The sequence below is a fragment of the Paroedura picta genome, chromosome 2 (assembly GCF_049243985.1).
Source record: "Paroedura picta isolate Pp20150507F chromosome 2, Ppicta_v3.0, whole genome shotgun sequence".
NCBI lineage: Eukaryota > Metazoa > Chordata > Lepidosauria > Squamata > Gekkonidae > Paroedura > Paroedura picta.
Window position 1 is genome coordinate 24,863,019 of NC_135370.1, and position 143,656 is coordinate 25,006,674.

Here is a 143,656-nt window from a genome sequence, read left to right on the forward strand (position 1 = left end):
ATGACATCTTGTAATTTTGATGTGACGCCTCTGTTGACACAGCCGAAGATTGCATTGGCCTTCTTCACCGCCCCATTACACTGTCTGCTCATATTTAGCTTACAGTATCCCCAAGATCTCATTCACACACACTGCATACCCAGAAGTGTATCCCCCCTCTAGTAGGCATGTGTCCCTTTTTTGTGACCCAGATGTAGAACTCTGCACTTTTCATTGAATTGCATCTTGTTCTCATGGGCCCACTTTTCTAGCCTGTTCAGATCTTGTTGAACTCTACATCAGGGGTCCTCAACCCCCGGTCCGCGGCCCGGTACTGGGCCGCAAAGGCCATGGTACCGGGCCGCCAGTGGCCGCGCCTGCCTCCCCCCCGCAGCGAGAGGGGGGGAAGAGGCAGGCACGGCCGCTGGCCCGCCAGCGACGCAAACGCGCACGCGCGGAGCTGCCGCTCGTGCGTGTTTGCGCCCCCTGCTGGCAAAAACATGCATGCGCGTGCGCGTTAGCGCCACCTAGTGGTGAAAACGTGCATGCGCAGCAACTGCGCATGCACGTTTACATGCAGCTGTGGCGGCCAGGCCGCCGGCTCTCTCCCACCCTCGGAGGCGGTCCCCGACTACAAGAAGGTTGGGGACCGTTGCTCTACATGTTATAGAATCATAGAATCATAGAATCATAGAGTTGGAAGGGGCCAGACAGGCCATCTAGTCCAACCCCCTGCTCAACGCAGGATCAGCCCTAAGCATCCTAAAGCATCCAAGAAAAGTGTGTATCCAACCTTTGCTTGAAGACTGCCAGTGAGGGGGAACTCACCACCTCCTTAGGCAGCCTATTCCACTGCTGAACTACTCTGACTGTGAAATTTCCCCCCTGATATCTAGCCTATATCGTTGTACTTGTAGTTTAAACCCATTACTGCATGTCCTTTCCTTTGCAGCCAATGGGAACAGCATCCTCCTCTAAATGAGGAGGGATACTCCTCCCAATTTGGTGTCATCTGCAGATTCAGTGAGGAGTCCCACCACCCCCTCGTCCAGATCACTGATAAAAATGTTGAAAAGTAACAGACCCAACGCTGAGCCCTGTGGCATCCTGCTGCTCACCTCCCTCTACTCTGATAAATACCACTGACAACTACTCTTTAGGTAAGTTTTTCTAGCCAGTTCCCTACTCACCTAACAATTCAAAAATCCAGTCTGCAGACCTCCAGTTTACTCATCAGGACATCACGGGGAACCTTGTCAAAAGCCATACTGAAATCCTGGTAAACAACATCCTCTGCATTTCCACGATCTAGTAAGCCTATCACTCGATCAAAGAAGGAAGCCAGGTTGGTCTGGCAGGAACTGTTGGAGACAAATCCCTGCTGACTTTCCCAGATCAACAAATTGTCCTTCAGATGTTTGCAGATCACCCCCTTTAAAATTTGCTCCATTATCTTCTGTGCAATTGAGGTTAGGCTTACTGGCCTGTAGTTTCGTCTGTCATCTCTCTCCTCTTTTTTGATGACTGGGATAATGTTTGCTCTCCTCCAGCCTTCTGGCACCTCTCCAGTCTTTCAACAACAACAATAAGGACAACAATAACAACAGTTGGTTCTCATATGCCACTTTTCTCTACCTGAAGGAATCTCAAAGCGGCTTCCCTTCCTCTTCCCACAACAGACATCCTGTGAGGGAGGTGAGGCTGAGAGAGCCCTGATATTATTGAAGAAGAAGAGTTGGTTCTTATATGCCGCTTTTCTCTACACGAAGGAGTCTCACAGCGACTTACAGTCACCTTCCTTTTCCTCTCCCGACAACAGATACCCTGTGAGGGAGGTGAGGCTGAGAGAGCCCTGATATTACAGCTCAATCAGAACAGATTTATCAATAATTATCAGGAGGAGTGGGGAATCAAATCCGGTTTGCCAGATTAGAAGTCCACGCTCCTAACTACTACACCCAGCTGGCTCTCTGAAGATGAAGTCCTGAAGGTGATGGACAAGAGTTCCACAGAAAGTTCTTTGAGCACTTTCGGATGCGCACCCAGAGGATTTGACCTCACCCAGTGCAGCCAGGTGCCTCTCGACCACCTCTCTGTCCATGTCAACCCAGCACTCAGACACTATACCTTGCCTCCTACCATCTCTAGGTGTGTCCCTATTCTAACATACAGGAAAGGGATAACATAGGAAAGGGAATGTGTAAGGAGGCCCCTGCCCCTACTTTCTCTTTTGCCAGCTGTGAGTTGTCTAATTTGCTGTTACAATAAACATTTGCTGTTACTAAAACGGTGCCTGCCATATATTACAGAATGAAGAACAAGGGGCTCCCTTCGGCTGAGGAAGCCAGGGGAGGCCCAACTGTTGAATTCATCCTAGTGTAACACAATATTTTGGCGTGGATGGCTGACTTCTGGCATATCCCAGTGGGAGGTTAAGGGGTGGGGACTTGGGGAGGGGAGCTGAGACATTCTATGCCATCTTTTCCCAGCCTTTTTGACCATGGAGGAGCCCCCTGAAATATTGTTTTCAGACTTCTAGGAGCCCCGGAAGTGATGTCAGCTGGCCACATCTCCTGGCATGTCTCTGGAAGTGACATCAGTACCTACATACTTAGCCTTCCGTTTGCTCCTTCCCCCCTCCTTCTGGAGATTTGGGGATGGCGTTGGGGGAAAGGGCACAACCTTACTCCCTGCCTGCCTGCCTGCCTGCCTGCCTGCCTGCCTGCCTGCCTGCCTGCCTGCCTGCCTACCTACCTACCTACCGCCAAATCCTTTTGTGAGTTTGAGTAGTCAATTCTTTCTACATCCAGCAGATGGCAGTATTGCTCTACGCCAACACCGGGTTCCTTTTTCTCTTCTTCCTTGCCTCCACTGTGAAATTGCATCTGTCATCTACCATATGTATATATACATTGTGTGGGTTTCACCAATCCGATTTTTTTTTTTAAAGAGCTGTTTTATGAGGATCTCATTATTTCTTTATAGCTACAAATTAGCTGTCTGCTCCAATCTGCCCTGCGTTCCGCCGTGCCTTCAGGGATCTCCCTGTCTCTTCCGTGAGCTCCCGGTTTTATGAGACTGGCAGGGCACCCGGGAGAGTCAAAACGGATTCCTTCCGGACAGGCCATTAGAGGCGAAAAGCAAACAGCAACATCTTCGGGTGGGAGAGGCAGCCCGATCGGCCCACGCCGTCGAATTCTGGCAATTATCGGAATGCTGTTTCTATGAACAAATGTCTTGCCAGGCATGGCTAATAAATAAATAAATAAATGAATAAATGTCGAACTTGTGACTTCCTGACAGCTTACTATGGAGCAAAACAAGGGAGAAATGGCTGGGGAAACTCGGCATTCTGGTAACTTCTTCTGAGTCGAAAGGCCTGATTTTCTTGGCACTGGTATTCACCCAAAAAGGCGTGTCCTCTTTTTTACTCCATTCAAACCCAGCTTTTTGTGGTGTGGGTGTAAAGGGCCAACAGGTTGCAGGGGACCCATAGCAACCCCCTCGTGGGGTTCCTGGGGCAAGGGACACACACAGGTGGCTTGCCCTTGCTGGATGCAGTGTGGTGGCCCTGGGTTTCCTTCCAAGGTCAAGGTCAGAAGAAGAGCTGTTTTTTGGTACCCAACTTTTCACTAACTGAAGAAGCCTTAAAGCAGCTGACCATCGCCTTCCCTTCCTTTCCCCACAACAAACACACTGTGAGGCAGGTGGGGCTGAGAGAGCCCAGGTATTCCTGCTCGGTCAGAACAGAAGAAGAAGAAGAAGAGTTGGTTCTTATATGCTGCTTTTCCCTGGCAGAAGGAGTCTCAAAGCGGCTTACAGTCGCCTTCCCATTCCTCTCTCCACAACAGACACCCTGTGAGGTAGAAGAAGAGTTGGTTCTTATAGGCCACTTTTCTCTACCAGAACAAATCTAAAAGCGGCTTACAGTCGCCTTCCCTTTCCTCTCCCCACAACAGACACCCTGTGGGGTGAGTGAGGCTGAGAGAGCCCAGATAATCCTGCTCGGTCAGAACAGAAGAAGAAGAAGAGTTGGTTCTTATATGCTGCTTTTCTCTACTTGAAGGAGGCTCAAAGTGGCTTCCAGTCGCCTTCCCATTCCTCTCCCCACAACAGACACCCTGTGAGGTGGATGAGGCTGAGAGAGCCCTGATATTCCTGCTCGGTCAGAACAGAAGAAGAAGAAGAGTTGGTTCTTATGTGCCACTGTTCTCTAACTGAAGGAGTCTCAAAGCGGCTTACATTCACTTTCCCTTTCCTCTCCCCATAACAGACACCCTGTGAGGGAGGTGGGGCTGAGGGAGCCCTGATATTACTGAAGAAGAAGAAGAGTTGGTTCTTATATGCCGCTTTTCTCTACCCGAAGGAGGCTCAAAGTGGCTTCCAGTCGCCTTCCCTTTCCTCTCCCCACAACAGACACCCTGTGAGGGAGGGGAGGCTGAGAGAGCCCTGAGATTACTTAAGAAGAAGAAGAGTTGGTTCTTATATGCCGCTTTTCTCTACCCGAAGGAGGCTCAAAGTGGCTTACAGCTGCCTTCCCTTTCCTCTCCCCACAACAGACACCCTGTGAGGGAGGTGGGGCTGAGGGAGCCCTGATATTACTGAAGAAGAAGAAGAGTTGGTTCTTATATGCCGCTTTTCTCTACCCGAAGGAGGCTCAAAGTGGCTTCCAGTCGCCTTCCCATTCCTCTCCCCACAACAGACACCCTGTGAGGGAGGTGGGGCTGAGGGAGCTGTGGGAGACCCAGCTGGCTGCAGGGATGTTCGGAAGTGGCCTGCCTTCGCCTGCTCCTGTGTGGCGACCCTGGTGGTCTCCCACCCATGGACTAACCAGGGGCAGGCTTCCTTAGCTGCTGAGAAGTGATTCTCCTCATAATGAATTACCAGATCTGGGTGGGGAAATCTCTGAAGCTTTAGGAATTGGAATCCAGGCAGGGTGGGGTTTGGAACTGGCAAGGATGTCCGTGGGGTATAAATCCGCCTGGCCTTGACTAGGGCCAGAGCTTTTTCCTCTGCAGCCCCAACGTGGTGGCATGCGTAAGATCCCCAGTAAGATCAAGAGCCAGCTTAGTGTAGCGGTTAGAAACGCCAATGTACTAATCTGGGAAACCGGATTTGATTCCCTGCTCCTCCTCTACATGCAGCCAGCTGGGTGACCTCGAGTCTAGTCACAGTCCTGATAAAGCTGTTTTGACCGAGCAGGAATATCACAGCTCTGTCAGCCTCACCTCCCTCACAGGGTGTCTGTTTTGGGGAGAGGAAAGAGAAGGTGATTGGAAGCCGCTTTGAGACTCCTTCGGATAGAGAAAAGTGGCATATAAGAACAAACTCTCTTCTTCTTGTTCTTGTTCTTGTTCTTGTTCTTGTTCTTGTTCTTGTTCTTGTTCTTGTTCTTCTTCTTCTTCTTGTTCTTGTTCTTGTTCTTCTTCTTGTTCTTGTTCTTGTTCTTCTTCTTGTTCTTCTTCTTGTTCTTCTTCTGCTTCTGCTTCTTCTTCTGCTTCTGCTTCTGCTTCAAGAATGCCCTCAACATTGGTCCCCCCAAAATGCAGGTATACCTTACTCAAGTGTCGTATGGGCTGCTGGGAAGCATTTTGAACGTTCAAAGTATTCTATGCTTGGACAATCCAGTGGGGAAACCAGGTCAAATTGAACCGCTGCAAAGTTGTTGTTTTTTTTCCACATTTCACTATGTAACATTTTCTGTTTTCCGAGGCTCCTTCAGAGACAAAGAGAAAAGGGGGGAAAAAACGAAACAAGCACAAGCAACGTACCTCACGTCAAGGCCTGTTCCAAAAGGTGGGGCGGGCTGCATCGGGAGCCGGGCAAATTAGGTGCCAGCCATCCATGCCCACCAAGAGCAGGGAACGTTCATGTGGCATGACTGTTTTTACCTCCAGGAAGCCTCCCCCCCCCCCCGCAACACATTTCCAGCTCGCCTTCGGATGACATTCACTGACGAAGATGCCGAGTCTGTTTATAGCACCCAGAGTGGGAAGCAAACCTTCTGAATGGCTATTCTTGAAGCAGTTTGGCTTGCCCCAGCGATGGGGAGGGGGGGGCATTAAAAACACCGGCATCCCCCAGAAGCATCTCCGTGGAGAACTCTTGTTTGCAAATTGCTTTCTTTCGGAGTGTGCAGGATAGAACATTACGCCAGAGCTAACGTTAAGGCCTTTCCCTTGATTTTTGTTCAGCTTTTTGCATGTTCGTTGAGGGGGGCTTCCTTTCCGCTAGGTTTTAAGCACAAAGAGTAGTTTCTCCCCCTCGAATGTAAGACGCTGCCTTCGCCCACATTTCCTCCCCTGAAAGGGGTCACAAAAGGGCTTTCTGACCACATGCTGTGTGAAGTTCTTGAGTCAGAAATCGAACCTGGGGCCTTCTGCAAGCCAAGCAGAGGCTCTGCCTGAGCCCACAGCTCTGCACAAGCTTCCGTTTGAATGTTGGAAGTCGTTAAACATGTGAATGCCTCAAGAATCCATTTTCTTGGACTCTTATCTCCTTGGTTCCCAGATATCAACCTCTCTGAGGCTTGCAGCTGGTTTAAGCCCCGCTGAGGTAAAAATGAAAGCGAGGAATGGCAGAAACGGCTGCTGAGAACGCTAGAAGAGCCAGTTGGCCGTAGTGGTTAAAGAATGGTGGGTTCGAATTGGGAGAACTGGGTTGGATTTCCCCACTCCTCCTCCACATGCAGCCAACTGGGTGACCTTGGGCCAGTCACAGCTTCCTCAGATCTCTCTCAGCCTCACCTTCCTCACAGATGTCTATTGTGAAGAGAGGAAGGGAAAGCCACTTGGAGACACACAAGAGGCCTGCTGGGGGACCTTGGGCCAGCCTCAGTTCTCTCGGAGCACTCTCAGCCCCACCTGCCTCATAGGATGCCTCTTGTGGGGAGAAGGGAAGGTATGCTGGCAGGGGCTCATGGGAATTGTAGTCCTTGGACCTCTGATGAGCCACAGTTTGGCCACCCTTGCTCAATAGTGTTGGGGTGAGCAACTCGCCATGTTTGGGCACTGGGGGTGCTACATCACTTTAAGGATGCATCAATGTTATTTGCTTGAGTGGGAGGCCCGCCCTCTGCATGTGTCTCTTGTTTCGATAACGTGTATCTCCTTTTGTCCCCTCATCCGCTTCACATGGCCTTCCCTGGAGACACGAGTCTCTGGGGGTCTTTTCTGCTGAGATAATCTCTCTCCCCGCTTTGTCGTCTCTTTCTTTCTCTTCCTTCACATGGCCTTTCATGGAGACATGTGCCTCTGCGGGTCTCTCCGGTAGAGACGGTGCCCTCACACTCCCACATCCATGCGCTGCGGTTCATTTGTGATAGGGGAAGAATGCTTTAATTAGGCGCCTCTTTCTCTTCTTTCAACTGCAGCTTGAGTGTAAACTGAGTGTAAGATGTTTACTTAAATAAACATCTGTTTATGTAAAGTAATTCGTGGGAGCTTTCTCTCCTGAGCAGTATCTGGGCAAAACTCTGCTAAATTAACCCAGCATCCCAATATGAAGCCTTCTGGGATGCCTTGCGGGCAGGGCTGCCAGCAGCAAATGGGGGTACGGTTGCCAGGTCTGGGTTGGGAAAGTCCTGGGGGTTCGGAGGTGGGGCTTGGGTGGGGAAGGCCCTCCTTGGGGTAAAATGCCACAGATACCACCTCTGAAAGCATTCTCCAGGGAAGCGATTTCTGTAGTCTGGGGGTGAGCTGTAATTCTGGGGGATCCCCAGGTCCCGCCTGGAGGCTGGCACCCCATCCTCCCTAATGGATGACCTTTCTGTCTCTTTTTGAATGCCCCATCCAGAAACTATGCCTGCTTCCATATGGAAGGTCTAGTGCAGGGGTAGTCAAACTGCGGCCCTCCAGATGTCCATGGACTGCAATTCCCATGAGCCCTTGCCAGCGTTCGCTGGCAAGGGCTCATGGGAATTGCAGTCCATGGACATCTGGAGGGCCGCAATTCGACTACCCCTGGCCTTGTGAATGCTGAAAACCTCCTGTGTCCAGAAGCGTCCGGGTTGTGACATGTCACCTGCAGGGCCAGTTTTCAAAAAACAATGGGCTCTCCGCAGCACCGGTGGAGCGTCTGCCTGCAGGCTGATCTCTTAATCAGAGGGGACGGGGGATGGCCAGGAACGACTGAGCCAATGGCAGGCTCTTGCCCCGGCATTGTGTCTTGCATTCTTTGCATATGCAGCGAATGACATCAGCCGGCCCGCGAGACGTGGCTTTGTGCAGCAGCTTTGCTGTGGCTTGCCTGAATGAATGAGCACACGTGGGCACTGCAAAGCCGCCCCATTTCTGCATGACTCATTGTGTGTGTGGGGCGGGGGGGAAGGGAGAGGATGCTCCAGGTAGCAAAACTGTTCTGTACAGAAGAAGAAGAGTTGGTTCTTATATGCCGCTTTGCTCTCCCCGAAGGAGTCTCAAAGCGCCTTACAATCTCCTTCCCTTTCCTCTCCCCACAAGAGACTCCCTATGAAGTAGAAGAGGAATTGGTCCTTATATGCCGCTTTCCAATACCCAAAGGAGGCAATCGCCTTCCCTTTCCTCTCCCCACAACAGACACCCTGTGAGGTGGGTGAGGCTGAGAGAGCCCTGATATTCCTGCTTGGTCAGAACAGCTTTTATCAGTGCTGTGGCGAGCCCAAGGTCACCCAGCTGGTTGCATGTGGAAGAGGAGCGGGGAATCAAAGCTGGCTCGCCAGATTAGAAGTCCACACTCCCAACCACTACACCAAGCTACACTACACCACTACACCAAGGAGGGGGAAGGAGGATAACCTCCCCTAGCAGTTAATGGAAGGAGTGGTCTGGTTTGTTTGAGCAACTTCTTTCACGGTTGCCAGCCCCTCTGCTGGAGACGAAGCCATCTGGGAGTCACTGAACCCCAAGCAGAGGGAATGATTTTTGCAGGAGTGAGCAGGTCAGCATGCCTGGGCACTGTGGGAGGTACTAGGTCACTCTTAAGTGGGTAGAGGTGTGATCTCCTTGAATGGGATCCCTCTCTTGGTCTTAACCCAGGAGCTGGCCTTTTCTCTCTCGCCCTTTGTATCACATGGCTTGTGTCACATGGCCTTCCACGCACTGAACTTAGTTTAATTACGGTCATAGACCAGCATAAGAAGACACAGAAACATCCATTAAAACCAAGAATTAAAACATCTTAAACGATAACAATAGAAAATAGAAAAGGTAGATAAACACAGCTGTCCAGATTCATTTAAAGCAGACCATTCTATTACGAATTTTGATCGCTGCTGCGCAGAACTTGGCAACTCTATGAGTTGTATTATTTTCTATATCTGCAAGCAGCAGAGAAATGTAAAATTCTCCTGAGCGCCCTGGGAGTCTGCCTAGCAGTGGAAGAATTAGACTAGTTTGAATTTCATTATAGAATTGACATTGAAAGAGAACATGTTCCATGGTTTCTACATGTCCAGAGCCACAGGTGCATTTCCTTTCGGTATAGGGTGTTTTCCTATATCTTTCTTCTAATACCGCCGAAGGGAAGGCATCACAGCGTGCCAAAGTGAAGGCCCTCCTATGACTAGGTACTTCAAGCTTTTCCAGATATGTCATAGGGGAAGATGAATATCTATTGGGTTCACTAATAATGAAAGATGGGTTATTAGCTAGGTCCTGTTGGCGTTCTATGTCGGTCAATCTCTGCTTAACGGCTTCTTTGGCCTGATCATATCCCATACTCAGTAGGAAGCCACTGATATTCTCCTGACAGTTAGAGCAGTTCCTCAGGCTTCCTCAGGAGGTGGTGGATTCTCCTTCTTTGGATGTTTTTAAGCAGAGGCTAGATAGCCACCTCACGGAGATGCTGGTTCTGTGAACTGAGGCGGATTGTGAGTGGGTGGGCCAGAGGGCATCATCTGGGCATGGAATTGGGGTCAATGTGGTGGGCAGGTAGCTGCAAGTTCCCTGCCTTCTGCATTGGGTTGGACTAGATGACCCTGGAGGTGCCTTCCAACTCTATGATTCTCCTCCAGGAATTTCTCTCATCCCCCTTTGAAAGCCGTTTATAACTGCAACCTTCACCACATCCTCTGGCAGTGAATTCCACCTTTGAATCACTCTCCGTGTCAAATAACGTGTCTTTTTGTCCATCCTGAACCTACTGCCCATCAGCTTCAATGGAGGCCTTCATGTTTTAGTGGTCTGGGTGGGAAGCCAAACCAGAATTGCCAACAACGGACACCATATGATGTGTCTCTCCTTTCTCCTCCCTTTAATAGGTGAATAGGGGGAGGGAGGTTGAAGGTACCACCATCTTACCTGTTGTTGATGATTATTGTTCTTGTTATAGTCCTTTTAAGAGCCTCTTGTGGCGCAGAGTGGTAAGGCAGCGACATGCTGTCTGAAGCTGTCTACCCATGAGGTTGGGAGTTCGATCCCAGCAGCCGGCTCAAGGTTGACTCAGCCTTCCATCCTTCAAGGTCAGTCAAATGAGTACCCAGCTTGCTGGGGGGTAAACGGTAATGATTGGGGAAGGCACTGGCAAACCACCCCGTATTGAGTCTGCCATGAAAACGCTAGAGGGCGTCACCCCAAGGGTCAGACATGACCCGGTGCTTGCACAGGGAATACCTTCACCTTTACCTATAGTCCTTTTAATGGGGGTTTTGATGGGTTTTAATGGGGTTTTAGTCGAACATATGTGAACCGCCACGAGCCTTTGGGAGTGGCAGTCAATACATTGAAGTAATAAATAAAATAAATCAAATTGGCTCAATGGTCCCTCGATTGATTCCTTGATGATGGAATAAATGTACGTGGCCCCTCGTTCCGAACCTAAAGGCTGCATGGAACAGGCAACGGCATTTGGAGGCACCGAGCTCTTTTTGATTTAGCAATGCTGTACCTTTTCATCACCATACCTGGAGAGCATTTTCTTGATGATGGATGAACGCTGTTCCACATTCTCAGCGAAGGAAGCGACATTCTGCTTCTGAGTAAGCTAACAGCTCTGGATCATAACGGCTTGACCTTCTTGTGGGATGACAAGGTGTTTACTTCACTTTATTGTCTGCCCGTCTTATTGAGACTCAAGGCAGACGGCGGCATTATAGCAACTGTGCAATAACAGACCAGCTCAATCCATGCAACGAGTGGGAAAATAAAACTGGATTCTACACTTAGAGAACAGTGGGGGGGGGGGGAGTTAGAATACATCCCACAAACTGGGTTTACAATTAGAAACCAATGATCCAATAAACTGGATTTCACAATTTGCGAACAGCGGAATAAAAGACCAAAGGATAGAGCCATAAAACAATCCAGTATAAAAATGGAAATAAATATATCAGCAGAGCCCCCAGGAAGGTCAGCCTAGGAATGCCAACCTCCAGGTGTGGCCTGGGGAACCCCTGAATTATAGCCAGGGCCGGATTTACATGAAAAGAGGCCCTAGGCTATTCCACTTATGTGGCCCTTTCACCTCCCATTTTTAAGTTTGTAAATTACATGGGGGATAATAAAATACATCATTACTGTGACATATATCAATATGTTAAATGACACATGTTGTGATTGGTACTAACCTTTATAAAAAATGTGGAATATAGGCCCCTCTTGATCTTGAGGCCCTAGGCTGAAGCCTAGTTAGCCTATAGGAAAATCTGGCCCTGATTATAGCTCATCTCCAGATTAAAGAGATCAATTCCCCTAGACCGGTGGTCCCCAACCGCCGGGCTGCAGCCCGGTGCCGGGCCGTGAAAGCCCTGACACTGGGCCGGGGCTCCCTCTCCCCACCCCCACTCCGCAGTAAGAAACTTCCCAGGCCGCAAGCTTGCGGCCTGGCAAGCTTCTTACTGTGGGAGGGGGGGGAAAGAGGAAAGCAGTGCCGCGCACTGCAGAAAGTACCATGCAGGCACGGTTTCGGCTGCGCATGGCACATGCTCGCATGCGCTGCCTGGCCGCGCATGCCCGACATGCGCAGCCATGCGTGCGCGGCATGCACGGCCGGGCAATCGCCCTCCCTGGTGCCACCGGTCCCCAGCCTGGAAAAGGTTGGGAACCACTACCCTAGAGAAAATAGCTGCTTTTGAGGATGGACCCCATAGCTGTATATGCTACTGAGGTCCATCCCCGCCCCAAATCCTGTTCACGCCCACTTCCGGGTTCAAAATCTTCACATATTTCCTAACCCAGAGTTGACAATCCCAGGGTTGCTAACCCCTCCGGTGGTGACAGCAAACAAAAACCAACCAAACGATGGGGGTGGAACAAAACGGAACAAAAATCTGTTTGAAGCTGGAAATGTCTTCAAAATGTTTAATTCGCCCAGACATCGAGACAATGGTGGGTCGTGATGTGCAGATCCTGCAGGACGAGCTGGATGTCGCCACTGATCTTCTAGCCGCAATACTGCTGGGAAAAGGCAAGAAGGTACAGGTGGCCGGGTGACATGGAGCTCCGTGAAGAAGAATGGGTCAAGGAATCCTGGCGGGGTGGGGTGGGGGGGTGTTCCAAAGAGGAGTCCTCCAACAGCGATCCTGCCCACCTCCGGGTAAAGGCTTCCGATGCCCCCTGTAGGCTATTCCTCACACGCTGTTGAATCAGGCCCACCACAGATAGTGTATATTACAACAATGGGGTCATGAGAGGGGATCAGATAACCATCTTCAAGTATTTAAAAGGGTGCCATATGGAGGATGGAGCAGAATTGTTCTCTCTTGCCCCAGAGGGACAGACCAGTACAAATGGGAAATTAATTCAAAAGAAATTCCATCTAAACATCCGGAAGAAGTTCCTGACAGTTAGAGTGGTTCCTCAGTGCAACAGGCTTCCTCGGGAGGTGGTGGGTTCTCCATCTTTGGAAATGTTCAAACAGAGGCTGGGTAGCCATCTGACGGAGAGGCTGATTCTGTGAAGGCTCAAGGGGGTGACAAGTGACAGTGGATGAGCGATAGGGTTGTGTGTGTCCTGCATAGTGCAGGGGGTTGGACTAGATGACCCATGAGGCCCCTTCCAACTCTATGATTCTATGATTCTATGTGGCTTGCCATGACCTCCTCTTCAGACTGCAGAAGCCAGCCCTGCCAAGTTGTGTGTGACATTCTTTCCCTGTTCCAGGTGCGCAGATATCAAATGTTTTCTGCAGAGGATGACTCAGCATTGAGCAGACCATACCTGTTGTATCCTAGAACCAACAGCTCATGGAGCCAGGATGCTTTGGGACTCAGGCAGAGGAGTGTGGGGGAATGATATTCCCTTTGTTGCATGTAAAAAGGTGCTCCTCGCCCTCCATCCGATAAGAGCAACAAAGCGAACAGCAAGGAAAAATTTATTCGGCCATCAAAAAGGAGAAGTGTCTAAAACCAAAGACACTTACAGCTCTTCTATGATGCAACAAAGATAAACACATGTCTATACATTTCATGCAGTTCCTTGCCCCCATGTCCTAGTTTGGTGTAGTGGTTAGGAGTGCAGACTTCTAATCTGGGGAGCTGGGTTTGATTCCGCATTCCCCCACATGCAGCCAGCTGGGTGACCTTGGGCTCGCCACAGCACTGATAGAGCTATTCTGACCCAGCAGGAATATCAGGGCTCTCACAGGGTGTCAGTTGTGGGGAGGGGAAAAGGAAGGCGACTGTAAGCCACTGAGACTCCTTCAGGTAGAGAAAAGCAGCATATAAGAACCAGCTCTTCTCCTTCTTCAGTAATATCAGGGCTCTCTCAGCCCCACTTCCCTCACAGGGTGTTTGTTGTGGGGAGAGGAAAAGAATGTAAGCTGCTTTGAGACTCCTTCAGGTAGAGAAAAGCAGCATATAAGAACGAACTCTTCTTCTATCTCACAGGTTATCTGTTGTAGGGAGAGGAAAGGGAAGGCGATTGTAAGCCCCTTTGAGACTCCTTCGGGTAGAGAAAATTGGCATATAAGAATGAACTCCTTCTTCTTCTTCTTCTTCTTCTTCTTCTTCTTCTTCTTCTTCTTCTTCTTCTTATTATTATTATTATTATTATTATTATTATTATTATTATTGTTTCCCCCGCCCCCACATGTTCCCTCTCTCCTATGCTGAGAAGGTAGCCCAACCCAGGCATGCTCTCCCCTTCCACACTAGGAAGTTTTTACAATTTCATGCATATGCGTTCTTTCCCACGCTGGGAGGGACTCTGTAAATGCCTCTACACACCGCATCCCACACCCTTGTCCTGATGTACTTAGGTGATTTTGTCCCAAAGACAGTAAAGACTTCTAGTAGAAGTTTTCTAGTAGAAGTCTTTATACACAAGCTGCTGGGGAGGGGGCTGCTCGTAGAAGACACTCCTAAAGCCCTCCCCCCATTTTTCTTGGATGGGGTTAGCCAGAAATTATTCAGGCACACCCTCAGCTTCCCATATTTCTATTAGCCACCCAGGAAGCAGCATTGGTTACTCTCTTGGGGGTTTATAAAGCCAGACTGGGGAGCACAAATTCTTCTCCTGAGCCATGCACAGCAGAGAGTCAATAAATGCAGCAGCCGGCTGCCTGCTTGCGCAGAGACAATGGTCGGATTCAGACTTCTCAAAGCACAATGGACACAATCGCTGCTGGTTCTGGAGCTCCCAAGACTGCTTCCTCCATCGCCCTCCCCTTTTCTCATGTTTGGGACATGATTTTTAAAGAAAACTTTTGGACAGCTTAATCAAATTCCAGTTGCATTGTCATCTTAGTGAAGGCAAATATAGACAAGTGAGACAGTTTGTAATGAATACAATAAGAGAAAGAAATTTTCCTCATTGAATACTGAATAATATATATAATATAATAATATTGAATAATATAGCATATATATATAAATACCAACTATATAGCCTTTGGCTCTTCAATATGGGGATGCTAGTCATGGGGAGTAGTTGCTATTTAAAATTTCCATTTGAAAACAGGACATATTGAGAACGTTCTGGTTGGTTCCTATATGACAGGGGTAGTCAACCTGTGGTCCTCCAGATGTTCGTGGACTACATTTCCCATGAGTCCCTGCCAGCAAACACTTGCAGGGGCTCATGGGAATTGTAGTCCATCAACATCTGGAGGACCACAAGTTGACTACCTCTGTTATATGAGAATAAACAAACAAGAACGAAGAGCCCTTTACTTCATTTATTCTGTAATAATTTTAGTAACATCTATAATAGCATTGGGATAGGGGGCCAAGTAGAATTTTACTTCCTCCCCACCAACTGGGATGCAATTAAAATCTGGTTTAGAACTCTAGTTTGGGGTCCCCAATCCGGTGCCCATGAATGCCCTGATGCCTTTCTTGGTGCTTTTAGAAAGTGGGCAGGGCCAGGTGCGTTTCTGATTGGCTACTGGAGAGCGGCTTGACTGTGCAGATTGAAATAACATAGTTTCAGCAGCAGGTGCCACCACAGTATTTATTTTGTGTTCTCTCACTCCTCTTTCCTTGTGTATTTTTTTTAAAATCTGGACTTTAGAAACCAGCTAGAATAATCTCGAGCTGGCCAACCCCCAATCTTTTGAAGCCTAAGGGGACCTTTGCAGCTCTGACAGAGCAGGGTGGGCACTGCCACAAAATGGCCGACATAAAATGGCCACCACAGGTCAACCAGTCACAAAATGGCCACTGCAATTTAACTTCAATCATGCAGCAAAGAGCCCCATGTTGTGGGAGCAGCTGCTGCTAATGCAACATACTTATGAAAAAATCTACAAAGCCTATCAGATCTTTAGTGGCCAACCAGCAGGCTAGCTGGGCAAAAGGCCCCTTGCCCCCTATCTAAAATCACTTGATGGGTTCCAGGAAAGCACTGTGTCGGGACCCACTCATCTAGGATGCATTGCCATGTAGGAGCTGGGCCTGTGCTCTTATTCTGCATGGCCTTGACCTTGTTGTGAGGCCAAACCTCTCTGCAAAACAGAAGCATTATTGGCTCCGTCGGAGGACCCATTGTTTGCAGAAGAAAGGCACTAGGCTTGTCTAGAGGGAAGGCCATTCTTGGCAAGTTCAAAGGGCTATAGAAATGTTGGCTTTCAAGCACAAGCATTTCTGATGTTTGAAGAGCAGTGCTGCTCATTTGGGAACAAGCGTAGCCCCTTCTGGTGCTTTATTACAAGACAGACAGTAGATTAAATATTGATGCCCCGGTTCATGGAACGCTGCAGCCTTTCCAAACAGACAAAATGACTTATCTTTGCAGCTTCACCAGGACAACCGAATCTCCATCAAAACAAGTTTCGTACAGCGATTGCCGGAACAGCGTAGGACTCAGGAAGCCTTTCTCAATGAAGGACTTCAGATATCAGAGGTGGCACCCAAGGAGTTGATAGATACTGAGTCCATTACAGACTGTCTCTCCGGACCCCTGAGGGTAAAAATGGACACATATTTTAAGGGTGTTGTGTGTTGGTAGGACACTCACAACTGTTGGCAGCTACAGGCTCCTTTTGCAGGATTGGGCTTAAGAGAAACATCATCACTGTTAGATCCGTGGGTCCAGAGACCAGGGCCTAGTCTGCACACAATAGATAATGCACTTTCGATGAGCTTTAGAAGTAGATTTTCCTGTCCTGCACAGGACAATCCGGCTGTCAAAGCACATTGGAAGTGCATTATTCTATGTGTGCGGAATGGGCCCAGGACCCTGGGAGTTTATTGTGACCCCAGCTAGATGGTACAAGAGGTCACAACCGAAGAGAACCCTTCCAAAATCCCCAAGTTATATACAATACAACACAATTCCGACCAGTGCATGCTTTTTGGACAGTATCTGATTACACTGCATATAAACTGGGCCTGCATCCCCTCTTCCCCCTCCCCAACTCCTCTCAGTCTAGCTGATTTGCCTTATAACACCCTACAGACTGATGCAGGCAGCAACTCATTTTAGCCCTATTAACTGTTGTTTATTCCCTGTTGTACACTGCCCTGAGATGGCTAGACTGTGAGGTGCAGTCTATCAATCTATCAGTCAATCAATCAATCAAACAAACAAACTGACTGGATCCAGCAGTTGGGATGTAGCCATGCATTGGCTATAGTGCAGGGTTATGATCCTGCCTTGGACCTCAATCTGAGTCCTCAGCAGATCTACAAACATAACAATCGTCACCACCACTTTTTTCTTCTTCTCTCTTCTTTTTCTACCATCTCTACTTCTCCTTCTATCTACATTTCTCTTTCCTCTCCATCCTCTCCTTCTTCTATCTCTGTTTGGCCTTCTATGTCTACTTCTTTGGACAGAGAATTAGCTGAGGCATTTCTTGCGAAAAGTCCCCCCCCCAAAAAAAGTCCAAAAGCCGTTTATTAAAGTCCACAGAGATCAACACAGGTCATTTTGTGAAAGCAAAACATTGCTCAGAAGAAGTTGCTAAAAAAAACCTAGGGTTCATATAGACGTATAGTATGTCTGTGAAAGTTGGACCATAAGGAAGGCCGAGTGTTAAAGAATTGAGGCTTTTGAACTCTGGTGCTGGAGAAGACTCCTGCGAGTCCCTTGGACTGCAAGGCGAACAAACCGGTCAATCCTAGAGGAGATCAGCCCTCACTGCTCCTTAGAAGGCCAGATCCTGAAGATGAAACTCAAATACTTTGGCCACCTCATGAGAAGGAAGGACTCCCTGGAGAAGAGCCTAATGCTGGGAGCGATTGACGTCAAAAGAAGAAGGGGACGACAGAGAATGAGGTGGCTGGATGGAGTCACTGAAGCAGTCGGTGCAAACTTAAATGGACTTTGAGGAATGGTAGAGGCCAGGAAGGCCTGGAGGATCATTGTCCATGGGGTCGCGATGGGTCGGACACAACTTCGCACCTAACAACAACAACAACAACAACATATAGCAGTGGTCCCCAACCCGCGGGCTGCGAAGGCCTTGGCGCCGGGCCGCGGCTCCTTCTTCCCTCCCCGAAGCGAGAAGCTCGCCAGGCTGCAAGCAAATCGACCGCCATAGCGGCTGATTAGCTCGCGGCCCGGCAAGCTTCTTGTTTCAGGAGGGGAGGGAAGAGAGGCCTGCCAAGCCGCAAGCTAATCGGGCGATTTGCCTGCGGCCCAGAGGGCGCAAATGCGCGGCAGTCCGCGCATGCGCGTTTGCGCTGGGGCTGCCGCGCGTGCACGGGCCCCTGGGCCACCCTCTCCCCCCACTCCGGAGCAGCGGTCCGCAGCGGCCGAAAGCTTGCGGACCGCTGACATATAGACTATCCCCCTTCCCTCTCCCATTCATATAATTTGCGTGTCCAGATCCTTTCCCACAGAACACAAGTTCTTATCTTCAAAGTAAAAGAGCAAAGAGTTGATGCCCAATTGCCAATGAACTGGTATGACCATTTGCCCTTCAAACAAAACAGGAGCAGAACAACCTGGGAACCAAAATGGGGGCAGAGAAGGGAGGGTGGCTGAAAGCCATCAGAAAACCAAAGTAGCGATCCCCAGAAGAAACAGGCATGTAGCCTACCAGAGGCAAGCCATGCGAAGGAAGGGAGGATACCTGACAAGGGCATCACTGCCCCAGACCTCCTCCTCTTCCTTTTTTCCTTCTCCTTCTTCTGCTTTGCTCTTTCAGAAATACCTTTTAACAGTCCGCCCCTTTTTTCTTGGCTGTTTTGAAAATTCAGTTTGTGAATTGGAATCTATCACAATGTTTCAGCTACTACATCTGAGATTTAGAAATCGGCATTCTAGAATTTAAAGAATCATGCACTGCACGCATGAATAAAAAACCCAGCATAGTCATAATGGTGAATGACTATATCAGGATTTTGAAAATGCAATTGGACAAAAATCTCCCTTGTCATGCATTATCGGTGTCACCCTAAGAGGAAGACAAGAGAACTGTGTTCAAAAGCCAGTTAATTTGCTTTTCTATTCATCAAATGTTTCAATAAAGCAGCATTTAAGAATATCTTAAATATCTGGGTCAAATTCTTCCTCGCTAACAAAAGTCAGCTTTGTTTCATCCATGTTATGGAGCACGTATCTAATCTCGTAGCAAAATACCATATGTCTTGGTAATCTTTGTTTCCATGGGATAGCAACAAAACCAAGCCGACTTTTCAAAACATGAGGCAAGTAAGTTCTATTTGGTTACTATTGCAGGGTTTTGCCCAGCTGAAGAAGCATCCTGAGTGCAGTAAATTAATCTCCCAAGAAGTATATGGCAAAGAAAGTAAACTTGCATTTGGTCAAGTTGATCCTGTTCACCTTTAGTTTGGAGTCGAAAGGAGAGAAAAGAATCTAATCCAAAGAGTTCTTTCTGTATGGCAAATGGCCAGCTTGTCCACAATCAGTTCAAGGTTCTGGTTCTGACCTTTAAGAAGAAGAAGAAGAAGAAGAAGAAGAAGAAGAAGAAGAAGAAGAAGAAGAAGAAGAAGAAGAAGAGTTGGTTCTTATATGCCGCGTTTCCCTACCCGAAGGAAGCTCAAAGCGGCTTACAGTCGCCTTCCCTTTCCTCTCCCCACAACAGACACCCTGTGAAGGAGGTGAGGCTGAGAGAGCCCTGAGATTACTGAAGAAGAAGAGTTGGTTCTTATATGCCACATTTCTCTACCTGGAGTCTCAAAGTGGCTTACATTCACCTTCCCTTTCCTCTCCCCACAACAGACACCCTGTGAGGGAGGTGAGGCTGAGAGAGCCCTGATATTACTGAAGGAGAAGAAGAGTTGGTTCTTATATGCTGCTTTTCTCTACCCAAAGGAGTCTCAGAGCAGCTTACAATCGCCTTCCCTTTCCTCTCCCCACAACAGACACCCTGTGAAGTGGGTGAGGTTGAGAGAGCCCTGATATCCCTGCTCAGTCAGAAGAGCTTTATCAGTGCCGTGGGGAGCCCAAGGTCACCCAGCTGGTTGCATGTGGGGGAGCGCAGAATCGAACCTGGCATGCCAGATTAGAAGTCCGCACTCCTAACCACTACACCAAACTAGCTTCGTGGCCCTTCGTGGTCTGGGACCCACATACCTGAGGGACCACCTGTTGCCTTATGCCCCCCGCAGGGCTTTGTGCTCTGCTGGTACTAACTTGTTGATGGCATCTGGCCCTCGGAAGGTTTGTCTGGCCTCGACCTGGGCCAGGGCCTTTTCACTCCGACAACCCCTAAATATCCCCAGAACACAATAAAAGATGGCAATACAATAAAGTTCTAACTCCCCACCCCCTGTCCAGCTGCGGTCAAAGAGCTCTTTCATTAGGAGCGGGGGTCCTGATCTCATAACACTTCCCCAAGATATTGATCATCAACGTGGAAGCCTGTGTGTCCTTGGATGCCTGCTGACAGTTTTTCTGGTGCCCACCGAGTGCTTTTAGAAAGGCAATGGGGTTGGGTGGGACTTCTGCCAGCAGGCCTTCTGTGCATGTTAAAAAATATCCTGGTAAAAAGAGTTTCTGTCTGAAATGCTCAAGCATGACTGCGCTTCACCTCCTTCCCTGATGCTTTGTGGTTGGCTGTGCCTCCTGTGGCAGCCATTTTGTGAGTAGCTCTGCCCCCTGTGGCAGCCATTTTGCGAGTGGCTCTGCCCCCTGTGGCAGCCATTTTGTGGTTGTGCCCTCCATCCTGTCTTGGAATAACAAAGACTTGAAAAGGGCGAGGATGGAAAAAACTCAGAGGAAGAGGACCCGAAGTGAGAATGAAATGCAGAAGAATGTATGTGGAAATCAGGAGATAGACCATAGCTGTATGGGGCCAGAACCCACAAAAAAAACAAAACCCCTTATGCAGAATTGCCTTCAAGCCTGTTTACCTTCAGAGCTAAACCACTTGTACAATTTCAGTTCATGTGTCAGGAACCTCAGCCACACCTCTGAATGCTCGGTGGTACCGGCGCATTGTACATATAGGATTCCTGGGCCCAGTCTTTAGCTTCTTCCCTTAAAGGATTTTGGTTGTTCAGCTTGGGAAAGATCTCTGCCTGAACCTCTAAAGAGCTCTTGTCTGTTCTGAGCACTGCAGTGAAATCAACACGAGGTAGTTTGTTTAGCTCTTGGAGAACAGTGCCTAAATCTACCTACCGTTCGGACTACCTCTCTCTTCACTTTACAAAGTTGTTTCTAGACCTGCCGATCTAGGCCAGGCATCCAGTGGTTTCATGTCAGAACTGGGAATTTTCCTGACAAAGCGAACCGTTGTGTAACAATCCCGGGGGAGCGTGGAACATCTAAAAACAGAAAAGGGAGAGAAGCCAGAACACAAGACGTTTCTGAATAACTATGAGAAAGGGAAGAAATCCCAGAGGGAGCCGGGAAGAAATTGCTCTAGCAAGTCTTCCGAGTTACGGGCTGCAGATTTCTCAGGCGAGGCTGTGGAAAACATCAGATGGTAGGTGCTCAGCAGAATATTTCAAAAAATGTTTTGCTTCCAATTCACTCTCACAAGATGCTCTCTGTTTAGCGTTTAGCGTTACCAGGTCCGCTGGTTTGGGGGGGACCCCCACTTTCCAATTGTACCTCCAGCTCCCTCCTCAAACTGGAAGAATGCTGCATTTTAACATTGGGGTTGCCGGATGTGTGTGTGACACTCTGTTTTTTGGGCAAAACTCTATGGTTAGAAGCAAATTTTACCATAGAGTTTTGCCCAAAAGCCAGAGTGTCACCCCTGACGTCTCTGATGGGCTGACATCACTTCCGGGTGACATCAGCACATCACTTTACTCCCGGACAGTTGTTACTCTCACAGCCTAAGAGGTTGAGGTTACTTCTTTCAGTGGGGACACCTCCCCTGTAAGAGAACCACTGTGCTAAAGTCTCTCGACTCCCCAAACACTGACCTTCAAGCTGTACCCCTAAATCACCAGGAATTTCCAAAACTGGAGCTGCCACCCCTAATCCTTGGTTACATGAACCCAGGACGCATGCAGGAGAAGTGTTAAATCAGTGGGTCTGAAGGAAACCAAGACCACTGGGAGTTCGATCAGCTTTTTGTCAGGATCTCAGCATGGTGTTACAAGAGGTAAAACGGAACCCAGAAACCCCAATTTATATACAATCATGAACAATGGATCTTCCCGCCAGCTTAAACTGACTCGATCCCACGGATGGCATCTAGCAGCGCATTGGTCAATTGCATGGCCTGCTTCGATCCTGCCTCGGACCTCAAACTCTGTCCAGCAATGGACACAGAGGGTGGCAGTGGGGGAAGAGTTGTCCTCTGTGGAGTGCTGCAAGGGGAGATACTCCCCCCACCCCGTTTAACATCTGTATGTGCCCTCTGGCACAGCTGTTCTGGGGCTTTGGGCTGGGTTGTCATCAGTATGCTGATGACACCCAGCTCTATCTACCGATGGATGGCCGGCCAGACCACACACCCCCCCGGAAACATTTGCCAGTTGTTTGGCAGCTGTGTCTGGATGGCTCAGGCAGAGTCACCTGAAACTCAACCCCTCCAAGAAGGAGGTTCTGTGGCTGGGTAGGAAGGGGCAGGACCAAGAAGCATGCCTCCCCTGCCTTTATGGGGTGCAGCGTATGACTGTGCCTGCAGCAAGAATTTGGGGGGGGTGATCTTTGATGCCCCCTTGTCTATGGAGGCTCAGAGCACGAAGGTAGCCTAATTGGTCCTTTGCCATCTACACCAGCCTGGACTATTAGTGCCCTACCTGTCCCCAGAACACTTGGCCACAGTGATCCATGCAACGTTCACTTCCAGATTAGATTTCTGTAACTCATTCTACGCGGGCCTTGCCTTGTCTCTGACCCAAAAATTGCAGTGGGTGTAGAGTGCGGCTGCTAGGGTACTCATGAGATCATCTTGGAGGACCCATATCCAGCTTAGGCTGAGGCAGCTGCACTGGTTACCAATTAGCTTCCGGATCAGGTTCAAGGTTTTGGTTCTTACCTTTAAGGCCATCCACGGCCTGGGCCCTGCATTTCTGAGGGACCGCTTGTCTCCTTATGCCCCCCGCAGGGCTCTTCACTCTATGGGTATTAATCTGTCAGTTATGTCTGGCCCCCGGGAGGCGTGTCTGGCCTTGACCAGGGCCAGGGCTTTTTCAGTCCTGGTCCCGACCTGGTGGAATGAGCTCCCAGAAGAGCTGAGCGTCCTGACGGAGATGTCAACATTCTGCAGGGCCTGTAAGACAGAGCTCGTCCGCCAGGCATTTGGCTGAGCCCGGGTCAGGAAGATCGAGTCCCTCTCTATAGACAGGCCCTGGCAGAGCCCTGCAGGGGCACAGCCTGTGGTCAACTGGGCAGATTCTGTTCTTCAGAATGTATCAGATTACATGGCTTTTAAATGTTTTTGCTCGGTCATTTTAGTTCCTGCATATATAATTTTAGTTTTCATTTCATTATTGCAGTTATGCTAATAGCTATAAGTGCATTGTTATTATCCTTCCCTCCCCAAAGTCCAGTTGGAAAAGAGAGATTTGTACAGTGCTATTATTGCATAAAGACTTGGCAGAAGATATGTTTCATTAATCCAATCAAATTATCAACAATTACAGGGGTGTGTGTATGGAGCACCAAATGGGAACTGATCTCATTAAGACAGAAGAATATAAGAACATCAAAAGAGCCCTGCTGGATCAGACCAGTGGTCCATCTAGTCCAGCCTCCTGTCTCACACAGGGGCCAGCTAGTTCCTGTGGAGGGCCAACAGCAGGGCAGAGAGGCTGAGGCCTTCCTAAGAACATCAGAAGAGCCCTGCTGTTGTCCATCTAGTCCAGCATCCTGCCTGCCTCACACAGCAACCAACCAGTTCCTGTGGAGGGCCAACAACTGGGCACAGAGGCCGAGACCTTCCTAAGAACATCAGAGGAGCCCTGCCGGATCAGACGAGTGATTCATCTAATCCAGCCTCCTGTCTCACACAGTGGCTAACCAGCTCCTCTGGCTGGCCAACAACACAGCAGAGGCAGATGCCTCTAGATTTAAAAATATTAAGTTGCAGAAGATTGAAAAAAACATTTCCTGCTATTTTTGGGTTCTTTTGACTCTTTTTAAGGTTGTACTTAATGGTAGACTTGTAGAACTATGGATGGATGTGGTTATTTTATAGAATCATAGAATCATAGATTCATACAGTTGGAAGGGGCCATGCAGGCCATCTAGTCCAACCCCCTGCTCAACGCAGGATCAGCCCTAAGCATCCTAAAGCATTTTATCAGAGAGAAAATGAGCTAAATGGGACCCATTTCCTTGTTTGGAAATTCCGAGCTACTGGAGACTGTGAGCCTTAGATTTAGGATTGTTCACCCTGGGGTGGGAAATTCCCGAAGATTTGTAGATGAAGCCTGGAGAGGGTATAATGCCATAGAACTAATCTTCCGAAGACAGGGTTTCCAGATCCCCTGGAGTAAGCCAAGGAACTAGCCAATCAAAGGAACCTGATCGCTCTGCTAGAGCCAATCCGATTGCTTTGTTTAGGGCCAATTGGATTGCTCTGCTTATGGCCAATCAGATTGCTCTGCTTAGAGCCAATCAGAGGCAGCAGCTGGCTGCCTGAAAGGCATAAAACTGCATGTGTTTGCCAGCTTTTCTCTGTTCAGTAGTTTTAGTCTGTTGCTGGAGTTGCTAAATAAAAAGAACTGTTTTGAAGACTTGGAGTCCGTGATCACTGAACCCGCAGACTTAATAACATCCACTATGTGTAGGCAAGAAAATGTTGTTAAACAATATGCTGGTTTAAAAAGAGATCCTATTGAACCAAGTGCCTGCCTGTTAGAGTTATGTATGACCTCACTCCCTGACCTTCTGTGGTTGGCTCCACCTCTTATGGCGGCCATTTTCTGGTTGGCTTCGCTTCCTGCAGCAGTCCTTTTGTAGCTGCACCCGAACCCCTGTGTCAGAATTCCAGAATTGTTGTGGACTTTTGCATTAGAAAGTTAAAAAGCTAAATGAACAGGAATGTTGACCAGAAATGACATTGATGGACTCTGTCAAGAAGGAAATGGGAAAAATAGAAATTTGGCAGCTTCAGGTTGGGAAATTCCTGGATATTTGAGGATTAGAATTTGGAGAGTGCTGAGTTTAGGGAGAGGAGAGACTTCAGTAGGGTATAATGCCAAACTGCCCCCCTCCAAAACTGACATTTTCTCCAGAGGAACTATTGCCTGGAGATCTGTTGTAATCGCAGGAAAACTCCAGGCCCCACCTGGAGGCTGGCAACCCTACAACTAGCATATACCAATTCAGTCAGAATTTCTGGAGGGGAAAAAAAATTCTCAAATACCAACTCACTCATGCGCTCAGTAAGTTTCCTACACTCTGTGAAAGAAACAAAAAAGCAATATCACCTCACATTGACTTGACAACTTTATAGTTTCTTAATATTAAACCTTCCTTTTTATAATTCACTTTTTCCACAGGACTTTAGCAGTTGCTCCACAGATGGCTTCTAGCATTAATTGGCTCGTTCTGAGAATCTGAGGCAGATTAATACCGTTTATACGGTCTACATTTTCTCGGGTTTTACTGCGCAAGCGTGTGTGGCTGTAGTTAATGTTAACGTTGTTAATGAAGAACTAAAAATTAATAAAAGGTATTATAATTAATAATGATTTTAATTAGGACTTTATGTTTTTCCCAGGTTCTCCACAGATGGCTTTCTGGATTAATTAGATGGTTCTACGCATTCAGGCTTCAAATGTGGTAGTTACAACGCCCACAGGAGCAATCTGAAGCTGGTCTTCTCTGGAGAAAACCCAATTTTATTCAACGGGGCTTATTCCTAGGAAAGTGATTTTTAGGACTGCAGCTAAACCAACCATCTTGGCCACTCATCCCATGGCAAGAAGGCCCAGGTTGGCAATCATTAGAGAACTTTGGCCAGTTCTAGCTTTATGGTGGTGATGCCTGTATGGTACCATTGTTTCCAAACACCTGCTTGTGCCCTTCGCGCATTGAACCCATTGTATAAGGTGTAGGTTTCAAAAAAGACTTTAGTGGACATGTAAAAAAAAACACTACCCAGAAGTGTGTGAAATGGCCCCCAATGAGATGAGCTCATAAGTCAAACCTCCAGCAAGCAAAATGGCCTCTCTTCTGTTATCAGGCATTGACTGGCAACCAGCAAGAGGCCTGTGAGTGGAGAGAGTAGGCTACAATACTGGCTGCTGTGTGTTATTTTAAAGCAAGTCCCACAGGTAGCTCTAGGAATCGCCAGAAACTCTCTGGTCTTTCCATAGAGTTTCAGGTGATTCCTAGGCCCATTCCGCACCAGGATCAATGTGGCAAATTGATTACGAAAAGAAAAAAACGGAATTTAAAATAGTGGAATTCGGCGTAACGCATACCTGCCTTTGTAGTGGAATCCAGTTGCGTTTCAATCGTTTCCGGTCTTGGCAAAAATCGCTAGAAAGGAAGTGATATTTGCCGTGCTTTGTCCCGCCCTTGGCCATCAATCAAACAAGCAGCCAATGGGTGGTTGTTACCATGCTCCGGAAAAGCCCCTTTGCCTTTAAGAACATGTTTAAAAAAAAAAAGAAAAACACACGTTGCAACGAATATGCCTTGATTCCTTGATTCCTTGCTTCCTCCTAACATAGAGACCCATCTAGCTTGCAGCTGGCGTGTGAACTGCCGTTTCATCGTTGCCACGCTCCCCCGAATGAAAAAAAAATCCCCCCCCCATGCACGGGCGTGATTTTCGGCCAAAAATAAAGGGAACTTGCAAACAGGGCTGTGTTGTGCTTGGTGACTTAAAGCAGCTCTGTAGAGGGACTGCAGCCGGAGAAGCCTCACTGGGTGAATGAAGGCTCGCTGGTTCGTTGCTCTCCGCTCGCTCCGAGAAAAAAAAAAGGTGATCGCTTCGCTGGAAGATCAGAGGAGAGAGCCAGGGGGAGAGACTTTGCTGAAACCGCAACAATGGTAACGCACAGAACGTTTTCGCTAGTGTTGCAGATTGGTTGCAAGAGTATAGCACTTTCCAGAGGGTGAATCCACTTTTGGGGATTTCCCTGGAAGCGCTACAACGAAGCGCTTCTAGCGGGACTGTTTCAGGAGTGTGACAGATTGTGTATGACGTTGTGCATAACTGCATTTTAGTAGTGATTACAATTTGCCACACTCCTGCTACATTAAACCTGTGCGGAATGGGCCCTAGAGTTAACTTATACCTCTTCTGATTTTTTAATTGGAAATGATATGCCACACCTCCAGCATCACTGCTTTTCTCCTGTTCCTTTTTCACTCATCCCTCTTTCTAGGGATGAAAAGAGTAGGAAGTCACAGACAGCTGATCTGTGTTTGTGGCAGATATAACACAGGTTTCCCTGCAATGTGGCGGAAACATGCATGTACAAACCTACACCCATTGCCTATAGTCCGTTTTCAAGCTTGCAGCTGCAAATCCAGTGGCCCGAGACATTGTGATCTCTCCAGTGGTTGCTCAAAATTAGATGTGCCAAAGATTCACATAATGTTCTTTTGAAAAGATTGCAGTTCAACAGAATATCAGGGCCAGGTTAGCATAGCGCTGTCATATTTTGGCAAGGTAGCTTGACTTTCATTAGGATAGAATTTAAGGATTTTGAACATGGTTTTGCAGGTTTGTTTAAGACTATTTGTTGTTTCCAGTGGGAAATAAAAAATCTAGGCCAGAAAACTGTTGGAATAAGCAAGATATGTTATGTGACTGATTCAACAGCATATGGAGAATATCCTGCAGGGGGCACTAGGGGGGATGTGTATTTAGCATAGTTAGACCAGGAACTTCCTGGTATTTTTCAAATAGTCTTCTCCTGTGTCCTGAGCTAGTTCTGCACTTACATTTTTTTTCCATTTTTGATCCTACTAAATTCAGATCGACTTGAACCCGGGTCTTCCTCCTTTCTTTTTCCTGAATTGAAACAGACTGTGTTCTACACTTAATTGTGTGGCTGCTCTCTCCTTCCCGTTTTATTGGGGAAGCTAAGAGGGGAGCAGAGCCTCTTGTGGCGCAGAGTGGTAAGGCAGCAGACATGCAGTCTGAAAGCTCTGTCCAGTCTTTGAACCAATCAGCAACAGACAACTTTACTGTGTCAGCATCAGGAGGAAATTAATACAGCAAAACACAGAGATCTACACTTATTATTATTATTATTATTATTATTATTATTATTATTATTATTATTAATTAGATTTATTTCCCGCCATTCCCCGTAGGCTCGTGGAGGGTCACAATAGTCTTATCCCCATTAAAATACCCATTAAAAGACTTTAAAAACAATCCCATCATGGCAGAAGCTCTCATTATTCCTACCCCCTGCTATCAGAGCGGCAGGGAGGGTGGGGAGGAGATCTAACTTACTAGGTCCGGGGGGAGGGGAATGCTGGCACTCATTCGGTAACCCCGGCCTCAACCAAAAACCTGGCGGAAGAGCTCCGTCTTGCGGGCCCTGCGGAAAGCTGGTAAATCCTCCAGGGCCCGCAGCTCACCCGAGAGCTCATTCCACCAGGTAGGGGCCAGGACTGAAAAGGCCCTGGCCCTGGTCGAGGTCAGGCACGCTTCTCAAGGGCCAGGAATGATCAGGAGATTCTCCCCTGCCGAGCGTAAAGCCCTGCGGGGGATATAGCACTTAGTACTGGGGCTTTCGGAGCTGTTTTCTCAAATGTAGCAAGTCATATCCACTCCTGGATATTGCGGGGGAAAGGTACTGCAGATCAATCATAGATGTTGCAGAGGGAAACTTCAAAGTGCCAAATATAAAAATGGAAGCTAAATATGGTTTAGATGAGGTTTTTTAAATTTGGGGTCCCTAGGGATTCAGGCCTGATTGGCTCAATGGGAGGCTTCCTGTTCCTTTGAGCACACATTGTAAGCTTCTTTGGGACTCCTTTGGGTAGTGAAAAGCGGGATATAAAAGACCCTCTCTTTGTCTTCTATGATTGGCTGATAAATAACAATTTACAACAACTGGCCAAGGCCATTCTGCAACAGGAGGGTAACAAACACAATTCTGAAGAAGCTATCAAAATATTGTCTTAAGTTGCCTGCTGACCATCCACTGCTATACCTTGCTGTATTGAATTTTTAAATATTGGAATAGTCATGCCTCACTGTTACGCTCTGTATACAGAGTCTCTTTTCACTAATCACATGCACTGTATATATTCACATCTGGTTTGCACATAAATCAATATATCAGCTTTTTCTTTTGTATGGCCTTTAGTACTTAGCACCCTCTTTGGCTTCTTTTTTTGGTAGCCCATTGGACTGAATTCCCTGTCTCCTCAGCTTTCTGCCTTCCTTCTCTTTCATCAGGCCCGTCTGTCTCTGTCCACTGTTGATACTGCTCCTTCTTTCCCCACTAGGATTCCTACCTTCTGGGATGAAGAAGATGATGAAAAAGAAGAAGAGTTGTTTCTTATATGCCGCTTTTCTCTACCAGAAGGAGGCTCAAAGCAGCTTACAGTTGCCTTCCCTTTCCTCTCCCCACAACAGACACCCTGTGAGGTGGGTGAGGCTGAGAAAGCCTTGATATCACTGCTCGGTCAGAACAGCTTTATCAGTGCTGTGGCAAGTCCAAGGTCACCCAGCTGGCTGCATGTGGGGGAGTGCAGAATCGAACCTGGCATGCCAGATTAGAAGTCCGCACTACTAACCACTACACCAAACTGAATCTCTTCTGTTCCCTGAAAAGTATTTCCCTCCCAGCTTGATTGACACTTTCTCTTTCCTCACAGAAGCTGGACTGGGCCAGTCACAGCTGTCCTTTCAGAGCAGTTCTCTCAGAGCTCTCTCACCCCCATCTATCTCACAGAGTGTCTGTTGTGGGGAGAGGAAGGGAAAGGTGTTTGTAACCCACTTTGGGATTCCTTCCCAAAGTTATATATAACTAGCTCTTCTTCTTTATAACCATTGGTAAGGATGCCAGTCTCCAGGTGCGACCTGGTGATCCCCTGGAATGGCAGCTCATCTCCAGACTACTGCTGGATGGTGGGCTTTATGGCAGTATTTCCTGAAGTCCCTGCCCTCCCCGGGTTCCCTTCCCAAATATTCAGGAATTTCCCAACTTGCTTCTGGCATCCTTCCCCCCCCTCTCTGCCAGGGTCCTGGGGGGGGAACCTGGCAACCCTATGATTAGTGCAATTCAATATGATGTAAAACTGTTTTTTCTTGGAAGCTGTTTGCTAGAAAAAGATAGATTTTTGCGCCCTGTCGAATGGCAGTTTAACGTATTTCAGAACAGTACATCTGGAACGTGTCGTGTAATTTCTTTGTTATCGTCTCTGAGTTTTTCTTGAATAAATAAAACTATTTTTTACTTCTGCCACGAGCGACCGAGGAGCGTAACAGACGGATGCTTTCTGCAACTGCATGCAGCTGCTTGGTTCCTGACCCCTGCGGTAGGAACGGGGCTGGCCACAGGTCGGAATCAATGCAATTTCTAAGGCGGGTGTTATGGGGCTCATTTGGGATCGTTTCCGAAGGGAGTCTCCCACAGCTGGGCCTGCTGAATGAGGTTTCCTGCAAAGCTGATAGGAATTATCCCGGAGGGTAGCCTTATTAGGCAGGCCGAGTCTGGGATTCGTCCCAGTTTGCCACTCCCAGCGTTGGAGAGGAAGGCCAAATGCCACATTTCAGACCATCTAACCCAGGGGTAGTCAAACGGCGGCCCTCCAGATGTCCATGGACTACAATTCCCAGGAGCCCCTGCCAGCGTTCGCTGGCAGGGGCTCCTGGGAATTGTAGTCCATGGACATCTGGAGGACCGCACCCCTGATTTAACCCAACATGACTGTATTGACTTCTAATCTCCCTCTCTTCCCTGGTATGTTCCGATTAGAGGCAGAATCAGAAGAAGGTAAAGTCAAAAGTATGCAAGAGGGGGGGGGGGAGGGATTCATTTTGAGGTCTCTCTCGGCTGCTGCTCATAATTAGAAAAGAAAAACGTCTGCTGGGGAGGAATCGTGACTCATAGTTTATGTTCCCCGGAGCGTTGCTATGGTGAGGGGAGCCCGTGCCAACCGTCACGCCGATATTAATCCCCTGATTTGAAAGGAAGATAAATAGCCAAACTTGGCTTTAGCCAAAAAGCAAGCTCGCTTTGTGTCAACAGTGGAACATATCTTGTTGAACCAGGCAGGCCAGGAAAGCCGAAATAGCGTTGGGTCGGCAAGGGCCGGGAGCACACGGACGCACTTTTCAAGAGGAACCTTTATTTCCCCCCCACACCAAAATGTGGAATGAGTGCCACACCCGGTTATTGCCCTGTGTGTGTGTGTGTGTGTGTGGAGAGGGTTGCCAGCTCCATGTTGCTGGCATCCCTACCCCGATCTGCAAATCAGGGGGAAGATCGGCTATTTCATTTTACCCAGACACATCCCGGAGGGCTGCTGCCTGGAGCCTAGGGCTGCCACCTCTGGGTTAGGAAATACCTGGAGATTTCGGGTGGTGGAGCCCGGAGGGGGTGGGTTTGAGGAGGGGAGGGATCTTGGCCATGTCAAAGCAGCCAATTTCTCCTGGGGAACTGAGCTTGGTCATCTGGAAATCAATTGGAATAGGGGGAGATCTCCAGGTGCTGCCTGGAGGTTGGCACCCCTACTGTAATCCCTTTTCATTGACATCAGTTCCCCTCCCCTCTTTGCTGGTGAACGAGAGAGACTGCCTAGCTCTGTCCAGTGAGGGAGAGAGGGCCCAACTCTGGGTTGGGAAATGCCTGGTGTTTGGGGGATGGAGCCTGAGAATTGTGCGGTTTGGAGAAGGCAGGGACTTCAACGCTTCCAGAGCAGCCATTTTCTGCAGAGAAACTGATCTCCGTGGCCTGGAGATCCCAGCCGCCACCGGACGTCGACTGGAGCAGTTGTGTCCACAGTCCAGGCCATGTCCCTGTTCCAGAGAACACCCAGAGCCTGCTCAGAATGGTCAGCACCAGCGCCAGCGGGATCCGGCATGGAGCGCCTGGAAGGGAGTGGTGGTGACACTTTATATACAGTCCCATCATGAATGCTTACGGATGTGAGATCTCTTAACAGCATGTGCCTTCTGCCACTCTGACATCTGTTTAATACGGTTAGCTTCATGGTAGGAGAAAAAGAATAGCTGTGATTCCCTGTTGGAAGCGGCGATATTCATTTGGATGCCAGAGAGCCAGCCTGGTGTACTGGATAAAGAGCGGCAGCCGCTAACCTGGAGGAAGGGGTAGGATCCCCCGATCCTCCCCGTGCAGCCAGCTGAGCGACTTTGGGCCAGCCACAGTTCTCCTGCCCCCTCCAAAAAGGGTCAAAATAAGGAAAATGTGTTCAAGCCTCTAACACAGTAGTTCTTCACCTTCCTAATGCTGCATCCCTTTAGTATATTCCCTAATGTTCTGGTGACCCCCAACCATAAAATTACGCAAGGGTTCTTTGTCAGAAATTATGACGAAACTGACCAACAGCGTGAAGATCCATTGTTCATGATTGCATATAAATTGTTTTTTTCCCGGGGTTTCTCAGGTGCCTCTTGTCCCACCATGCCGATGTCGCTCTTTTCCGCTGCTCCAGGCAGATGAACGCTCTATCTCGATCTACCCCGCAAGGCTGTTGTGTGGACGGCGCCCCCTCCGGCCAAACTGCTTGCCCTTCCGCAATCCCCGTGAAAGGGTCGTTCGACCCCCAAAGGGGTCCCGACCCCCAGGTTGAGAGCCAGTGCTCTATAGCGGTGGTCCCCAGCCTGAAAAAGGTTGGGGACCACTACTCTATAGGGTAGAACGTGATGTAAAACTGAATATTCATATTTATTAAAAACACAAGACTTAAAGTATAGCCTCATTAAGATCCAAGTGTACATTTATTCTAATGCCTCCACTGACCAGACGTGTTTCGGCATCCCCGCCTTTATCAGTGGTCAGGCATAAATAAAGCAGCATACATAAAATCCAGGAACAGAAATGTTAAACATACAGTCGGCTCCTTTACATACAGTGATATGTTGGACACTAAGGTCATTAATAGATTCTATGGACCAGAAGGCCAGATAAAATTCTTGGAGGCCTCTTATGTTTCTAAAGAGCCAGTTAGTGGTTAGGAGTGGTTAGGAGTGTGGACTTCTAATCTGGCATGCAGGGTTCGATTCTGCGCTCCCCTGCATACAGCCAGCTGGGTGACTTTGGGCTCACCATAGAACTGATAAAGGTGTTCTGACCAAGCAGTGATATCAGAGCTCTCTCAGCCTCACCCACCCCACAGGGTGTCTGTTGTGGGGAGAGGAAGGGGAAGGCGACTGTAAGCCGCTTTGAGCCTCCTTCATGTAGAGAAAAGTGGCATATTTAGGATGCTTTGGGCTGATCCTGCGTTGAGCAGGGGGTTGGACTAGATGGCCTGTATGGCCCCTTCCAACTCTATGATTCTATATAAAAACCAATTTCTTCTTCTTCTTCTTCTTCTTCTTCTTCTTCTTCTTCTTCTTCTTCTTCTTCTTCTTCTTCTTCTTCTTCTTCTTCTTCTTCTAAAGCAGGCCCTGGTCCAGATGAGCACTTCCAGTGTCCAGTGAGTGTTCTGTAGGTGCCAGCCTTTCTCCAAAATGTGTGCAGCCTTTCTAGTGGCCTTAATGGACATAGCCAATAGACCACGGGTGGCCAAACTGTGGCTCTCCAGATGTACATGGGACTACAATTCCCATGAGACCCATGCTGGCATTGTAGTCCTTGGATACCTGGAGAGCCACAGTTTGGCCATCCCTGCAACAGACCATCTCTTCTTTCCAGATGCTGGGATATGATAGATTTGTAGTGTTTATGATTCAAGAGCACAAGACTCTTATCCTGCAGGGGGCATTGGAGGAGAATATGTAATTAACAAATTTAGATTAGGAACTTCCTGGTATCTCCTCCTAGGTCCTGATTGACTCAGCTGGAGACTTTCTGCTCCTGTGAGTGTACTTCTTTGCTGATTGCCTCCAGAAGAACAGTGAGTCAGTTAGACAGTTAGGGCTCTCTCTCTCCTCTCTTTACAATGTTGTTTCTCATCCCAATCAAACTATTATTTAAGCAGCTGGTGCTCGACCCCTCCTTGGCATATTTCAACTCTGCTCACAGAAAGTGGCCATTTTCTCTGGGGGAACTGGTCTCTGTGGTATGAAGACCAGTTTTAATAGCAGGAGATCTCCAGGTTCCACCTGGGAGTTATGCCAGGGAGGCAATGGGAGCTGGAATGAAGGATGTTTCCATTGGGGTATGAGCTCTGCTTTGCTGACCAAACGAATCCTTAACAAAATATATATCTATATTTTGCTTGTGAACCAAGCAGACCGGATTAGGTGGGGGGGGGGGGGGGATAGTCCTCTGTACTTGCCTCAAGTTCCGTGATGCAAACCAGGATGCGTGGCACATCTGGCGGATGAATTTCCAGGGCCCCAACCCAATGGAAATCCCTTTTGTTACTGGGAGCCTTCCACTTATGCCCCCGGGGTTTTGAAAGGACACACGTCAGTTCAGAATGGTTTCTTTCTTTAGGAGCACTTGGCTGATACTGTACGGATGTCCCCTTTGTCAGACTTTCCGCTGTCCTTAACGCTGGCCCTCCTCGCCATTAACGCTTGGCTTGCAAAGATTTAGAAGAGGAATTTTTTTTGGGGGGGGGGTGGAAGAAAGGAAAATCTCCATACTGCAATGCATTGTTTGGTGTAGTGGTTAGGAGAGCCAGTTTGGTGTAGTGGTTAGGAGTGCGGACTTCTAATCTGGCATGCCGGGTTCGATTCTGCACTCCTCCACACGCAACCAGCTAGGTGACCTTGGGCTAGTCACAGCACTGATAAAGCTGTTCTGACCGAGCAGTGATATCAGCGCTCTCTCAGCCTCACCCACCCCACAGGGTGTCTGTTGTGGGGAGAAGAAAGGGAAGGCGACTGTAAGCTGCTTTGAGCCTCCTTCGGGTAGGGAAAAGTGGCATATAAGAACCAACTCTTCTTCTTCTTCATTGTAGCTTATTTGGACTAACGTTTGGCCACCAGCCTTGGACCTGCTTCTTCCCTTCCACCTTTATCGGAGTCTGGACTACGGATTCCAATGACTTTGGTATAGAATCTTTCTGCACAGCTTCAGAGGGGAGCTGTGTTAGGGCGCTTTCGCACCTGCTAAATTGTGCCATTTCAATCCACTCCAGCGACTCTTTGCAAGTGGATTTTGCCATTTCACGCAATAAAATCCAGTAGCAAAGTGCACTGAATGTGTTATTCAGTGTGTGTGAAAGCTGGCAGTAGAAGCGTTGGAGGACGGTAGCAACTAGAGACCAACTAGAGTTTTCAGGGTTTAAGCCAGGGGTAGTCAAACTGCGGCCTCCAGATGTCCATGGACTACAATTCCCATAAGCCCCTGCCAGTGAATGCTGGCAGGGACTCATGGGAATTGTAGTCCATGGACATCTGGAGGGCCGCAGTTTGACTACCCCTGGTTTAAGCTTTTGAGAGCTAACGCCCCTTTGTCAGAGGAGAAATAGAAGCCTGAATCCTTTTTGTGGATCCAGAAGGGGTGTGTGTGTGTGTGTGTGTGGGGGGGTTGACGGGCCGATGCATATTCACAAGCTTTCTTCGCAAGATCCCTCCCAGCAACCTTTTATATGAAGGAGAAATATTTTTTGGTGTATTTGGAGGCAAACATTTTAATCAGATTTTCTATACAGTATCAATACTTCTATTATTTGTCCCCTCCTCCCCTTCCTTTGTGTTTTAGGATAAAAGGATTCCATTTCTGCTCTGATGTTTTGGAAGATGCAAGATCCGTAGAGTGTGCCTGATTCAACAGCACATGAAGGAGGCATCAGGGAACATGTGCAGTTAGCATGTTCCAATTAGGAACTTCCTGGTAGTTTTCAAATACTTTCTTCCTGCGTCCTGATTGGCTCAGTTGGAGACTTCCTGTTCCTTTGAGCACACTTCCTCTCAGAATACGGTCAGTTAGACAGTTAGGTCTATCTCTCTCTTCTCTTACTTCTTCTTAATAACACTATTTTATTCTTTAAGCAGCAGGTGCATCTCCCCTCTTTGCATACTGAAACTCTGCTGACGAGATGGGAGTGTTGATTCTCAAAAATGTACACCCTGAAACTCTAATATGCCCCTGGACTTGGATCTAACGGTTCTTTCTGCACACTTCCCCCTCTCCTCCCAATTTCCCCACTAAGCTGCTGACAGCAGGGTATGCAAGGGGCATATGTTAATCGGATATGGTTGTAGAATAAACCTTGGGTCCATTCCCCCACATGGAAGAATCAACCTCCAGTATGAGCAATCTCTTAAACTAAAGGAACAATCTGTTAAAGAAACCAGCCAACCTCTACAGCTATAGCGCAACAATATGGACTGCGTCTTAGTCTCCCAATTGCAATGGAGTTTATTTTTAGCATGCACACTGTCGGCAGGGTTTAAATATTCAAGACAGCACAGCATCAGCTGCTTAAGATCACAACTGTATTAATCGAGAAGAGGAACAAATTTTGTAAGGGAGGAAAGAGATAGTCCTAATAGACTAACTGACTCAAGTAGATAGCCATGTTGGTTTGAAACAACTGTTGGTCTGAATCCACTGGCACCTTTAAGACCAATAGAGTTTTATTCAACATAGTCTGACTAATGTTCTCCTGGAAAAGTGGCAGGAAGTGTACTCCAAGGAACGGGAAGTCTCCAATTGAGGACACAGGAGAATATTTGAAAATGTCACAAAATTCTTATCTCAATATGCTAACTATATATCTCCTCCGATGTCCCCTGTAGGGTATTCTTATGTTGTTGAGTCACACACAATACAGATCTCGCCTGGTCTCACACACACATTGCCTTTTGATCATCCACTTTGCAGTCCTTTCTTTTCCTTGATGCATTCTCAGACCTGGGCTGATTCTGCACTTACTTTGTTTTTTTCCATTGCGGATCCTGCTGTATTCAGATCGATTTGAATTCATGTCTTCCTCTATTCCCCCTCCCCCCAAATTGAAACAGAAAGTATTCTACATTTGATTGGGGAAGCTCAGAGTGGGGAGGGGAGCCAAGCACAGCAGAAGTCTCTTTCTTTCCCTTAAGGGGGGGGGAGAAAGATTTGAAACAACAGAGGAGGGGAAAATAAATCTAAGAGGCAAAGTTCTGTTGAGAGAAGTGTGGGCTTCTGGAGCGCAGTCACTTTCAAACTGGGAGGGAAGCCTTGCAACCGGGAATCAGGGAGTCTTTGAACTGACACCCGGGCCAGTCAGAGAAGACTGCTTTGCTATGTCACCATCTCAGGCATGGAGCAGGAAGTTAATTCGCAAAAGGCAGAAATCTACACTTATACTGGTAGCAGTTTTTCAAATATTGCAGCTTATATCCGCTCCTGGATATCGCGGGGAAAAGGTAGGATCACCACAGATCAATCATGCATGTTGTGAGAGAAGATTTAAAGCACCTAAAATCAAAATGGAAATTGAATTCAGTGCAGATGGATTTGAGCTGGGAGTGGATAAAAAGCAAAGTACAGACCCAATCCTGGTTTGGTGTGATCTTTATTTATTTATTTATTTATTTATTTATTTATTTATTTATTTATTTATTTATTTATTATTATTATTATTATTTTTCAATTTATTTCCCACCACTCCCTTGCAGCTCGTGGCGGGTCACAGTGTCTTAAAACCCCATTTAAAGCCCCATTAAAAGACATAAGAAAGAATGCAGTCTAGCTATACAAGGAAGCCGTTTGGACTGGAAGGTTCACATGACTGGTGGTCCCAACAGTACCGGCACCCCTCTACCTTCTGCAAGCCCCTCCCTCACAGGTGACATTTCCTCTGTCCCACTACCAGGTGGCTTTTAACATGGCAATAACTATAATTCAATAATTATATGTTACCACGGTCCACCAGCTTACGTTTTTAATGAAATCTGTTTCAATTGTCAAGGAAGGTACCTTTTCCCTTGCATCTCTGTAATGAAAATGTTTGCTAAAAATAAAAGAATGCCAAAATGGAAATTAGTTGATTCTGAAAGATAGGAATGGAAGGATTGTTGTTTCTTTCTCTATATATAATTTCCCAATTTTCCCGCTCGCTAAATAAAGTCTGCTGCTGAGCTTGCTGGAAAAACACATTGGGGGAGTGTGTCAAGCAAGTTTGGCTACCTAACAGACTTTAAATCCAACTTTTTAAATTTTTTTCTCGTGGAGAGCACTTGGCAGCTCTTATTGTTTTACTGCAACTGCCATTTATATATATATATATATATATATATATATATATATATATATATATATATATATATATATATATATATATATATATATATATATATATATATATATATATATATATATATATATATTCTTGACACAAAGACTGCTCATTTCATCCTAGTGCCTATAGATATACCCCCCTCGAAAATAGGGCTGTCAATGGCCATACCTCCCCTAGCAGCCTTTGGTTTGACTTATGGCTTGCAAACATAGAAACAATTCGGCCACAGCAGAGAACAAAATGCAAACGTGGTCCTCGTGGTGCTCAATTCCCTTGCAAGACTTTGAAAGCTGCGGGAAGTTGACAGCTATCCCTGGAAGGTTAAATGCGCACGCTTCGGCCTGTCAGGAAAATTAAGTGTTCTAAAGACCGTGTAGCACTCCATGAGACGTAGGTTTATCTGTGTGAATAAACACAAACGTCTACTTCAGTTCCTTTCTGCTCAGAGATCTCTTTAAGGTCCTGCATTAAAAAATTTAGTGCAGGGTTTCCCAGCCACAGTACCGCAGTACTGTACAGTACCATGAAGACCCCTCATTGGCAATGAAAATTAAACAAGCTGCCTCGTGCTATATCCCGCCCCCCGCTTGCTTTGGCTGTAGAATGGCAGGAAATAAACCCCTCCCCAGCCTTGTTCTTCTTCAATGACAGATGGAGCTCCGCAACCACCACTCCCCTCCCCCTTCTTAGCTTCCCCAATCAAGTGGGAAGGAGAGAGCAGCCACAAAATTAAGTGTAGAACACAGTACCATGAAGACCCCTCAATTTCCAAAATGGTGGCTTAGGAGAACCCTTCCACACTGGGCCTGCCATTTTCAGCTCTGAACGAAGAAGAAAGAAAAAGGTTTTTAAAAATAATAATAATAATAATTCTGTTATTAGGGCAGGTTGACCCACCCCCTCTCAAAGTGGCCAATGATCGCCCTGGAGGGGATGGGAAGGGGAGGATACCTGGCCATTTAAACCTTTGCCAGCTGAGGCTCCTCTCCCTTCCAGGGGCGTGGCAGGGAGGCATGGCCAGCTGATATCACTTCCTGGCACCTGAAAAATATTTCAGCTGTACCTCCACACACAGAAGTTGAAAAAGGCTGATCAATAAAAAATGTACCATTGAATTCTCATGCAACTGGAAGCTAAATCAGATATGTTTGGCTCCCTCTTCCTTTAACAACCCGAGCTATTCCTTTATTTTTTTTAAAAAAAGGAAATACCAGAGAGACAGGAGGAATGTCATCTACAAATTTGGGGTATTAGATCTCCCGTTTCCCTACTTTACAGAAAAGCTGCTTCAAGGGGATTTTGAATCAAGAAGTTGAATGGGGAGGGGTTTTGAAGCAATCCCTCCCCATCCCATTTTTCTGCTCGACATTTCCTTTTTTTTTTTTTAGCACCAGGCACTAGGATTCAGACAAACATGTTTACCATCTCTGGACCAGAAGGGCCCAACCTTTTGAGCTAGTGGACTACTTTGGGATTATGAAATATAGTGGAGGGCACAACCACAAAACGGCCACTGTGTGAGTTGGAGCCAACCACAAAATGGCTGCCATGAGAGGCGGAGCCACAAGTGAAGGAAGCCCAAGGACAGGGGGCCAGAGCCATTAAAAATATTTATACTGCAAAAGAGCAGTGGGAGAGAGATTCAAATCAACACTGCAGTGGCTGCTGCCGTGGAAACAACATTAAATAGAATAATAATTATTATTTTTGGCATTTACACCGCCAATCAGATCTCCAATGGCCAATCAGGAGCCCTGCTGTGCAGGAAACCCACCCACTTTCTCATAGGTGTGTACCTGGAAAGGTGTCAGGCAGGTGCTGTTGGAGAGCCCTGCTTGAGGTCCTCAGTGGAACGGGATCAGCATTTCTAATTCAATCTACATCAAGAGATGCCTTCCAGGAAGTTACAACAGGACCAGAGGAATATCGCAGTGGGGAACAGTCTGCATATTCAGCTGAGCCTGCTACCGAAGTCATCTTCTTTGCTTGGCTCTCTCTCTCTCCAAGTCGTAGGCATGTTAAGATCAGAACGATTTTCTGGGGCCTATTCTGCACACCAAAGATAATGCACTTTGTGTACTTTAGAAGTAGATTTCCCTGTTCCGCACAGGAAAATCCAGCTACCAAAGCACATTGAAAGTGCCTTATCCTCTGTGTGCGGAATGGGCCTCATGAGAATTCTACAATGACTTGGCCCAGACAAAAGTAACTTGGTTAACTTTGATATATTCTTTTTATTGACTTGTTCACATCTTCAGTTAGTTAACAGATGACGTTACAGTGTTAACGCAAAGTAAGATGCATCTGTGCAGATTATATTGCGATTGTTTCTACTGATTGCAGCTCTCGTAATATTGCATTTTTTAATTTTATTTTTAAAAAAATCAACTATCAAATAGCCCTGCCTAAGAAATCAACACCAATTAAAAATCCGGTGGCACTTAAATGATTGCAGAAAGCTGCTTTTGTTGCATAGCTGGCCAACAGAGATAACTTTTCTTACGAGACTTCCTTAATTTGCGGTTCTAAATATATCTTGGGGGAGGGGAAAACAAGGCTTTAGTGCAATCTTATATAAAAGCAGATTTAACAGTATTAAAAGAAAAGAATACACACAAACAAAACAAGATTTCCAGGCACTTGTAGGCTTGTTGCTGGTTTACATTGATAATTAAGTGGAATGGATTATTCAATATGCAAAAGGAATGCACTTTTGTCTCTGGCCATGGCCAGCTGCTGATTGCAAACTGTAATACTCAGAGGCTGTATCATTGCAAAGTCCAGAACATAACACAAAATGCAATGTTCGAAAACGATGACCAAAACAATCCCCAAACTGGGGCAGGTGCAAAGCCCTGCTGAACTGCATTAGAACTGGACGTGAGCAATTTCCCCACTAGGCTTGCACACAAGTTCCTGATGAATCGTGTCCATTGCTGTTTGCAACTGGTATATTCCACAGAACGGTGGTCTGTTGCGCATAATTTTGTTTCTTGCTGTTTGTAACCGGTGTGTTATGGAAGAACCATGTTTGCTGCTGTCTATAACCGGTATGGTGCACCGTTATCATTGCCATTTGTAACTGGCATGTCGTACAGAATTGTGTTCACTGCTGTTCGTCGCCGGTATGTTGCACAGAACTGGGTTGCTGTTTGTAACTGGTATGCCACACGATACAAATATAAGGTGGTATAGCGTTTTCTGACACCACTAATGAAAGGGTAAGAACTCTCCAATCTTTTTCAAAAAGGTCCATACTACCCACCCTACCCCCATGTGGACATTAATCCTATTAAAGTGAATGATCAAAATGTGGAGATTGTAAAAAATACAACACAGTTTCAGGTGGGTGGCCACATTAGACTGTAATTAGACGTTCTACTAACGTTGAGTCCAGTAGTACCATCAAGGCCAGCCAAATTTCCTGGGGCGAGTCAAAGATCACTTTGTCGGATAAAAAGCAAAGATTCAAGTCCGGAGACCCCCAAGATTCCTAAATGTAAGCTTTCCAAAGGCAAAGCTCCTTTTGTCAGGTGACTTATATCTGACTAAGGGAGTTTGACTCTTCAAATCTTATACCTTTGTTAGTTTTTATGGCATTACTGGACTTGAATCTTGTTCTTTTACTGCAGACCAAGACAGCCACTCACCTGAAATTATCTGACAAAGTGAGCTTTGACTCACAAAAACTTACAGTCCAGAAGATTTTATTGGTATTTAAAGCACTACCAGACTCAAAATTCAAACACGATCAGAGGATGCTGACAATAGCTTAAGCATCTGATAAGTGTCCAAAAATACAAGGACAGTTCAGATTCGCTGGTCTACATGACAGGGACTTACTGCATTAACTATTGCTTGTGTCTGGATATTTGCCAGGCCATGTGATTCCTTCCCTTCTCCATGTTACGGTCTCCGTGTTACTGGATGATGCATGCTTAACCCCCCGTGGAAAGCTATGAGGTTAAAACCTGCACGACTCCATGCTGGATCGTGGCCAGTGGCTTCAAAAGACCACCTCTGGTTGCAAGCGTGGAAAGCAAAGTTCTCTTTCAAGATGAGTTATACTGCTTAGAAGTATGTCTGCATTAGCTTGGTGGAACTTTATCATAGGACTCCTTCCTATACTTACATCAAATATTCTCTCAGATTATATTTCCTCTCCTTTATCCCTTAGATCTTCAATACATAGAACTTAAGCAGCGAACTGTTTAAGCCCTAGATTCTATTGCAAACATACCAAACTTGTCCTCATATTAAACCCTTCAATATGATAGTTTAGCGCATATCGGTCTAAAATCTACTTCTGCTTCACGTCTCTCCCTTCTGCTGCTTAAACAGACCTGATTAAGCACACAGCATTTTTTTAAAAAAATCTGCTTTTCTCTTAAAACAGACGAAAATAAAATATACATGTATACATACACACAGTTGTTATTGAAATCAGCCTACTTGGAACACAAGAACGCAGAGCCAACTAGAGCGGGTCTGTTGCCGATGGATGCTACGTCAATTATATGTACAATTGCTTTGATTTCTCTCTCAGTTCGAACGTTAGAATCCACGCAGCCCGGGGGATCCCAAATCGACTTGCACCTTTCTTACGTCCAACGAAGTCAACGGACTTCATTGGGGATAATGCTTTTTAGCGTGGCACTGGAATTCTCCTGCGGGGAGAAAACAGAAGTCTGAGTGAAGGGCATCGCTGTACAAGTTTTCCACGTGATAACCAGGGGTAGTCAAACTGCGGCCCTCCAGATGTCCATGGACTACAATTCCCATGAGCCCCTGCCAGCATTCGCTGGCAGGGGCTCATGGGAATTGTAGTCCATGGACATCTGGAGGGCCGCAGTTTGACTACCCCTGTGATAAACATTCCCTGCAAAGGTGGGGGTCTCTTAAGGGCCTCTGGGAAGAAGAGGAAACTCTTGTTCCTCTTTGTGTTATTCAAGGTGCCTTTTAAGGTGGGCAGGTGTTTTAAACACATCCTGTGTGTCTTACAATCTTACCCGTTCCCCTCACATTCCACTTAGTGCTTTGTAACGGGGAATGGACCCATTACATAGACCTCTGTGATACAAACCAGTCCTCAGTAGTTCCCATCTGATTCCGTCTTGTTTTTCTGGTCATGTTTTTCTGGTCTACTGGAGTTCGCTTCATCAGGTAGTTGTGTTGCTCTTCAGTACAACAGCTAGATTCGAGTCCAAGCAGTACCTTGGGTGCCAACGAGGTTTTGGAGGGTGTGAGGTTTTGAGAGTCAGAGCTTCCCCTTGGTCAAATACAAGCTCTCAAAAAACTCATAACCCCCCTTCCCCCCTAATCTTGTTGGAAGAACAGTAGGCTTTGATAGTCCACATTTCTCTCTGTTAAGGAGTTTCAAAGCAGCTTACAATTGCCTTCCACTCCCCACAACAGGCGCCTAATGAGGCAGGTGGGCCGAGAGAGCTCTGCGAGAACTGGGACTGGCCCAAGGTCACCCAGCAGGCTTCAGGTGGAAGGACAACTGTGGAATCAAACCTGATTCTTTCAATTAGAGGCTGCAGCTCTTAATCACTACGCCATGCTAGTTCTCTTAGGTGCTGCTGGATTTGAATCTAGAAGTTCTAGTAATTTTAGCTTTTAGGTGGACCCTTTTCCCACCAAAACATCTGCTGCTGTCAAGCAGAGGTTAAAATAACGTTGCTGGAGGAATGTTGTTTATAAAGCCCAACTATGATTAATATGGTCCCTAGCAAGGTTGACAAGACAATAACCGGATGGCTTTTTATCTCAGTAGTTAGTACTATTAGTGCTGCAGCTAAAACCCAATGTTCATTTTGCTTCAGTGCAGTAAAAGGCAGCACAAGGCAGTCTTTACAATGTCAATTTGGCCAGGCACGGTATCTCTTTATCATACAGCCACATGTAGATTTTATGATCGAGTCCTAGAGCACGAGTTTTTCAATCATCGCCTGGGAAATGAGCCCTAATTTTTGGCATCTGGCTCTGCACGTGATGCTGGGCTTAAACAAAAAAGTCACCCGCCCTAACTGTGACTTATAAGGTGAAAAACTTAACACTAAGAACCTGGCCTCAATGTGTTTTGCAGACATGGCCAGGACATGTAACCCTGCAGAGAAAGGAAAACACAAGAGTTCACAATCTTCAGCAGGGGTCCCTGACACAGGGCACAAGGGCATCACAGCAGCCACCTTCAGAGTCTTTAGAAAGTAGGTGGGGCCAGGTAGGGTTTTTTGGCCAGCAAGGCTTTTGATTGGCCACTGGTAATTATTGGTTGTGCAGATTTTTTTCCCCACAACAGCACTTCACTGCATGGCTGAAAATAAGCTGTGGCGGCCATTTTGGTGGCTGGCTCTTCCCCTTGTGGCGGCCATTTTATAAAGAAACACCATTGGTTTCTCGTAGAAATGCACCCAAAAGCAAATGGGGTCCCTTTAGAATTGAAATTAATACTGATGATGTCAAATCTTTATATTAAGACTACAATTGCAGCCACTGAAGGAGTAACAGAAAGCGGGATTGAATACCTGGGACCCCGTTCTGGTTGCAAAATTGTTTAAACAACCTAGGACTGCATTTAATAAATCTCAGGAAGATACCACTTTTTGCCTATTGGTTTCATTTGCTTTTGCGGCCATTTTACAGCCATGTCCATCACACTGTGCCAGAATTCCAAAACTGCCTGCAAGCTGAAAATGTCTGGGGACCCCTGACTGACAGAATCTGTAATGCAGGGGTAGTCAATGCAGGGGTAGAATTCGCTGGCAGGGGCTCCTGGGAATTGTAGTCCATGGACATCTGGAGGGCCGCAGTTTGACTACCCCTGCTGTAACGACACAGTGAATGTCCATCACTTTCCTCCTCAAATCAGAATATTTCTAGGGTCCGGGGCCAGCAACTATCTCCGGTGAGCAAATCAGAATATAATTAGTTTACTCTTTCCCACAAATAAAGTCCTCCCAAGCACCCTGGCTGAAGCTATATCTGGACAGCATTGTCTGTCGGGCTATCCTTGAACTCTAGCAATCAGTCACTTCCTGGGTCGTCTTGTCTGCACAGGAAAATCCAGTTGCAAGTGATTTCTGGAGCTCAGCGTCCAACGAAACCTGGATGCAGCCCGGGAAAAATAACAAGGTTTTTGAATGGGCGCAGTGCTGGGAGATTTCTTCCCCAACGAGACACTGAAAGCCTGTCTAGGCCATACTCTAGCGCAGGGGTAGTCAAACTGCGGCCCTCCAGATGTCCATGGACTACAATTCCCATGAGCCCCTGCCAGCGTTTGACTACCCCTGCTGTAGTGTGTTAGCTAATACCCTTTCCCCAGGGAATTCTGGGAGCTGGAGCTCTGTCAAGGGGCCTCTGATTATTCTCTGCATGCCCACTGAGCAATTAAACTGATACAAAACCAAGGGGTTCTTTTAAACGTACCCCCCCAGCTACCTTTAATGGTAGCAACTCTCAATTCATAATGGAATTGTGGGAGTTTCCTGTGAAACGGGATTGCGTTAAAGTTACATTTGCTTCAGACCTTTTCCTCATGGATTTCCATCTGAATTTCTGAAATGAGCCTGGTGTAGAAATCTACAAATTTTTTTGTTCGTTTTTGAAACCTTGTGCCTTGGATTACTATTGCTCCACACTTCTTGTGTAACAGACATATGCCCTAGTTACTGATGTAACTAAAGAAAACCAACAACACACCATATGTATTTAGAAAGGCCCACGAAGGGTCAGACGATCTACGCCCTCTGGTCTAACTGGAGGACAGCAGCTTGGTTTGATTCTTCATCCGACTGTTCCGTTTCCCTGCCAGCCGGCATGTTTCTTTCTTCGTAATACTCCCTTTTCCTTTCCATGGACGCCCCATAGTCTTCGTCTTCCTCCACAATGGCTAGCTCAATGCTGTTATTGACCACTGCGACTTCTTCTTCGCTCCTGGTTTCTTTTTCAAGGGAGTCGGCAAAGGCCTTCCCTTCTTCAGCAGGAGAGGTGGGAGAGACCGGATCGGAGTGGACCTCAGTGAAGGAGGTCTCTTCGTCGTTCGCCACCTGCTCAATGCCGGCTGCTTCTCCTGGCTTGTCTTCCATTTCCGCAGGAGTGTCTCCCTCACGAATTTTCTTCACGTTGAACGTCAGAGGAGAGACCTTGAAAGATGAGCTTTTCGAGGAGGAGGACTTCTGATGGTTCGGCGTGAAGGACTTCTTAATCTTCTCCCTCCGTTCAGGAGAGACGATCTTGGTGCTGATCTTATTCATCTTCTTCTCAATGTTCTGGCGGGAAAACGCTTTCTTCAGGCTGTCCACCTTCTTGAGGCTCGACCTCTTGATTTTCTCAGCCCTCGATTCCTCCATTTTCTCGTCCAGGCTGTCCTCCGCGCCGTCTTCGTCGTGAGGCGCCTCGTCCTCAGAGGACAACTCCACCGTGTGCATGGTCTCTTCCAAAGTTTTGTTCTCGTCGACAGGCTCTTCCTTTCCCTCGGTGATACTGGGAACGGGTTCCTTCACAAACACGCTGGCAGGGATTTCGTTTTCTTCCTGCAAAGAGGGCGACATGTGTTTGTTCAGAGTTTGCATGACACTAAACTGATAAACAACACGCAGCCCTGCCCAGACAACACCAATATTTTCCTTTGGGATAATGAGGTAAAGGAAGTTAAACATTCGGTTGTTGCCTCGGTCCATTTAAACAGCAACAATCGCCGGCTTCCTATGGAATTGTTCTGTTACACAGCGAAAGACTAATGAGCTGTCAACAACAGTTACAGCAAAATTCATTCTGGCCATTTTCCTACTGGGGCCAAGGCAGATGGACCTTTGCCAACTTCTTAACCAGGGTTACGTAACAGGATGCAGGATCGCTTGCTCTTTCCTCCCACCCCTTCCCTTTCAGTATCCCGGTTGCACCTGCCAAGTTTAACCGTTAATGTCAACAGTAATAAAAAGGTAAAGGTATCCCCTGTGCAAGCACCAAGTCATGTCTGACCCTTGGGGTGACGCCCTCCAGCGTTTTCATGGCAGACTCAATACGGGGTGGTTTGCCAGTGCCTTCCCCAGTCATTACCGTTTACCCCCCAGCAAGCTGGGTACTCATTTTATCGACCTCGGAAGGATGGAAGGCTGAGTCTACCTTGAGCCGGCTGCTGGGATTGAACTCCCAGCCTCATGGGCAGAGCTTTCAGACGGCTGCCTTACCACTCTGTGCCACAAGACGCTCAGTCAGCAGAAATGCGAAGGTGCTATTCAGACGTTGCAAACAAGCCAGAGTTTGTTCCTGAAGAGTCAGATTCTCTGGCTCATTCTCTGGCTCACAATCCTCTCTCCTCTCTTCACGACAATTCAAAATCAGCAATTCCCCTGTTGGATCTAATGCCGGTTTGTTACCGTGCCCAAGGGTGGGTATCCTGTTAACGAACTGAAGTTTGTTTCTAGCCTGGCAACATGGATTCTAAATCGCGGATTAATCCCAGTTGGGGATCCTCATCACTGGGAAAGAATCAAACCCTGTTTGATACTCTGGTTCAGATGTCACAACAAACCGAAATAAACATCCCGAAATGGAAGGAAGCACAGCTCTGTATGGGAGGAAGCCCTGGAACACAGGAATAAACTGGATTTGTGCTCTTCTCAAGAAAAACTCTGCTGTTTCTCGGTGCATTCTCACACATTGTTACGATGAACACAAGTTGCCGTTTCACTGAGTGCACGAAGCCAGTGGTCCCCAACCCCCAGTCCGGAGACCAGTACCGGTCTGTGGATCAGTCGGTACCAGGCTGCGGCTCTTCCTTATCCTCCTCCCCGGCTGCTGCCTTGGGGGCTGCCCTGCCACTCTGCCACCGGGTGACCTTTGGTGCTCTTCAGCTGCCGCCATGGCTGGGGCTCCCCCTCGGTGTGGCACTGCGCAGATGCTGCTGGCAGCGCCCCCCAGCAGGCAGCGGGAAGTCAGGGACGCCGGTGAGAAAGCAAGTGGAGAAGAGGCTCAGGCGGCGGCAGCGATGTCCCTCGGCAAAAGACTACCCCCCTCCCGGGCCTCAGTAAAATTCAAGCGTTTATCACCGGTCCCTGGTGATAAAAAGTTTGGGGACCACTGCACTAAGCCATAGTTAAGCGAATGGCAGTGTCCCATTTTGCCCTGACCTGGCTGGCCCTGGCAAGCCCGATCTCATCAGAACTTGGAAGCTAAACAGGGTCAGCCCTGGTTAGTGCTTGGATAGGAAACCATCACGGAAGTCCAGGGTCACTGGGCACAGGGAGGGAACGGCAAGTCACCTCTGTGACTCTCGTGCCTTGAAAGCCCTACAGGGCCACCTTAAATCAGTTGTGACTCGATGGCATGTAGCTCTTGCCCTGGTGCCATCAGACGGCAGGAGCTGAGCAGGGCCGTCCCTGGCTCGAAGGTGGATGAGAGTCTCCCGAGGAAGCCCAGGGTCACTCCTCCAGAGGCAGGTGATGCAAACCACCTCTGCTTGTCTCTTGCCTTGAAAACCCTACAGCAGGGGTAGTCAAACTGCGGCCCTCCAGATGTCCATGGACTACAGTTCCCAGAAGCCCCTGCCAGCGAATGCTGGCAGGGGCTTCTGGGAATTGTAGTCCATGGACATCTGGAGGGCCGCAGTTTGACTACCCCTGCCCTACAGGGTTGTTGCTCACTGGCAGAGCATGAGCGATTCGGTTCAAAGGTAGGCATGGGTGATTCAGTCCAGATAAGCCAAAAAGTGCCCGAATGATTTGGGAACTTCCTAGACATATCTGAGCCGAACCGCCCCTCCTTGTATTTAAACAGGCCCAATTGGCTGTGGACAAATCGAGATTTAGCAATTTGACCAAAATCCAGCCTGTTTAAATGCCTCCCCCATGAGCCCTATTCTTCCTCAGGCAGTGCCTTAGAACAGAGGTAGTCAACCTGTGGTCCTCCAGATGTTCATGGACTACAATTCCCATGAGCCCCTGCCAGTGATGGGGGGGTGCCCCTCATCCTATGAGCCCCTGCCAATGATGGGGGGGTGCACCCATCACTCAGCTGATAATGACAGGTATGCTGCTCCCTTTAAATGCTTCCTCAAGCTTGAGGAACGATTTAAAGGGCTTGGAACACCTGTCGTCATCAGCTGCTTGGCAGGTGTTCTCTCCTTCCCCCTTCCCAGGCAGCGGAGACACTCTTTGCTGCCTGGGAAGGTGGGGGAGGGGGAAGAGGGAAAGCATGAGCCCCCCAAAGCCCTGTAACTTTGGGATTTGGTCGAGTTTGGAAAAGTGAAGGGTTATTTGTGCACTTTAGGTTCTGCCCAAATTGTTTTGTGCCGAATCTGAAATATGATTTTTTTTGTGTGTGTACATGCCTAGTCTCAGGTTCAATCTCTGGTTAAAAGGATCAGGGGATGCGAAGGACCTCTGCCAGGGACCATGGAGAGCCACTGCGGGCTTGAGAAGGCAAGGCTGACTTTGATGGCCCAGAGGTCTGATTCAGTATAAGGCGGCTTTGTGTGTGCAGCTTGACAGGGCTTTCCACCCCTGGCATTAAATTTGCACTGACTGAAGCATTTTCCTGCCGATTCCTCTTAACAGTGGAGCACTTGTGCATTTTGAGTTTATCAGTATGAGACCCTCTCAGGATCACAAGCATCTGAGGAGAAACGGGTGGTACAGACTAGCCACTCTCAACCTTGTTTTGGCCATGGCCCTTTTAGGATTTCCTGTCAGGTTCCAGGGTCCCCATGTAGCAGCCTGGCCGCTTGTGCAATGAGCGAGGCTAAAAAAGGCCTAAGCTAAGAGTGAACTATGCTCAACATGACTTGTCACATATATATATATGCAAGACAGATTTCTAGAACCTTTAGCCAAGAGAAGCATGTGCGTTTGTGTGATTTCTTCTTGAAAACATTGATTCAAGCACACACAATGGCACAGATTATATGATTTCTTTTTCTTTCCCATGATGATGGTGGGCCTTTCTAGCAATTAGTGACATCATATGTGAGAAAAAGGGTATTGTTCAGTCACCAGCCCCTCCCAAGCCCTTTGGGCTCCCCTTCTCATATTTTTCAGTCTATGGCCCCCTTCAAATTTGCCAGGGCCCTCAGGGGTCCTGCTGAGAAGGACTGGCATAGACAGTTCTGGATTTCACTTTGGTATTGCCCTGATAATACAGAAGGACTTCGGAGACTGGAGTAGTCAGTGCTCTTTGATTTAAAATTTTACCCTTTGACCCTTTTGTTCAGGTGGTGTTCCTGCAGTGGCACAATTTCAGGGGAAGGCACTCTTCACCTGCTCAGATGCCCCCCCTGCCTCTGATGGTCATTACTGGTTCCAGGGCTTATCCCCAATGAACTTGGGACCTCTGTTCCTAATTGCGTACGACAGCATCCCACCATCAAACCTACACACCTGTATGTATGCATAGACTGCAAAGGAACAGGAGACTACAACAAGGGCTTTGGCCTGTAAAGTGGGAAGGCAGGGGGAACCCAGGGAAGGCACGACGTAGTCCTATCACTTCTGAGTTGGGGTTAAAGAAAGGACAAAAGTAAACCAGAAACACAGCTGATACATGCCCTGACCTGGATTTCCCAGGCTAGCCTGATCTTGTCGGATTGCAACAGCTGAACAGGGTCAGCCCTGGCTAGTATTTGGAGAGGAGAGCACCAAGGAAGTCTGGGATCACTACGGAGAGGAAGGCAACGGCAAAGCACCTCTGAACATCTCTTGTCTGCTGAAAGCTCTACAAGGACGTTGTCAATTTTCTGTGACTTGATGGCCTTTTCCAACACAGAGTGAAATTGGGGCTTTCTATCAGGTTAAAAGAGCCTCTTGTGGCGCAGAGTGGTAAGGCAGCTGTCTGAAAGCTTTGTCCATGAGGCTGGGAGTTCAATCCCAGCAGCCGGCTCAAGGTTGACTCAGCCTTCCATCCTTCCGAGGTCGGTAAAATGAGTACCCAGCTTGCTGGGGGGTAAACGGTAATGACTGGGGAAGGCACTGGCAAACCACCCCGTATTGAGTCTGCCATGAAAACGCTGGAGGGCATCACCCCAAGGGTCACACATGACTCGGTGCTTGCACAGGGGATACCTTTACCTTTATCAGGTTAAAACCCTAAATGAAGATAGATTCAGGGGGGTCGACATGGTGGTTTGAAGCAGCAGAACAAAGTTTATTTATTTATTATTATGATCCTGCGTTGAGCAGGGGGTTGGACTAGATGGCCTGTATGGCCCCTTCCAACTCTATGATTCTGTGATTCTATGTTTATTATTTATTTATTATATTTATAGACCGCCCTCCCAGGAGCACCTTTAAGGCCAACCAGGTTCTCATCAAGGCATAAGCTTTGGTGTGCACACATCTTGTCTAAGGAGGTGAGTGTTCACATGAAACTTTACTCCTTCAACAAAACTTAAAGGATGCCACTGGACTCAAGCTTTTGTTATGTTAAAGCTCTATTTCTCACTATTTAAATAGGACTTAGGCAAGCTTAGCTGTGAAATGGCTCTTCCCACAGGAGAAGAAAATGTGAGGAGTCAGCCGGCCAAGGGATTTAGCCTCGGGGTGTTTACAGAGCAATCCTAAACAGAGTTACACCCTTTTAAGATGCCTCCTCCATGGTCCAAGCCAAGTATACCTATGTTTAGGATTCCTGTTAATTTTATCACAACTGCTGCCGTAACTTGGGGCTGCCTTTGCTTGGTGTGATTTATGTGAAGGAAAATTTCAGTGCTGGATTCTTATAGAGTTGCCAGCCCTGGTTTTGGAAATACCTGAAGATTCAGGGTGGGGAAGACTGTGGAGTCTGGGGTGGACAGGGTTTTGGGAGAGAAGGGACCCTGGCAAAGTACAAGGTCACAGAATCACAGAATCTTAGAGTTGGAAGGGGCCATACAGGCCATCTAGTCCAACCCCCTGCTCAACGCAGGATCAGCCCAAAGCATCCTAAAGCAAAGTCCACCCTCCACAGCAGCCAATTTCTCCAGGGGAGCTGATCTCTGTAGTACGAAGATCAGCTTTAATAGCGGGAGATCTCCAGGCCCCGCCTGGAGGCTGGCAACCAGCATTTCCACCAGGTTTCTGCGGCCTCATTCTCTGGCATGAGTAAAACAGGGCACTGGGAGGGGGGGGAATGGAGGCATAAAGTGATCTGAAGTCAGAGTTCAACTACTTTGAGTAGCAGCAACTCTCCAGAGGTCTTTCGCATGACCTAGCACCTGATCCTTCTTAACTGGAGATGCTAGGGATTCAACCCGCGACCTTCTGCAGGCCAAGCAGATGCTCTACCACAGCCACAGCCCCTGACTGAAAAGTGAAACCTTTTCCTGAAACGCCAGTGATCATCTCTTATTCTGAAGAGAGGGTTGTACCCTACCCGACCCCTTCTCTTGGACAGCACGATTCATACGCAGGGAGGGCATGTGAAATAATAAATATTTGTGAGGACTGGATAAAGAAACCCAAGCTATCATCTGACTGGCACCTTGTCCTTCCCTGGTTTTAGTAAATATTTGCCCAGGAGATGTTTGCATAAAGACTCCCTATGCATCGTTTTAAAGCACAGCCCAGATACACGCTGGAGGAATTCAGCCTCCCCGTTGCTTGGAATATGATAGCTGAGGTTTTTTGGGATAAAAGATTATGAGAGAGGAGGACGAATGAGGGATGAAGTTGTCTGAAACCAGAGGTCATGGCTGTAGAAATGGTTTGTCAGGAGAGGAGAGGAGAGGAGAGGAGAGGAGAGGAGAGGAGAGGAGAGGAGAGGAGAGGAGAGGAGAGGAGAGGAGAGGAGAGGAGAGGAGAGGAGAGGAGAGGAGAGGAGAGGAGAGGTGCAGGCAGACTTAATGCAATGTGGTAGCCGTGGATGGAAAACACAGTTAAGTCACAGCCGACTTCAGACGGCCCCATCTGGCAGGGGTGGCCAACCTGTAGCCCTCCAGGTGTCCATGGACTATAATTCCCATGAGCCCATTTCTGCCATAGGGTTTTCAAGGCAAGAGACCTACAGAGCTGGGCTGGCCATTGCCTGCCTCCGTGTCATGTCCCTTGTCTTTCTTTGAGGCCTCCCATCCAAATACTGGCCAGGGTCAACTATGCTTAGCTTCCGAGATCTGACAAGATCGGCCTAGCCTGAACAATCCTGGTCAGGAGACCTCTGCAGCGGGATAACACAATGTGGCCCAGCTAAATAACCTTAACTTTCGGACTGCTCAGTTCTGTCAGTGTGTCTGATGATGCATGCATTGGACAATAGGCCCTGACCTGTGTGTCATTAAAAAACAAACGAACCAAGAAACAAAGGTCCCCTGTGTTTGTCGTGAGTTGAAAGAAACACATAAACATTGAAAGCTAAAAAGAAGAAGAGGACCTGGATTTTTTGTACCCCGCTTTTCTCTACCTGAAGGCGTCTCCAAGTGGCTGACAAATCGCCTTCCCTTCCTCTCCCCACAACAGACACCCTGTGAGGCAGATGGGCTTGAGAGAGCCCTGAGGAAACTGAGACTGGCCCAAGGTCAAAGTGTCTTACAAAAACCTTTCCCTTCCTCTCCCCACAACAGACACTGTGTGAGGGAGGTAGGGCTGAGAGAACTGCTCTGAAAGAACAGCTCTAAGAGAACTGTGACTAGTTGGCTGCATGTGGGGGAGCAGGGAATCAAACCTGGTTCTCCAGATTAGAGACTGCCTGTTTTTTTAACTGCTATACCGTGCTGGTTCACCAGAGAGTGGTTTCATGAGTCCCATCTTGGTTTTGTTCCAAATCGGTTCCCAGAGCAAATACAAGACCTACACGGGAGAGAAGGTATGCTGTAGCTCATACAGAGGCATTGTTTTGTAGCCGTTTTTCAGAGATAATTTTTTTTTTCCTTGGGAGGCCTGATTTCAAAGCTGTGAATCTCACTGGGTGGCCTTGGGGAAGTCTCTCTCTCTCTCTCTCTCTGCCAAGCCCTCCTCGTAGGGTTGTTGTGAGGGTGAAACAGAGAAAGGCAGAACCAATTATACTGCCCAGAGCTCCTTCAAGAGAGGGTGGGATAGAAAAAGGTGACTCTCCAAAATCTCTCCTGTCCAAAAAGCATGATTATGCTGTGGGGGAAAAAAAAACATTTGCATGTAAGTCACAAATGGAAATACCTGCAGATAAATATAGTTCACTGGCTCGGAACTTGGCCCAAATCTGGAAAGACTAGCGATTTGTTACACTGAGTCACTTTGGATCCCTCATGTGACAATTTTATGCTGAGAGACTCCTGCAATATTCCCCCTCCCCAGCTAGGTCCTTGGGCCTTTTCTTAATTCTGGGAACCAATTCAAAATATTTCCTGATAAGGAAGGACACTCTTTCAAAATACGTTTTGTGTGTGTGTGTGTGTGTGTGTGTGTGTGTGTGTGTGTGTGTGTGTGTGGGAACGGACCCACTTTGCACAAACTTATCGTGCAAGTTGTTCCCAGCAAAGGACAAAATGGCCCTTGATATCGTCGATGGAGATGACTTTTCTGGCTGCCAGAAATAACGAAAATGGGGAACGGCAAGGATATTTTCACTGTGACCGAGACATTTAAAGCGGTATTCACCCAGGGTGCACGGCCCTAAACGACTGCAGAGTCTCAGCTGACCAATGGCGACCTCACAGGGCAGGGGTGACCAAACTGTGGCTCTCCAGATGTCCATGGACTACAATTACCATGCTGCCAGGGACTCATGGGAATTATAGTCCACGGGCATCTGGAGAGCCACAGTTTGGCCAACCCTACCATCGAGTTTTCAAGGCAAGGGAGGTTCAGAGAAGTTTTGCCATTGCCTGCCTCTCCCGTCAAGATACCCCAGGGTTTCACAACCCCCCAGTTGAGAACGCCTGGTCTAACTGTTGTTCTGCATTGTTGTTCCCTATGAAGATAGTTTGAGGGACTTGGGAATGTTCAGCCTGGAGAAAAGGAGGTTGGGAGGGGACATGATAGCCCTCTTTAAGTATTTGAAAGGTTGTCACTTGGAGGAGGGCAGGATGCTGTTTCCGTTGGCTGCAGAGGAGGGGGCACGCAGTAATGGGTTTAAACCTCAAGTACAACGATATAGGCTAGATATCAGGAAAAACATGTTCACAGTCAGAGTAGTTCAACAGTGGAATAGGCTGCCTAAGGAGGTGGTGAGCTCCCCCTCACTGGCAGTCTTCAAGCAAAGGCTGGATACACACTTTTCTTGGATTCTTTAGGATGCTTAGGGCTGATCCTGCGTTGAGCAGGGGGTTGGACTAGATTGCCTGCATGGCCCCTTCCAACTCTATGATTCTATGATTCTTTCATTCTGTCCTGCAAGTGAGCAGGAAGTGTGCTCAAAGGAGCAGGAAATCTCCAACTCAGCCAATCAGGACACAGGAGGAGATTATCTGTAAGCATCAGGAAGTTCCGAATCTAAGTATGCTAACTACACATCTCCCCTGATGCCCCCTGCAGGATATTCTTCATATGTTGTTGAATCAGGCACAACCCAGGTCTTGAATATTTCAATGCTATTCCAACCCCACCCAAAGTTGGCAACGTGATCTGAAGATCCGCTGAAATTCCGGGAGATCTCCAGCCCCACCTGGAGGCTGGCAACTCCAGCCCTACCCCTGGATGTAGATGAGCCAAGATGCAGCTCAGAAGGCAAAACAGGAAGGCAAAACAAAAGCAGGCTTTGAGAAGAAGCAGGAGGGACAAACAGGGAGCTGAGCAGTGAAATAGGATAGTGACCAGGCTGTGCCCTTTCTATTCGGCTTCACAACCTCCAGGTGGGGCCTGGAGATCTCCTGGCACCCCACTGATCTCTGGAAGGCAGAGATCCATCCCCATGGAGGAAATGGCTCCTTGGGAGGATGAGCTGTAGGGCAACATCCTTTGCTGAGGTCCCTTCCCTTTCCAAACGTGGCCTTCCCTAGCTCCACAGCCAGAATTTCCCAGAATCACCCAACCCAAGCTGGCTATATCACCCAACCCAAACCTGAGGTAGTGAGGATCAAAGCAACTGGACCACCCTAAAGAGCCAGATTGATGCAGTGCTTAAGAGCGGTGGCCTGTACACTGGGTAATCGGGTTTAATTCCCCACTCCTCCTCCAAATGCAACCAGCAGGGTGGCCTTGGGCCAGTCACAGCCCTTTTGGAACTCTCTCAGTCTCACCAACCTCACAGGATACTTGTTTGGAGAGAAAGGAAAGGTGATTGTCAGCCACTTTGTGGTGCATGAGACCTGACGGGTGACCTTGGGTCAATTCCAGTTCTCTCAGAGCTCTCTCAGCCTCGCCTACCTTACAGGGTGTCTGTTGTAGGGAGAGGAAGGGAGGCGATTGTCAGCCACTTTGGGACTCCTCTGAGTAGTAAAAAGTTGAGTACAAAAGCAGTAACAGCTTCGTGTTGGGAAAATCACAAACAATGAATAATGCACTTTCAACCCACTTACAATGCACTTTGCTACTGGATTTTACTGTGTGAAATAGCCAAAGGTATCCCCTGTGCAAGCAGCGGGTCATGTCTGACCCTTGGGGTGACGCCCTCTAGCGTTTTCATGGCAGACTCAATACGGGGTGGTTTGCCAGTGCCTTCCCCAGTCATTACCGTTTACCCCCCAGCAAGCTGGGTACTCATTTTACCGACCTCGGAAGGATGGAAGGCTGAGTCAACCTTGAGCCGGCTGCTGGGATTGAACTCCCAGCCTCATGGGCAGAGCTTCAGACTGCATGTCTGCTGCCTTACCACTCTGCACCACAAGAGGCTCTGAAATGGCCCAATCCACCTGCAAATGGTCACTGGAGTGCATCAAAACAGCATTCTTTAGCATGTCGGAAAGCACCCATAGTTTCAAAATGGTGGGTTCCAGAAGCCGGCAAAGCTCTTAGGCAGGACCCTGGCGCAGCTTTGCTTCTGAGAAAAATCCACCGAGGTCGACCAGATTCTTTTTTGTTGCTTTGTTTGCTCCTTGTTGCCATTCGCAGGATCTGCCCGTTCCTGTACACTCACGTCATTGTCATGTACTCAAGCTTATCATTTCATACCAGATAACGCTCGGGGGACGGACCTTCCCACTGTAGGGGAAGGGAGGAAATTGCATCTTTGCAGACGGGAGGGGACAGAGGGGAGGGGAGACGGTGCAGAACACAGCTTTGAAATGGCCTCAAGTTTGCTCCCAGTGGGAGACACGACTATAATACGCTCAAGATATCATGTAGCCTTTTACTCAGTGGAACGGGAAGCTCAATCCCTGGCTGGGGTCACCACCGGTTGGAAGCTAAGAAGAGTTGGCACGTGGCAGGAGACCACCAGGGAAGGCACCGCAGAGGAAGGCAATGGCCAACCACCTCTGCTTCTCCCTTGCCTTGAAAGCCCCTGGTTGGGGTCGGTTGCAACTCGACAGCCCTCTTCTACTCAAGGACACAGCCTCACCCAAAATGCCTGATCAGATTTTCAGCTGGGATGGAAACTCTTAAGAATGTCCCACATCTTTTTGAGTCTGCGGGCGCAGTTCCAAAAGTTGAAAAGCTTGGTGGACGCAACTGCAAAATGGCGGTCACAACATGGCAGCCCCGGGAGGCGGGGCCAGCCATAAAATGGCTACAGAGATCAGTTCCTCTGGGGGGAATGTCTGCTTTGGAGGGAGGAGTCTGCGGCATTGCACCCCACTGAGGTTCCTTCCCGTCCCCAAACTCTGCTGTTCCTAGGTTCCGCCCCCAAATCTCCAGGAATTTCCCAGTCTGGAGATGGCAACTGTATATGGGTGAGACATTTGGCAAGTTTTAATTTGCCATTCCGAATATATGGTCACGGCTTTGAGCACCACTCTGGCAGGATTTCTTGAGAAAGACCTTACTGGTCGGTCATTCATTCATTCATTCATTCATTCATTCATTCATTCATTCATTCATTCATTCATTCATTCATTCATTCATTCAATCGCTGCTCTTCAGTGTTTCGCGGCAGTATACGAAGTCAATAAAATCCCCTAAGATACCCCTTAATACAATTAGCATAGCAAAATAATAGCATAACAAGATGGCGAACAATAAAATACCAGCCACTCCCCCGTTCAGCATGGGTCAATAACTCTCTCTTCTTAGGAGCGAGGAACCTGGTTGACCTCAACTTAGAGATCCTCAGGTGGTAACACTGGGTACCACCCTGGCCTCAACCATACACCTGGCAGAAGAGCTCCGTCTTACAGGGCCTGTGGAAAGCTGACAACTCCAACAGAGCCCTCAGCTCTTCCGGGAGCTCATTCCACCAGGTTGGGGCCAGGGCTGAAAAAGCTCTGGCTCGGGTCCAGGCCAAGTGTATATCCTGGGAGCCCGGGACAACCAGTAAATTCACACCCGCACAGCGAAGAGCCCTGCGGTGGGCATAAACAGATAAGCGGTCCGGCAGATAGATAGGACCCAGGCCACGTAAAGCCTTAAAGGTTAGAACCAATCCAGATGCAGACTGGTAACCAGTGCAGAAGGATGACTAAAACATGATGCTGTCCAGATGCTTTTTTGATTTTTTTAAAATATTCCAGTTTAGATGCCAAAACTGAGGAAAGTAATCCCTCTGCATGGAAAGAAATCCTCTGATTTCAGTGGCAATTACTTTCAAATAACTGCTTTCAATTCTGGCACTAATATTTCTTTCTTTTAGAAAAAATAGAGTATCTGTTACCTTTATTTAGACCACAATCAGAGCTATCCTTCGGTCTCATTTCATCTGGCAGAGTGAAAGCCCAGGGACTGCTGTTTCAATTAGGATGTGTTCAGTGCCATTAAAAAATAAAATAAGAAATCTCCCCCACACCATTTAGATTTTAAGCTTGTAAAATGGCTTGGCAAGGAAAACAGCATGGAGTAACAAACTGAGAGGAGAGGGATGGAAAAAATGTTTTCATCCTCAACTCTGCTTATTTTCAAGAGCTGTTTTTGGTAACCTGCTTTTTGCTCCCCAGGAGTCCCAAAGCAGCTTGCAATGTCCTACCCTTCCTCTCCCCAAAACAGGCACCCTGTAATGTAGGTTTGGATGAGAGAGCTCTGAGATAACTGTTTTGAATTTTGTTCTTTTATATATATGAATATGTTTACGATTAGATACGCCACTGAGGAAAACAAAACGAGTTGACTTTGTCCAGAACTTCATTTTGGCATTTGGAGTGCAAAGTTTGTTTGTACAATAAAATGACCCAAGGAGTTTTCCAAGAGACTGACTTTTATTATACAAGCAAGTGGGTTCTATTCGTTTCTGCTTCTACTTTGGACCAACAGAATCTCTTTTTGGATTTCTAACCTCCAGGGGGTGGCTGGAGATCACCTGGTTATAGTCTGCACAGGGCTTTTTATCCAGTCCCAGTTCGAATGAATCCCTCCCGTCTACACTGAATTCGATTTGCATTTTGATTTTGGGTGCTTTAAATCTACCCTCTGCAACATGCATAATTGATCTGGAGTGACCCTACCTTTCCCCCGCGATATCCTGGAGTGGATATAAGCCTCGATATTTCAAAAACTGCCATAAGTAAATGTGCAGCTCTCTGTTTTTTCTGAATTAACTTGCTCCCTCTCTGTAGTCTTCCATGATTGGTTAGGGCGTCAGTTCAAAGTCTTCCTGGCTCCCGGTTGCAGGGCTTGTCTTAGTGACTGTGCTGCAGAAGCCCTAACTTCTCTCAGCAAAAAATTGCCTCTTGGATTTATTCCCCCTCCTCTGCTGTCTCCAACCCCACCCCCCCCTTTAAGGAAAGTAAGAGACTCCTGCTGAGCTTGGCTTCCCCACCTGTCTGTACTTCTCCAATCAAGTGCAGAACACTTTTTGTTTCAATTGGGGGGTGGGAGGTAGAAGAAGACCCGAGATCCTGAATGCAGCAGCATCAATAACAGAATAAACAAAGTAAGTGCAGAATCAGCACTGGTCACACAACCGGTCTACAGGTTACAGAGATCAGTTCCTCTAGAGAAAATGGCTGCTCTGAAAAGTGAACTCCAGGGTCGTATGAGAGCCAGTGTGGTGTAGTGGATAAGAGCAGTGGCCTTTAATATGGAGAGCTGGGTTTGATTCCCCATTCCTCCTCCACTGGGTGACTAGGGCCACTCACATTTCTCTTAGGGCTGTCCTCACAGGGCAATTCTCTCAGAGCTCTCGCAGCCCCACCTACTTCACAGGGTGTCTGCTGTGGGGAGAGGAAGGGAAGGCGACTGTAAGCCACTCTGAGACTCCGTCAGGCAGTGAAAAGCAACTTTTCTACGTCTTCTTATATCCCACTGCGGTCCTTTCCCTGGCCTCACCCCCAAAATCTCCAGGTTTTTTTTAAAAATCCGGAGCTGGCAACTGTTAGCTATGTCACTTGAGGGACTGCTCATTTAATACTGCTCTTACAGAGGTTTCTCTGCATGTGGAAAGCTAGTACGTCAGGCTGAACTCTTGCCTAAATTCCAAAGTGGTACATTTATTATTATTATTTATTCACTTCATTTTTACCTCGCCGTTCTCCCCAATGGGGACCTAAGGCAGTTTACACAGTTCTCCCCCTTCCACTGTATCATTACAACAACCCTGTGAGGTAGGCAAGGCACAGAGTTTGTGACTGGCCCGAGGTTGTCCAGCGAGCCTCCATTGCAGAGCAGAGATTTGCACCTGGTCACCCTCATATTAGCCTGACATTCTTTACCAGTTTTCCACTCTGGCTTATGAAACACCCGAAATCCTAGAGTCAAAAATGCTGGAATATTTTGGTGGTGGAAAACAGGCAGGCATGAAGGACTCACAAAAGGCAGAGGTATGAAACATTTCACTCACACTCCTTCCATGGGCCAAGGTGAGAGGGTGGAACTGGCCCAAGATCCCCCAGCAGGCTTCCAGGGCAGAGAGGGGGTTCGGATCCCAAGCCAGGACTGTGCTAACATATTTTAATTGGTTTTAGATGGTCAACGTTCCAAGGACCCCCACCAGCTACCCGGTCCTCTTTGTTTTTGAAAAACCACACATTTTTGCCCCCGTGACCACCGATTTCAGCGCCTGGCCGCATTTGGTCCGCCTCGGGCAGCAAACAGCGCAACCCCACAATTAAAACTTCCTCTGTTCCGTCGCCCTCCTAGCTCTTTCATTTCGAGATCAAATATTTACCGACGGCCATGTCCGGAACGGGTTTTAATTTCAAATCACTGACTGGCTCTAATTTAACGAGCGTTTTTTCCCCCCTTATGTTATCAAAAGAGTTCATTGTGTTGTTTTCATTAAAAAAAAAAAGAAAACCCTGACTGTATTCCTTTCTGCCTTGGACAGAGGCGAGTATGGCTCATTGGCTGAGTCCCGGAGCATTGTTGGTAGAATGAGGCTTATTCCGAACTCGTGTCGGCAAAAAAAACCCTCCCCTGCCACGCAGGTCACGTGGTTCCAACCGAGCAAAAAGGGAACAGCGCCCGGGCCTAATCAGACATCCCGAACAGCCAGTTCAGTCCTTCGCTAGGCTTCTGGGCCACCCGCTTTTGGAGCAATTCCGAATCTTGCGGCCATCTTGGAAAGAAAACAGAAACGAACCACGGCGAAAAGGGAGCCAGATTTAGAAGAGCCCACTGGAGAATTTTTTTTCCCCCTTTAAAGAAGTGAGATAAGCATTCTAAGCAATTCTGGACAGGGTTAGAAAGGGAAACCAAATGGCACTTCAGCAAAAAAAAAAAAATTTCACAGTCAGTGTAGTTCAGCAGTGGAATAGGCTGCTTAAGGAGGTGGTGAGCTCCCCCTCACTGGCAGTCTTCAAGCAAAGGTTGGATACACACTTTTCTTGGATGCTTTAGGATGCTTTGGGCTGATCCTGCGTTGAGCAGGGGGTTGGACTAGATGGCCTGTGTGGCCCCTTCCAACTCTGTGATTCTGTGATTCTATGCATTAAACCAGTGGTCCCCAACCCCCGGTCTGGAGACTGGGACCGGTTCGTGGATCAGTCGGTACCGGTCCGCAGCTCCTCCTCGTCCTCCCCAGCTGCTGCCCCGGGGCTGCCCTGCCACTCTGCTGCCAGCTCACCTTTGGTGCTCTCCAGTGGCCGTCGGGAAATCAGGGGTGCCAGCAGGAAAGCAAGTGGAGCAGGGGCTCAGGCGGCGGCGGTGTCCTCCGGGCCTCAGTAAAATTGTCAAGCATTGACCGTACCCCGGTGATTAAAAGGTTGGGGACCACTGCATTAAACAATGCCCTTTCAACACACCCTTGAAGCACATTGCAGCGGGATGTTACTGTGGGAAATGGTAAAATCCACTTGCAGGCGGCTGCTGGAGGGGTCTGAAAGGACATTGTTCAGCAGGCTCGAGAACACCTGTTTTAAGAGTCAGTGGGCGCACATGGAATTCGCACAGCAAGATGTGATGTCAAGCTACAGCTGAACATGGGGTTTCCAAGGCAGGGAAGAGCTGGCTGTCATGCCCTGCTTTTCTCTACTTGAAGGAGCCTCTCCCCACAACAGGCCCCCTGTGAGGCAGGTGGGGCTGAGAGAGCCCATATAGAACTGGGACTGGCCCAAGGTCACTCAGGTGGTTGTATGTGGAAGAGTGGGGAATTAAACACAGTAATCCAGATTAGAGGCCCCTGGTGAGGCAAGTGAGACTGAGAGAGCCCAGAGAGAACTGGGACTGACCCAAGGTCACTCAGCTGGCTGTATGTGGTGGAGTGGGGAACCAAACACAGTTCTTCAGAACAGAGGCTGCTGCTCTTAAGTACTAAGTCATGCTGGTTCCCCGCAGTGGTTTGCCATTGCTTGCTTCTGTGTAGCAAACCAGAACTTCTGGTGGTCTCCCATCCGGGCCCGACCCTGCTTAACTTCCGGGACCTGACAAGATCAGGCACAGGCAGTCTATTCGCATCTGGGAGGGTTATGATATTGTACAACAGCCTTATCTATCTGCAGAGATTAAAAAAGAACGGAAAATGAGCCCGTGTGGATTCGGCCAGTGGTCCATCTACTCCAACATCCTGGCTCACACAGACCGTTTCCGCACTGGGAATTAGCTCCGCCTTTACCTCTCCTCCGGTGGGGGGGGGAAGGGGCAAATTCCCAGCTGTGCTCGAAGTCGGCAGTGAGTTGGGGCCATCCCAGGCGTGGTCTGACTCAAGCCCTCCATTGCGCTGCGGTATGAAGCACTTAACTCGCATTCCTTAAATGTGCCAAGTTTGTTTTCATAGGCAAGAGGGCCTATGTTGGGGCAGGCTCATGCGGCAGGGGAAGAGTTGGACCATCCTGCCCCGGCTCTTCCTCTGATTATGGCGTCCTGGAGGGGCCAAAAAAGACCACAGGTGGTTCTGGGGCCTTTCTTAAATTCAGTATTGCGGTGGACTGTAATACCACATTCTTAATTAAAAAAAAAAATAGGCTGAAGCTGCCCCACAGCATGGCAAATCCTCACCACCCCAGCACCCATATGGGGGCACAAATCTAGGGGGCACGTGGTACGCCCGGACCAAATGCTCCCGTGTATGGGAGCTGCAGCATGGAGCGACCGTGTCAGTGCGGTAAACATCGCAGTGGTCAACCAGTTCCTCTGGAGGACCAACAAGGCAGAGAGGCCTCTGTAAGAACATCAGAAGAGCCCTGCTGGATCGCACCAGAGGTTTACCCAGCCCAGCCTCCTGTCTCACACAGTGGCCAACCAGTTCCTCTGGAGGGCCAACGACAAACATAGAGACCGAGGCCTTCCCCTGATGTTGCCTCCTGGCTCTGAGATTCAGAGAATTGATGCCTCTGTATGTGGAGGCTGCCCCCCCCCCCCAGCCACCCTGTCTAGAAGTCAATCTGGACATCAGCTGTAATTCTAGATCTCCAGGTCCCTCCTGGAAGCTCACAATTCAGGGGATGCAGAGGCGCCCGAAGCCATTAGGAAAACTTGGACTAGAATCCTCATATCTACTAAAAGCTGATTCTGTGAAGGCAAAGGGGTGGCAGGTTACAACAGATGAGCGATAGGGATGTGAGTGTCCTGCATAGTGCAGGGGGTTGGACTAGATGACCCATGAGGTCCCTTCCAACTCTATTATTCTATGATTCTATGAAAAGCACGAACTATAGGTGGGGCCTGGAGAGCTCCCCAAATTATATCTCCAAACTACTGAACGCAGTTTCCTTAGGGCAAAGGGCTACTCTGGAGGGCAGACTCTTTGGCACTGTACCCCACTAAGAACTGCCCCCAAACCTGCCCTCCCCCAAATCTCCAGGAATTTCCAAACTCCAAGTTGGCAACCCAAGCATCTGCAGTGTAATGTGACTATCCTTTGACCGGCACATGTACACTTTCCTGGGAGTAGAGTCCTTGGAACAGACTGCAGTAGTATTCTGAGTAGACCTACTCAAGATTGCTGCTTTACTCCCCAGAGGTGACCAGACCCTTCAGCCTGAAAAATACCCATTTCTTTTCACATGTCTGTTACTCTGGAAGGTGTAAACAAGGTATGTAGGAGGAGGTGCAGTCTCAAATTTATGCTGTATCATTTGTGCATAGACAGCTACACTGAACTCTTGGGACTCAGTGCGTACACAGGTTGTTGTCTAAAACCCCCCCAAGGTTAATAGTGTGCTTTTTTTGCAGAAAAAATACTCAGCTTGTTTGTCTCCTGGAAAGTAAAGTTGAAACGCTCCCTTGCTTTGCTCCGCCTTTCTTTCTTTCTTTTGGCTTTTCATCTGTGGTTCAAACACTTTCTTTTCTTTTTCAACTAGAACCCAATAGGTCTTTCCTTTTGAAATGCGCATAAAAGAGGCCATTGAGAGAGATTTGTCTGGGAAAGCCCTGCCAGAGCTCCCTGTGAGAGCCTTTCTCGGGTGTGGCCTCTCTGTTCTTTAGACTCCAGAGTTATCTCAACCACTCCCAGAATCTTAACAGTGTCAAAGAGTGGGCTGGTATTTAGGAAATCCAAGATGCACAATAAAACACCACCATGTTTTCTGTCCGGGCCTTAAGAGTCCTGGCGTGGGAAATCCTGGCTGTAAAAGAGGCTGCTGCATGTGTCAAAACAACTTTAAACACAAGACAGGCCACGGGCAATTCTGCCTGGGTAAATTCGTGGGTTGCCATGTCGGTCTGAAGTGACAGAACAATGTGTGAATCCAGGGCCCCCTACAGAACCAGATATGCTTAATTCTGGGTCTAAATATACGTTTGCATGCACACTCTTCCAGGTTGGTAGCCATGTCGGTCTGAAGCAACAGAACAAAATCTGAGTCCAGGGGCAGCTTTTAGACCAACGATGTTTAATTTTGGATATAAACTTTCATGTGCATGCACAGTTCTTCACTATGCATATAAACTTTCATGGGCTTCTTTAGATAGTATTTCTGCATATAAGCTTCCGTGAGCATGCACGCTTCTTGAGGTACTAAATCTGGGTATCAACTGTTGTGCCCATCCAGAAACTTTTGTGCCCATCCAGAATAAATCTTTGTTGGTCTTAAAGGTGCTACTGGACTCTGGTTTTATTGTGCTACTTCAGACCAACATGGCTACCCATTTGAATATTTTTTATAAATTTGTCAAACATTTATCGGGTGATAGGACCATATATACAGGTGCCCCCCCCCCCAGACTGAGGGACCAAACCAACTAAGGGATTGTCTTGTTATTGTTATACCGTTATATTGATTTTTATAGTGTTCAAAATGTTTTATGTAAACCGCCCAGAGCCGTAGGGAAGGGCAGTATAAAAATATAAATAAATAAATAGATAGATAGATAATATGGTCTTGTTGACCCCCCAAAAGAGCCAATGATGGGCTGGGGGGGGGTGGGAAGTGGCGGGGCTCTGGGTGGGCATGTCCACAGGTCTGCTTCCCAACCATATTCTGCACAACTGTGCCACTTCTGGGGTTTCTCGAAGCCCCAAGGATGTTTCAGGAGTTTCTCAGTGGTAAAAAGGAGGAGAAAGGCTGACGTTGACACAGCAAGATGGGCCATCAAGTTAGTCTGTCTTTAGCAGTAGAAAAGAGCCAGAGGCTAGGCGCACCTTCAAGACTAACAGCGTTTGTGGCTTTCCTGAGTCACTGCAAATGTCTTCAGATCCTGCCCCAGATTTTGTTAGTCTTTGAGGTGCTCCTGGTTGGCTCTTTTCTAAGGCCTACTTTATTTACTGGAACTTTTCCCAAGTTTATTTCTTAAACATAAGGCGTATACTTGTAACTGAAGCTGATGGAGTTTTTGATATTCACAATATTCGATTTAAGTATCTGGAATTGTATTATTTCAGTTTTGGGGGGAACTGACTTTGATATCTATACATGCAAGGATATTCTGGGGTTTTTTTCCCCCATCCTCTTTGGCTACCTACTTTGTTCTGGGTTAAAATTTGCTTCTCCCTCTTTTGTTCCTAGCAAATGTACATTTCCCTCCCCTCCCCTCCCCTGGGGTCTGTGCACAGTATCTATTTTAAAACTGCAAAGACATGGAAGTTTGCTCTGGAGACAAAGCAGTACAAAGGGGAGGGAAGATGTGCTGGAAGGGTTCCTTGATCTGGCTTCATAAATACAGAGGTTGGGAAGGACAACGGGGAGCAGGCAGAACAAGTTTCTCTCGGAGGGGAAGGAGCAGAGGTTAGTGGGCAGGCCCCCCACCTCCCCCAGAGTTTTCCAACCGGGCCCGCTTGATGTAGTTAAAGTCCCGCCTTGGAGAGGTTGAACACCAAAGCAAACATCTGCCTCCGGTCGAAGTCGTGCGCAGCCCTTTTCCCTTTCCCCACCCGTGCTCTGAGCTGCAGGTTTTTCGAGCGGAGTGGAATGTCTTGCATACTTGGTTCAAATTTAGCGTTTGTATAACCCCAGTCGCTGCTAAAAAAGGAGATGGAATGCGCCCGGCTGATCCTATTAAAAAAGCCAAGCATCGGGGCTGCTGCCGCCGCTTCTTCTTTTAAAACAAAAGAAGTTTGTAACTGAAGAAGTTCCTAGGAGGCTTAGAACCAGGGTTCTCCGAGCTCTCTTGAGCCAACCGGCACCTCTGGAATTCTGACGCAGGGCGGTGGGCGGGGCCTCAAAATGGCTGCTGCAGAAGGTGGAGCCAACCACAAATTGTATGGGGGGAGAGGTTACCATGTAACCCAGGGGTAGTCAACCTGTGGTCCTCCAGATGTCCATGGACTACAATTCCCATGAGCCCCTGCCAGCGGCAGGGGCTCATGGGAATTGTAGTCCATGGACATCTGGAGGACCACAGGTTGACTACCCCTGATGTAACCCATGCTCTTCAGCATTTCAGGCAGAAGCAGGCTGCCTTTCAAATTAGCAACCAGAAGCCCTTTGGGCCCAAAACCCTACCTGGCCCTGCCCACTTTCTAACCACAGGTGGTGAGTGCCAGAAAAGGTGTCAGTGGGCGCCCTGTTGGGGAACCCTGGCTTAAACCAACAGTCTGTGAGAGGCCACCGAGGCGTGTGAGCGGTTGGGCCTAGCCCCTCCATTTATTGCAAGCAATGGTTCTCAGCCGGGATTTGACATGAATGTTCCATGCTGAATCTCAACAGGAAGAGGTACAGCCCGTAAAACAATTTCTCCTTCAGTTCAAAGGTACCAGAGAGAAGGCCGGTCTCTGCCTGATAACCTGACCGGCTCCAGCCAATCAGAGCAGACAATGGGTCAGCACAGTCATCAGGCTTTCATACACCGTCATGCTGCATGCTTACTTGAACTGCATGGCCAGCAGATGCACGACCCCGGAGCAAGAGAGTGCCACAAATCTCTAGGGTGTCACTGACCTCCAGTTGGGGCCTGGAGATCTGCAAGCAACAGAGATCAGTTCCCCTGGAGCAAAAGGCTGCTTTCGAGGGTAAACTTCATGCCATAATAGCCTGAGCCCCCCATTCCTCAAACCCTTCCTTCCTAGGATTGGCAAATTCCTGGAGATTGGGCGTGGGGCACCCAGGGAGAGGAGGGGACCTCAGCAGGGTCTCAAACCATACAGTCCACCCTCCAAAGCAGCAATTTCCTCAGGGGTGGCCAGACTGTGGCTCTCCAGATGTTCACGAACTTCAATTCCCACGAGCCCATGCCATCATGTGCTGGCAGGGGCTTGTGGGGACTGCAGTCCACTGACATCTGGAGAGCCACTGTTTGGACACCCCTAGGGGAACTGACCTCTGTGGTCTTGAGAGATGGAATTCCAGCAGCAATTTGGTTCCTACCTAGAGGTTGGCAACCTTAAAGGTAAAGGTATCCCCTGTGCAAGCACCGGGTCATGTCTGACCCTTGGGGTGACGCCCTCTGGCGTTTTCATGGCAGACTCAATACGGGGTGGTTTGCCAGTGCCTTCCCCAGTCATTACTGTTTACCCCCCAGCAGCAAGCTGGGTACTCATTTTACCGACCTCGGAAGGATGGAAGGCTGAGTCAACCTTGAGCCGGCTGCTGGGATTGAACTCCCAGCCTCATGGGCAGAGCTTTCAGACTGCATGTCTGCTGCCTTACCACTCTGCGCCACAAGCGGCTCTGGCAACCTTACACTCTCCCAAATCTCCAGAAATTTCCAACTCAGAGTTGGCAACACTAAGATTTGAAGGCTGTCTCCTGAATAGACCTCAAGAAAAAGACAGATAACAGTTCTATGACTGGAACAATAAATTAAATTTCACAGCCTGCATTAAAAAGATAAATGCCTGATGGGGGGGGGGTGTCACTGAATCAGTAATTGGGGATACACAGGTAGGCTGAATGAAATGAAACCCAGAGCTCTCCCAGCTGGCCGCCTTGCCACCTGGAAAGATTCCACCTTCTCCCTGGCAATAAACCCTGCTCCGCTGTGAAGATGGCTGGGCAGCCTTGAGGCCATTGTAATCTCCCAGCCTACCTCACAGGGGCATTGTTATGAGGATGAAACGGGGAAGTGGAGTCTGTCAGAGTGGGCCAGCGATTCCTGGAGTCCCTCAGAGAATAAAACCAAGAGGGGGGGGGCAGTATAGAAATATAAGAAAAAAATTAAAATAAATGTGCCCCTCGACTCCTACGTCTATTTTTCCGTGCAGCAGGGAGGAGAACAAAAAAAGAAAACAGTTCTTCGATAGTGCTTTTGCGTTTGCATGTTCCACATGAGGAATTTGCACATGCGCGTATTCTGCACAATTAGGCATGCTAGAAGACCATACAAGCGCATTTGTCTGTGCATCAGCCAGTACTCTGCTCTCGGAAATGTATATCCATTCGAATGGGCTGTGCTATAAAAACTGCAAAAGAATGGGCCTTATTTATGCGCACTGATGTGGAAAATGGGAAAATATCTAGTGGGCAGGAAGAAGGCGCGCACAAAACCCGCGATTCTTTCCGCTGTCGCCCCCAATAACTTCGGTAGCCATCGTCCCCGCGAGTTGAGGGCAGGGGAAAGCGTTTTGTTGGAGTCACGATAAAATTGTTAGAGAGGCGGGAAGAACTGAGCCGGAATGCTTCAGCATTCTCTTGCAACACAGATTCCACCCTGTTTCGGCCTTATGGAAAGAACAAACTTCTTCGGAGAAAAACAAGCACAACACTGGAGCGGAGGACGTGAGACGGGGAGACTCAGAGCCAAGCTGGGCAGCATACCTGGAAATCCCACGGGTTTGAATAGAAATAGATCAAGAAGGTGTTGTTAGGAAGGGGTAGAAGAATCCGCTTGAGGGAACAGAAAGAGTTGAGGGATTTAACCCTTTCCCGCAGTGTCATTTTCCCCTGACCTCCTAGGGCTGTCAGCTTGGGGAAAACTGCTTCTTCGGAAGGTGGGCCCTATGTCGCTATACCCCACTGAAGTCCTTCTCCGCCCCAAACTCCCTCAAGCTTCACTCCCCAGATTTCCAGGAAATTCCCAACCTGGAGCTGAGGACCCTATAAAACATGTCACACACCCTCTTTGAAGGAAACACACGGGAGGCGTAAATGTTTCCCTCGAAAGGGACATGCGAGGACCGAAAATAGCTTGGGGAGCAGGGCTACCAACTCCAGGTCAGGAGATTCCTGGGAATTTAAGGGTGGAACGTGGGTATGTAGGGGTTTGGACAGGGGAGGGACCTCAAGCAGGGTTAAATGGTCAGTGAGTCCACCCCTCTGGTGCATTCCAGTTTCTCCAAGTCTGAGGAAGAGTGTTGCACTTGAAAGCTCACAAATAAATCTTTGTTGGACTTGGACTCAATTTTTGTTGTGCTGCTTCAGACCAACACAGCTGCCCACTTGAATCGGTTTCTCCAAGGCCTCTATTGTCTGGAGATCAGTCGTAATTCCAGGAGGTCTCTGCGCCCACTTGCTGGTCAGCAAACCTGGGACTAGGTCTAAATGGGACCAGGCCTTTCCTCACAGCCCCCACCTGAATCGGGACCTTCTGCAACTGCTCAGATATACCCACTTGTGAGTCTCCCAGCATTTTGTCTGGTCTGAGCTGTGAACACAAGAGATCCGACTTAAAAATCTGCCGCTGTGAACTCACCAAGAGCAAAACCAGTTCCTGGCCTCAATTCTTGGAAATTGGAAATATAATGACTTGGAAATATAACGACTGACCTGACCCTGCAGGGTTGTTGTACCGATGACAAAGAACTCTGGATGTTCTAAAGCATTGTTTGCACAGCAAATAATAACTGATTTACTGAAAAGTAACCATGTCAGCCATCTACGGGTTACTGACCAACAGCGAGAAATCAAAAAAACCTCTTCCCACAGGTTAGTGACCTAAACCAGGGGTAGTCAACCTGCGGTCCTCCAGATGTCCATGGACTACAATTCCCATGAGCCCCTGCCAGCATTTGCTGGCAGGGGCTCATGGGAATTGTAGTCCATGGACATCTGGAGGACCGCAGGTTGCCTACAAATGACCTAAACAATGTATCATGTACATACAGAACAAGAAGGGCCCCTGGGGTAAAGTGTATGGATACCTTTGTCCCCTGAAGTCTACTTTCTCAGATGCATGAAGTGAAATGTCGGTCACTTAGCAAAAGCCCTTTACTTATTTCGGTGTGTTCTTGGATGCCCTTCCCGAGAACTGCTAGAGGCAGCCGACAACCAGTTTAAACCCAATCTTGCAATAAACCAGTTGACAATCTCGCCAAAGCAACAGCTCGAAACCAAGCCGAACAGCTACTTAAAGCTCGTAAATGGCAAAACAAGCAACTGAAAGCCAGGATATGATACAACAAACCAGGTAATAGCAGCCGACTGCTGCTAAGCAAGGAATAAAATACCGACAGCATAAAATGGCAAGAAGTCAATGTGGTTTAGTGTTTAGAGGGGGCTCATGGAGATTGTAGCCTATGGGCATCAGTTTGGTTTAGAGCAGCCTTTTTCGACTTCTTTACCTTTGAGAAACCCCCAAAACTTTCTTCAGGCTTCGGGAAACCCCAGAAGTGGCGCCATCGTGCAGAATAGGGTTGGGAAGCAGAGCTGTGCAGATGCCCACCCAGGGCCCCTCCCCTTCCCACCCCCTCCAGGCCCATGATTGGCCATTTTGGAGGGGGGGGGCAGGGTGACATAACCATATAGGGTCGTATCACCTGATAAAGGTTTAACAATTTGTTTAAAAATATAAAATATTAACTCCCACCCATTCAGGAAACCCTTCCAGGGCCATCACAAAACTCCATGGTTTCACGATCCCCTGGTTGAGAGGGTTAGGCTAGGCTGTGGAGTCCCAGGTTTGAATCCCCACTCTGTTGTGGAAGCTAATTGGGTGATTCTAGGCCAGTCGCTCACCCTCTGAGCATCATCAATCTCACAGGGAAGATGTGAGAAGAAAATGGAGCCGTACGAGGATCTGGGAGACCCAGGTTCAGATCCCCCTCTTTCACAGGCTGGGCGACTTTGGGCCAGCCACAAACTCTCAGCCTGGCCTACCTCACAGGGCTGTTATAAAGATAAAATGGAGGAGATGAGAACGAAGTCCGCCACCTTGAACTCCTTTGGAGGCATCTGAAGCAATGTGCATGCACACAGAAGGGCTCAAAGGCGCCCCTGGACTCGAATTCTGTTCTGCTGTGTTAGACCCACACAGACAAACCCCAAATCTATCCTTTGGGGAAAGGGTGGGATAACATGAATCGAGTGAATCCATATAAGCAGGAGAGAAAAAAAAAAGGAAAAGAAAAACTGCTGCTTTTAATGGCAGGAAAAAAACCTAGATGTGCTTCTCAATTGTAGGTGAGTGGGGTCAGCAGGAGTACCTCCACTAGGGCTGCCAACCTCCAGGGGGCAACTGGAGATCTCTTGGGATTTCACCTCGCCTCCAGGTGACAGAGACAAATTCACCTGGGGAAAAAGGGCTGCTTTGGAGGGTGGCCTCCACGGCATTGGACCCTGCTGAGGTTGCTCTCTTCCCCAAATCCCGCCCACTCCTGGCTCCCCCGCACCCCAAATCTCCAGGTATTTCCCAAACCTAAACTCCGTGTCTTAAAAACGCAATGCTCCGGTAAAGCCCAGAATACGTCTGATCACTGGCCCAGTGGCCTGTCTACTTGGAGGCAAGTGTCAGCTGCCTTCACCCTGACTTCCAGGTAAGCACAGGCAGGGCTGTGGCTCACCTGTGTTTTGCCTCTTCCTCCAGTGGGAACAGGAGCCGGCTTTTCAATTGCTGGCCGCCCGCCCAGGGCATTCAACCCGGGTGGTATGGAAACGGCAGCGGGCAATGCCTCCTTCTCCCCAGGAGGCCCAGACTGGATACCATCCGGAGCAAAGTTACCAAGAGCTTGATGCAATTGGTAACCGTGCCCCTAGTTTACAGCAGCTTTCTCAAAAAAAAACTGGTTTATCTTCTTTTGCTTTGAAAATGAAGTATGGGTTTGCATTTTTCCAGGAGATTTTCTTGTCCTGCCAAATGCTTTACAATTTGGGCGTAGCTGGCTTTTTTTTCTCTCTCTCTCTCTCTCTCCTTCTTACCATTTTGGGTTTCTAGGGAGGGGCGGAGGCAGACCTCCTACAAAGCAAATTCCCGACGGAAACGGCGTTTATGCAAACATGCTACCAGGGTTAGCCCTTGGATGGGCACAGGGTGGGATCTGCCCACCTTCTCCATCAGTTCAGAGCTGCCGTGTTGACTAACCATGTCTAAGGCTGTGATCCTCCGGGTGTGGGGTTGCCAATCTCCAGACGGTGGCTGGAGAACTCCCGGAAAGACAAGTGATCTCCTGGTTACAGAAATCAGTTTGCCCGGAGAAAATGGCTGCTTTGGGAGGCGGAGTTTATGGCCCGACCCCACTGAGGTTACTCCCCTCCCCAAACCTCACCCCCAGGCTCCAAGCTCAAAAGCTCCAGAAAGTTCACACCCCAAAGGTGGCAACCATAACTCGATGGGGTTTGCATCTGAGTACACTGTGTTTAGGACTGAACTGACAATGCATCCCCTTTCTGTTTCCCACCCGTCTGGGCCCAAGACTTGAGATCTCTCATTCATACAGTGTATGAACTATCTTAGCAAACTCCCATCCCTCCCTCTGGTATTCTGCGTTCTGCACTTTGTATTTTTAGGAAGGATACTTCAATGTAAATGTATAGTTAGGATTTTTATATGCTTACATTTTTATAAATGTGAATTGTATGTTTTACCTGCTGTTCCCTGCCCTGAGCATATAGGCAAGGGAGGGCTAAAAAAAAAAACCCAATAATAAAATAAAAATTAAATTAAGTTCTATATTATTAATTAAGCAGCTCATGGGAATTGTAGTCTATGGACATCACAAGAGCCAGAGTTTGGCCACCCCTGCCCTATACTTTGTGGGTTTTTTTGGGGTCGGCCCATTTTATAAAATCATTGCATAGCGAGGGTCAACTTATTACCCTAGGAGAAAGGGGCTCTAGTCCATGAAAGGCTTAGAGCCTGAATAGCCCAGTCCAGCCTGGTCTCTTCCGAGCCTGGCAGCTAAGCAGGGTCAGCCCAGGTCAGTATTTGGGATGGGGGAACCACCCGGGCAGAACCAAGGTTGCTACACAAGGGAAGCCGGTGTGGTGTAGGGGTTAAGTGCGTCGGCCCAATGTCCAGACGATCCAGGTTTGAATCCTAGCTTGTGTCGTGGAAGCTTGCTGGGTGACCTCAGTCCAGCCCCAGTCCCTCAAAGCCCCTACCTCACAGGGTTGTTGTGAAGCAAGAAGGACGAATGACGTTAAGCTGCTTTGGGTCCCCACCGGGAAGAAAGGCGGGGTATAAATGAATTAATTAAATAAGGCGATGGCCAATCATCTCTGCTTGTGGCTTGCCTTGAAACCCCAGAAGAAGCTGTAATTTGAAGGCACTTAATGATACAGCAGGGGTAGTCAACCTGTGGTCCTCCAGATGTGCATGGACTACAATTCCCATGAGCCCCTGCCAGCATTTGCTTGCAGGGGCTCATGGGAATTGTAGTTCATGAACATCTGGAGGACCACAGGTTGATTACCCCTGTGATACAGCACTGAAGTTTCCGCTGCAAGGGAATTTGGGTACATTCTGCCACATTAAGTCTTTTTTAAACCTGTGTTTATATGAATGCATTCATCCTACACAGAGGCATCCAAGAATCCACCCATCCTAGCTAAACTCACGGCGTGCCCCCAAATGATGGATTTCATTGGCGCTGGTAAGAAATTATCCCAAAGGCCTGTGATATTCGCATACCATTAAAAGAAAGGTTCTCAGGGCAGGTCATGAATTTGCCAAATGCAACCCAGCTCAAAAGCTACACTGAATTCCTGGGCAGAGTAGCTACCACATGTGTGCGCTCAGAAAGATTTCTAAACTGACCAGACGCTTATCCGACAAGGTAGCTAGGAAACAGTCGGATGTGAGGAAAATACTCCAGAGTTGTTGTGAAGTCTTTTGTTTGCAGAGATTGACTCTAAGCCGCACCCAGGTCTGGATTGCGTCTGTATGCAGGAATGCCGGACAGACCCCTAGCCCAGAAAAGCAGGATCCAAGCCCAGCCTAGTTGCCAGCCTCCAGGTGAGGCCTGCAGATCTCCTGGAGTTACAACTAATATCCAGGTGACAGAGATCAGTTCTCCTAGAGAAAGTGGCTGCTTTGGAGGTGGGGGGGGGGGAGGATCTATGGCAGGCGTCTCCAACAATTTTGAGCCTGCGGGAATTCTTACATAGCATAAATGGCTGCCACAAGAGGCAGAGCCAAGCAGAAAATGGCTGTTCCAGCTCACCCTCAGCGAGACAGTGAAGATCCTTGTGTTGTAGTGGTGACAGATGCCATTAAAGCGATGTCATTTAAGTAAAAAGAAATGGGCACACTTGGAAGTTCAGGCAACAAGTTACAACTCAGTCCTAAGGCAAGCCTCGCCCTTTGCAGTCAATGGTTTTAGAGAGGTGTAACTCTACTTAAGATCGCCCTGCAAAATACCTTCAGACTACTCATTCCCAGGTAGGGCCTTGTGATCTCTGGGAATTACCACTCATCTCCCCTCCCCAAATCTGACCACCCCCAGACTTCACCTCCAAAACTTCCAGGAATTTCCAGGCTAGCAACCCTGAAACACCTGCACCAATTTGGCGGTGTTGGTTAAAGCAGGGGTAGTCAACCTGTGGTCCTCCAGATGTCCATGGACTACAATTCCCATGAGCCCCTGTCAGCAAACGCTGGCAGGGGCTCATGGGAATTGTAGTCCATGGACATCTGGAGGACCACAGGTTGACTACCACTGGGTTAAAGTATTGGACCAGACTCTGAAAACCCCTGGTTCGAATCTCGTCTGCATGACCCATACCACACTCTCCACCTAGCCTCACCTCCCAGGGCAGTTGTGAACATAAAACAGAGGAGGGGGAGACCAAGGGGCACCATCCCTGAACTCCCTGGAGGAAGGGCGGAGTAAAGATCTAGTAGCTAACTAAGCCTTCCTACCCTCCTTGCCAGCTTGGTGTAGTGCTTTAGAGCGGCAGCCTCTAATCTGGAGAACTGTTTAATTCCCTAGTCCTCCTCCACATGCAGCCAGCTGGGTAACTTGGGCCAGTCCCAGTTCTCTCAGAGCTCTCTCAGTCCCACCAACCTCACATGGTGCCTGTTGTGCTGGAAGGAAGGGAAGGCGATTGCTGCCTGCTTTGAGACTCTTTCGGGTAGTAAAAAGTGGGGTACAAAACCCCAGCTCTTCTTCTTTTCCCCTAACATAGTGGTAAGCCCCATTGCTTTTGGGGGGACTCTTTTGCCCACGGGAGATAGCCTGGCTTTGTGGATTTCAATGGCTTGAAAGTTTGAAACATACTGAAACTGGAATCGCAGGACATGCTTTTAGGGAGGGCAACCATGCCCCTTGGGGTGTGGCTTCCACGTGATGGGAAACTGGAGCAAAGACTCCAAAACAAGAAGCTTCAAAAACAACACTCCACCCCACCCCTCGACCTCCTGAACATCATGGCAAGAGTTGTCAGAAGAACTTCTAAACCCAACTTCTAAACGGTTCATCGTCCTGAAGAATCAGAGGCCTTCTGAGAGCCAGCGCTTCACCGTACGTGACATCTGCCTTTCTAAAACAAACTGTGCTAAACATTTGGTTGAAATGCAAGGAGGGAGGACTCAGGAGGAGTTACATTCTGGCCTCTCTGGGAGGAACCAAAGTGCCAACCACGAACCGCTCTTTCCCTGGAGGGAAAAGGCAACCTCTGTTGTCTCGGTGGAAATTTGGGAGGGCAGATTCGTACCGCAATCCACACCTAGCTGATCAGTGTGTGGCGAGGAGGAGATGGGGCCTAGTCGCTAACAAAACAAACACGTTCATGCAAGGAAACGGCACTGTATACTTCAAAAGAAAAGGCAAAACTACTCTGTTTCTAGCCCAGCTTTCTCACCAAGACTTGAGGCAGATGAGAATTACATCCAAGTAGACATGCTTAGGGTAGCTTTAGCCCCTGGGAAGAGTCTCGGCTCGCCAGGTAGCTGATTCTAGATGCCGTTTTTCTTTCTAGGCAGATACTGCTTATCTGTAAGACAATCCGGTGTGCCTCTGGGCACGTGCAGAGTATAACCACAGCCTACGCCTGGAAATCTCTCGTGAAATGGCTTCGGACCCCTGAGCTGGCCCAGGCCCTTGATTTTTGAAACTGGCAGTAAGATTCTTGGGTGTGTGTGTGTGGGTGGAAGGAAGGAAGGGGGAGAAGAGAAGAAGTAAATAGGAAGTCTACGCATACAGCCTGGAGCCAGGAAGCTCAGGGAAAAGAAACACGGCTTCCCCAACGTCTGGAGAGCAAAGACGCCTCAATCAGGGCCAGAGATCTGTCAGGGAATGGCCCCGGGGGACGGCTGGAGGGTGCAGCATGACCACTCTTGCCAAAGCCGGGGCAGGAAACAGGTCTGTTTGGTGCCTGAACAAGGAAACCTTTTAAGGAAGCTCAGACCCGAGAAAAGAAAAGCGAACCGTACACCCAACGAGGATTTCTGGAGATACCACAAAGAGAGCCATGACCTGTCAAAACGCATTCGACAAAGGTGGAGATGCAAGGAGATTGAAGCAAGAAAACAAAGTTGGGAGTCGAGTGGCACTCTGGTACCAACGCTGCTTAATTCTGGGCATAAGCTTGCGTGCACATGCACACTAGTCCTACGTGGACTCAAACTGGGGCCTCCACAGAGATGCAGTGGACATTTTTCCAGAGCACAGTGGTTAGAGCAGCCTTTCTCAACCGGGGTCTTGTGAAACCGAGGTTTCTGGAAGGGTTTCCAGAACGGGTGGGAGTTAATTAATGTTTATATATCTATATTAAATTTGTTAAACATTTATCAGATGATAGGACTATATATGGTCATGACGACCCGCCCACCCCTCCCAAAATGGCCAATGACGGGCCTGGAAGGGGTGGGAAGGGGAGGGGCTCCAGGTAGGCACATAAAGTACTTTGTTTCCCAGTCATATTCTGCAGGCCCGCACCACATTGGGGGCGTTCTCAAAGCCAGAGGAGTGTTTCAGGGGGTTCTCAGTGGTAGAAACATTGAGAAAGGCTGGGTTAGAGTGTCAAACGAAGATCTGGGATACGCGGGCTCGAATCCTCCCTTTAGCACGGTAGAGGCCATGATTGCAAACTGTGACATAAACATGCAGTACGTAGATTCTTGCCTCTCCTTACAAAGTTGGGGGAGCAACATTTGATTCCGATGGCACCTTTAAGACCAACCAAATTTCCTTTTGGGTATAAGCTTTTGTGTGCATGCGCATGCATACTCCCTCAGTATTTGAGGAAGTGCATGTGCACATGAGTGCTTATACCCAGAAGGAAAGTTGGTTGGTCAAGTTGGCTTTCTCAACCAGCGTTTCGGGACACCCTGGGGTTTCTTGTCGGCCCGGGAAAGGTTTCCCAAATGGACGGGACTTATCTTTACATATATATTCCTTAAATTTGTTAAGCATTTATTGGGCGATATGACCATATAGAGTCATGTTGGCCCTCCCATCCCTCCCTAAACTGGAAGGGATGGGAAGGGGCATACAACTCTGCTTCCCAACCAGATTCTGCACAATTGCATCACTTCTGGGAGTGCCTGAAGAATATATATTTTTTTTTGGGGGGGGGGTCTCACCTGTAAAAAGGTTGAGAAAGGCTGGGCTAGCTAAAGGTCATAGAATCATAGTTGGAAGGGGCCTCATGAGTCATCTAGTCCAACCCCAAGGAAGAAAGGTCAAGGCTGAAGAAGTATGTTTCGGGGTGTCTGAAGAAGTGTGCATGCGCCCACATACCCAGACTTCACACGTGGCTGGGTCTCAAAGATTAAAGGTGACCAGATTTTAACATTAGTAAAGTGGGACACCATTGACGGGGGGGGGGGGGTTCTTGATTAAAAATTTGGTCTAAACGGAGCAACAAAAAGTTTCATAGAACGCATAGACCGCAAAAACAGTATTGTCATATATATATTTTAATTTCAACATAAGTACAATTTGCCAGGTAGCCCCAGATGTCCCTCCAAAAGTGGGACAATCTGGTCAATTTATCGAAGTCGCCGCTGGGTCCAAACTTTGCTCTGCTGCTTCGGACCTACAAGCCTAGCCCAGGGGTAGTCAAAGTGGGCCCTCCAGACGTCCATGGCCTACAATTCCCAGCAGGGGCTCATGGGAATTGTAGTCCATGGACATCTGGAGGGCCGCAGTTTGACTACCCCTGGCCCTGGCCTTTCCAGCGCCTTTCGGGACCAGGCTTCCCAGCCGCACAAAGCATTGCCCCAGGTGTGCCGTCGTCGGCCAGGTGCGCCCTCCCTTCCCCGCCCGCGCAGCCCGGCCCAGCCACCGACCTGGAAGATGAGCACCTTGAAGTGGTTGCGCCGGAGGAGCTGCGCGTGGTTGTGCTCGAGGCGCTTGACCTGGGCGCACTGGCGGTCCATGCGGTCGCGGACGTCGCGCGTGTGCGCGCTGACCTTGCGCGACTTCTCCAGCAGCTTGGCCACCGTGTTGCTGGTGGACGCGTGGCTCTTGCACAGCTTGCCCAGGTCGCCCTGCACGCCCTTGACGGCCGCCTCGAGCTCCTGCTGCCGGCCCTCCATGCGCTGCTGCTTCTCCTGCACCGACTCCAGCATGTTGACCAGCTTGTCCAGCAGCGTCAGCACCGTGATGGCGTTCACCTGCGCCCCCGCCTCGCCCGCTGCCGCCGCTGCCGCCGCCGCCGCTGGTGGCGCCCCTCCGGGCTGCAGGCTGGCGCTCGGGCTGCCCGACGGCACCGGGCTTGGGCTCGGGCTCCCGCCGCCATCCAAGGAAGCCTCGCCGCAGCTCCTTTCCGCTTGCGCCCCGTCTTCCCCCATCCCCGCTGCTCGGGCTCCGGGTCGCCCTCTCCGTCGCCCGTCGGGGCCGCGATGCAACAGCTCTGCCCCAGGGCCCCCTCCGGGCGCGCCCGCTTGCCCGCCTGCCTGGCTCGCTCGCTTGCTCGGCCGCTCCGACTGGCGGCCGCCTCCCGCGCCGCTCGCCCTTTATGCGCGGAATGTCATGCTTGGCTCATGACTTCATGCGCCGGGCGGGCGGGGGGGAAAGGGAGAGGCGCGGGCAAGGCCGGCTCCGCTCCGCTCCGCAGGGCCGCCCATTGGCTGCGCCCCGTTGGGGAACTCCCCGCCCCGCTCGGGAGAGGGAGGGAGGGAAAAAGCGCCGGGAGTGGCCGGCAGGGGGGCTTGCCAACCTCCCGGTCCCGGCTGGAGCGGGGTTCGCCCTCGCTGGGAAGTCGCCCTCGAGCCCGTGGGCCACCATGTTCGGGATTGTCTACTACGACTGGCAGCAGCTCTTGGCCGTCTCTGAGAGCCACTTTGGTGTAGTGGACTTCTAATCTGGCATGCAGGGTTCGATTCTGCGCTCCCCCACATGCAGCCAGCTGGGTGACCTTGGGCTCACCATAGAACTGATAAAGCTGTTCTGACCGAGCAGGAATATCAGGGTTCTCTCAGCCTCCCCTCCCTCTCAGGATGTCTGTTGTGGGGAGAGGAAAGGGAAGGCGAATGTAAGCCACTTTGAGCCTCCTTCGGGTAGAGAAAAGCAGCCTATAAGAACAAACTCTTCTTCTTCAGTAATATCAGGGCTCTCAGCCTCACCCACCTCACAGGGTGTCTGTTGTGGGAAGAGGAAGGGAAGATGAATGGAAGCCGCTTTGAGACTCCTTTGGGTAGAGAAAAGCAGCATATAAAAACGAACTCTTCTTCTTCTTCAGTAATATCAGGGCTCTCTCAGCCCCACATCCCTCACAGGGTGTCTGTTGTGGGGAGAGGAAAGGGAAGGCGAATGTAAGCCACTTTGAGCCTCCTTCGGGTAGAGAAAAGTGGCATATAAGAACCAACTCTTCTTCATTTGGACGTTGTGTCTGAGGGCATGTGCGTGCACATGAAAGCTCATATACCTTGATTGAAACTTTGCTGGTCTTAAAGATGCCACTGGTTACAAAATTTGCTCTTTCCTTTGAAGGGAGCCAACCTGGCTCCTAGCTAAGAGCAGTGGCCTCGAATCCGAAGACCCAAGTTTGAGTCCCCACTCCTCCTCCACAGGCGGCCGGCTGGGTGACCTTGGGCCAGTCACAACTCTCTCAGAGCTCTATCCACCTCACCTCACAGGTTTCCTGTTGTGGGGAGAAGGGAAGGCGATGGTCAGCTGCTTTGAAACACAGGAGGCCAGTTGAGTGATCTTAGGCCTGTTCTGGTTCTCCCAGAACTCTCTCAGCTCCACCTACCTCACGGGTTGCCAGTTGTGGAGAGAGGAAAGGAAGGCATCTGTCAGCTCCTTGGATGCTCCTTTGGATAGTAAAAAGCAGAGTACAAAGAACCAACTCTTCTTTTTAAACTGTGTATGCCAGGATTGAACCTGGGACCTCCTGCATGGCAAACAGATGCTCGGCCGCTGAGCCACAGCAATAAATCTCTGAGTAGGGCAATTCATGTCCTAGAATCATAGAATCACAGAGTTGGGATCTCATGGGCCATCTAGTCCAACCCCCTGCACTAGGCAGGACACTCACAACCCTATCGCTCATCCCCTGTAACCTGACACCCCTTTGCCTTCACAGAATCAGCCTCTCTGTCAAATGGCTATCCAGCCTCTGTTTAAAAATTTCCAAAAATGGAGCACAAGGGAACTGTGGAATTCCCAGACGGGGCACTAGGCACTCCAAGACCCTATACAGCTCCAGACCTCAGCTGAGCAGGCTCTCCGGCGTTCACTAGCTGCGGAACACTGTCCTGGATTCGAACTGATTTCCAGCCCCCCTGTAGAAAATGGCTGCTTTCAAGGCTGGACTCTGTGGCATCATGCCCTGCTGACCCCTCTCTAAAATCCTCCCTGCGATCCAAGCCCCAAATGGGCAGGGAGAGGCTGCGGCTCAGTAAGACCTGCTGCGTTGCATCCCAGGCCTCTCCCCTGCAAAGGACCAAGCAGGAGGTGTAGTAAAAGACTTGAGACCTTGAAGAGCGGTTGCCAGAGTGGAGTAACACAGCATAGCACAGTGGTGGGAGCAGAAGAACCAGATTTGAGTTCAGTAGCACCTTAGCTACCTGGGAGAGAAATGACACTCCCTGCACTGGAACAGAGTTCGGATCCAGCAACAGATTTCAGACTGACAAAGCTGAATTCCGGGTGTGAGCATTCATGTGCATGCACACTTCGTTAAATAGATTGAAGCATAAGTCACCAGTCATTATTACATTTAGGTAGACGGTGGGGTGCTTCTGGGAATGGCCAATTTGACTCAAGACGCATAAATCAGATTGGATCGAGGTGACTGGTAACAGGGGCTGGCAGGGACTCATGTTAATTGTAGTCCATAGACATCTGGAGGAATGTCTACACCACTACTTGGTGGAGAAAATGGCTGGGGCTTGGTGAGCCCTGCCTAAAGGGAGCAGTATAGGGTCATCTGAGCCAAAGGTTTTGAATTTGTGTAAGAACTGTGTGCATCTCATCTTAACGAATTCAAAATAATAGCCAATCACTGGTCTGTACATAGAGCCCCACTGTGGATCAGATCAGTGGTCCATATGGTCCAGCATCCCGTCTCACACAGTGACCAACCAGCTCCTCTGGAGGACCAACGACAAGGCAGAGAGGCCTTGCTCAGCATCAGAAGGGCCCTGCTGGATCAGACCAGAGGTCCATCCAGTCCAGCATCCTGCATCACCTGGTGTCTAACCTGTTACAGGCCGAGGCCTTCCCCTGATGTGGCCTCCTGGCTCAGGGATTCAGAGGTAGATGATTTTTGAATACAGAGATTTCTTATTAGCCACGGATAGATCTGTCCTCCATGAATCTGCCCAGCTCCCTTTTAAAGCCATCCATGTTCATGACCTTCCTAACTTCTCTAGGCAGTGAATTCCACAGTTCATTTCCTAAAGTGCTTTCTTTTCCTATCTCTTTATGGATGTCTTTGAGTAATAGGAGTGGGGGTTAAGCTCTTTTGGTTCACCTATCTGTACCCCGGCATAATTTTATAGCCCTCTGTTGTCTCCCCCTTCTTTACCTCCCTTTTCTTCTAGACTGAAAAGTCCCAGCCTCCCCAAGCTCTCCTTGTAAGGAAGGCGCTCCAACCCCCTAATTATTTCGGTTTATTACTCAATTACTCCCGGAGATGAGATTAGGTTTGACTTTGAATCTGTGCTGTTTCATCTCTCACAGCACTTGGATGCTGTGACATGGTTTACTAATTTAAAAGAACTAATTTTTGCCTTATAATCCCACTGTTATGATGGTCAGTTCATAGTCTGACGAAGAGTGCTTGCACTCGAAAGCTCACGCCTTGAATAAATCTTTGTTGGTCTTAAAGGTGCTACTGGACTCTGATTTTGTAGCATTTGGGGATTAAATGAAAAGGGGTAAAGGATCCATTGCTGCTTCAACCACCCAGAATGAGCACCCAGAGATCGAGTTCAAAAAAGCTCTTGGGGGTACCTTAGACATGACCCGGGATCTGTGCCTCGGGAGAGCAAATATTGAAATAGAGAACCCGTGCCATGAATCCCTGACATAAGCCTTGAGGAGGTGTTGCAATTTATCAGCTCATTTTATTTATTTGGGAATATGCCAGACTGGTCATGTGCCTGATTCTGCAGCATAGGAAGAATCTACAGGGGGCATCGGAGGAGATGTATAGTCAACATATTCAGATTAGAAATTTATAATTTCAGATACTCTCCTCCTCTGTTTTGATTGGCTTCGTTGGAGACTTCCTGCTACTGTGAGCACACTTCCTCCCTGATTGCCTCCAGAACTATACAGTCAGTCAGACTGTTAGGACTATCTCTCTCCTGTCTTCTTTACAAAGGTTTCCCCCCCCCCCCTCTCTTTCTAATAATGCTACTTATTCTCTAAGCAGTCAGTACAGGGCTCCTTTGCCTATTTAGGCTTTTGAGTTCTGTTGTAGTTCACAAAAATACTGGAGATGAAAAGGGGGCATTTTGAGCATAAAAGGGGCCACGTTTCCTTTCTCTGGCCAACCTTCACTGTTTTTGGTGCTCTCCCCACCCCTGGGCAATAGCACATTCCAACCCCTCCCAGAGACTACCTGGTGTCCCCATTCAACATATTCACCCCTCCAGAAGGACCAAGGGGCACTGATGGCATCTAAATGACAAGGGGATCCAGGCTATTTGGACAGAGGGAGGGACACCCATATCTCTGCTTTAGGAATCTGTGATTGTTTTTTTTTTCTGGGTAAAGTGATCTCTATTGCCTGGAGGTCAATTGCAATCCCAAGAGATCTCCAGCCATTGCTTGGAAGTTCACAGCCCTAGTCCTCCCGGTTGGCTCCGAATTCCTCCTTTACAGCCTTTCTGGGACACGTCACAAAGAGGGGGAGAGGGGATCTCCTATAGTCAGGGGGAATTCAAACCCACTCCTTAGGAGAGCGTAGTGCTTGAAACGAGGCCTTGAGCCAGCATGGAAAGCATTAAAGGAATACACACAGCGTGAGGGTCTGGTTTTTTTCCTGTTCACGTGAATGAGGGCTTGATCTGGGTGCTGGAAATGACTCCCAGTGGTGAATCGGGGCTCAAACAGAGGCCCAGTAAAAAGCCAGAGGAACTCCTATCTTCAAATCACAGAGCCAGTCTGGTGCAGTGGTGATCGGAGAGTTTGGCAAGGGCCCCCTGCAAAACAGCCACAAACTCACCTGAGGACCTTCATTAAATCAGCCTCAGCAAAATGGGGCAATAGCCTGCCTTACAGGGCTGTTGTAAGACTGCAATAAGAGCATGTGCATGAAATGTTCTGAACACTGGGCGCGTGGTAGAAATGCTTTATGTATATCTAAAGAATATCAGAGGAGCCCTGCTGGATCCAGCATCCTGCCTCACACAGTGGCCAACCAGTTCCCCAGGAGGGCCAGCAACATGGCACAGAGGGCAAGGATTTCATAAGATCCTCAGAAGAGCCCTGCTGGATCAGACCAGAGTTCCATCTAGTCCAGCCTCCTGTCTTACACAGGGGCCAACCAGTTCCTCTGGAAGTCCAACAACAGGGCAGAGAGGCCAAAGTCTTTCTAAGAACCTCAGAACAGCCCTGCTGGATCAGACCAATAGTCCATCTAGTCCAGCAGTGGCTAACTGGGTCCTCTGGACAGCCAACAACAGGGCAGAGAAGCCGAGGTCTTGCTAAGAACATCAGAAGAGTCCTGCTGGATCAGACCAGTGGCCATCTAGCCCAGCCTCCTGTCTCATACAGGGGCCAACCAATTCCTCTGGAGGGCCAACAACAGGGCAGAGAGGCCTTCCTAAGAACATGAGAAGAGCCCTGCTGGATCAGACCAGTGGTTCTTCTAGTCTAAGAACATCAGAAGAGCCCTGCTGGATCAGACCAGTGGCCATCTAGTCCAGCCTCCTGTCTCACATAGGAGCCAACCAATTTCTCTGGAGAGCCAGCACAGGGCAGAGAGGCCGAGGCCTCCTTTGATATTGCCTCTTGGCTCTGGGATTCAGAGGATCAGTGCCCCTGAATGTGGATGTGCGTTTTAGTCACTGAGGCTAGCAGCCATCAATAGACTTCTCCAGGAATCTGTCCAATCCCTGTTGAAAGTTTTTTATTCCTCTGGCCATTATTTGCCACTTTTGAGTCCCAGACTGCTCAGGCTTTCCCCCTAGGGAAGGGGTTCCAACCCCCTCATCATCTTGGTCGCCATCCTCCGGCGCGTCAGGCCTCCCAATAGGACAACCGTTTCCCCACCAAAACCAGCTGGGCTGACTGCCCTCCCTCTCCCACTTAACATTCATACGCAGCTTCCTTTTTATGTGCCTGGATGTTCCCTCTACTTAGCGCTGGGCATGAGTCCAGGTGCCAGGCACTCTGCTTTGGCAGCCAGCCGGCAGCTAATTAATCCAGTTTGGAGCAATTGGGCCCACCTGCCTCCGAACAACAAACACAGGTCTACCTTGGCCTCTGCAGAGAGTCGAAGCAGAATCTACTGTCCTCCATCGCAGGACAAATCTGGAAACCTCCGGTGGTTTGGTATTTTGTGAAATTGCTGGGGCACCCTTTGGTAATTCTGGCATCGTGATTAAGAGCGGCGGCCTGTAATCTGGAGAACCGGGCCCGAGTTCCCTCTCCTATTCCACATGCAGCCGGCTGGGTGATCTTGGGCCATTCCCAGTTCTCTCAGAGCTCTCTAAGCCCCGGCAGCCTCACAGGGCGGGTGTTCTGGGGAGAGGCAGGGAAGGTGACTGTCAGCCACTTTGAGACACAGGAGGCCTGCTGGGTGACCCTGGGCCAGTCCCAGTTCTCTCAGGGCTCTCTGAATCCCACCTGCTTTACAGGGTGTCTGTTGTGGGAAGAAGAAGGGAAAGGTGGTGGTAGGCCATTTTGAGACTCCTTCGGGTATTAAAAAGCAGGGTTCAAAAAAAAGAGAGCTTTTCTTCAGTTTGGAGGTCCCTTAAGTTGTCCCAGAAACAATATTTTATTTTAAAACTATGTCATGTTTTCTTTTAATCCAGTTTACCGCAATCCTACGAACTCTTTCCTGGGAGTAAGCCCCACTGAACAGAGCTGCATAGGACTCTGAGAAGACCTGCTAAGGATTTTTTCTCTTGGATCCCTGTTAGAATATGCAAGATCTGTTCAGCAGAAGCATATGAAGGCTATCCCACAGGGGACATCGGAGGAGATGTGCAGTTAGCATAGTAAGAGCAGGAACATCCTGGTATTTTCCAATAACCTCCTCCTGATTGGTTCATTTGGAGACTTCCTGCTCCTGTGAGCACACTTCCTCTCTATTTGCCTCCAGAACAGACCGAAGAAATGCAGAACACAACAGTTAGGCAGGACTGTCCCTCTGTCTCTCCTTTCCATACACCTCTGCATATTTAAACTCTGCCAACATCCCCAAGGTGAGGTAAAATCAAAAACAGTCAAATAAACTTTTTAAACACATATGTATAAATAACAAAACATATTGACAGGAAGGCAAGTCGGGCTGCGAAGTCCTGCTTGGTATTACCTGGAGATTTTGGGGGTGGGGGTGGTCCTGGGGAGGACAACGACATCAGTGCGGTGCAATTCCATAGAGTCCACCCTCCTGAGCATCCATTTTCCCCCGGGGAACAGTCTGGAGATGAGCTGACATTCCTGGGGATCCCCAGGTCCTGCCTGGAGGCTGGCATCCCTGTCTCCATCACATAATTCAGGGAGCTCAACAGGCCCCACCTGGAGGTTGGCAACCCTAAAGATGGATCAGGGTGGGAAATGGAAAAGTCCACCTGCTGGTGGAAGACAGTATCTTTGCCACTGGAGTTCACCGTGTGAACAGGCAAAATCCACTTGAAAACGGTTGCTGAAGTGGATTGAAACTGGATTATTTAGCAAGTGTGGAAGTGCTGAATGCTAGAAGGCGCCAGGACAATCAAGCTGTCATTCCTGAGGATCCCCAGGTCCAGCCTGGAGGCTGGTGAGAAATCAGTTACTCTTCCACGTCAGGGAGATTCTCTAAATTGAGGCCGAATGCAGCCTTCAATCCGTGCGCTCCTTGGAGCTTTCCAGCAGGTAGGTTCTGCCCCTGGGATGGGGTCCAGAGGTCAGGTCACCTCCACCTTGATAGCCAATTGGAGCATTTCAGTCAGGCCTCTGGGAGCTAAGTCTTGGGGGTGTGCGTATATAAATATAATAAATAAATAAAATATAGAGGTGCACATGGGTGACAGTGTAAAGATGCAAAGGTGGGGCGGAGTGCCGTCTGCTAGAAGAATAAATTGTTGAAAAGAAACACAGCTTGGTAAAGAAGAGAGGAGATGGCCAGTCCCCAACTGAAGATTGGCAAGCCAGGGGAGGGATTTCGGGCTGTTGCTGCTGCAGGAGGAAGACTTAATGATGGTATTTTGTACCCCGCTTTTCACTATCTGCAGTAGCTTCCAAACACCTTTCCCTCCCTCTCCCCACAACAGGCACCCCAGGAGGCAGGTGGGGCTGAGAGATCTCTGAGAGCAAAGCCCAGTCATGCTTCTCAGACGGAAATCCTTCTGTTTAGGGATCTTCTCCACGGGGTCCATTATTTAAAACATGCTGTCACACATCATTTTTTTCATGAGGAAATATACTGTACAGAAAGCCCAAAGCGGTTTGACTGGTTTTGTTAGGTTTCTCGGCTGGAATCTGGCTCTCCAGGGCACGGAGACAGTCAAAACAGTGTCTCTGGGGAACTCCTCTGGGATGGCTGGGTTGGGAAATACTTGGAGACCTGAGGAGTGGAGCTGGGAGTGGGCGGGATTTGGGGAAGGGAAGGACCTGCTACGGAGTCCCCCCCCCCTCTAAAGTATCCATTTTCTCCAGGGGAACTGATATCTTCAGTCTGGAGATGAGCTATAATTCTAGGGGGTCCTCAGGCCCCACCTGGAGGCTGGCATCTCTAGTTCCCCTCCAGAGAACTTGACAGATGAGTTTTACTTTTTCTGTAAAAAGCCAGGTTTTTTGTCCTTTCTTACGGAACTAACGTCTGATTCCTCTCTGAACAAGCGGGGAAAGCAGGGAGAGTTATAGAAGAAGAAGAAGAAGAAGAAGAAGAAGAAGAAGAAGAAGAAGAAGAAGAAGAAGAAGAAGAAGAAGAAGGTTCTTATATGCCGCTTTCCCCTACCCGAAGGAGTCTCAAAGCAGCTTACAGTCACCTTCCCTTTCCTCTCCCCACAACAGACACCTTCTGAGGTGGGTGAGGCTGAGAGAGCCCTGAGATTCCTGCCCGGTCAGAACAGCTTTATCAGTGCCGTGGGGAGCCCAAGGTCACCCAGTTGGTTGCATGTGGGAGAGTGCAGAATCGAACCCGGCACGCCAGATTAGAAGTCCGCACTCCTAACCACTACACCAAACTGGCTCTCTATTCTATAGAATAGAATGCCATCTTTTTTATTGGAACAATGGGGTATTTATGGGGTTTTATGTGATTTTACTGTGATGTTATATTTTATTGTGAACCGCCGTGAGACCTTTTGGCGAACGGTGGTATATAAATCCAACTATAAATAAATAAATAAAATAATACCCCGCTTTTCACTACCCAAAGGGGTTGCAAAGCGGCTTCCAATCGCCTCCCCTCCCTCTCCCCACAGCAGACGCCGCGTGAGGCAGGTGGGGCCGAGAGAGCTCTGAGGGAACTGAGAATGGCCCAAGGACACCCAGTCGGTCTGATGCGGAGGAGGATTGGGGAATCAAATCTGTGTCTCCAGATTGGGTGCTGTCGCTCTTAACCACAATGCCACGCTGGTTATCAATTCATGGCCAGGACAGAGCCCCCTTTCTCCCACGGGCCAGATCCGTTCACGCGTGAGATTGCCTCTCTCCTGCTCTTGCTTCATCTGGATCACCACTTAGATCAACCTTTTTCAACTTTTTGACCCTAGAGGAGCTCCTGAATAATTTTGCAGGCTTTGAGGAGCCCAGGAAGTGATGTCAGCTCCCTGCCATTGCCCCCGGAAGTGACATATCACCAGAAATGACATCACCAGCCACGTTAACAGGCAGTCTTTAGAACTGTGTGGCTGGAGACGCAGGACGTGGTTTAAGGTGGGAATTGGCATGCAGGCTCTTCCCCCTCACAAGTGCGGGAACCATGAGAGAACTCATGCTCAGGAAGGTCAGCATTGGAAGGGACTGGTTTTCTAGCTTGTGGCGGAGTCCATTAAAGCAGTTGGGGAAATATCGCAGATCCCTTCTGGTGTTCCCACAGAACCCTGGTTGGGAATCCCTGGCTTAGATCAAAGCTCACCTTTGGTGAGGAGAAGGGGGATCACGGAGAGCCCACCCTCCAAAGCACTCAGTTGTGATCTCCAGCCTTTGCGTGGTGGAATGTGGATTGCCCTGTGAGGCTTATGCCTTTGGGCAACGGATCAGCTATAGCGAGTTCATAGTTCAGCGTGGAGAAGCATCCCTGGGTCCTTCAAAGACTCTCAAGGGACGAGGCCGGAAAATAGCTCCACTGCATTGCAGCTGCTGATCTTGGTGGATTGTTATTGGGCTTAAGAGACCAAAAGTCTCAAAAGAGGAGGTTAATATCGGGGTATTTGGTTAATTCTGCAGTGTTTTGCCCAGTCACAGTAGTAGCAGGATCCCGAGCACAGAGAAGAAATCTCCCAAGAAGTATAGTGCATTTATTCCAGTAGATCCAGTTCACATTCAGGTTGCAGTAGAAAGGAGGAAAAGAGAAGTCTAATCTAAAGAGTATTTCCCTATCACAAAGGGACAGCTTGTTTGGCATCATGTTTAAGGGAGTACGAGGGCATTGTCTCTGCAGGAGAGACCTGAGGAGTCCTGTGTTTCCAGGGAGGGCCATGTGATGAGGGTGAGAGGACAAAGTGAGACACATTGTCTCCATGGAAGGCCATGTGACAAAAGGGAGAGGAGATAACACCTTCATGGAGATAACACCTATACACCCTTGGTATGGGGTAGTGCCCCCCCCCCTGTGCCCAGGCATGCTGTGTCACTCACTCCAATAGATAACATTTCATATTTCCACTCAAGAAGATGTTCATGAGCATAGGTTTGGCAGGGGGTTGCCTTGAGACCCAGATTTTGGGGCTCCTTCTCAGGGCATATCCTGACCCTGCCTTACACTGAGAGTGTTAGTCCTTCAAAGCCAGTCTTGTATCCTCTGTTGCTTGCCAGCCCCTTAGAGAGAGCTTTCATATCACCTGCCACCCAAACATTTTCTCAGGAGAGATCCAGGGTTGGGACTGGGATCTCTGGCAGGAAAGCAACTTGCACCACTGAATTCTGGCCCTTCCTACTCTGCTATGACTTGGTGTGGATTCAAGTCCCAAAAGAGCTACTGAACTTGACCCTTCCTGCTGCTTTTGTTGGCAGACTTTAAATATATATATATATAGGGGGAAAGCAACATTTGCTTAAAGAATAAGTAGCTTTATTGAGAATAGCAAGAGAGAGAGAGAGAGAGAGAGAGACCTAGCAGTCTGACTGTCTAACTATTCTTCTGGAGGCAAGCAGAGAAGAAGTCTGGAAGAGAGCCAATCAGGACACAGGTGATTATTTGAAAAATACTATCTAAATATGCTAACTCCGATATCCCATGTAGGATATTGTTTGAATAAGCTGTTGAATCAGGCTTGAAAGGGAAAGGACATGCAGGAGAGAGAAGCAGAGACAGCAGTGAAGGGGGGGGGGAGAGAGAGACAGGCTTTTTGCAAGAACAACATTCCAGGAATGTCTCAATCCCTGTGTTTTTTACCATAGAGTTTTAGGGAATCCCTAGAGTGTCATGCCATGGTGATGTCACGGTGTCACATGACACCACTGCCCCCTTCCCTTTGCTCCAGCTGCTACCTTGAGCGGTACCCAAGCAAAAGGAAAACACAGTGCAAAGCTACATAAAACTGATGAACGTGTAATGCACACATGCTTCACAAATTAAGTGCCAACAGTTTTATACTCTATATACCAATGCCGTCTATTTTTCCATTTCACAGTTCTTCTGAGTGAATTAAAGTCCTCATGTAGGCATAACAAGTGACCTTGAGTGAGCTGTGAAATATAAACTCATCCAAGCAGATGTTGAGAGGCTCCTGGGTTTGTCGTTCTTGTTTTGGAAGCGGCTTCTTCAAACAGCAGACGAAGCTCAATACGTTACATGCCATCGGCCAAAACACAATACGTCACCAAACAACACAGCCATCTAGCCAGAAATCAAAGACAAATCAAAGATTTAAAAAATATAAGGCACTATGAAGAAGACAAAGAAGAGTGGGTTTGTATACCCAGCTTTTCTCTACCAGGAGACTCAAAGCAGCTGACAATCACCTTCCCTTCCTCTCCCCACAACAGGCTCCCTACAAGGTAGATGGAGCTGAGAGAGCCTTGATGTTACTGCTCTGTGAGAACAGCACTATCAGGGCTGTGACGAGCCCAAGGTCACCCAGCTTAGCGGTCCCCAACCTTCTTGTAGTCGGGGACCGCCTCCGAGGGTGGGAGAGAGCCGGCGGTCCGGCCACAGCAGCTGCACGTAAACGTGCGGCTGTTCTGCACATGCGCGTTAGCGCCCCCTAGTGGCAAAAACGCACATGCCCGGCAAATGCGCGTGCACGTTTTCGCCACTAGGTGGCGCTAACGTGCATGCGCAGAACAGCCACACGTGCGTGTTTTCGCCAGCAGGAGCGCAAACACGCATGCGCGGCGGCTCCGCGCGTGCGCGTTTGCGTTGCTGGCGTGCCAGCAGCCGCGCCTGCCTCTTCCCTCCCTCTCGCTGCGGGGGGGGGGGGAAGGCAGGCGTGGCCGCTGGCGGCCCGGTACCATGGCCTTAACGGCCCAATACCGGGCCGCGGACCGGGGGTTTAAGACCCCTGACCCAGCTGGCTGCATGTGGAGGAGTGGGGGAATCAAACTCGGTCGCCAGATTAGAAGCTGCTGCTCTTAACCACTATACTAAGCTTACCCATTTGACATGCAGCCTCAGGCCGATTCTGCAGGGTGGGGGGAGGCCGGTCGGGTGCTCATTTGGCAGCGGGCTAAGCCCGACTTTGACAAGACATCACTGCCAGCAGCATACCAGGCACGGCGTGCTTTAGGTCCCTGTGGTCCAACATTAAGGGAATGCAGAAAATATCTGCGTTCACTTAAAATGGGGCAACGGGGGCCTAAAGTGCACCAGGCCCACGATCCCTTAGCTGCTTCGGGGGTCAACGGGGCCTAGCTTGATGCAGGCCCTTCCAGGACTGACTCCTCCCCATCTATGGTGCACCGGTAGATACAAAAAAGGTTCAGGACAGCTCTACGGTGCTTCACAGCACCTCGTTGTAAAGCAATCCCACCTTCCTGCAAATAACCCCCCCCCCGCCACCTTACCACAACATGGAACCTTTCTGCCCTGTCTGAGTTATCAGGATGCAGAAATCCGGGGCGGACCAGGTCCGCCCTGGTAAAAGGTCATGCTCCACCACAACGCATCCTGAGTGGTGCCACTGGTGCGGAATCGATCTCATACTGATCTGGCAACTTTCCTCCTTCTGTTTTCAAGAGAAGAAACGAGCCTTCTAAGCCATCCTAAGACCTGCATACTGCATACATGGGATGCAACACAGGTGTAAAATCAACAAGTAAATAAGTTTGACAAGACTGACGGTACTCAGATTGCTATACTGAAATTGCCAGCGCAAGATTTTAAAGCTCTGTAGAACTTCTTGAAAGCAGGTATAATCTAAATTCTGGTTAAGCCCAAATGGGGTATAAATTCTTAATTTAAAAATATAATATGATTCTTGTTGCATAAGACCTCTTCTTACAGCCCAGTTGAACTGATTCAATCTTAAATTTCTTAACGACTGCAAACCCACTGTCTTCTGGTGTATGGTTTCTCTCTAAGAATTGTTCCACCAGTGGGGCTTCAAGGATCCTATTTCTAATTCTCAATCTGTATTCTAAGATCCTTACACAATGTTCTACATAACATTTTGGACAGGGATATTGGATTATGTAGTCAATATGTTTTGCCGCACAGTTTCAAAACGATTTAAAGAGAAAGTAACACTTCTACTTCTACTAGAACCCTTCAGAGTAAACTGACAAGCTAAACCTTTGTTGCAATGAAAATGTCCTTTTATGTCTACTGGAGTTGTGACTATTCTCATAGCTTTTTGTATCAGAGTGTACTAATGATTCTCTTAAATGTTTAGTCCTCCTAAAGGAAATCAATGGAGGTTTGGAGCATCCTGGGAGATGGTTAATTATATGCCAGTGCTTTAAGATACTCCTCTGGATATACCTAGCTTTGGGTGTAAAGTCCAAGGGACCTGTGATTCTGTTTTCATTTTTTTAATTCTATTTCTTAAATGAATCCTTCCTGGGAACTTTATCTGCCTGTGATCTAGCCATATTTGGTATGCATACTGGATATCCTTTCACATAGTTTATTGAACAGATCCTCAGAAGGATAATTATAGTTCTCCTGGTGAGTGGGGTCTCATTTCAATCCTAAATATTGCCCATATGGTAGCAGGGGCACAGAACTTCCATTGACCGGTAGCAGGAGCACCAAACCCCAAGTGTGGGATGTTTCCCACCATACTGGGCATCCTGGCAACCTTAGGTGGGAACAAAGTCTTGGAAATGTGATTTTCATTCATGCTGGCAATCTTGCCACTTCTATCCGATGTTCTTACACCGGATGAACCTTTTGAGGCTGTGGGCAGCTTTGGAATGTGACAATGTGCAGTCGACACAGCCACAAAATGGCTGCTGCAGGAGGTGGAGTCTGCCACAAAATGGCTGCCACAGTGAAGCAATTTTTTTTTCAAAATCTGCCCAGCCAATCATATCTCCAGTGGACAATGAGAAGCCTTCCAGGGCTAAAGGCCGCCTGACTCCACCCACTTTCCAAAAACACTTGGTGGACACTGGGGAAAGTGTATGTGGGTGTCATGTTGCCAACCTCCAGGTGGTGACTGGAGAAGTCTTGGGATAACAATAGATTTCCAGGAGACAGAGATGAGTTCACCTGGAGCAGGTGGACTCTATGGGTTATTCCTCACTGAATTCCCTAATTTCTGCCCTCCTCAAGCTTCACCAGCAAAATCTCCAAGTATATCTCAATCTGCAGGTGGCAACCTTACGTGGGTGATCTGGCACTCACAGGAACTACTTGGGAATCCCTGCTTTACATATTACTTAGGATGGGCTATGGGCTGCTTTCTTTCTTTTTCTTTTTAAGCTGCCTTATAAATTTGGGCTTTTTTTTGTTTTTTGAGCTCTCATTTGCCCATCTGGGATGACTCGTGACATCGTGACATCATCCACTTCACAAATTTATCAATAGGATTGCCCATGTGGCTAATTACAGAGGAAGATGCTGACGCTACAATGCGGAGGCAAAATGGCAGCCGGGAAGCAGCAGATACAGGCCCAGAAGGAGCCAGGTGGGGCCGGGAAACGGATGTTCTCACGAAGAAGGCTGTTTTCAGGAAATCATTTTTCCCCAAGGGAAGCTGGAAACAGGGAAAGCTTTTGTTGCAGTCCTAATGTCAAGTGATGAGGAAAATCTATGCTCAATAAACTATTTTAAGTTTCATTAAACCTTGGCTGAATCTGCATTGGGCTTTTTATCCACAGTGACCCAGAATTTTAAGAAGTAATCTACACTTTATTCGATTTCCATTCCGATATTTAGTGCTTTAAATTTCCCCTCTGGAATATCTATTATTGATCCACGGTGAGACTACCGCCCTCACCCACCCCGCCCGCGACATCGCCTGTCGCCCCACACAGCCACGAGTGGCTGCAAGGGCGCCTGCGGGAGCGCCGGAGCTGCCACTGGATTCGCCACAATAATGATACTCTTGACTACCTTGCCGGTAGGCTCCAGGACGGGGGGGGGGGGGGGAGTAGGCGGTGGTGGCTCGTAGGCTGCCATATGCCACGACTCCATGGTGGGCCCGGGAGACGGAGAGACGGAAAGACTCTCCCCCAAACTCACAAGGCCCGCTAGCGCCTGCTGTATTTGGACTACAGCGGGCTTAGTTACTAGTTATTACAATAAAAAGATGGCATTCTATTCTATAGAATAGAGAGCCAGTTTGGTGTAGTGGTTAGGAGTGCGGACTTCGAATCTGGCATGCTGGGTTCAATTCTGCACTCCCCCACGTGAAACCAGCTGGGTGGCCTTGGGCTCGCCACGGCACTGATAAAGCTGTGCTGACCTAGCAGGAATATCAGGGCTCTCTCAGCCACCTCACAGGGTGTCTGTTGTGGGGAGAGGAAAGGGAAGGAGACTGTAAGCTGCTTTGAGACTCCTTCGGGTATAGAACAGTGGCACATAAGAACTCTTCTTCTTCTTCTTCTTTTTCTTCTTCTTCTTCTTCTTCTTCTTCAGTACAATAAATTTAAGTCTTAAAATACATTTTAAAGATCCGTACACATTGTTTGTGCTCTCCTTTCTGTGCCTGGAAATAAGATGGCAACCAGGCACAGAATGGAGGATGGTGTGTGTGTGGGGGGGGGGGGGAGTCTGGCTGGGGGCCGGACTTGATGGTGATGGTGGTCATGGGCCTCAACCGAATGCCTCGTGGAAGAGTGCCATCCTGCAAGCCCTCCGGAACTCAGGAAACTCCCTCAGGGCTCACGCTTTACTTGGCAACTCATTCCAACAGGCTGTGGCTGGTCAGCAGGTTAGTATTTGCAGGGCGAAGAGCTCTCTGAGGGACATTTTCAGAGAGGCAATCATCAGGCCCAAGACAACTCGTGCCTCTTTTCCAGATAGTCCTTCTGTGAGAGTACATTTCCTGAGAAAAGGCTAACACATTTATAGTGTTAAAGCAGTGGTCCCCAACCTTTTCATCACCAGGGACCGGTCAACGCTTGACAATTCTACTGAGGCCTGGGAAGGGGGGTAGTCTTTTGCCGAGGGACATCGTTGCTGCCGCCTGAGCCCCTGATCCACTTGCTTTCCCACCAGTGCCCCTGACTTCCTGCCACCCACTGGGGAGTGCTCAGCAGCAGCTGCACAGTGCCACATCGAGGGGGAGCCCCAGCCATGGCAGCTGCTAGAGAGCACCAAAGTGCAGAGTGGCAGGGCAGCCCCTGAGGTAGCAGCCAGGGACGAGGACGAGGAGGAGCCGTAGCCCAGTACTGACTGATCCACGGACCGGTACCGGTCTCCTGACCGGGGGTTGGGGACCACTGTGTTAAAGTACTACCTCCGGTGCATTTAAGCAGAAAGCAAACTCACAAACGGGAGAAAGATCCCCGTGGCAGAAATGGTTTCTGGAGGAAAGGGAGCAGAACTTGGCACACCACAAATTTAGAAACAAATGTATGGTTACTGTGTAGACGAAAGTTCTACCCCCTTCCCAAGTGTGGGAACATTTAGTGACCCTGATAAGGGGACATGGTGTTCTGCTTAACACGACCACTTTGGTTACTGCGGTAAAATGATTTCTCACAGCCATCTTACTCAAAGCTTGCAGTCAAGTGAAGGTTGCCAGAAACCCTGGTTGGGGCAGGGGTCCCACATTTTCAGGCAGCATCAGCCCCCCCCCCCCAATTACCACCCCCACGGGAATAACGACGGCGAAAGGAATGCTGAAAATTAACACAACATCCCTACATGGCCCTGGTTTGGGGGTAAAATTATTATTGTTGTTGTTGTTGTTGTTGTTATTTGGATTTCTTACTTGTCTCTTCCCGGAGGCTTGAGGCGAGTTACAACATATAAAACCCCAGTAAAACCATACAATAAAACCCATAAAAACAAGAATACATACAGTTGACAAACACAATAAAACAATCACAATAAAACAAGATGCGACAAAAAAACCCAACAACCTCAAACCTATCTATACCGCCCCTCAGTAACCCATCCCAGAGGGGTGGGGGGAGACAGAGGGCGCTAGTTGGTCTTTGCTACTGCTGCTGTAAGGGGAGGCCAGATCGTCCTTGAGGCCCAGCCTCACCCGATGACCTGGCGGAAGAACTCCGTTTTGCAGTTCCTGTGGAATACTGAAAGCTCCCTCAAGGCCTGCAGCTCCTCTATGGAAGAAGTCAATTCTACGATAGAGATTTTGCCCAAAAGCCAGAGTGCCACTGTAGTGACCTCCCTGAGATGCCTACATCACTTCTGGGTCACATAAGAATATCATGTCAATTTCCAGCATTCCCACCTCCTGTCGCCAGTGCTGAAATCAAGGTAACCATGACGGGAGCTCTGTCTTTTGAACTCATTCCTGCCCCTCCCCTCCGTCCCCTCTTAAGCAATTGGAGAAGAGAGAGTTAAAAGAAGCATCCTTGCCTCTCTCTGTGTATGAGAGAGATCCAGGTGAGTGGCTGTGTCGGTGCAACAGAACGAAGGTACCTTCGGTGGCGACTGATTCAGGTGGGTAGCCATTTTGTTGTTGGGAGAGTTTAAATATGCAAGAGAGGGAAAAGCACCAGACAGCTTTAAAAAATAAAATAGTTTTATTTAGAAGAGAAACAATATGAGGTGGGGGAAAGAGATGGAACTTTTGGGCTTAGCTGGATCCTGAGTCCCTCCAGAGAAGGGATTCAATGCCTCCCCACCAAAAGCGCACAATGGTGGGGAGATCCATTGTTTGCTACTGTGTATAAGTTGGGCTTTTTCTGGGGTTTCCAGGTTCAGCTTTGTCTGTTGTAACCTCATGCTGAGATCCTAATAAAGAGCTGATCAAAATCCCAGTGGCTCCATTCGAACCCACAGATAGAAGAAGAAGAAGAAGAAGAAGAAGAAGAAGAAGAAGAAGAAGAAAAAGAAAAAGAAGTTGGTTCTTATATGCCACTTTTCTCTACCCAAAGGAGGCTCAAAGCGGCTTACAGTTGCCTTCCTTTTCCTCTCCCTACAACAGACACCCTGTGAGGAAGGTGAGGCTGAGAGAGCGCTGATATTCCTGCTTGGTCAGAACAGCTTTATCAGTGCTGTGGCCAGCCCAAAGTCACCCAGCTGGCTGCAGGTAGAGGAGGAGCAGGTAATCAAACCTGGCTCGCCAGATTAGAAGTCCCCACTCCTGACCACTACACCAAACTGGCTCTCAACAGGGCTCTTAACAGGGATAGTCTCACTTTCCCCTTCTTGGCTCTCCTGTTCTCTTATGCCTCAATTGGGACTACATGGTATGTTATATTTTAGTGTCTTTTTATGTTTAGTGTCTTTTTATGTTTGTCTTTTTATGTTCTACATCCTCCTAATGTATCTGTTTGTTTTTACAGATACTGGCTGTTAAAATGTTTAGTCTATAGACAAATACATATCAAATTAACACATAGCAGGCAGACCTTTTATATTTATTACTGGTAATATAGCCCGCTGTATGAGGAATACAGCGGGCGCTAGGAACTAACCTTTGTGCGTGTCCCCCGGCGGCGGTCCTTTGGGTCGGCTCTCTGGGGCGGTGGCTCTTTGAGGGGGCGGCCTGATGGGGTGAGAGGCGCAAAGTGCCTCTCGCCGCATCAGGCCGCCGGGCAGGAAGCCCCTGGCAGCCGTGCTGCGTGCGGCTGCCGGGGGCTCCCTGGAGCAGCGGCCTGACCCGGCAGCCGCACGCAGCATGGCTGCCAGGGGCTCCCTGCCCGGCGATTGTCTGTCTAGAGGAAGGGTCCAATCCGGACCCTTCCTCATCATGGACACATCCCGCCCCAGAACCCCTTAGCGAATTATTTAGTCCGCGGAGCCCGCAGCACCGCGGGCGGTGTTTAGATTGTTGTTGTACACATTTATGTAGTGTAGCTAGGCTAGTATGCATTTTGCCTAAGTTTTTCTGCTATGCAAGTAATTTTTTTGAATTAATTTGTTCAAATGCTGTTTTGTATGTCTTCATGACATTCTTTACATTTTGACTTATATTTCAGTACTATGCATTGTTTTGTATTTTTCTATTTCTAAGTTTGTAGAATCCCTTGACAAAGCGCTGTGTAGCGAAACATATTGAGAACCATTAAACAGATATTGCATTGAAGATTGAAGACTCCTTGTGTGTCAACTTATTACTCTGGATTCTGCTAGTTTATGCTTCTATACAGGCTTCCTTGTGTCCTCTCTTTTGGGTAGCTCAATCAGTGGCATCTCCTTACTGAAGCCAGGAAATGGGCTATGCCACCCCCAGCCCAAATAGTTCAGGTCCTACGTAATTATGTCTCAGGAGCAACAATAATGTGGAGAGGTCGAAAAGAGCCAAAGTCCAGGGTTATCCACTCCCAGCCCGAATAAATCCCTCCCCTCTGCACAGAATTTGATTTCCATTTTGATTTTGGGCGCTTTAAATTTTCCCTCTGCAACATCCATGATTGATCTGCAGTGACCCTACCTTTCCCCCGCGATATCCAGGAGCAGATATAAGTCGCGATATTTGAAAAACTGCCATCAATATAAGTGTAGATTTCTGCTTTTTGCGAATTAACTTCCTGCTCCATGCCTCCAATGCTGACATAGCTAAGCAGTCTTCCCTGATTGGCCAGGGTGTCAGTTCAAAGACTTCCTGGTTGCCAGTTGCAAGGCTTGTCTTAAAGTGACCATGCTCCAGAAGCCCACACTTCTCTCAGCAGAGATTTGCCTCTTGGATTTCACCAACCGTTTTGAGTTTCTTATGGAATTTTGGCAGAGGGTGGTGGCTGCGGCCAAATATGGCTGCCACAGGAGGCGGAGCCATCTACAAAAAGGCTGCCATGGGATGTGGAACCAGGTATAAAAGGTGTGCTGCAACAGGTGACACAGGAGAAGCCCAAATGCAATGGTAAAAGAGGATAGATTCAGGTTGCTCGCCATTTTGGTCTGAAGCTACGGGACAAACTTTGAGTCCATCAGCACCTTTAAGGCCAACAAAGTTTTATTTTGGGTATCAGCGATTGTCTGCATGAACACTTCTTCAGATAAAAAGAGAGGGAATAAAACTCACGCTTTGGGGGCAGCTGCCACTAATCTGCCAAGCCTAGTGGGACTCCAGGGGCCAATTGGAAGCACTGCTGGTCAAGTGCCTGATCTGGCACCACCCCCTTGCTAACAACACTTGCTGAGTGCCAATAAAGATGTTGGAGGTTCCATACTGCCCAAGGGCACCATGCTGGGACCCCTGTGGGATCTGTTGCCATGCGTGCTGTAAAGTGCTCTGCACCTTAAATTAATATGAATAATAATATGCATAATAATAATAATCTCTGCAGTTCGGAGATGAGAATTATCCCCAGCTGTTAAGCCATAGGGACAGGGAACACCCCTCCCCTGTTGCAGACAATCCTGCTTGGGTTTGGGCTAGTCACAGTTCTCCTAGAGCTGTTCTCTCAGAGCTCTCTTAACCCCACCCACCTTACAGGGTGCCTGTTGTGGGGAGAGGAAGGGAAAAGGTGTTTGTCAGCCATTTTTGGACTCCTTCGGGTAGTGAAAAGCAGAGCACCAAAAAAAACCCAGCTCTTCTTCTTCTTAGGGACGAATTTTGCCTCCCACTTTCCTTGCTGCTGACCATCGAGCTTATCCATGTCTCTGGGGGCCTGTTTTTCTGCCACAACCGTACAATTAAAACAGAGCCTTTCCCCCAAAGAACTAAACAGTTGCACTTGCCCTTTTGAAAGGTGAGCTTTTAAACCCCTGTCGTTTTCTCGCTGAAGTGGAAAACAGAGGCCTTGGCTTTTAAATAATTTCTTTTTTCCCCCTCCTCCCGCCCTGCCGCAGAAACACAATTGCTTTTCGTTGAACCCCCTTGTTATTTTCATGTGCTCATTAGAGGAGAGCCATTAGAGTGTGAGAACAGAACGTTTCCTGAGCTGCTGGAAAGCGAAGGCCAAGTTTGGCCTCGGTTCAAGTTCTGAAACAATGCCACCATCCGATCAGAGAGCTGCGTATGTGTGTGTTTGGGAAGAGCAGGAGGAGCAGAGGTCAGCGAGGAGCGCTGCCTTGGAAGATTCCAGGCCCTGCCGTCCTTGGCAAGAGGACTACTTGGTCCCCGGCCATCTCCCTCCGTGACCTGAGAACGTGTGGAGAACCTCGATGCGCCACGTGAGTCTCCATGGAAGTAGGAGGTCTGGAGAGACGGCATAAGAGCAGAAGAAGGGCCCCAAAGGATCAGACCAGTGGCCCATCTAGTCCAGCATCCTGCCTCACACAGGGGCCAACCATTTCTCTGGGGGGTCAACAATGGGGCATGGAGGTTGAAGGCTTCCTCAGAACATCAGAAGAGCCCTGCTGGATCACAGCAGTGGTCCATCTAGTCCAGCCTCCTGTCTCACACAGTAGCCAATGAGTTCCTCTGGAGGGCCAACAACAGAGCATAGAGGCCAAGGCTTTACTCTGGTGTTGCTTGACCCCCAAATCTCCAGGTATTTCCCAACTGAGAGCTGGCGGCAAATTAATTTAAGTTATTAACACATGGCATTCACTGTTGCAAGAAGTGGTGGTGTATACAAGCACAGTCAGCTTCAAGAGGGGATTGAAGAAACATCTGGAGCAGAGGTACATCGGTGGCTCTTTGGCACAAGATATAGACGGATGGAGCAGATGGGTCACTGGACTGATCCAACATGGCTTCTCTTATGTTCTTATGTCTGAGGCAGTGATGTGCTGTATTCTTGGTGCTTGCGGGAGGCAAGAGTGGGAGGGCTTCTGGAGTTCTGGCCCAGCTGGTGGACATTCTGATGGACCCTTGGTTTTGACCACTGTGTGGTACAGTGGTAGACTGGATGGGCCATTGGCCTGATGCAACATGGCTTCTCCTATGTTCTTATGTCTCGGGTAGTGATGCTCTGTATTCTTGGTGCTTGGGGGAGGCAAGAGTGGGAGGGCTTCTGGAGTTCTGGCCCAGTTGGTGGACCTCCTGATGGACCCTTGGTTTTGATCACTATGTGACACAGTGTTGGGCTAGATGGGCCATAAGCTTGATCCAGCATGGCTCCTCTTCTGTTCTTCTGTTAACCCTTCAGCGACTGCTGATGTACACGGAACATACAGTCAAAAAGTCAGAAAGGCCTAAAGACCATCCTGTCCAGTCCTGTCTCCCAAGCAATATGACCTAGAGCATCCCTGACAAAGGAATGTTCAATCTCTGCTTAAAAGAATTCAAAGTGGACATGCTCACTGTGTGCCTGGAACACCGATTCCACCACTGAACCAGCCTTATTGTCAATCCCTCTCTTCCGAATCTCCCATTGACACCTTCCCACTTGTAATTAAAAACCCATTCTTATGCAGGTATCATTACAAACTGATGCATTAAGGAGATTTTGGGGGTGAAGCCTGGGGGACAACTTCAGCTGCGTACAATTCCGTAAAGACCAACTCTGAAAGAAATCATTTTTCTCCAGGGGAACTGATCTCTGTTGGCAGGAAACCGGCGGTAATTCCGGGAGATCTCCAGCCACAGAGATCCCTCAGGTGGCAGCAAACTGTAGACTCCGAACTGGATCCTGGTCACAGTTGGGCATCTGCTTGATCCAGCATGGCGTTCTGCATCAGTTCCTTCCCCCTGTTTACATTTGCCTCTCAGCAAGATGAGAAATGCAGGGTTTCCGGTGTTCTTTTTCGACAACAATGTTTTGTTTGAAAACAAGGGTGACGAACAACTCTCTCCTGCATAATGAGAATTAAAGTGCTCGGGACTCTGTCCAGTTTCCGAAGCTGGGCCCACCAGCCCCTTTGACGGCCCAGCCCTGGAAACTGTAAATTGTTGAAGGAATCTGGAGCCATTTCCTTTGCTTTTGCAGAGCTAGGGATGCCAGCCTCCAGAGTGCATCTCCAGATTACAGAGATCAATTCTCCTGGAGAAAATGGCTGCTCTGGAGGGTGGACCCAAGGACATTGTACCTCACTGAGGTTTCTGTCCTCCCTAGATTCTATTCCCAAATCTCCAGGTTTCCCCCCCCCCCCTTAGATTTGGCAGTTGGGATGCCAAGCCCCAGGTGGGATTTGGGGATTTCCCAGAACGGTAGCTTTTCTTCTTCTTCTTCTTCTTCTTCTTCTTCTTCTAGCACTACTATGACTATGACTACTACAAGAAACGTTTCTGTTTTGAAGTTTAAGGCTGTTGTGTGAGACAGTCTTAAATGAGGCTACCGTTGGCAGAGTTTAAGTGTGCAAGAGAGCAAAACTCCACTTGCTTAAAAGTGTAAAATACGTTTATTAAGCAGAGAAACAAACTTTGTGAGTAAGGGAGGAGAGAGTCCCAACTGTCTAACCGACTAACATTCCAGAGAGAAAGCAGGCAAGAAGAATGCTCAAAGGAGCATTGCAGAGGAAGTGACATCATCACGCCAGTGACTTCCGGGATTCACGCTGGTATTTGGGGAAAAAAATCTCTATGGTAGAAGCTGGTTTTACCATAGAGTTTTTGCCCAGACACCAGAGCATCGCCTGGAAGTCCTGTTGTGATCATGCTACCTTCTCCACAATGCTGGCAACAAGGTTTAGGGTCTTTCTCTTTCTCCTGGTCAGCCCCTCCTCCCCAATCGCCTGCCGGTTGCCAGGTTTCTCCGTTCCCCTGGAGGAAATGGCAGCTTTGGAGGGTGAGCTTTGTCGCATTATGCCCTGTCCCCCAAATCTTCAAAAATGTACCCACCAAGAGTTGCCTCTGGTTGTATTCCCAGGAGATCTCCAGCCAATGCCTGGAAGTTGGCAACCTGATGCTCCAGGGTGATATTAGGGTGAGTGTGTCGGACTAGGGCCTGGGGGTGATCCTGCTCAAATCCCCCTTTTCGCATGGTGTGATTCTGTGAACTAGGGCAGATTGTGAGTGGGTGGGCAGAAGGGACTGGGTCAGTGCTTGGCTCCTGTGGCCCTTCCTTGTATGCCCAGGGAAATGACCATCACTACTTTGGGATCAGGAGGCAAATTTCTTCCAGCCCAGACTAGCCAGGGATTCTGTTTTGTTTTTGTTTTTTTAAAGGGGGCATCATCTGATTATGGAATTGGGGTCACAGTGGCTGGGCAGGTAGCTGTGAATTTCTTGCATTCTGCAGGGTCTTGTACTAAATGACCCCGGAGATCCCTCCTGACTGTGGGCCAGTCCCATATTCTTAGCCTAACCCACCTCGCAGGGTTGTTGTGAAAATAAATCGGAGGAAAGGAGAACGACGTCCCCGTTGGAGAGGAAAGGAGACTTAGAAACGAAGCTGATCAATCATGTTTAAAAATCCGTCTTGTACTGGCCGAGGACTGTGTTGTGTAAAAATACTTGGGTGTGGGATGAAAGGGGGGGGGGAGCCATTTCATTTGGAGAAAGTTTCCACTTACTCGCACGGAATATCAGGATGTGTGGGAGATGAGTAATCTCGTACAACTGAGAATGTTCCCTGACCCATAAAGAGCAGGTCAAAAGCCTGCCAAGGTGAAGCGTGGACATTAATAAATATGTGTACTTTGGGCCAGTGCTTATCACGAAAGAGTGCCATGCCATGAAAGCTCTTTCTCATCAGGCAAAGTTCGGATGGGAGAATGGTCTTCCCGAAAAGGGAATTTTGACTCACCGGTGACATTTCCCTCCAAAGCAAAAATTAATCAATGACAACGCCACAATTAAGAAAGTTGCCAGAACAAAAGCGAACGCACAAAATGGTATCCTTTTATTCTCCCTGGCCCATTTGGTGGACGACAACATCCGGGTACAAGGGGCACCCAAAGCCAAAGTCCTGCTGGGATGAAGTTAGGGTTGTCACCTCTGGGTTGGGAAACACCTGGAGATTTTGAGGGGGGGGGATGGAGTTTGGAGAGGGAAAGTTTGGCCGGGTCCTCGGAAGGGTCGAATGCCACCAAGTCCCCCCTCCAAAGCAGACAACTTCCCCATGTGAACTGACCTGAGTTGTCGGTGATCAATTGTGATAGTGGGAGATCATGTGGGAGTGGGAGATAGTGGGAGAACCTCAGATGTATAAGAACATTAGAACAGCTATAGGGGATCCATGGGACGGTCACCTCCAGGCTGGACTTCTGTAATACGCTCTACATGGGCCTTCCCTTGACGTTGATCACGAAACGACAGCTGGTCCACAATGTGGCTGAACGGCTCCTCACTCGTACTCCATGTTTGACCTGTGCTTCCAGTTGAATTCTGGATTCGCTTTAAGGTTCTGGCATTGACCTTTAAGGCCATACGCGGTCAGGGCCCGGCATATCTGAGGGACTGCTTGACTGACTATGCCGATCTGGTGGAATGAGCTCCCGGAAGAGCTGAGGGCCCTGACGGAAGTGAGCCAGTTCTTCAGGGCCTGTAAGATGGAGCTCTTCCGCTAGACCAGGGGTAGTCAAACTGCGGCCCTCCAGATGTCCATGGACTACAGTTCCCAGGAGCCCCTGCCAGCGAATGCTGGCAGGGGCTCCTGGGAATTGTAGTCCATGGACATCTGGAGGGCCCCAGTTTGACTACCCCTGCGCTAGACATTTCCTTGGGGCCAATGAACATCTGGACGGCTTGGTTAACATCGTCAAGCTCCCTCTATACCAGCCTTTCTCAATGTTTTTACTGTTGAGAACCCCCTGAAACATTCTTCAGGCTTCAAGAACCCCCAGAAGTGGTGCGATTGTACAGAATATGGCTGGGAAGCATAGCTGTGTACATGCCCACCTGGGTCCCTTCCCCTTCCTGCCCCCTCCTGGCGAATCATTGGCCATTTTAGTCATATCACCCGATGAATGTTCAACGCATCTTAAAACTGTGTTAAAATTAATTAACTTGCATCCAATCAAGAAAACCCTTCCAGGGCCATCAAGAAACCCCAGGGTTTCACAGACTGCTTTGTGCAGATACCCTCCTCTGAAAAACGAGATCCTCTGAGGTTGCCACATAATGGTTATGATTGTTTTAAGCAGTTTAATTGCCTGTTTTTATGTAATGCATTTCTAAATAACAATGTTGAGCCAGCAGTGCTGGAAGCGGACAGAGTATAAATGGAAAAATAAATAAACAAACCGATATCCCAGAAAAATAAATAAATAAGCTGATACTAACCCTGTCAGTAGAGCCTCTTGTGGCGCAGAGTGGTAAGGCAGCAGAAATGCAGTCTGAAAGCTCTGCCCATGAGGCTGGGAGTTCGATCCCAGCAGCCGGCTCAAGGTTGACTCAGCCTTCCATCCTTCCGAGGTCGGTAAAATGAGTACCCAGCTTGCTGGGGGTAAACGGTAATGACTGGGGAAGGCACTGGCAAACCACCCCATATTGAGTCTGCCATGAAAACGCTAGAGGGCGTCATCCCAAGGGTCAGACATGACTCGGTGCTTGCACAGGGGATACCTTCACCTTTACCTTTAACCCTGTCAGTAGCACTGCAGACTGTATACTGTGAGAAATGCACACATCTTGTCACTCCTTCGCTTCCCTTCAGTGTTGGAATTTTATAACGTGGGGTTGTAGCAAACCAAGCAATCGACTAGGTAACTAGACTCCAGATGGGGCCTGCAGATCTCCTGGAATTACAAGTAAGCTCCAGATTATGTGCACTGCTTACTTATTTATTATTTACTGAAAAGGAAGGAAGGACGGAAGGAAGGAAGGAAGGAAGGAAGGCAGGAAGGAAGGAAGGCAGGAAGGCAGGAAGGAAGGAAGGAAGGAAGGAAGGAAGGAAGGAAGGCAGGAAGGAAAGAAAGAAAGAAAGAAAGAAAGAAAGAAAGAAAGAAAGAAAGAAAGAAAGAAAGAAAGAAAGAAAGAAAGAAAGAAAGAAGGGAGAAAGGGAGAAAGGGAGAAAGGGAGAAAAGGGAGGGAGGGAAAGGGAGGGAGGGAAAGGGAGGAAGAAATGAAGAAAAAAGTACCAGTTCTAACAGAAGAAACAAATGAGTTTCTGCTTGATTAGATTATATTAGTTTGTCTATTATGTCCTACCCAAATCTAATGCTCACTGACCCATTGCTGTGGGCAAATGAATTCGAAACCTCGGCATCTGCTGGGTCTCTGCGCTATCAGTAGATGGCAGGAGATACCACCGAATCCAGCTCGAGACGGGGAAGCCAAATGGGTGCCCCTCTTCGCAGGCGAGAGTCTTCGGGAAAATGTAATTCACAGGGCTCCACTCACATTCTTGTTGATGCCCGGGGAAAATTATTTATGAGTATGGATCTGTGTTAAACTCTTCCACTCGCTGACTCCCCTGCCTCGTCTAGAGAGGGGAAGGCAAGTATTAAAACAATCTTGGAATGAGTCTTTGTGCCGGGGTAAGGGTACCTGGCCGCATGATTAATTGCCCGTGTCGTGAAAATTAATTCAGTCTCATAAATTGTATTAAATGGATTCGCAGCACCTGTGAGAAAAGCAAATTTGCGGCTTGTATTTTCACAGCATAATCAGGGAGGGAGAAAACGGAGGAGGGGGGGGGGGAATTCATCCCGGTTGTAAGTTTATGCAGCCCGGAGGGCTTGGAGCTTGGCCAGTTTTCCCCTAGGAGTGGTCCAAATAAGATAGGCTTGCATTTTTTAGGCATGACTCAGAACTCTTTTCCTCTCTCGGTATCTTTTGTGCTGATCGAAACCCTGGGAACAGTTTGTTTAGGCACTGGGTGTTTGTGTCTTTGACCACCTGTAGCAGGCCTTAAATATGTTGGCTGAGTTTAAATAAGCAAAGGAACAGATAACCGGCTGCTTAAAGATAAATAGCTTTACTGTGAAGAGAAACAACTTTGGAGAGAGAGAGAGAGAGAGAGAGAGAGAGAGAGAGAGAGAGAGAGAGAGAGAGAGCTAACTGTATAACTGCTGTTCTTCATCGTAGGCAAACAGGGAGAAAGTGTGCTCAAAGGAGCAGGAGGTCTCCAGTCGAGCCAATCAGAACACAGGATATTTGAAAATATCAGGACGTTCCTATCGAAATAAGCTAACTACACATTTCCTCCAATGTAGGGTATTCTTCATATGCTGCTGAATCATGCCCTCTGCAGATCTTGCAGATTCCAACACACAAATTAGCAGTTTAAATAAGATGACAGAGACCCACAGCTAAGAGTCATTACAGACAGAAGGCCTCTGGTGCAATCCCTGCAGGGCCTGCAAAATGGAGCTCTTCCACCAAGCCTTTGGTCGGGGCCAATGAAAACATCCCCTTGAGACCCAGGGGCCCCTCCCACCACCAAACAGTGCACAGCTGTCAGGGATCAGGCCAAGCCCTGTCAATAAAGTCCGTGATAAAGGAACATCCAGGATCCCAAGGCAAGTGAAAATCCAAAGAGTAATTTTATTGAACAGACAGTACGAAATACAGATGCGCGCCAAGACCCATTGGGCAAAGGTCTTGGCAGATACGAAGGCACAATAAACATTAGGTGATTCTTACAGAGGTGACTCTATAGAGGAGGGGGGGCTAAGGGTTTAGGCGGGAGAGCAAGAGATACTCAGAGGTGCAAAGTTTCCAAGCCAGGCCAGATGGCTCGGCTTTGATCCTAACAGTTACATTTGTTTCGTCTCCGCCGGCCTAGCAAGGTCATTGGAATCAACCAGATAAGGGGGCCCCGCTGGGAACATCAGTGGAATGCAGAGGAGGCTAGGAGTCAGGAAAGGATTTACAGTTGTATGACACTAGGACCAGAGAGGCCACAGCAAGGGAGGGGGGCATGAATCAGGGTTCATGACAACAGCAGAGACACAGAGAGACTCCGGACCCTGAAAACACTCCCAACGAATCATAAATCACAATTATTACAGTTAACAGTTACGCAGATGCAGAATATGTAAAGTTTTTGTTCTCTTTCCCTTCTAAACTGATCTTTTCAGTTCCTCCTTTGGGAATGTCTTAATTTTTTTTTAATGTGAGTTTCTTGAGTCCTCATTCTTCAGAGTTTAGTTCCTTGACCAGCAGTCTAAGCATTCCTCAGTTTATTTTTTATTTTATTTATTTATTTTTAAATTTATATACTGCTGCTCTCAAACTGTCTCGCGGGAGTTCACAATAAATCAATAAAATACAATATAACCCCTAAAAAAACCCTTAAAACATTAAATGATGACCATACAATAGAAGTCTAAACTCCCAACCCCTGCCATCTTATGGTCAAAGAGCTCTCTCATAAGGAGCGAGGGTCCTGGTCTAACCAACACTAACACTAAAGGATCCCCTGATTGTAATTCCGGGACCTCACCCTGGTCTCAACCAAACGCTTCGTGGAAGAGCCCCGTCTTGCAGGCCTTGCAGAAAGCTGACAAATCCGACAGGGCCCTCAGCATTTCTGGGAGCTCATCCCACCAGGTTGGGGTCAGGGCCGAAAATGCTCTGGCCCTGGTTGAGGCCAGACAAATGTCCTGGGGGCCCAAACTTAAGGTCCTATTTTCATCCCTCTGCATTACTGGGGTTCCCCCCCTTGTGCCCGGACAATAATAAAATCATAGAATCATAGAGCTGGAAGGTGTCTCCAGGGTCATCTAGTCCAGCGGTCCCCAACCTTCATCCGGTCGGGGACCGCCTCCAGGGGTGGGGGAGAGCCAGCAGCTCGGCTGCCGCAGTTGCGCAAAAACGTGCACGCGTGGAACTGCCGCGCATGCACGTTTTGGCCACCAGGTGGCGCTAACACACATGCGCAGAGTTGTTGCGCAAGCGCGTTTTGGCCATCAGGGGGCGCAAATGCGCATGCGCGGCAGTTCCGCGCATGCGCGTTAGCGTCGCTGGCGCACCGGCTACCGCGCCGGCTACCGCGCCGGCTACCGCGCCGGCTACCGCGCCGGCTGCCATACCGGCCTCTTTCCCCCCTCTCGCTGCAGGGGGGGAGGCAGGTGCAGTCGCTGGCGGCCCGGTACGATGGCCTTTGCGGCCCGGTACCGGGCCAGGGACCGGGGGTTGGGGACCCCTGATCTAGTCTAATCCCCTGCAGAATGTAAACATTTCTTAACAGCCCTACAGTTTTTCCTTGCTCCCCCCAACCCTGTTCTTTCCTAAACTAGTTTTCCCCTTCACCCCCCGCCCCATTGTGGAATGAAGTCCTTGAGGCAATCCAGGTAAAGATGTAGACTAACATAAAGCAAGTGGCAGACTGCCTTTCAAGTTGCCACCTCTGGGATGGAGAATTCTTGGAGATGTCTGGCAGAGTTTAAATATGCAAGATGTTAAGCACCCTGTTGCTTAAAGAATAAAATAGTTTTATTAAGAATAGAAAAAGCCTTTGTGACTATAAGAGGAAAGAGATAGTTCTAACAGTCTGACTGACTAACATTTTCCAGAGGGAATCAGGCAGAAAATCCACTCAAAGGAGCAGAAAGTCTCCAACTGAGCCAATCAGGACATAGGAGGAGATTAGTTGAAAAATATCAGGAAGTTCCACTTCAGATCTTACATATTCCAACAGAGAGTTTGGGGAAAGGTCAGTTTGAGCAAAAGAGGGAGGCTCCATTTCCTCCAGGACAGGGGTGGCTAAACTGTGGCTCCCCAGCTGTCCATGTACTACGATTCTCATGAGTCCCTGCCATGGAAATCTGGAGAGCCACAGTTTGGCCACCCCCTGCTCCAGGGGAACTGATCTTTGCAGTCTGGAGAACAGCTGTAATTCCAGAAGATCTCCAGGCCCAAACTGGAGCCTGGCAATCACACTTTTCCCAGCAGCTGCTGGAAGGCATTTTGCAGACTTGCTTCACATTTTGTAGACAAATACATTCCCCCCTAAGATTATATTTTAAATCTGTACAAAGCAAGATGTAGCAACATTTTAGGGGGGGGTGCATGCATGCACTGGGCAGAGAGTAGAGTTGTTGTGAATGTCTAATTGCGGGCGGGTAAAGATCCCCAGCATAAGATTTCTCTCTGATTTTTATCGGTGACAATTTTGGAGGACATTCATCAGCTCCGGCACCAGCTGCTGATACCCACCAGCGCCCCGTCTCGGATGAAGCCGCCCAGCGGAGAGAGATGTCAAGAACTCGTGAAATATACTTGGCAAGGCAACCGTCAGGTCTGCCAAACTTGGAGGGGTGGAAAAAAAAAAAGATCTATGAAAAATATGCTGAGATTTTCAGCTATGCATACCCTGGAAGGCGTGGGCATATTTTAAAGACGCACACTCGCCAGTAATTCCAGCCTGTCTTGTTCCCCAGCTACCCAAAGAACATTGCCAAACATCTCATCAATGAAACAAGAAAATATTAATGTTTGAAACAGCAAATGTTATTTCATCACTCCTCCTCCCAAGGCAGGAGAACCCCATGATCCTATTTTTGACCTCCTACACCCATCGTATCTTGTTTGTTATCCTGGACTGGGGCACTCCACCCACTGCAGTCTGGTATAGTAGTTAGTGTTGGGACATGCAGGACCTGGGTGAGGCAGGAGGCTGGACTACATGGACCACTGGTCTGATCCAGGAAGGCTCTTCTGATGTTTTTCTCGGCGAAAAATCTCTGCCTCTCTGCCCTGTGGTTGGCCCTCCAGAGGAACTGGTTGGCCTATGTGTGAGATAGGATGCTAGGCTAGATGGCCCACTGGTCTCATCCAGCAGGGCTCCTCTGAAGTTCTTAGGAAGACCTCAGCCTCTCTGCCCTGTGGCTGGCCCTCCAGAGGAACTGGTTGGCCTATGTGTGAGATAGGATGCTAGGCTAGATGGCCCACTGGTCTCATCCAGCAGGGCTCTTCTGATGTTCTTAAGAAGGCCTCAGCCTCTGTGCCCTGTTGTTGGCCTTCCAGAAGAACTAGGGAGCCACTGGGTGAGACAGGAGGCTGGACTGGATGGACTACTGCTCTGAACCAGCAGGGCTCTTCTGATGTTCTTATATTGATAGATTCATGGAGGATAAGTCTATCAGTGGCTGCTAGCCATGGTGCCTGAGGATATCCTCCATATACAGAGGCATTAATTCTCTGGATTCCAGAGGCAACATTAGGGGAAGGCCTCAGTCTCTTTGTTGGTGGTCCTCTGGAGGAACTGGTTGGCCACTGTGTGAGACAGGATACTGGACTGGATGGATCACTGGTCTGATCCAGCAGGGATCTCCTTGGGTTCGTGAATCTAACCCTACTCACAGGTTCACACTTATGGGCAGATGTGCAGGTTGGGTTGCTCAGAGCAGGGAAGGGAATACGGTGGCCTTTGTCTTTCAGCAAATACACCATCTTCTTCTCTTGCTATGCCCCAACAAGCCACTCATTCTGCATCCAGGGTCTTGTGGACCAGAAATGGTGATGTAACTGTCAGAATAAGCAAGATCTGTAGCATGCCTAATTCAACAGCACACAACAAATATCCTACAGGGGGCATCAGTGATGTGTAGTTATATTTAGGTCAGGAACTTCCTGATATCTTCAAATATTATCCTCCTGTGTTCTGGTTGGCTCAATTGAGGAAGTCCTCCTTTGATTACACTTCCTGCCTTCTCTGAAGAACGTTCAGTCAGTTAGACAGTTAGGACTATTTCTCTCCTCTTTTCCTTATAAAATTGTTTCTCTTCAAAATAAAACTATTTTATTCTTTAAGCCGTTGGCTCTCTGGCACGTTACATATTTAAACTTTGCTAACAAATATGACCTCTATGCCTGTGTGGTTGGATATGGGCAAGGATCTCACTTGTGTAAAGGAGCAACAAAATAATGTTAAATATGTTAAATTTATCTTGGGCCTGTAATATAATTCCAGGGCTGTTGCCATGCAAAATCAATACGCATAGATTTATATTGACGGAAATTTGTCTTGACTCCCAATCACCCGATGTTCAAGATAATAAATGGTTTATGTGAGAGCATTTACTGATAATTTATTAGGCAGTGACTAATAGGTAAAACAATAGCACGAGGATCTGTGGAGTTGTAAATGGGAAAGATGCTAATAGGATGTGCAAGAACTGAACGGTCGTCTCTTTCTTTCTAAAGAGTCTTTGCAAGAATAACTTGGAACAGAAGTTGGCAATACTGTTCTGGATAGTCATCTAGATTATTTGCATCCAACGTGAATGGCTAGAAGAGGGGCCAGGGGCCATTCTTCTCAAGAGGATCGCGAACAAAAACAGGGCAAGTCACTGGGTTTCTGGATCTGCTGAAGGACCTCATGATGTTCCCTGGGTTTTGGCCACTTTTTGACACAATGTTGGACTGGATGGGCCATTGGCCTGGTCCAACATGGCTTCTCTTATGGTCTTACTGTATGTCTGGAGCAGTGATGTTCCATATTCTTAGTGCTTGGGGGCAGAAGTGGGAGGGCTTCCAGAGTTCTGGCCTTGCTGGTGAACCTCCAGATGGTCTCTGGGTTTGGGCGCTGTGTGACACAGAGTGCTGGACAGGATGGGCCACTGGCTTGATCCAACATGGTTTCTCTTAATTTCTTATGTTTAGGCAGTGATGGTCTGAATTCTTGGTGCTTGGGGGGATCCCAGTGGGAGGGCTTCTGGAGTTCTGGCCCGGCTGGTGGACCTCATGATGGCCCCTGGGTTTTGGCCACTGTGTGACACATAGTACTGGACTGGATGGGCCACTGGCCCAAAACAACAGAGCTTTTCTTATGTTCTTATGTCTGAGGCAGTGATACTCTGTTTTCTTGGGGGGGGGGGAGAATTGGGGGGAGAGTTGGATGGTTTCTGGAGTACTGGCCCTGCTGATGGTCCTGCTGATGTCCCCTGGGTTTTGGCCCCTGTGTGACACAGAGTGTTGGCCTGGATGGGCCATTGGCCTGATCCAACATGGCTTCTCTTATGCTCTTAGATTTTTTATGACGTTCTCTGTAACTGCCCAGAGTCTTGGAACTGGAGGGAAAAAAATAACATTGGACATTACAGAGTGTAATGTGCTTATTTGTTTAGAAAATTGTGCAAGACGGAGAGCTGCTGGAGGCCTCTAAGAATAAAGATCACATTTGTACAACAGCCTGATAAAACAATTCTCCATGACTGGGCTTACATACAATGCAGCCGCCCCAAACTAATAGCCAAAAAACCATCTCGCCGTATGTCTGACAAGATATAGGTAGGGATGTCATCCAAGGGGCAGGTTGTAGGCAGGGAAGTAAAGATCCAGAGATGTGAAATCCAAGAAGTATATGATTTATTCAAAGTAAGAACGAGCCAAAATAAGGTTCCGGAAAACAAGCATCCGAGCATCCCCCGTATTTATGCACTTCCAAAGGTTCACAAAGACATCAGTCCTCCACAGGGACACCCCATCATGATGCAGCCGAATTCTCTTCTTGAGCCACTTTCAAAGTTTATTGATTTTTACCTTCAAAAATACATGCCTTTATCTGTGGTGTTTCTTAAGGATATGACTCATTTCATAAGTTCTGCTGAGCCTCTGCATGTCCCTGCCAATTCGATTTTGGACAGCGTGGATGTAGGGGCTTTAGATATGAACATTGCCTTAGAGGAGGCTAGCAATGTTGTGTCCAATTAACTTCACAGTCCACCTGACAAGCATCGTCTTACACACTTCTCACTGAACCTCTTGGATGTTATTTCTGAAAATAATGTGTTTGATTTCCAAGGCCAATTATAACTCCAGGTACACAGGATCGCATTGGGATCTGCGGTGGCATCTTCTGTTGCAAATCTGTTCATAAGGGAGATTGAGGAAGTAGGGCTTTATAATGCCATTGTAAAAGTTACTCTGATATCGTTTTTTACTGTAAGTTCCATGATGATATATAATTATTTAAGGAGCCCGACAGGTTTGGGGATTTTGTACTTTGGAGCAATTTACAGTAGCGGTCCCCAACCTTTCTCTGGTCAGGGACCACCTCCGGGCTGAGGGCAGAGCCGACGGCCCAGGTGCTGCGAAAATGCACACGCGCAGTCGCTGCGCATGTGTGCTTTCACCACCAGGGAGCGCTAAAGCACATGTGCGGCAACTGCACGTGCACGTTTTTGCCACCAGGGGGCGCTAACATGCATACACAGCAACTGCACGCATGCGCGTTTGCGTCACCGGCGTGCCGGCGGCAGCGCCTGCCTCTTCCCTTCCTTCTCGCTGCGGGTGGGGGGAGGCAGGTGTGGCTGCCGGCAGCCCGGTACCGTGGCCTTTGTGGCCTGGCACCGGGCCGCAGACCAGGGGTTGATGACCCCTGATTTACAGCATCCGTCTATTAAATTTAAAGCCACCTCCCGCCATAAAGAAATAGGGTTTTTTTTGGATATTTATGTTACTTTAACTGCATCAGGTAAATTGGTAACTTCCACATACCACAAATCTACGGATAGAAACACTTTTTTCATCTCAAAAACCATTTGTCTGTTGGCTAGTTTTTTGTGGCACAGGAGAAATAACACCCATAGTGAAGACTTCAGTAAGGCTTGTGTGGAACTTTCTGAACTTTTGGGACAAAGAAGGTACCCAGAGGAGATGATAGGGCTCTTTCATCTAAGCATGAGGACTTACTGCAATATAGGGGAAGAAGTTTTCCTACTAGATTAACTTGTTCATTTCAATTTTCTATATTTTCTAATCAAATTATGTCTATCATTTTAAAACACTGGCACCTTATTTCAGACATCCCACGGTACAACCTTTATTTGCTTGGTGTAGAAACCACAACTTGAGGGAACTGCTTACAACCATGCCCTTGAGTTCACTCCCCCCTGGCAACTTTCATTGTGGATTGAGTAGGGTGTGCAAATTCATGTTGACAATAGATTGTTTCACTAAACCCAGCAGTTGGTTTGTCATAAGAGTCAATACATTTGTTGATAGTTTATCAAAAAAAAACCATATATCAAATTGTATGCCCCTATATAATTCTTTACATTTTCTCTCCCTGTATATTTTTTTACATTTACTTTCTCTCCACTTGCCCTCTTAAAGGGAGGCCATTTCCGCACATCAGTAAAAATAGCGTTACACCAGCTGAATGGCAAAGCACTAAATCATATTGCGCCTCCCAGCCCCTCCTTACCTTTTTGCTGTCTCACCTTTGTCTGCCGCCTTTTCACGCATCTCAGCCTCCACATCTGCTGCTGGAAATAGCAGAAGACAGCAATGTGCCTTATACGCGACTCACTTCCACCTGTCAATCAATTCAGGCAACCAATCCCCTTTCTCCATATTTTGATGCAGTTTAAAGGTCCTGTGATGCCCATTTTTTTTTTTAATTCATACTTCTATGTTGCAATGCCTATGCATGGAATCATAGATGGATAGTACTTTTAAAATGCCACCCCTTATGAGATCACGAGACCTTTGATACATTTTAAAATTAATACCATTCCTGATTTTGGGGAGGGAGGGAGAAAACCTTCGAGAGGCACGCTTTATGTTACAACTTTGAAAATTTTTTTTTTTATTTCTGGCATTACCTACACGCATGTCCACCTATTCGTTGCTCCAGGATGTTTGCCATTTTTAAAAAGAAATTCCCATCCCTGGTAACAAGGGAGAGGGAGGTGGGTGTGAGGGTGGGATGAGGCACGAACATTTAGTGCTTTTAAGCCTCCATACCTTCCTCTGCTGGCTGCCTGCTAGTTGCTTTCCATTAGATAGCACTTTTTTAGGTTGGTGAATCTACTTTATGCAATTCTGCAACTCACGCTTTAAAATGGAGGCTGTAGCGAGCTGGGTACTGCCTAGACGCTGGATGTTGTTGACCCCATGCGGAGTGGCCAGAATATAGCACCTACATTAGGTAAGCATGTCACTAAATTTATCACATGCAGAAAACCCCTGAGGATTCTCGAACATCTCAGTGGATTAAGACTTTGCCTTAGAGACACTGCTCTCACAATGCATTTTGAAATTCATCATCGTATCCCTGGGGATCTTTGGTGCTTTGGAACCAAAATTTTTTCTTTCTCTCAACATCATAAGATGGACGTCACATGGACTCTGTTAACATAGAGAGAATTATTATATCTTTGCTCCTGAAACTCTGGGTGCTTCTGGACTCAACACGAATTGGGACTGCTCCTGTTTATTATGAGGGCCATTCCACACAGATTCTTTGTAGCAGGAGTGTGGCAAATTGTAATCGCTACTAAAATGCAGTTATGCACAACGTTGTAGACAATCTGCCACACTCCTGAAACCGATCCGCAAAAAGCGCTTCATTGTAGCGCTTCCAGGGGAATCCCAAAAAGTGGATTCACCCTCTGGAAAGCACTACACCCTTGCAACCAATCTGCAACACTAGCGGAAAAGTTCTGTGCGTTACCATTGTTGAGGTTTCAGCAAAGTCCCTTGCTAGCTAGATGGGTCTCTCCATTGCAACGAATCAACACAGATTCGTTGCAACGTGTGTGTGTTTTTTTTAAAAACCTGCCTTAAAGGGAAAGGAGCTTTTTGGGAGCATGATAACAGCTGCCCATTGGCTGCTCGTTTGATTGACAGCCAGGGGTGGGACAAAGCTCGGCAAATATCGCTTTCTGGATAGCGAATTTTGCCGAGACCAGAAACCTTTGGGAAACGATAGAAACGCAACTGGATTCCACTACAAAGGCAGGTATGCATAACGACGAATTCCACTATGTAAAATGGCGTTTTTTCCGTTCCGAAACCAATTTGCAACATTGATTGTGGTGCGGAATGGGCCTGAGTATTTCTCTTTAAGATCTCTCTTTGAGGACAAACTCCTGTCATTTAGCAAACACTTACATTAACAATGACTAAACACTAAGCTCTTGAGGTTACGTTTTAGTGGATATGCAAGTTACCTCCCTTACTGGATGAACCATTGGTCTATGTATATTACAAGGTATTGATGTTTAATTGTGATTTTTAACTTATACTTTTGTGTTTTGAATTATTTAGAAGATATCATTAGCATCTATCAATAACTGGTCATATTTGTACATTATAAAAGAAGAAGAAGAATCTTGATTGGATACAAACACTATTGAAATTGACAACATACTATTTCAGAAAGTGGGAAGTCTTTTATTCGTTTCCTGTGTGACATGGTTATATTCTGGTTATGGTTATATTTATGGTTATATTATATAGGGAGGCCTATCTTCCAAGAAGTTCCGAGTAGCATGTATAAAGCTATCCTATTTTCCCCTGGGCTAGGCTGAGAAAAAACTGGCTTTTCAAAATGACAACTGGAGCTTTGTGATCCCCAGGGATCCATGCTCAGATCTGGTGCACTCAACCAAAAGAAAGATGGCTGTTTCTCCTTTGCATTTAGAGCGTTACCACCGAAATGATTGTCTGGCCCATGTACATCGGCCCGCCACTGACTCACCCGGGTCAGCTGTAGCCATAGGAGGCAATGGAAGGGGAAGCGGTTGAGCGTGGCAGACGAAATGTCGTTCGTCCGGAGTATTTTGCCACTGGGATGCAGCCCAGGTCATTTGGGCCGTGGAGGATTCCATTTTCTTCCTAATTACCTGATAAAACGCCTTGCACCACCGCCAAATCGCCTCGATTTCATCTTCAGATGGCGGAACACAATTGAAGGCAGAAGGACAAAGCGTGCAGGCTGTCCGTCACTCAATTACCTTGTCTCCCCTTTTTGGGGAAAAAAAAAAGATTACCTTGAATCTATCAAGCGTGTGTAATGATAACCACATTGGTGTGAATTTCTTAGCGCTGCAGTAATATCAGTTTAAAAAATGGAACCGGGCTAGGGTAAGCGTGTGATTGCTTTGCTTTGTTTTGTTTCCGGATTCGAACAAAATGGCCGCATTATTCCTGCCGCAGTCTGGCCGCGTACTGGGGCATTTAACGACACCCTCCCTCCACGAGGCTGGAGAGATTTTGATCTCTGTCAATTCCCCTGCAAACTCTCCCTGTCTAGCAGCTGCCCACTGAGCCCACAAAAGAGAGAAAGCTTAGAGCACGTATAACAGAATTTCTCTCTCTCTAGCTTCATTGGTCGGTTCTGGGCTGTTTTAGAAAACTGCCTATCAACAGATACATTGTTAAAGTGACAGCTTGTTGTTGTTGTTATTTTGGCCTCTCTTCAGACCATGCAAGTAGGAGCATGGAGATGCCTCGAGAATGAATGTGATCGTTGAGGTACCAGAGAAGACGTCTCTGAGGCCAAAACACCCTCTGAAGCAGCCATTTTCTCCAGGGGAGCAATTTCTGTCATCAGGTGTAATTCGCGGCTTGACTTGAGCCGAGGCCGCCATTGCCGCGGTGGGTGGGGCGGGTGGGAGAGGGGGGAGAGGCGGAGAGCACACGCGCCGGTATCGGTGGCGTGGTGCGCTGTGATAGGCCGGAGAGGGCTAGTGCAGGCGCAAGAGAGCGCCTTGTGCTGTGCTGGCCCTCTTCGGCTGGGACGCGGCCGAAATTGGATGCATTTGGGCAGCTCTGCAAAATAAAATTTTAAAAAAGGCAGGCGCATCAGGAGTGGTTCGTGGGAGCCGGGGCGGGTGGCCGGAGCTCTTAGAAGATGCCTGCGGGGCTCCAGGGTTTTCCCCTTTCGTGTGGCAGCGCACGTGGCATGGCTGGGAGTGGGACAGGCGCAGCCCAGCCAGAGAGCACCCAGGCCTCAGCCATCCCTCTAACCTCCATGAACAGTGGCAGGAAGGGCCCGAAACGGGTGGAGAGCCGCGGGAGTGGGGGAGTGGGGGAGCGGCCTGTGCTGGCTGAACCTGCTTCAGGCAGGCGGGTGGGGCAGAGAGCAAGTGCCCTGCGGGCTCGGGAGGCCTGGGCTGGGGTGGTACCGGCACAGAGGGGCCGGAGTGGGAACTCGGGCACCGGGGGGGTCGAACCCAGGACCCCTTGGGAGCATGGGGGAGTGGGCCCTGAGGGGGACTCCAGTGCAAAAATGGAGCACAGCAGGCACTGCGGGCACGCAGCATACAGTCAAGGGGACAGGCACAGCAAAAAGGGGGTCCCCAGCGGGTCTGGCAGAAGTAGCACCAGGGCTCAACAAATCAGGAGCTCTAGCTCGGAGGGCACCCCCATGCTGGATGAACCCCGCCGGGCCACCAGCAGGCGGCAAGGGTGGCAGCGGAGGGCTGCTGAACCTGAGGGCCTGGGGCTTGAGAGGAGGAAGGGGTTGCCCCCCCCCACCAAAAAAGAAGAGGGCTGCTCCAGGCTCAGGCCGCAAGGGGTCTGGGGCCTGTAGACGAGGTAGAGGCCATGGCTCAGAGGGAGAGGGACCATCACAGGCCAGAGATGCCTCAGATTCTGACTTGTGCTTTTTTGGAGAGGTTACTCTCGGGCTGTGGCTGAAATGTCACGGGCAGGTACAGCGGGGAGCCAATCTTCAAGCTCCAGATCAAGGTCAAGAAGCCGGGCCAGCTCCAGTAGCTCCCAAGCAGAGATGGAGGAATATAGGGAGCGGAAGAGGGACAGGCACCGGTGACGCAAGAGGGGTTACGGCCAGAGGCGAAGGGGCTCACGCCTCATCACATCATCCTTGGGTGAGGATGATGGAGGTGACATTCATGAAGAAGGAAAGTATTGGCTGGAAGGGGCCTTTGTTCCTGGCCTTCCTTCTTGGTTAAGGAGGCAGCGGGAGGCTGCCGGCGCCCTGCTGGCACCTGTGGAATGGGAAGGTGCTGCGCTGGGGTTGCGGTGAATAAAGTTGTGGCCTTTTCACGCCAATACGTGTGAGCGTATTTATTGAGGCCAGAACTCCCACCTTGCAAGGTAATACTGGGAGAGCTTCAAGCAGCACCTGCACAATGTCCCAAACTCTTTTTTAAAGGGCAACCATTTGTCTTGAAGAAGAAGAAGAAGAAGAAGAAGAAGAGTTGGTTCTTATTTGCAGCTATTCTCTACCGGAAGGAGTCTCAAAGCAGATTACAGTCGCCTTCCCTTTCCTCTCCCCACAACAGACACCCTGTGACGTGGGTGAGGCTGAGAGAGCACTGATATTACTGAAGAAAAAGAGTTGGTTCTTATATGCCTCTTTTCTCTACCTGAAGGAGTCTCCCCACAACAGACACCCTGTGAGGTGGGTGAGGCTGAGAGAGCCCTGATATCACTGCTCAGTCAGAACAGCTTTCTCAGTGCTGTGGTGAGCCCAAGGTCACCCAGCTGGCTGCAAGTGGAGGAGGAGCGGGGAATCAAACCCGGCTCACCAGATTAGAAGTTCTGCTCCTAATCACTACACCATGCTGATAATGAAGGTCCTTCTGTATTTTTCTCGTCAATAAACGTTCTTGTGAATGAAATGCAGGTCTCCGTCTCCTTGCAGTGGCAAACTTGTATCTGGAATGCAGCCCTTCAGATTACAGGCTGGGTCACGTGATTCCTTGCACTGAAAAATTTAGATTTCTAGAAAGTTGGTGCACTAGTAGGGTTGCCAGATCCCCCGTCGTGGGCAGGGGATCCCCCAGTTTGGAACTTCTTCCCCCCATTTCAAGAATCTCAAAAATTGGGAGAAATTACCCCCTCCCCAAATAGGCAAGAAGCCAGGAGGTTGCTGCGTCACCCGGAAATGATGTAGGTAAATCGGTATGTCGGGGTGGGGGGGGCGCTCTGTTTTTTGGACAAAACTCTATTATAAGAATCTAACTCTACCAGAGTTTAACCCAAAAACTAGAGCATTGCCCCCAATGTGCCTACATCACTTCTGGGTGCTCTAGCAACATTGATGGCTTCTTCCCTCCCAGATCCCAGTAAGGTTCTCACACCCATCCCTTAGCAGCTTGCCTGCTACCTTTCTACAAGCAAGGACTGAGTGTGTGTGTCAAGACACGTTGGCTCCTCTGTTGACTGAAAATACCCCAAACCCAAGCTTACCTTCTCAGCAGGAACTAGAGCTGCTTTATACAGGCCCGGGCCTTTGGCTCATGGAGTTCTGCGTTGCCATCCTTCTGAGCAATGCACCACTCCATCTGCATGCCCTATTAGCTGGCCAGCATATTTCTCCAGGTGGTGGCTTGCTAGAATGCTCATGGTGAGCATGAAAGTACTGGAACCTGGATTCTGAAATGAGTTCTGAAAAGAAAAAGAAGAAGAAAAAAAAAAGGGGGGGGGGGAGAGATGTAAAGCAACACACCAGGCCACATTAAACCTTTTAATAATAATATATTTGTTTAAAAAAAAAACAGGATAATAATATAAAAGGGATATTTCCTATAAATTACTACAATCCTTGCTTCAAACATTTTAAAATTCAAATCTTATAGCTGATGTGTTTTACTACATTATTAATTTTGCCATTGCTATATATCCCAATCTATATATTTCATCATTTCCATGTAACAGCCCCTGCTTTTAATATATCCAAGTTTAAAAGAATGCCTGTTTTATATTTTGTAATGGAAGAGAAAGATTTTTTTGTATAGAATCTACTTCATTATATCTTTATATTCAAAATTTCCGTGTCGTAATACGGTGATACGCCTTACAATCCATTTATACACAGTTTTTAAACTGTTTCTCATTGTCTTCCATTTACATAATAGACGCACCATCTCTCCTCAGATTCTGGCCAGCTGAAACCTTTAATGGACAAAGGCCTGCAAATCTGGATCTCAGTTATATCTGGGCAACCATTTTGGCCCGAAGGAGGGATGGGGCCAAATTAGAATCATAGAATCACAGAATCATAGAGTTGGAAGGGGCCATACAGGCCATCTAGTCCAACCCCCTGCTCAACGCAGGATCAGCCCAAAGCATCCTAAAGCATCCAAGAAAAGTGTGTATCCAGCCTTTGCTTGAAGACTGCCAGTGAGGGGGAGTTCACCACCTCCTTAGGCAGCCTATTCCACTGCTGAACTACTCTGACTGTGAAAACTTTTTTCCTGATACCTAGCCTATATCGTTGTACTTGAGGTTTAAACCCATTACTCTCCTCTGCAGCCAACAGTCCTCTCCTCTGCAGCCAACAGAAACAGCATCCTGCCCTCCTCCAAGTGGCAACCTTTCAAATACTTAAAGAGGGCTTTAATGAGTGACTTTGAGGGGAATGGGTTCTTGCTGTTGGGATCTGCTGGTTTTCTTTGGTTTGTGGCATGAAATGAAATGTTGTTGGGGTTAATTGAATATGGAGTGCTATGCATTTGGAATACTCCGTCCTCAGAGGTGTATGACTGGTTTCTTTTGGGTCCCCTCTCAACCTCCTTTTCTCCAGGCTGAACATTCCCAAGTCCCTCAACCTATCTTCATAGGGCTTGGTCCCTTGGCCCCAGATCATCCTCGTCACTCTCCTCTGAACCCTTTCAATTTTATCTACGTCCTTCTTGAAGTGAGGCCTTGAATTTCTAGTATCTATTTAGCCTATTCTAGTATCTATTTAGTATCTATTTAGCCTATTACATTTAAGCTGGTCTCTAATCAAGCCAGCAAATCACACAGCTTGGATTGGAGGACAGTTTTGCTTTGGCAGACAACACCAGCATGCATCAAGCAGGGTTACCAATTTCCAGGTGGGGCCTGGAGATCTCCTGGAATGATAGCCGATCTCCAGAGGACCAAAACCCAAAATCAAACTGGCAAAAATATGTGAAACTCTTTCCCCAAATTTATTTGGATCTCTTTCTTAATTTTTGATCTATCAGCAACCCAAACGGGGTCCCAGGTATTCCTATCCCGCTTTCTGGATCTTTGTCAGTGGTTGCAAATGAGTATCTAGAATCAGACAGTACTGAAATTAATACCCACGTTACAGTCATATCCCGTAACTTATTTACAACAAGGTATTGTATCATAATCGGACTCATCACTCAACATGCCTGAATTTGAATATCACAATTATCACACATCACTTAGGCATTGCTCAAGAATGTTCGAACCTCAGCTATGTCTAAGTCAGCAGTGGGCATTCGCTGGCAGGTGCTCGTGGGAATTGTAGTCCATGAACATCTGGAAGGCCACAGTTTGCCCAAGTGATCTGTGGGAGGACTGGCAAATACTCCAGAAGATAGAGACAGAGTTCAACGAGATCTGAACACAATGGAAAAACGGGCAAATGAGAACAAGATGCAATTTAATAAAGATAAGTGTAAAGTTCTGCATCTGGGTCAGAAAAATGAAAAGCATGCCTACTGGATGGGGGATACGCTTCTAGGTAACACTGTGTGTGAATGAGACCTTGGGGTATTTGTGGATTGTAAGCTAAACATGAGCAGGCAGTGTGATGCAGCGGTAAAAAAGGCGAATGCCATTTGGGGCTGTATCAACAGGGGCATCACATCAAAATCACAAGATGTCATAGTCCCATTGTATATGGCACTGGTCAGAACACACCTGGAGTACTGTGTGCAGTTCTGGAGGCCTCACTTCAAGTAGGACATAGATAAAATTGAAAGGGTACAGAGGAGACCGATGAGGATGATCTGGGGCCAAGGGACCAAGCCCTATGAAGATGTTGAGGGACTTGGGAATATTCAGCCTGGCCCTCTTTAAGTATTTGAAAGGTTGTCACTTGGAGGAGGGCAGGATGCTGTTCTCGTTGGCTGCAGAGGAAAGGACGCGCAGTAATGGGTTTAAACTACAAGTACAACGATATAGACTAGATATCAGGAAAGTCAGAGTCAGAGTAGTTCAGCAGTGGAATAGGCTGCCTAAGGAGGTGGTGAGCTCCCCCTCACTGGCAGTCTTCAAGCAAAGGTTGTATACACACTTTTCTTGGATGCTTTAGGATGCTTTGGGCTGATCCTGCATTGAGCAGGGGGTTGGACTAGATGGCCTGTGTGGCCCCTTATAGAGTTGGAAGAATCATAGAATCATATTCTATGATTCTATGATTCTATGATTCTATTCTATGTGATAATAGTGATATTCAAATTCAGGTATGTTGGGTGACAGGTCCAAAGATCTGGGCAGCAGTAAGTTCACACTGACCGGCATGGCAGCCCCCCTGAGCTCCAAAAACACAGGCGGAGAAGGCGGGGAGTGTCTTACTGTTACCTCCAGGGAAGGAACGTAGAGTTTCATTCCTCTTGCAACTTCATATTTAATAGATGTTTTTATTCTCCTCGACAGCCGTTTCTATACACTGTTGATAAAACACAATGAGGCCGCTTCCGTCGTCCTGCCTGGCTCGGTGCCATTCAATTTACATCCATGGTGCTCTAGACTGGCCAGCTGTTCAGCGCTCTTCCCAGAAAGACAAAATTACATTCCTTTTATTACATTATTATTATTATTCTAAGGAAACGACATTTCCCCTCCTTTCTCTGTCATGGAAATTTCATCTTACCTAATTTGTTTCTAAATGAAAAATGGGTTTTATTACTATATTCTCCAAACGTGCGAGAAAACGCTCCGGAAATAGATGATATGTACGGGGTTGTGTTTTTCTGTGTGTATTTTAAATGGCTTTTTTTGTGTGTGTGTGCGTCTCCAATACTGCCCTGAATTATTATTATTTGTTACAACACAAGGGGGGGAGAACCGGAATTCTCCTGCAGACCGTATGATTTAGTCAAGCTGATTAGGGGGGCCACTCTTGCTTCCTTCCATATTAACTTCTTGTCAATATATTGCTTAAAAGAGATCCGGAACCTGCTTCCGCGTCCTTCGGATGTCATATATTTCACGTCATACAAGGCCTCTCTCTTTTTGTTTTAACGTTTTCAATTTCCCCTCAGCAGGGAACCCTTCGCTATGAGTTTGCCTTCGAAGAGCTGTCTTTCGCACATTAGGCCAAGACTACGAAGCTAACATCGACTTCAGAGTACATAAGTTCTTCAGGACCTTTGGGACCATAGTGTAGGGGTTAGGGGTGCGGACTTCTAATCTGGCAAGCTGGGTTTGATTCCCCGCTCCCCATATGCAGCCACCTGGGTGACCTTGGGCCCACCACGGGACTGATGAAGCTGTTCTGACGGAGCAGGAATATCAGGGCTCTCTCAGCCTCACCCACCTCACAGGGTGTCTGTTGTGGGGAGAGGAAAGGGACTCTTTGAGACTCTTTCAGGTAGAGAAAAGCGGAATGTAAGAACCAACTCTTCTTCTTCTTCTGTAATATCAGGGCTCTCTCAGCCCCACTTCCCTCACAGGGTGTCTGTTGTGGGGAGAGGAAATGGAAGGTGACTGTAAGCTGCTTTGAGACTACTTCAGGTAGAGAAAAGCGGCATATAAGAACCAACTCTTCTTCTTCTTCTTCTTCTTCTTCTTCTTCTTCTTCTTCTTCTTCTTCTTCTTCTTCTTCTTCTTCTTCTTCTTCGTCTTCGTCTTCGTCTTCGTCGTCTTCTTCTTCCTGCGGCTTTCACCCACTGGCCAGGCCGGTTTGAGCATGAATTTTCATCACTGGCTTAGTTAAGCCCCACATCTATGGGCAAATGAGCCATTACAGATTAATTATCCCCAAGATATAACCCTGAAGACATAGATTAGCAAACGTTAAGCACCATTTTGCATGTTTAGTTTCTTTCACCCTTTATGTTCCCCAAAGTTCAGTATTATTGTGAAAGCGATTGCCCTGGTAGGATAACACAGTCCCTTTTCTGGACTACGGATTCAGGTGGGTAGCCGTGTTAGTCTGAAGTAGGAGAACAAAGTTTCAGTCCAGCGACACCCTTAAGAGTTTTATCCAGACTATACGCTTTCTTCAAATATGCCTCAGAAGAAGAAGAGCTGTGTACCCTGCTTTTTACCACTTGAAGGAGTCTCAAAGTAGCTTATCCTTCCTCTCTCTACAACAGACCCCCTGTGAGGTAGATGAGGCTGAGAGAGCACTGAGAGAACTTTGACTGGTCACCTAGCTGGCTGCCCATGGAGGTCGAGTGTGGAATCAAACCTGGTCCTTCAGATTAGAGGCTGCTGCTCCTAACCACTACACCAAGCTGGCTCACAAGAAATGTGCATACACATGGCAGGTTAACCCATAACAAAACTTTGTGGGTCTTAAAGTTGCCACTGAACTCAACCTTTTTTGGGGAGAACATTTCATAACTCTTGTACTGTGTTGATCTAATGACATGTTCTTTCTTTCTTTCTTTCTTTCTTTCTTTCTTTCTTTCTTTCTTTCTTTCTTTCTTTCTTTCTTTCTTTCTTTCTTTCTTTCTTTCTTCCTTCCTTCCTTCCTTCCTTCCTTCCTTCCTTCCTTCCTTCCTTCCTTCCTTCCTTTCTTTCTTTTGTTTCTTGGCATCCCCATTGAGTTGGATCTGGGATGTGGCTTGAGGCTATTTGGTATTGTTAAGTATACCAGAATGGTGTCTTAATTCAAAGGCCAATCCACCTAGGATTTGTGCTCCCTGATTCCAAGGACTGCCTAAAAAGATGGCAATCCCTCATGTTCTAATCTCAGAGTTAGATTAGTGCCCACTGAAATGCTGAGTGAGCCTTTGGTAGATACAGCTAGAGATCACATACTTTATGCTTTCCCATGAAACCTTTGTCTGCAAAATGACATGCTTGCCCTTCCCTTACGGACGCAAACAAACCTGACATAAGTTGTTCTCTTCTCTCTCTTTATTGACTTCGACAATATATCTGATTTTCATCATTGACAAATGTATGGATATCTAAATCCAGAGACTGGAGCTGGGAGCAGACAAGACAGATCTTGCTACAAATGAAAAGACTGTCACAGATGTGCAGAAAAATCTGACATCATTTTTTAAAGAGGGGTTGAAAAAAACAGCCAAATAATTAAAGGTGGAACTGTAGTTTTAAGAAACAGAACTGCAGCTTTAAGAAACCATCTGTGTCCTTTGCTAGGCAACCACAACAGTGCTTCTAGCTTTCCAGGCTTCTGTCAATAAAAGATAGGTAGAGGGAGCAGGGCCCTTTCTTTCTAGGGCTGTTCTCCCTTCTTTCTGTCCAGGGAGGACTCATTGAGGCCAGGCCCACCAGCAACCATCACCTGAACTAGGGTTGAGTCTGCATGGGGCTTTTTATCCACTCCTAGCCCGAATTAATCCCTCCCGTCTGCACTGAATTTCCATTTTGATTTTGGGCGCTTAAAATCTTCCCTTTGCGACATGCATGATTGATCCACGGTGATCCTACCTTTCCCTTGCGATATCCAGGAGCGGATATAAGCCGCAATATTTGAAAAAACCACCACAAGTATAAGTGTAGATTTCTGCTTTTTGTGAATTAACATCCTGCTCCATGCCTACAATGCTGATGTAGCAAAGCAGTCTTCCCTGATTGGCCAGGGCATCAGTTCAAAGACTTCCTGGTTCCCGGTTGCAAGGCTTCCCTCCCTGTTTTAAAGGGACTGTGCTCCAGAAGCTCACACTCCTCTCAGCAGAGATTTGCCTTGTTCTCTGAGAGGCTGCTGCTGGCTCGGGAGTCAAAAGAGAAGAAATAAACCACTGGTGCCAGCTGGACTTCACCTTCCACCTCCCCTTGCTAGTTCAGGAAAGGTAGTTCAACTTCCTGACCACCACTCCCCTCCCCCCTCTGAGCTTCCCCAATCAAGTGCAGAAGGCTTTCTGTTTCAATTCAGGGGGGGGGGAGGAAGACCCGTGTTAAAATCGATCTGAATTCAGCAGGATCGACAACGGAAAAAACAAAGTAAGTGCAGAATCAGCCCTGATGTATTCTTGGTGTGATCCAGCAGGGCTCTTCCTATGTTCTTAGGTTCCACCTCAGACCCCAAAGAATGACTTCCAGTCCAAGGTCACAATTGCACAATGCCTTTGAACATCTCTTGCTTTGAAATTTCCTTGTGGGGTGGCCCTACGTCAGCTGCGACTTGACAGCATTTTCCGCCATCATCTGATGTTAAACCAGAGTGATCAAAAAGCCCACGTTTCTAGGTAACCATTCCTTGATCTGCACTTCAACCGTCAGTCTCTTCTTGTTTCCATTTTTTGTTGTCCTTACAGGGGGGTCGGGGGGGGGGGGGGGGAGGGAGTGCTTTAATGGAGACTGGGAGACGGGCTGCCGGCTTTTCCTTTTGGCTTCGAGGCATCTGTCCCATTGTATAATGCTACTTGTCAACAATCAAAATGACACCGGAGGACATAACCCCCTTCAAAGGCAATTGAAGCGTTCAAAATTTGACATGGCACGCCAAGAAAATAATTCTTAAAAAAAAATATAAAATAACTTTTGGCTTTTAGTGGATCAGTTATGCTTTAAAAGCCAGCATTTAGGATTGTCCTTAGGTAATGCAACGGCGGAGATGAATAGATCTCGAGCTAGGAAATGTCAGCTGGCGTTACTATTCTCTTCTTGGAAGAGATGATGGGACAGGATGGCATGAAAGGGGTTGAGTGTGAGCAGAGTTCTGAATGCATAGCAGGATCCTTTTACTGAAGGCACATCCAGGGAATGACTGTTGAAGGCAGCTCTGTAGCCACATGTAGAAAAGTTAAAGAGGGGTCCACCGTTAATGGTCTTTATCTATCCACCTTGTTTTGTTATTTCTTCATTTCCTGCTGTTGTGTTTCTAGCACAAGGGTCCCCTCCCCATGTGGTTCCCGCCAGCACCTTTCCAGGCACCCTCCATGAGAGCCTGTTTGGTGCAGTGGTTAGGAGTGCGGACTTCTAATCTGGCGAGCCGGGTTCGAATCTGCGCTCCCCCACATGCAGCCAGCTGGGTGACCTTGGGCTTGCCACAGCACTGATAGAGCTGTTCTGACCGGGCAGTGATATCAGCGCTCTCTCAGCCTCCCCTCCCTCACAGGAGGTTTATTGTGGGGAGAGGAAAGGGAAAGCGAATGCAAGCTGCTTTGAGCCTCCTTCGGGTAGAGAAAAGCGGCATATAAGAACCAACTCTTCTTCTTTTAAGAAAGTAGGCGGGGCCAGGTAGGACTTTTGCCCAGCAAGGCTTCTGATTGGCCATCGGAGATGTGATTGGCTGTGCAGATTTTTATCTGTGTGACGGAAGGCCAGCCACGGCAGCCATTTTGTGCCAGTCGCTTCAGAATACCAAAGGTGCCTGCGGGCTCAAAAAGGAACATCTTATGTATCTCAGAAGGGATCCTGGACTCAAACTGGACAGTCCCACCCTGCAGCCCAACACAGTTACCCTCTGAAACTTATTGGTGAGGTGTGTCAGAAAGATCCTACAAACCTTACTCTGCAGGCACTGTGGATCTTCCCACACCCCCTAAGAGTCAGCGTGGTGTAGTGGTTAAGAGTAAAGGTAAAGGTAAAGGTATCCCCTGTGCAAGCACCGAGTCATGTCTGACCCTTGGGGTGATGCCCTCTAGCGTTTTCATGGCAGACTCAATACGGGGTGGTTTGCCAGGGCCTTCCCCAGTCATGACCGTTTACCCCCCAGCAAGCTGGGTACTCATTTTACCGACCTCGGAAGGATGGAAGGCTGAGTCAACCTTGAGCCGGCTGCTGGGATCGAACTCCCAGCCTCATGGGCAAAGCTTTCAGACGGCTGCCTTACCACTCTGCGCCACAAGAGGCTCTTGGTGGTTAAGAGAGGCAGCTCCTAATCTAGAGAACCTTGCTTGATTCCCCACTCCTCCTCCACTGGTTGCCAGTTGGGTGATTCTGGGCCAATCCCAGTTCTCCGAGGACTCTCTCATCCCCGCCTGCCTCACAGGGTGTTTGTTGTGGGGAGAGGAAGGGAAGGCGATGGTCAGTTGCTTTGAGACTCTTTAGGATAGAGAAAAGCAGGGCATAAAAACCAACTCTTCTTCTTCCTTGCGGGTTCCGACTTGTTCTAATGTATTACTTCGTTGCAGGCTTCCCCAGATGCTGAGGCACCAGTTAGAAAACGCTTCACCAGCCATATAACAATCCTCTTCTTTTCAGAGTCGGGAGAAGGCAGCAAAGCCCTGGAGGGTTCCAGGACCCCATGGGTTGTCGTCCGTAACTGTCAGGCTGCATTAGAGGCTCGGTGGCTCCTAAGCTGTACTACAAGCCTGAATTGTTGCCTTTAATGATGTCAAAAGAGCACCGTGAGTCCTGTGGTGGAAGCAGGGAATCCCGGCTGCCCACCACTGTGACAGTGGGGAGAAAATGAGAAAAATCACCAAAGGATTCCCATCTAGGGATCCATAGACCCCTGGAGGTCTGGGGGAGTTCTGAAGGGGGTCCGCGGGAGCTCTGGAGCGCCCTGGTATGGGGTGTGTGTGTCTGGGCTGTCTTCTCAGCTCCTACTCTTCTTTCTGGCCTAGATGAGGCAGAGCTGCCATAGTGGTAGTAAAGGCAGGGGGAGGGAGCAAAAGGAGGGCTAAGGGTACGGTAGTGACGTCACTTCCGGGTGTGTGGCTGTTCTGGGGCTCCTCGAAGTCTGAAAAATTATTTCAAGGGCTGTTCCACAGTCAAAAGGTTGAAAAAAAGCTGCTCTAGTCACTTCCAAGGGAAATCTGGTAGGGAAGGTCTAGGAATTGCCACAGGGAAGCTCTAGGTTTTATCATAGAGTTTCCAGCAATTCCTAGAGCTACCACTGTCACTTCCAGGTTATTCCTCAGAACTGACATAGTATTGCTTGTGACTCCCTCCCCCCCACCACACCCCATATCCCTGCCCCCAACCTTCTCAGTAGTTGCCTGGCAACCCTGTGACCAAATCTCACCTTTCAGAAGAGTGCAGCTCTTAATCGCACAAAGATGCCCGACAAATCTTTTCCGTTTGTCTCTCAGAGCAATATTGGGTGAGGGTTTAAGTGAATTTCTCCAAGTTATCTATTGATGCAAAAGTTTCCCAAGTTTAGAAAAAAACACTCCCCCCACCCAAAAAAAAAAAAACCCTAGACACTTCAAGCAATCCTGTTCGCTGTCAGAAAATACATCTGAAAAACCCGCACTTCAAGAAAACCTTTAGAAGTGCGGCACAAGAGACAAAATGTCTGTTCTCCCTCCCTTCTCAGGTGCCCTGTGTGAGACGTGTCACAAATCTGACGGGAAAATGATGTTTCTTTTCTGAGACAGAGGGCCGTGTGCACACTATCTCTCCACTTCAGTTTCAGTTCTTTAAAACACTTCTCCACTTCCACCACTTGCCGCAAATAATATGGTCTGTTTCTCTCAGGATGGTGACGGGGGCTATGTTTCAAGAGGGCAGGCGGGAAGGACCTTCCTGATGGGACCGTTCTTGAAATCAGTGTGCAGGGATATGGTTTCCAAAATACAACAAGGAGTCCGGTGGGGGCCTTAAAAGACTCACAAAGTGGATTCCAGCATGAGCTTTTGTGAGTCAGAGTGTGTTTCCTCAGATGCAACGAAAGGGGAAAATTAACAAAACAGAAGAAGGAGAAAGAAAGAAGGAGAAGGAGAAGAAGGAGAAGAAGGAGGGAGAAGAGCTGGGGTTTTGTACCTTGCTTTTCACTACCCAAAGGAGTCACAAAGCAGCTGACAATCACCTACCACTTCTCTCCCCACAACAGACACCTTGTGAGGTAGGTGAGGTTGAGAGAGCTCTGATAGAACTGTGACTGGCTCGAGGTCACCCAGATGGCTGCAGATGGAACAGTGGGGAATAAAACCCAGTTCTCCAGCTCTTAACCGCTACACCAAAATGACTCTGAAGGATGGGGAAGGGGGAGAAGACAGGATAGGGAGAGATTTGATGTGAATCCCTTTGGAAATCTTTCAAATGAGATTCCCTTTGTACGTAAGGGATTCAAGGGCATCCAATGAAGCTGATGGGCAGTGAGTAATAGAAGTGTGGGTGTCATGGTAGTCACAGGAATAAACAGCTTTTGTTATGTCTGTGGGCATTTGGCCACTGATGCAAATGAGGGCTCCAGCCAGCCAAGGAACTAACCAATCAAAGGAACCTGATCGCATTGCTAGAGCCAATCCAGTTGCTCTGCTTAGGGCCAATCCGATTACTCTGCTTAGGGCCAATTGGATTGCTCCGCTAGGGCCAATTGGATTGCTCTGCTTAGGGGCCAATCGGATTGCTCGGATTGCTCCACAAGGGCCAATCAGATTGCTCTGCTTAGAGCCAATCAGAGGCAGCAGCTGGCTGCCTGAAAGGTATAAAAGTGCATGAGTTTACCGGCTTTTCTCTGTTCAGTGGTTTTAGTCTGTTGCTGGAGTTGCTAATAAAAAAAGCTGTTCTGAAGACTTGGAGTCTGTGATCACTGAACCCGCAGACTTAATAGCTTTCAAAGGGAATTAGACCAATTCAAGGAGCATAGGTCTATCAGTGGCTACTAGCCAGGGTGATTAAAGGGAACCACCATATTCAGAGGCAGTAAACCTCTAAATACCAGTGACAGGAGGCAACATCAGGGGCCTCGATGCCCTACGTCAGGGGGAGTCAACCTGTGGGCCTCCAGATGTTCATGGACGCTGGCAGGGGCTCATGGGAATTGTAGTCCATGAACATCTAGAGGACCACAGGTTGACTACCCCTGTCCTACATCACTGAACCTCAAAATGTATGGGCTGACTACAATGGGAGACAGGGTGCAATGCTAGATGGTCCACCAGTATGATCCAGCAGGGCTCTTCTGGTGTTCTGAAGCATTATACGTAGTGGCATTATACATGAAGCATTATACATGAAGAGAGAGGGCAGGGGTTCCAGTCTTCCATGGGTTGCAGATAAACAAGTGTGATTAAGTAGGCTAAGCAACAACAATAGGATCTTCTCAATTTCATTCTGGGAGGGTGGTTTTGTATTTATATTTGTTTTGTTTTTTTACTTTGTTCTGGATGAACCAAAGAGAATTTAAATTTTAATCTCAATCTGGTTTCGATGAAAGACAGATTATCTGTGGCATATATAGTCACTGCAGGCATCTACTGGCTGGTGCCCATTTCTTTCCTTCTCTGATGCATTTTTAACCCAGCCTTTCCAGAGGAAACTCATGGTGGCAAATGTCATTCTCTGCTTCTCTGTTCATCCCCATCACAACCCTGTACGGTCAGTTACTGCCCCCAGTAAATTCAGTAAGGTTCATGGCAAGTGATGGTTTGAACCCAGATTTCTTCATGGCAAGTGGTGGTTTGGACCCAGATCTGTTCATGGCAAGTGAAGGATTAAATCTAGATCTGTTCATGGCAAGTGAAGGATTGAACCCAGATCTGTTCATGGCAGATCTGTATTCCTGTTGCTTGCAGGGCAACAGTGGGAGGGCTTCTGGAGTTCTGGCCCTGCTGGTGGACCTTCTGATGGAGTTTTGGCCACTGTGTGACACAGAGTGTTGGACTCCGTGGGCCATTGGCCTGAACCCAAATGGCATCTCAGGGACAGAGATGCTTTGTATGCTTGAGGGGCAAAAGTGGGAGTTCCAACCCCACTGGTGGACCTCCTGATGGCACCTGGGTTTGAGCCACTCTGGTAGAGTATTGGACTGGATGGGCCATTAGCCTGATCCAGGCAGCTTCTCTTATGTTATTATGTCTAGGGCAGTGAAGGCCTGTATTCTTGTTGCTTTGGGGGCAACAGTGGGAGGGCTTCTGGAGTTCTTTCCCTGCTGGTGGACATCCTGGTAGCTCTTGGGTTTTGGCCACTGTGTGACACGGAGTGTTGAACTGGATAGGCCATTGACCTGATCCAACATGGCTTCTCTTATGTTCTTCTCTAGGGGAGCTGATCCTTATAATCTGGAGATCAGTTGTTATTCTGCAAGGTCCTCAGGCCCCACTTGGAGGTTACAGAGAAAGTGACCCGTCAGTAGATGTGACAAGCAAGTAGGCAGAGAAACTGACAGGCTGGCTACAAAGAAATGTTAGGGAAGCTCTGAAAATGTGTCTTTTAACTGGTCCACATTTTGGAATTATGTACTAACTTGAATTGAAGACGTTTTCTCTTCACCCTCCTTCATTGTCAGTCTGTCCCTTTCCCCACCTGGAGGTGGGCAGGTGTTCACTTCTAGGTTGGGAAATTCTTGGAGGTTCTGGAGGACAAGCCTGGAAAAATTCACCCTTCAAAGTTGCTGTTTTCTCTGGGGGAGATGATTTTTGTTGCCTGGAGATCCATTGTAATTCGGGGAAATGCCAGGTGCTGCCTGGAGGCTGGCAACCCTATTTGTAGCCTTAGACACAGTTAAGATGGGTTTTCAGGAGGGACCTTAGTAGTGTATAATGTTATAGAGCAGGAGTGGCCAAACTGTGGTTCTCCAGATATCCGTGGACTACAATTACCATGAACCCCTCCCCAGCTTGCTGGCAATGGCTCAAAGTCATTGTAGTCCATGGACATCTGGAGAACCACAGTTTGCCCATCCCTGTTATAGAGTATAAATTTTATTTAGTTATACTGTCTTAGACCAGAGTACAAGAACATAAAGGCTAAAAAAAACCAAAGTTCTTGTGATACTCAAGCATTTGAAACAGTTTAAGAATAAATTAAAATTAAGCTAAAAGTTATCATTATGAAAAAGTAACAGGGAGAAAAAATTAAAAGTTTAAGAGATCAAAAGTTCAGAATTCAAGATCTTTTCATATATTTCTTGTCCTCCTGGTGAGTTAGAATCACAAACACACAGAATTTCGCGGTCTGCAGAGAGATCTGAGGCTTTTCATTGAGAAGTTTTCTAATCCCCTCTGCATCGCTTTGATGTGCCATCGCATCTATTAGTGGGTGAATAAGTTTGGAGTGTACTTGAGCGTAAAGCAGGTAGCAGAGGAAAAAGTGCTCTATTGTCTCAGCTTCTTTTAGAGGACAGGAACTGAGTCTCAAGGGCTGATTCTGCACTTACTTCCTTTTTTTGTGTTGCGGACCCTGCTGAATTCAGGTCAATTTGTACTCAGGTCTTCCTCTATCCCGCCCCCCCCCACATTGAAACAGAAAGTGTTCTGCACTTGATTGGGGAAACTCAGAATGGGGAGGGGAGCCAAGTACAGTTGGAGTCTCTTTCTTTTCTTGAATGAGGGGTGGGGGAGATGATTGGAGACAGCAGAGGAGAGGGGAATAAATCCAAGAGGCAAATCTCTGCTGAGAGAAGTTAGGGCTTCTGGAATGTGGTCACTTTAAGACAAGCCTTGCAACTGGGAACCAGGAAGTCTTTGAACTGATGCCCTGGCCAGTCAGGGAAGATTGCTTTGCCACGAGGCAAAGAGAATGGAGTTAACTCGCAAAAAGCAGAAATCTGCACACTTACTGATGGCGATTTTTTCAAATATCAAGGGTTATATCCACTTCTGGATATCGCGGGGAAAAGGTAGGGTCACTCATGCATGTTGCAGAGGGAAAATTTAAAGTGCCCAAAATCAAAATGGAAATTGAATTCAGTGTAGACAGGAGGGATTTATTCGAACTGGGAGTGGGTAAAAAGCTCAGTGCAGTCAACACCCAGGACTGCAGAAGGCAAAATAGATCAACTAGCCAAGGTGAAGGCTCTTTTATGTTTGTGGAAGTTGAGAGTTGATAAATAGGCAGCTGGTGTTAGAGTATATCTCGAGGGTGCTGGTGCAAAGAAGGCAGAAGCAATTGCAATGTCCTTCTGTCCTTTAGTATTTTCAGCTGTTTGTTTGATGAGTCGCCTTGCCTGGGCCTCAAACAGCCTAAGGAGGTCATTGAGGGAGAGCCCCAAGGTCACCAGTTTGATCCTATTAGCTTTAAGCCAGATTGATTGGAAAGAATCCCGGGCCCATTCCACATACTCTAGATAGTGCTTTCAATGCACTTTAGAAGCAGATATTCCTGTTCTGCACAGGAAAACCCAGCTGCAAAAACACATTGAAAGTGCATTATACAATGTGTGCAGAATGGGCCCAGGAGTATCAGGGGGAGAAGGCCTTGTGGCTTCAAAATTGCCTTAAGCCACATGTAGAACGACCTAAGATGGACTCTTGGTGGTCTCAAGTCTGATCATCCTTTTTGAGACACATCTGGGCGCTTGTAGCACAGCTCTCAAGAACTTTGATAGAACTTGCTCCTTACAGAGTTTGCTATTCTTCCAGTTCACTCTCTGAAGCAGAGTTTTCAGCCAGGATAGCGCTAGGCAAGGCCAAAGGCGCCTAACATAAAAGGAGATCTGTCGGAGATTCCACATTTCCACAAGCAACAATTTCTCCTCAGCATGAATTCCTTCGGCCTCGGAAAGATGAGTCAGAGAAATGTAGGACCAGGAGGAGTTGAATAAACCTTCTGGTCGAAGGCACAATTGTCTTCCCAGCTGCCCCTCTTAACCTTTGCTGAGCAACACAGGCCTCGTTTCCCTTCGACCGACTCCTCGCCATTGGGGTTTGTCGTGACCAAAGATTTAGCCACGGTCTCCCTTCGAGGGAAGATATTAGTGGCCTGTTCCCTGCAAAACTGGTTTTTTTGCAGGCGTACGTGAGCAGCTTGGTGCAGAAGCGGCAGTTACTTAGAGAAACTGTGCACGGTTCAGGGGAGGACCGGGGGTCCGGCGCTCCCTTTATGGAGCAGCCTGCAGCAGGCGGCTAGAACAAGCAGCGTGCGATGCGGCCGGGCCTCCTGCAAGGAGAATCAGGCTGCACGTAGTCGGCACACGCTGTTAAAAATGTAATGTGTACATGCGTATGGGAGAGAGAGAGAGAGAGAGAGAGAAAGTCAAAAGGTGTCCTGGAAGACGCTGTTAATCTCCAGCTTGGATGCCTGGCTGCCTGCAGTTCTGTGCGGGGGTCCCAGAGGTTTAGCCTTATTTTGTGGGATTTTTGAAAAGGGAAAACGTTGCAAACGTTTCCAACCCAGTGTCAGTTTGCGCTCACTGCCTGGCACACCTTGGGGGTTCCTCGGTCCAATTCCCCCGAGCAGGATTGGGGCCTGCTGGTGTCTGGCTCACGCTGAACTTGGCTAGCAGCAGGAATCCTCCTGTTTTCCTTTTGCTCGGCGCAAAGACACAGAGACAGCGTGTAGCAAGGCGGTTGCAGGGCTGTTAGCCGTTTCACAACAAAAACGTTAAATTTAGACAGTTGCTCCTTTGCATCAGTTCCAAAGCAGGCATCTAATATGGTTTCCATTGCAGCAGAATTCAAAGGCTGGAGTCTGGGTAGGGCTGGCAGCTCTGGGTTAGGAAGTACCTGGAGAATTTGGGGTAGAGCCAGGAGCAGGCAGGATTTGGGGCAGGGAGGGACTTCAATGTTCATTTTCCAAAGCAGCCATTTTCTCCAGGGGAACTGATCTCTCTTGCCTGGAGGTCAGCTGTAAGACCAGGGGATTCCGAGGTCCCATCTAGAGGCTGGCACCCCTAAATCTAGGGTGAAATTTACCCAGAATTGCCAGCTCTGGCATGGGAAACAGAGGGCCCTCAGCCAGAAAAAAATGCCATAAAGTCCACCCTTGAAAACTGCCATTTTCTCCAGGGGAGTCACTCTCTGGAGGTCTGTGGTAAATTCAGTAGATTTCCAGGCCTGGAGGTTGGCAACCAAAGCTGGAGTCCTCCCAGGATCACCCCTGCTCTTCAGACTAGACAGCTCTGTTTCCCCTGGGAAAATGTTGGCTTCCAAGGGGTCAACACTATTTTATTTATGTATTTTAGTTGTAATTTCGATTGGTAGGCCACCTTTCTGCAGAGGGCTCAGGCTGGTCGTGACAGCGGTGGGGCCTAGGACCTGCTCTAGGCCTAGAGGGGCTTCCACCATCCTCTGCAGTGGTGGCCAGGCCCAGAGCAGCTCCCAGGGTGCTCCGTCATGGTGTCTCGGGCCAGAGACTCTTCCAGAGTTCACACTGGCTGGACAAGGAGCCACTCTGGAAATCCAGGACTCATTCTGCACTTACTTTGTTTGTTCCATTGTTGATCCTGCTGAATTCAGATTGATTTGAACCCGGGTCTTCCTCCTTGCTTCCCCCCCGAATTGAAACAGAATGCATTCTGCACTTGATTGGGGAAGCTCAGAGGGGGGAGGGCAGAAGGCAGGGTAGGTGAAATCCAGCCGGCAATTAAGGAGTGTGCTGTCTTCTCTTTTGACTGCTGGTGGAGAAGCCTGCTGGTGGAGAGGCTGCTTGTCTCTTTCTTATGAGCGGGGTGGGTGGGAGGGGAGCCAAGCTGTGCTGTGCCAGCAGCAGCCTCACAGAATGAGGCAAATCTCTGCTGAGAGAAATGCAGGATTCTAGAGCACAGTCACTTTAAAACAGATTCCAAAGGTGGGCAAAAATAAACCTTGGGAGGAGCCAGGAAGTCTTTGAACTAGAGCCCAGCCAATCAGGGACAGACTGTTTCTCTACCTCAGCAGGGAGGTCATTAATCTGGCAAAACAGAGATCTACACTTTAATACCGGGAGCCCTCAAAGCAGCTTGATCAACTATAGCTAGTTATAGCTGCTCCTGGATATTGCGGGGGAAAGGTAGGGTCACCATGGATCAATCTTGCATGTTGCAGAGCTGAAATTTAAAGCACCCCATATCAAAATGGAAATCGAATTCAGTGTAGACAGGAGGGATTCATTCAGGCTGGGAGTGGATAAAAAGCCCCGTGCAGACTCTACATAGGATAGCTGGTGGCTCCCTCCATGATGGCAATTGGACCTGGAGTGACTCCCTGTGGCAGCGCCAGGCAAACAAATAAGTACCGTGTGTGTGCATACAGACTGCTGGCTAGTAAAGACTATTGGCCACTGACATGCTTGCCCCATCTTCCCTGTGGGGTGGGAAATGCCTCTGTGTGAAGCTCCTACCTAAAACTTCCCAGCTTTCCCATTTCTACACTTCCTCCCCCCCGTGCCTTCTAAGGTAAAGGGAGCATGAACATTTCTCCCTTTGCATTTTGCTACAAGTGGGTAGAAGCACTTTAGGTCAGCACAGTGCTTTGTACCAAGCAGAAGTGTTCTTATCCTTTTTGCCTAAAAATAGAGCTGCCTCCTAAGTAAAAAGGATCAAAATATATCTTTATGCTGTACGTTCTGTTTCCTCCAGACTCTGCAGTGGCCTTACAAACTTCAGAATGTAAGGAGTTGAGTCAGGGTTGCTCGGTCCCTCCTGGAAACCAGAAGGGGATGGGGGGAACGAATGACCAGTGGGAAAAAAAGAAGGACTAGGCTGCGTTGCCCAGGAAATGACATCATCATGCCAGTGACGTCCAGGCAAAAACCCTGTGGTATAACTGGCGTCTGCCATAGAGAATGAACATGTGCAATTCCCTGTCGCAGGAAGCGGTGGTGGCTACAAACATAGGCAGCTTCAAGAAGGGGTTGGAGAAACATCTGGAGCAGAGGTCCATCAGTGGCTCTTAGCCACAAGGTACAGATGGAACATTAGGTCTGGGGCAGTGATTCTCTGTAGTCTGTGGAGGCTACAGTGAGAGGGCTTTGGGAGTTTTGATGGTGGATGTCCTTATGACCATCGAGTTTTCACCACTGTGTGATGCAGCATGTTGGACTGGATGGGCCATTGGCCTGATCCAATGTGGCTTCTCTTATGTCTGGGGCAGCCAAGCTCTGTATTCCTATTGCTGGTGTGAGGGGAGTTCTGGCCCTTCTGTTGGGCCACCTGATGGCTGCTGGGTTTTGGCTGTTGTATGACACAGAGTTCCTGGCAAATAGATGGGGAAGAAATGGAGATAGTGACAGATTTTATTTTCCTGGGCTCCAAGATCACTGCAGATGGGGACTGCAGCAAAGAAATTAAAAGACGCTTGCTCCTGGGGAGGAAAGCTATGGCAAATCTAGACAGCATCCTAAAAAGCAGAGACATCACCCTGCCAACAAAAGTGCGTTTAGTCAAGGCTATGGTCTTCCCAGTTGCAATGTATGGCTGCGAAAGTTGGACCATAAGGAAGGCCGAGCGTCAAAGAATTGAGGCTTTTGAACTCTGGTGCTGGAGAAGACTCTTGCGAGTCCCTTGGACTGCAAGGCGAACAAACCGGTCAGTCCTAGAGGAGATCAGCCCTGACTGCTCTTTAGAAGGCCAGATCCTGAAGATGAAACTCAAATATTTTGGCCACCTCATGAGAAGGAAGGACTCCCTGGAGAAGAGCCTAATGCTGGGAGCGATCGAGGGCAAAAGAAGAAGGGGACGACAGAGAATGAGGTGGCTGGATGGAGTCACTGAAGCAGTAGGTGCAAACTTAAATGGACTCCAGGGAATGGTAGAGGACAGGAAGGCCTGGAGGATCATTGTCCATGGGGTCGCGATTGGTCGGACACGACTTCGCACATAACAACAACATGACACAGAGTGTTGGACTGGATGGGCCATTGTTTTGATCCAATATGGCTTCTTATGTCTGGAGAGATGATGCTCTGTATTCTTAGGGGAGTTCTGGCCGCTCTGATGGACCACCTGATGACCCTTGTGTTTTGACCACTGTGTGACACATAGCATTGGACTGGATGAGTAACTGGCCTGATCAATAATATCTACTGGCCCCCAGAGCCCCCAGACAGACCAACCCATCAAGCACATCATAAGGAAATCCTGAACTGACCAACCTACGGGACCACAGTTAACATGTTAATGTTGTTACTATTAGTTATTAGACCACTATTGATACCATGTTGCTGCCATTATTTGAGGTTATTATTGAACTATATTGTACTTATTCTGATGTTCTTCCATTTTTGATTTAAACCGCCCTGAGCAGCAAGGGGAGGGCAATGATAGATAGATAGATAGATAGATAGATAGATAGATAGATGGATGGATGGATGGATGGATGGATGGATGGATGGATGGATGGATGGATGGATGGATGGATGGATGGATGGATCGATGGATCGATGGATCGATGGATCGATGGATTGATCGATGGATGGATCGATCGATGGATGGATCGATGGATGGATCGATCGATGGATGGATCGATGGATGGATAAGCTCTGTATTCTTGATTGACCTGATGGTGCCTAGGTTTTAGCCACTGTGTGACACAAAGCATTGGGCTGGATGGGCCACTGACCTGATCCAACACAGCTTCTCTTATATTCTTATGGGGGCACTTTCCACCTCCACCACCACTATGCGTTTGAAATTAACAAGATATTCCTCAAAGGTGTTGTTCCAGGACAAGCTTTCTCAACCAGGATTTCATGAAACCCAAGGTTTCTTGACGGCCCTGGAAGAGTTTCCTGAATGAATGGGAGTTAGTTAATTTTTGATGTGGAAACACATCTACTGGTGAGCCCATGAAATGGATATGACTAAAGATGTGAAGTCTGTTGTCTTACTCCAGGAAGCATGCCAGTAGATGGTGGCTGGCCAGGCCTGGTGCTGAGCCCTGCTGGCCATGCCACTGCATCCTCCACCAGCCGTCTTGGCTGTTGGGAGTGCAGGGACAGCTTTGGAAGATGGGCAGTGGATCTGGTGGTTGGTGAGGCTGGTCCCACCCTCTGGAGAGCAGGGACAGTCTCAGAAGATGAGCAGTGGAGTCGGCACAGGGAGTAGGGCTGAGTGCTGGGCCTCCCCAGCCACTGCTGCATCCATTATTTGGAATGTGTTCCCCCATAATGGGTGAGAGTCCGCTTGTTGCTAGATTTTTAAATATACATATTTAATTTGTTAAGCATTTATCGGGTGATATAACCATATGTGTGTTCAAGAATTCATTTTTCATGGATCACAAATTGATGTGAGTGGCGATTGCAGTATGGAAATAAAACGTTGAATTGCTCTGGGTCGCTCAGCAATGATGAGCTTGAAACAAACATGGAAAAGGAAGGAGATAAGACTGGCTACCAAATGTAGATTAGTTAGATCTATCATATTTCTAATAGCACCTGATGGCTGTGAAAGTTGGACGATGAAAAAAACGGACAAGAGAAGAATCGATTCATTTGAACTCTGGTGCTGGAGAAGGCTTCTGCGGGTTCCATGGATGGCAAAGGTCACAAACAGGGAAATATTATAGCACATAAAGTCTGATACATCATTGGTAGGCAAAATCACGAAACTCCGGCTCACTTACTTTGGCCATATCATGCAACCCAACTCAATGGAGAAAGCGATTATGCTAAGATTGGTCAGTGGAAAAAGGAAAAAAGGCTGACAAAGGGCATGATGTTAAGACATGATCAAGGTGGACAACAGCCAAATCATTGCACGGCCAAGTGAAGCAGTGAGGGATTGGGGATTGTGGCGACATCTGTGCTATGGGATTGGCAAGAGTCAGACACGACTGAATGGATGTCAATAACATGACCATATATGGTCATATCAACACCCCTCCCCAAATGGCCAATGAAAGACCTGGAATGGGTGGAAAGAGGAAGGTCCCTGGGTGGGCATTTACACACCTATGCTTCCCAACCATGTTCTACACAATTGCACCCCTTTTGGGGTTCTTGAAGGCTGAAGGATGTTTCAGGTGTTTCTCAGTGGTTGTTGTTGTTGTTAGTTGTGAAATCGTGTCCGACCCACAGCGACCCCATGGACAATGATCCTCCAGGCCTTACTGTCCTCTATCATTTCCTGGAGTCCATTTAAGCTCGCACCGACTGTTCTGACCATGCAGTGATATCAGGGCTCTGTCAGCCTCACCTGCCTCACAGGGTGTCTGTTGTGGGGAGAGGAAAGGGAAGGAGAATGTAAGCTGCTTTGAGACTCCTGGCAAAGAAAAACGGCATATAAGAACCATCACTTCCTCCTCCTCCTCCTCCTCTTCTTCTTCTTCTTCTTCTTCTTCTTCTTCTTCTTCTTCTTCTTCTTCTTCTTCTTCTTCTTCTTCTTCTTCTTCTTCTTCTTCTTCTTCTTCTGTTAGAGTTTGTGGACACTGCTGGAATTTGGAAACTGGGGATTGTGCTCAACAGCAATATGGGTACAAGGATCAATCATAAACCCCTAGGAATTAACAAGTCAAGCATCATTCTACAATGGAGACTGCTCTCTCCGAATAGGCTCTAAAGAATCTCCTCCTCCAGAGATGTGGCTGGAAGTCAGAGCTGGCTATTCACTTTGGGGGAGGGACGCTTCGGTGACAAGGCAAAGGGGCCCCAGGATAATTATGGTCGGGCATCATGGTCCAAGAGGCACCACGTTTGGGTTCCCTATTCTAGTTCCAGGTCTTTCAA

The 143,656-nt window shown here is 48.2% G+C and overlaps 1 protein-coding gene across 3 annotated transcripts; it reads right to left on the reverse strand.

Annotated features, from left to right (window-relative positions):
• Positions 1–40,213: 40,213 nt before the first annotated feature.
• On the reverse strand, positions 40,214–79,797 carry CAVIN2 (caveolae associated protein 2). 3 transcript variants are annotated; one of them, XM_077319492.1, is made up of 3 exons: positions 79,106–79,797; positions 45,705–46,537; positions 40,214–42,691 (listed from the first exon to the last, which is right to left on the reverse strand). In XM_077319492.1, exons 1-2 carry the CDS (start codon positions 79,607–79,609, stop codon positions 45,743–45,745), a joined length of 1,299 nt encoding a protein of 432 aa, XP_077175607.1. In that variant the 5' UTR covers positions 79,610–79,797; the 3' UTR covers positions 40,214–42,691; positions 45,705–45,742. The 3 variants fall into 3 exon arrangements, with proteins under 3 accessions (XP_077175607.1, XP_077175606.1, XP_077175609.1); XM_077319491.1 differs by having other exon boundaries at positions 40,214–42,670; positions 79,106–79,796; XM_077319494.1 differs by lacking the exon at positions 40,214–42,691 and adding an exon at positions 42,840–45,109.
• Positions 79,798–143,656: the final 63,859 nt, after the last annotated feature.

Excerpts from the sequence above, each read along its gene's own strand:
- CAVIN2 (XM_077319492.1), bottom strand. The coding sequence starts at position 79,609 with ATGGGGGAAGACGGGGCGCAAGCGGAAAGGAGCTGCGGCGAGGCTTCC. Across the intron at positions 46,538-79,105 it reads TCAAGGTGCTCATCTTCCAG|GAAGAAAACGAAATCCCTGC; the intron begins GTCGGTGGCTGG and ends CCCTCTTTGCAG.